Source organism: Lepisosteus oculatus, chromosome 4, assembly GCF_040954835.1.
Source record: "Lepisosteus oculatus isolate fLepOcu1 chromosome 4, fLepOcu1.hap2, whole genome shotgun sequence".
In the NCBI taxonomy this organism is placed as follows: Eukaryota; Metazoa; Chordata; class Actinopteri; order Semionotiformes; family Lepisosteidae; genus Lepisosteus; species Lepisosteus oculatus.
In genome coordinates, this window is record NC_090699.1 from 5587540 (window position 1) to 5730481 (window position 142942).

The following is a 142942-nucleotide window of genomic DNA, read 5'->3' on the forward strand; positions in this document are numbered from 1 at the left end:
ATTAGATTGTCTGGACAGGCTCACCTGGCTAGTCTAATTTAGTATAATCCAATCTCTGAGTGACTGTTGATATTCGTACCCTAACAGGCAACTGCCATCACTCTACAGGCATAATTTCCTCCTCAGTGTCAGACATGTGACTGTTTAGGCATCTTGTCAGCCTCGTGGAAGCTAGTGACCTAGAGAAGCCAGCGAAGATGAGCCCTGCTCTACTGCAAAGTCTTGTGTCTCTCTTCTTGTGTCTTCTTTAGAGTACTCTTGTGAGGACACTTATAAAAACCTTCCTTCCTTCTCCTCACACCACACACTGAGGAAAAGTCCTGGTCCACTCCTACTTCAGATTCCTAATGAACTGTAATAATAAATAATTATTAATTCCTTTTTCTGGACACTCCACACAGAGCTCTTTACAACAATGGGGTAATGTAAAGAGGTACATGGGGAACTGGGAATCCCACTACCGCCACCAGTGTGTCCCCCCATCTAGATGATGCTCCAGTCTGCTCACACACAGCAGCTCTCATTGGGGAGGAGAGCAGAGTGATATAGCCAGTTCAGAGATGGGGGTTATTAGGAGGCCATGATGGGTAAAGACCAGGGGGATATTTGGCCAGGACACCGGGTTAACACCCCTACTCTTTTCGAGAGACGCCCTGGGATTTTTAATGACCATGGAGAGTCAGGACCTCGGTTTTATTTCTCATCCACAGGACGGGATTATACACTATAGTTTTTACAGTATAGTGTCACCGCACTAGGGCATTAGGACCCACACAGACTGCTAGGTGAGACAGAGCTCTCCTTCCTGGAACAGGATTACTGTATACCCAGATCTCAACTGCCTGGTAGAGACTAGAGAGTAGAGGAGTTTATTGACGAATGCACATGGACATTGGAAGTCTTACTCATGATGATCTCTCAGGACGTGCACAGTACAGCAGACAACCTGGTACAACAGACAACACCACACAATATAGACACTACATTACAAAGCAGTCCATATTGTAATAAAAAGAAACAACCTATTACTCTAATCCTTCTCCTCTACTCTGCTAAAGACATGAATTTGACTGTGGTGCACCCAAGATTTCAAAGTCACTTTCACACAAATCATCCCGAAATGTGTTTTCAGCCCTTCACAGTCTTATTTTGGGGGACAAGAACTGGAAGACTTCACTTATACATTAATAGATTTCAGTCAACTTCATTGAGGGTAAGTTGAAGTCATAGCACAGTCATACAGCTAATGAATCAGCTCATTAGATCTCTGGTTTGCACAAAACCCCCTGAGAAGCTTAAACACACACATGCCCTTAGAAATGGATGCACGTACACACACACACACGCACGCACGCACGCACACACACACTGTTCTCTGCTTCACGTAAATTAAACTACACACACAGGTAACAGGTGATACCTGCATGCACCCTCTCCCATCCCAGTCTCTCAACAGCTCCAGCTCAGAGAAGAAACTTTGCTAATAAAATTGTTCAGGCTGGGTTAATAACTGGACAAGACAGGTGTTGCGAAAATGAAACTGTAACGAACAGTTCTTTCCGGACCCTATGCGGACGACACAATCCGACGAAGTGGGGGAACACTGGGGAAACGTCATGCAGGAAAACGGGGCTGAAGACAGGGGGGCGTGTCCAAGGTGCGCTGGTGCACGGGGAGGTGTGGCCGAGGCGAACAATCCCAAAGAATAATCCATAGAGTATCCAAAACACGAAGGTAAGTCCAAAACCAGGAGATCCATCAGAACTCGGAATTAAAACCACGAAGACCGGGTCGGAACCGGCGGACAGGGACAAGGAACAGGGGTTAAAACCTTAACGGGACCAGGCGCTTCCTGGTCCCGGACTCGCACGATATGGAAATCAGATGCAGAGCCCGGAAGAGCGTCAGCGCCTGGCTTTTAAGGTGGGCAGGGAATGGGAAACAGGTGCAGAGAATGAAGTCTTGAGTGAAAGGGCTGGAGCACCCTTAAGGAGGGGGGACTATAGTCGTGACAGAAACTGCGTGCATACAGAGAGCCTTCTGGTAACAATCAGCGAGGGGCAAGCTGAAAAAGTCTCAAAGCCCTGGTTTTCCAGTCTTTCTAATGAAAAAGCAGTGAAAATCTTTCACTTTGACTGGGGTTCATTGGCCCAGTGTAATAATAATATTAATAAACTAATAATAATGAACAAACTTTATTTTATGTAGCACTTTTAAAAGTAACTTCTCAAGGAGCTTTACAGTAAAAAAAAAATTACAAGGAGGGGAGAGAATTAGTATAATTAAAAACAAGGGTTTCCAATTAAATGAAAGCCGTTCTGAAGAAGAACGGTTTTGAGTCTGGATGTGAAATGGCTCAGGGAAGCATTTGGGATAGAATCCCAGGGCATTGGGGTACAGCAAGAGAAGGCCTTGTTACCCATAGAGTGTAGAGGAGATCGCAGTACAAACAGGAGACCAGAATCAGGAAGACAACAAGGCAATAAGTCAAACAGGTACTGAGGTGCCAAACCATGCAGAGCCTTAAAGGCAAGCAGGAGGATTTTGAAACCTGTTAGGAAGCCAGTGCAAGGACTCCAGGATAGGAGTAACATGATCTCTTGCACAATCTGTCTTGGCCTGAAATCCGGACGGCGCAAATTAATTTACAACAGTGAAAAGTGACAAATGAGAAATCAGTCTATTACATTTGAGCTCTCCCAAGATTGCAGTCAAGTTCACTGAGAGTAAGTAGCAAGCTTATCAAAGCGGATATCTGATTTACTCTGACTAGTAAGTCAAATGGTTCCTTAATCGGGACATTACATCTCTGGTGCATAATTATTGAGTCAGTTTGTAACCCCCTGTATGTTGGTGGTCTGCGACTCTACAGCACTGTGAGCTATATGAAGGCAGGTGTATGTGCATTTCTGCTGCCTCTGCTCGGTTGTTTAAAAGAGACTCTCCTCTGTGTCCAGTTTCCAACATTAGGTGAGCAGGGCCAGTCCACTAAGTGTCCAGTGAGAGGCTGGGAAGATGAAGATGTTTTTTCTGCTGGCGTTTTTTGGGATCCTAATCCTGAACAAGGAAGAAGGTAAGAGACGAATCAGAAATTGAAAATTTAAATGTAAAATAAATGTGCAGATGAACTGTCGTATAAGCATACGTAGCCTATGCAATGATATGCAGTTTGTGGACAGTCTATACATATATACAACACCAATGAAGACTGAGAACTGCAGCTGCTATTGTGCAGCCTGATCCTGGACACAACAGAAGGTAAGAAGACAACAAGCAGTCGATTGCGCATTTAAACTGTGTAATGGAAAGTTACTGAGAATAGGTGTTTTATCCCAAAAAATGTTGTTTACGGACAGAGCTGTGCTGCAGAAGAAGCTGGATGCTTAGAACAAAGTGTGACAGCACCCAGCTCGTCAAGGGCACGGGATGTTTTAATAATGTTTATCTCTGCTGCTTGAAGAAGGGAGTATGAGAAGCTATTTGAATAACTGCTCTTTGCTTAAAGCAGAAACCTATAAGGAATGGAAAATTACTGCTTCGCCTGTCCTTGAAGTGTTGCATCAGCTTTAAAAAAGATATAAAACCAGGGATCTCCCTGCTTGCTTTTGAATCAGCTTTCACTTCTCTGCACAGACGGGTGATGGCTTTTTCCCATATTGCAATATGAATAAAGACCTTACTGAGTCCATGAGAATACTTCTCCTGGCTCTTCTTCGATAAAATTCCACGACAATCTTTGGTGACGAGGATGGGATCACAAACCTGAGCGCGGACGGCTGCTGAGACTCAATCCTGGCCTGGACAATTTTAGTGAATTGGACTAACCTCGGGGGATAATCTGTTTATCCTTCCAGAGACACGTCTGGAGAATTGGCAGCTGTCTGACGTCAGTAAGGAAGGAAAATAAAAGATTATAGTCTGGGTTAGAGTCCCGGCGGAAGAAAATATTTTTATGTTCATGAACTGTGAAGCTAGGGTAATAGGTGTAAGGGAACTTGCACATGATTTATGTATGATAATTAGGGGCCCATAACTATGAAGGATCTTTGTATGTGGTCAGAATGGACAGGGGAAAGTTAGAAGAAAAGAAGAAGAAAGGCAAGAAAGTGAATTGGACAACTTACGTCAGGGAAAGAGGAATCACAGAAATGATGGGAAGCTTCAAAAAAGGCTAGTCTTGAAACTAAAGAACAGCAAGCTGCAGCTAAAGTCTTGGCCATGCGTACTAAAAAGAAAAGGTCTCCACCGAAATTAGAAAGAGGTCCGGATCCAAAGCCTTTTGACTCTGAGAGGTGTCTGACTGGGTGTCAGGGAAAAAAAATAGAAATTAGATTAATGCAAAATGAAACTTAAATAGAAATATGGACTGTCAGATGGAATTTAGTCTGAACAGGAATGTAGAAAAGTGTATGAACATTGGGATAAAAATAAACAGATAAGGGCTTTATTTTAGAGGAATATTGGAGAATTCAACAGAATATCATAGATAAAACAGAATAGGATAAGCGCAAAAATTCCTGACGGAAAAGCTAAAAGCAATGGCTGAATGAAACGAAATTCTATCTGCCTTTAGAGAGAATCTGGGAGAAGGGTGGGAATTAGTGTGGAGGTTTTTGAAAGAGCATTACCCACCGAAACTGAGTGGACAAAAGTAACAGCATGTCAGCAGAAGGAAGGTGAGGATGTTTCAGATTCTACAGAAAGGTTTTTAGCTTTGTGGATAGTATACTTGGGGTTAGCCGGTGAAAAGGAAGTGAATGAAGATACTTCCACAGTAATAAAACAAATTTACTTGAGTGGGTTAAAACCTGATGTTGCCAAGAATGGACACTATGCTTTCCTGATATTACAGAGAGCGGGGACAGAATTGATTTAATAACTCACGAAGCATGCATGCTGAAGTGCGAGCGCTGCAAATGGGAGGTAAAAAGACTCCCAAGGAGGAGAAAAAGGAGCCGCCAGTTTGTCGCAATTATAGTGTATATTATATTAATATTATACCGAGATATAAGAAAATAATGAGGACTGGGATAAATCTTCTGATTGGGCATATCCAAATGGGGAAAAAGGGGGACAAAACCCCAAAGATAAAACTACTAATAAACTGGTGCTTATTACTAATTTTACTAATTTTGGAGGAATTGTAGGAAAGAGGCTTGATTTCACATTTAAAGAACATGTCAGAAGCTGTAACGTGAAGAATTAAATTTAATCTAGTCAGCCCCTTTGTAGCCTTCCTAAGTTAATCTCAGGATTTAAATAAAAGTAAAATAATCTTACAGTGTGCAGTAACTGGGGGACACAGGAGCACAGCTGTCCTGTTTTTAGACTAAAACAGCATACAGTTTAAAGCAGATACAAGCTGTCACAGTATGCTAGGGAAAAGATGTGCAGTTTCAACTACTGATGTGGGTGGGGGACACCCCAGACCTATTGGGCTAGGATGCCCTGCAGCATTTATAAGGAATTACTGTATGAGCTATGTGATATTGTGATTGTTTCACCTAATGAGGGAATCCATAAGGCCACTCCAAGTATTAGATCTTCAGAGGGAAAAAAGGGTATAAAACCAACTGCATAATAAAGCCAGGGTGAATTCCTTCTCAGACAGGTCATCTGTATGTAATATGTATGTGAGTGAAAGAAATGGATTGTGAGCTGCTGTGCTGGCGCAGGTGCATGAGGGTAAGCATCGTCTGGTGGATTATTATTCAGGACCCCTCGATGCAGTGACCAAGGGGCCATGTTTATGTGTTGTGCAGGCTACCTGCCTGGGTGTATAAACTGTGAATAATCCGGTGAAGAACAAGTAGACCGAATTAAAAGATTTAATTGAAACTTGTAAATATGATAAATGGAAAATTGTAGTGATTTATATATACTGCATGCCCTCATAGCCTAATGCCCTTTGAAGTACGACAAATGCACTCTGTCAGTCACCCGGGTGTGAGGCTCCGTGGCTAAGGATTTGCGCCTGTGACTGGAAGGTTGCCGGTTCAAATCCCGCGGCTGGCAGAGGAATCCTACCCTGTTGGGCCCCTCGGTAAGACCCTTAACCCCAACTGCTCCAGGGGTGCTGTACAATGGCTGACCCTGCGCTCTGACCCCAAGCTTCTCTCCCTGTCTGTGTCTCCAAGGAGAAAAGCTGGGGTATGTGAAAAGATGAATTCATAATGCAAGAAATTATATAGGGCTAATAAAGCAACATTATGTTATATATGAGTCAAATGGTGTGCCGGTTACCCAAACCTGGGTGGGGACCGGGTTTGAAGCAGTAGCCACTTATGTGGTATCTCGATGTGACGCTTATCAAAGGAACTCAACTATAGTTCAGGTGCGGGTACTACAGCTCAAAAGGCCTGCTCCTGAGGATCCTTTCATGCACTGGCAAATTGACAATTGGTAAGGGAAAACCTGGGCTCTTATAATCTTTCCCAGTGGGTTGCTGCCACTGCCTCTGTGTCTGTGTCTACCAAACACTTGATGACAGAGATACAATAAGCCCTCGGTGGGCACTGCCCTCCCTCTTGTATTGTGATCAAGGGACACACTTCACAGGGAAGGTGTGTAAGGCTGTGGCTGCGTTGTTCGGGGTGAGATGGGACCTTCGTTGCACCCATCACCCTCACTCTACTGGAACAGTGGAACGAAGGAACAGAACTCTGAAAGATCGACTAGACATCAGACTGAAGGAACGCCAGGGGTAGATGAAACTGCAAAGAACAGCGCCCTAAACTGTTCCCTGACTTGGGAACCACCACTGGCCAGATCAAGAAGCTCTGAAGCAGATGACACCAGTCCCGTGCCGCCGGGAACATCGCAGGCCCGGAATAGAGGCCCAGAAGGAGATGATGGCGGGACACGAATTAAGTACAGACTGCAAAGATCACTGAAAATGAGAATTGATGAGCACACCCATGATAAGGGGGTGAATGGCCATACATACATTTTAGCTCTGTCACATTTCTATGCGAGCAGAGACAATCAGAGTTTGTGTTGGGTTTGCACAGCGGGGCCCCAACCTGCTGTAGGGAGGTTACCCTTGGGAGTGATTCCCCTAGATGCAAATGATTATTGTGGTTTGTTTGTTCATAATAAGATGTTTTGCAGGAACGGAACAAAGAGAAATTTTACAGCTAGAATTGTTCTGCAAAACGGCACAGCTGAGGCAGGGGAACAATGTCTAGATTTTTCTAAGAGTTATTACCCAGTTGTTGACCTATCTTGAAAAACCCCCTAAGATTATGCTGGGCTCCAGCCCACAGGGATTTACCTGTGCTGTAAGAAATAATGCGTGAATAAGGAGAGAGGCATCAAAGATACACCTGCTTTCTTTTCATGGTTAAAATCATTATTTGGGTCATTGGGACTGTTTTTCTTGAAACTATTCACGCCTGTTGTTGTAGTGTTTTTGCTGTTGTGCTGTTGTATGACTTATATTATTCCAATGTTTTCGATCTATGGTAATGAAAATGTGTACGCATCAATATGTACTGCTCAGAACAGACTCCGAGGAGCCCTGGGACCCACCAGGTGAACCCTATGAGGACTCTGTGGTGCGAACATATTTAAGGATAAAAAGGAGGGAATGAAATGGAAAGTTACTGAGAAAAGGTGTTTTATCCTAAAAATGTTGTTTACGGACAGAGCTGTGCTGCAGAAGCAGCCAAATACTTAGAACAAAGTGTGACAGCACCCAGCTCGTCAAGGGCACGGGATGTTTTAATAATGTCTATCTCTGCTGCTTGAAGAAGGGAGTATGAGAAACTATTTGAATAACCGCTCTTCTTTGCTTAAAGCAGAAACCTATAAGGAATGGAAAATTACTGCCTGTCCTTGAAGTGTTGCATCAGCTTAAAAAAGATATAAAACCAGGGCTCTCCCTGCTTGCTTTTGAATCAGCTTTCACTTCTCTGCACAGACGGGTGATGGCTTTTTCCCATATTGCAATATGAATAAAGACCTTACTGAGTGAATGAGAATACCTCTCCTGGCTCTTCTTCGATAAAATTCCATGACAACTGTTCTTCGTTTTCCCTCAGATTTAGGCTGAGTGCACTGTGAGAAATCACAGACAAAAAATCTATCGACTGTTGCATTATTGATCAAACCGAAACTTAATCATAACAAAACCTAAATCACAGAGCTGAGAGGAAGTGTGCCAACACATCTACACATGTTAAACTAGTGGCGCTCTTAGTCACATGAAGATGATGCAAAGAAACAAAGCCGATTAAGAGTTTCAGAGCCACAGCTGTACTGATCTTGTCACATCATCTTGTAGCTTCAGTAGGTCAGAGCTGGATGAGAGACACCACTCCTTTTCCGATTCCCACCTGAAGTTACTCAGTTTCATTGGAGTAAAGGAGATCAAAGAGTGAAAAAGGAGATCTGAGCTCATGGTAAAAGCACAGTAAAGTGTAGTAAAGAATGGGGAAAACATGATTACAGCACAGTAAAGTGTACAATAAGAACTGCCCCCATGAATCTTAAGATAGTTTGCTAGATTTTGTCAGGATGATGAGAGGTTGATGAGATTAATTGAGCTCTTCTCTGTCCAGGGGTTCTATAGTGGTCAGTCAGGGTGTGAAGGAGGGACAGTGGTCCTGGATGACTGATCTCAAGCCTGTTCTGTATGAACCCCTCTGTCTCTCTCCAGTGTCCAGCTCTCCTCTGTCCAAGGAGCTCTATAGTGGTCAGTCAGCGTGTGAAGGAGGGACAGTGGTCCTGGATGACTGATCTCAAGCCTTTTCTGTATGAACCCCTCTGTGTCTCTCTAGTGTCCAGCTCTCCTCTGTCCAGGAGCTCTATAGTGGTCAGTCAGGGTGTGAAGGAGGGACAGTGGTCCTGGATGACTCATCTCAAGCCTGTTCTGTATGAACTCCTCTGTGTCTCTCCAGTGTCCAGCTCTCCTCTGTCGAGGAGCTCTATTGTGGGCGGTCAGGATGCGGAGGAGGGAGCGTGGCCCTGGCAGGTCTATATCCAGATCCAGATGAACCACAACCAGGCCACATTCTGTGGTGGATCCTTGATTAGTGAGCAGTGGGTTCTCACTGCAGCGCACTGCTTCAAACCGTGAGTGTGTCCTGAAATCCCTATCTGCCTTGCCACGTCTCTGGGAACTGCTGTTAAAACACTTTTCATTCTTTTCCTACTCATTGTTCAAAACCGATTAAGTTCTCAGCCTGTTCAGGTGTGCTCAGACAGGGTCCCATCTGATTAGAACAGTCCATTCCACTAATTAGCCTGTTCAATTTAGCCGTTTTTCTGCGATTCTCCCAAACTAATCCTTCTGAATAAAAAACAATCAGAGGACAGTGTAAGAAAAGAGGCAGCTATATCAGTTTAATCTGGTTTTGATCAATGGTCTGGATTAAAATCAAACATTAAAACTCTTGCCCCGTCTCAACGTGTCCCGGAAATGACAGAGCCAAAGAGGTCTTTGGTCAAAATGTGTCTCCAAGCAGTATTATTGGCATTGCAATAGTTAATATTTACTCTGGATACTGATTACCTGATCCCGCGACCAAGTACACAGAATAATAATATTTATTATTCTTGTATTTCTATTAATTATAATATTTAATACAGTACCAATGTATAAATTGAGCATTCTTCTTCTTCTTCTTCTTCTTCTTCTTCTTCTTCTTCTTCTTCTTATTATTATTATTATTATAAGACTGTCTCTTTCAGCTCCTTCTTGCTCAAGCATTCCTTTGTGAGGCTGGGGGCGTACAAGCTGGACCAACACTCCGAACACGAGGTCAAGAAAAGCATTAAGAAGGTCGTCCTACACGAGCAGTACGAGAAAGCAACAGACGGCTTTGACATCGCCCTGGTGCAGCTGGACAGCGAGGTGTCCCTCTCTCCTTACATCAGTCCTGTCCAGCTCGCCAAGTCCAACAATGTCTTCACAGAGGACACAGAGTGCTGGGCCACTGGGTGGGGGATGACTAGAGGGAATGGTAAGAAATGATGATCAGGGCTCCTGTGTTTCTCGTTAGGACTCAGGAACTAAGACTGCAGCCCACAGCCGGTCATTCTGCACATCTCTCTTGTCTGGTTGCTGTGAGCTCATTCAGACATCTCACCCAGTCATTTACTTGAAAGAAGGGAGCATATCAGCTTCAACAACATCATGGTGTATATTGTTCTAGATCAGCGGTCAGCTGACATGGCACACGTGTCATTATTGGCATGCAAAGAGATTTTTAATGGCATGTGTAATGAGAGTGGCACGTGCAATAGACTAATAAGCCATGAAGAAACTAAGTTAAAAAACAATACAAACTGTGTTAGACTGTGTAATCCCCTATAACATGCTACCCGATGAAAGTGCTTTGGTGTAGAAAAAACGATTCACGGTTTGTATGCTGCCTTATTTTTAGCAGGGATAGCCAACTATTTTAACAATCTGTGCTGCTAATAATATTTATTTTGGTATTTATTGTGGCATGCTCATCAGCTGAGATGGTTGTGCCTGGTGTCTGAACATGAGGACAACCACTCATGATGTTTTTTTAATAAATAAAGAAAATGAATGCTTTATACCCGGGAAGGTGTTGGAAATAAAGTGTAATAAATAATGCATGTCATTCTGCTTGTCTTTAGATTTGCAGAAAATAGTAACTATCTTTTTGTCACTCCAGTACCACTGGCACCCCCTCGCACTCTGCAGGAAGTCCAACTGGCCATCATAGACAACAGGCGCTGTCAGTCCATGTACAACAGTGAGATAATCAGGAAAGACATGATGTGCGCTGGGTATGAAGATGGACAGAAGGACACCTGCCTGGTGAGTTCACCATCCGCAGTGCAGACAGAAACTAGACCAGTTGGTGCAAAAATTCAAGACAACTCATACATGGTGGATACATTTGGAAAAGTATTTTAGAATAATAACTTTACAAATCAAAAGTGATCACGCTTTCACATCTATAAAACAGCAATCTGTGTGTGATCTACGGCCACTAATCATCCAATTCGATTTTAGTAAGTTAGTTTATAACCAGCAGTTTCTCCAGGAGCAATATCACCCTACAACTTACAACTGACACCCCACTGGAGCTCCGCAGTGTGAGCCTGGTCAGTACCTGGATGGGAGACTCCTGGGAAAGCTGAGGCTGCTGCTGGAAGAGGTGTTAGTGGGGCCAGTAGGGGGCGCTGTGGGGGTCCTAATGCCCCGGTATATTGTTACCCATCATGGCCTCCTAATAACCCCCATCTCTGAACTGGCTTCATCACTCTGCTCTCCTCCCCACTGAGAGCTGCTGTGTGTGAGCAGACTGGAGCTTCATCCAGGTGGGGGGACACACTGGTGGGGGTGGAGGGGATCCTCATTACCTGTAAAGAGCTCTGAGCGTCCAGAAAAGAGTTATATAAGTGTAAGGATATTATTATTATTATTATTATTATTATTATTATTATAATTATTATTATTATTACGTTCTTCCAAAATGAGCCTTGAAAGATTTGCGGAAAATGCATACTGTGAGCATGTCATTACCGTTGAGCAACAGACAGTTATGTGCAAAATTACTCACGTCATGATGGAGTTGCACCACTTTGATTTGCAAATATTTACACTAAGCACAGCCCTGTATTGTCACCGTGTGAAACTATTCCTTCTTCATTCCCCATTTCACTCCAGGGTGATTCTGGGGGACCTCTGGTGTGTAAGGGGGACAGCTGGATCCAGGCTGGGATTGTGAGCTTTGGAAGAGGTTGTGGTAGCCTCAACTCCCCAGGAGTCTACACCCGGGTCACCAGCTTCACGGATTGGATAAAGAAACACAGTGGAGTCTGAGGAGTTCTACGGGATCCAGGGGAGAGCGCCTTCTGGTGCAACTGGCAACTGGCTGCTGCTGCTGCAACTGCAGAATCTGATTCCATCTGATTAGATTGCCCGTCTGCACAAGATAATTGCATGTGAGAATATGCCAAAAGATAAGACTGGGAGATACAATAAAGATAACACAGTGTGTACCATAGCTATGAATTATGGATTTAACAATAAATGTTAGATCTTGTCATTTCAGGACAAAACAGCTGGGCATGGCCGTCCATTTTGTTGAAAAAAATGGATTTGAAATTGGGGAGTCGGTTCTGTGTCACAAGCATTGTGATACATCAAGAAATAACTAATATTTGTATCCACAACAGATGAAGAGATGGAATCGCTAGCTAGACGTGCTTTTGCCTGCTGCTGTGAGAGATCAGTTGTACTCTTATTCAGTTGACCATTGAGCTCAATAAAATTGCAAGCACTGAAACCCCTGGTCTGGGGCTGTTGTCTCTCCATCGCTGTATAGAAAATTGACAAAACGCTGTAGCTCCACCCAACCGCACTGCAGCGTGGTAGCGCCCTCATGTGTCAGTCTGAATGTCTGCGTGCATCAATATTTTGGTTCATATGTCTCAGCGTCCATGTAATAATAATAATGAACTATTTTATATAGCGCCTTTAAAGGTGGCTTCTCAAAGCGCTTTACAGGATGACAAGAACAATAAATAAAAAGAATACACAAGACAAAACACAGTTACAACACACAGAGGAGACCGTGGATGGTGGTACTAAGAAAAGCAGAGGGGTGAAGAATGGAACCAGTTAAGTAAAGGCTCTTCTAAAGAAGAGGGTTTTGAGTCTGGAATTGAAGGAGTTTAGAGAAGGTGACTCTCTGATATCCTTGGGGAGAGAGTTCCAGACCTTGGGGGCATAACAGGAGAAGGCCCTGTCACCCATACAATGTAGACTGGCTTGGGGGACAGTAAGGAGGGCAGAATTAGAAGAGCGAAGGTTGCGAGGTGGGGAGTAGGGCGATAAAAGTTCAGACAGGTACTGAGGTGCCAAGCCATGCAGAGCCTTATAGGTGAGCATGAGGATTTTAAAGTCCACACAGAATTTGACCGGATTCTGGCTGCTGAGTTTTGGACATACCGCAGTTTGTTCAGAGTAGATTTAGAAACCCCAGAGAGTAGAGCATTACAGCAGTCAATTCGAGAGAACATAAATGCGTTGATCAGCTTTTCAGCCACAGTTAGTGATAGCATAGGGCGTAGTCTAGCAATATTTCTGAGGTGAAAAAAGATGTTTTGACAGTATGCTGCATATGTGGGTCGAATGTTAAGCCAGAATCGAATATAACCCCAAGGTTTTTCAATTTTGATTGAAGCTCAAGTACAGAACCATCTACAGATAATGTGCTCGTTTGTGTCTCTACATGTCGCAACATTTGCCAATTTGGTATCCATGCTAAAGGTAAACAGACTAGTTTTTATGTGTCAGATGTTTGTAGAGAAAGGGGAAGATTGGTATCTGCTGAGTCACTGGTGTCTGACTCTAACCTGTTAAGCAAAATATGTGTTAAAGGAATTAGGGTGACAGGTCTACCTGCTTGAGAGTTACTTCCTGAACCTAACATTGAGGGTTTTATATTGGGAAATGGGTTCCTGGACACTCCTTTGTTGTACAGTATGTGTTTATTTTTGGTCCATCCATCTGAAAATTTTCTTTCCTATCCGAAGCTCTTGTAAGGCAAGCCTTTGGTTAAATTGCTCCAAAAGTTGTTGTTTTTTTAACTTACTGTAAGTGTATTTATTTACCCTGTAATTTGGGACATTTACAATCTCTCATCAAAGAGCATTGATAAGCTCAGGTGTTGTGAATGATGTGTCAATGTTTCTCTTCTAACTATTCTTACTGTAGAGTCAAGGCAGCAATGGGGTTAAGGGCAGTTCTATTACATCTTCACTACTGCTTCTCTCTCACTGTCTCCTGTCCTGTTGTGTGTGTTTAATACTGAAGGATTTTCTGTGATCTCCTCTCTCTCACTGTCTCCTGTTTTGTTGTGTGTTCATGACACATTTTCTGATATCTCCCCTCTCTCACTGTGCCTCCTGTCCTGTAGGGTGCTCATTAAGAAAGGATTCTCTGTTTTTATAAGGATTCTCTGTTTTTAAAAGTTAAACAAACCGAGTGGGTGAGAGATCACTAGAATCCACTGAAACTGCTAACAGCCTGAGGAATGATGACAGAGGGAAGGCGAGGCAAAGCTGGAGTGAAGGGGAGGGTGAGAAGAGGGAGGGAGAAAGAGAAGGTATGTGACAGACAGGTGTACTTCTGTTCCTCATTAAAGCAGGAGGTGGGGGGACAGGGTACAAACACTGTGATACCTGAAGCAAGTCAGACTGTGAACCATGGCACTGCAAGGCAACCTGTTCTCTCTCCTGGCTTTGCTGCTGTTAGCAACAGGTAAGCTATTGTCCTAACAGTATGTGTGTAACCCTTGTGCATATCGGTCTATGTTAATCTATCTATGTCACTGTCTATTTGTGTGTTCAGAGTTTCTATTTTAGATCTGATTTTCTAGCAAGAATAGAGGCCAATATTTGAATTATTTTCAGGTTTATTAAAATACAATTTAAAAGAATCAGAATCCAGGACACACTGTTGATATAGTTTAATTAAAGCATCTGGAAAACAAAGGCATGAGCTAGTGTACTGTACTGGTGCCATACTGGGACTGTATGTGGTCTGTACCGAGTCTGCACTGGGTCTATACTTATACTTTAGCTGTATTGAGTCTGAACTGGGTCTGTGCTGGGTCTGTACTTTAGCTGTATTGACTCTGAACTGGGTCTGTGCTGGGGCTGTACTGAGTCTGCACTGGGTCTATACTGTGACTGTACAGTTCTGTACCGAGTCTGCACTGGGTCTGTATTTTGGCTGTATCGATTTTGTACTGAGTCTGCACTGGGTCTGTACTGAGTCTGCACTGGGTCTATACTGGGGCTGTATCGAGTCTGCACTGCGTCTCTACCGGGTCTCTAGTGATGTTCAGAGAGATATCTAAAGGCACTGCAGGAATCCAACTGAGCCCAATAGAAATAACTGTTTCTGACTGTGAAGGGGTTTCTGTACGATCCCTGCTGGATCTCCTTGGCTGAGGAAATAAGGAAGAGACCCTCCATCCAGTTGTGACCTAACAGAAAGTATTGACATCTCAGACTGATTAACATTATCATTGGGCACCCCTGGAAAGCCCATCCATTCATTTCTGGGAAATAATTAAATGTTAAAACGTGTGCAGGACCCTAACCTGCCAGGCACAGGGTGCAAGGTAGCATTCTACCCTGGTTGGGATGCCAGTCCTTGCAGGACACACACACATTGGGGACAATTGGGTGCTGCCCATTCACCGCTTAACCCAGGCAGAGCTTCCTTAGAACGGGCTGAGCACACAGCAAACAGGAGCTCCGGGGCAAAAAACCCACACAGACACAGGGAAGAGGCACCGAAACTGAGGGCACCGCCACTGATGGGACAGAAAGTGACAGGATCAAAACGGAGATCTGGATTCGAAATGTTTAGGAAACCAGGTTTCTGAGCTATCCACAACACTGACATCCCGAATATCCGAGCTGCGCCCGAATGGACCGACACCGAGTTCCTGCGGGGGGCTTCAGAACTGAACTCAGACACTGTTGCACTGCATAATATCAACTTCAGAACGCGGAGGCAGAATGGAAGCTTTAGTGAACAGCACAGCTGCCAAAGAACAGCTAATTAAACCTAATTAACTAAACTTACTAACTAAACTAACCTAAACTACTTCCCCCACAGCCCCTGGAAAAAAGGAGGTACAACTAAAGTTCAGTTCCATGGTACACCATGGCAAGCGAAATCCTAGCAGCTGGGCTTGTTTCCAGACTGGGGGTGGGGGGTTTCTACAAGAATCCGAAACCAGGTTCTTGTGACTTCAGCAAAACATGAGTTCAAAGATGCTGCTGGATTGATTTAGCTGCTATCATTCCATCCTCCATACAAAACTCTAAAAACCTGCTCGTCCGTAACGTCTGCGGTAATTTCTTTCATTTCTATTATTATTATTATTTCTATTATTATATTATTAACAGGAATGAACTGCAGACAGCATGACTGCCAGAGCTATAAGAAAACCTGCTGGATCACTCTCTAGTCCCGTATCCACAGGTCTAGGGCTGTCAGTAATGTTTCCAACAACATCAAGAGATTCCGTTCTAAAACCCAGCACAACCCAGGAAGTTCTGAAATAATAATAGCTCAATTGTTTCCTATATTCATGATCACCCATCAGGACTTTATCTGCGACGCAGGAGTCACAGCTGTGTGCTTGCGACTTCTAGGTCATTTTCCTGTTGGACCGGCTCTAATTCGGTTCCTCCTGGAGAGTGTACACCTATTTTCAGGAGCTCTCTCTCAACAGGTCTGAAATCCTGTACTCTTTTCTATATTCTGCCGAGAACAATAAGTCTCCTACAAAGGCGATTTGTCTTTCGTAGGGCTCTAATTCCATTTATACTGGTGTGAACACATCCTTTCTCCCACTATCATGTAGAACCTTAAATTTGACTTCATTTGACCCAAATCTCTACCCACTTCTCAGTCTTATCTGAAATGTATTGTCAAGCTCAGGGCATCCTGGGGGGCAATTTCTAGCATGTATTTCCATTATGGGTGTACAGACAGCTGGGTTTTTCCTTTGCTAAGAATCGGAGCATGTGAACATGTGAAAGCTCCTGCAGTGCTTTATTTCTGGATGTTCTTGCTTTCTCTGTGGGGCTCTGTACAGACCCACTCCAGCGATGAAAGCCAGTTGTACCTCCTGGGAAACCTGGGAGACCTCCTGGGAAGATCTAAAGGTTGCTGCTGGGAGAGGTGTTAGTGGGGCCAGCAGGGGGTGCTCACCCTGTGGTCCACGTGGATCCTAATGCCCCAGTATAGTGATGGGGACATTATACTGTAAACAGGTGCCAACCTTCAGATGAATTAGAGACAAATAACTTGTCCTGAGGGCACTGAGGAGGTACCGTCTGCCCTACCAAGGCTCGTCGGACAATTACCTCAATGTCCCATCTTACCGCTGCCAGGAACTTACCAGACGGGATGATGGGTTCTGGAATCAATTCGGCCTCAGGGGGGTCGTGGATCCGTGAAAGGGCGTCTGCCTTGATGTTCTTGGAACCTGGAGTGTAGGTGAACAAGAAATTAAATCTGGAAAAAAAAGGGACCACCTAGCCTGGCGAGGACAAAGACGTTTGGCCGACTGCAGATACTCCAGGTTTTTATGATCAGTGTAAATTAAAAAAGGGTGATGAGCACCCTCTAACCAGTGCCTCCATTCCTCCAATGCCAGCTTAATGGCCAAGAGCTCACGGTTACCGACGTCGTAGTTCATTTGGGCAGGGGATAACTTCTTAGAGAAGAAGGCACAGGGATGAAGAATCTGTTTTTCTCCATGACGTTGGGAGAGAACAGCACCCACACCATGGCCAGAAGCATCCACTTCGACCACAAAGGGCAAAGTTGGATCAGGGTGTTTTAGGATGGGGGCTGTTGTGAACAGGTGTTTCAGATGCTGAAATGCTTCTTCGGCTTGAGGGGTCCATTTGCCTTGTTTAGGTCCTTTACGGGTCAAAGAGGCTATGGGAGTGACCACCGAGCTGAAGTTTTGAATAAACTTCCTGTAAAAGTTAGCAAAGCCAAGAAATCGTTGAATGTGTTCGCCGAGACTTTACTCGAATCCATTTCCACCCCCTCCGGCGAGATGACGTACCCTAAAAAGTGAATCCTCGAAGCATGGAAGGTACACTTCTCTAATTTGACATATAGTTTATTCTTAATGAGCCGGGAGAGTACTTCTCTGACATGGAGAACATGATCCTGGAAGGAATCAGAAAAAAATAATATGTCATCTAGATAAGCCAAGACAAATCTTTGTAGGAGATCACGAAAGATGTCATTAATAAAAGATTGAAACACTGCTGGAGCATTAACCAAACCAAAGGGCATGACCAAATATTCGTAATGTCCATGGGTTGTCATAAATGCCATCTTCCATTCATCCCCTTCCCGAATGCGACTTAGGTAATAGGCCCCTCGTAAATCCAGTTTTGTAAAGATCTTGGCTCCATGCACAGACTCAAGTGCTGCTGGAATTAGAGGCAAAGGGTACCGATTCTTGATGGTGATCTCATTGAGGCCACGAAAGTCGATGCAGGGATGGAGCCCACCATCCTTCTTTTCCACAAAAAAAAAACTGGCACATGCTGGTGAAGTGGATGGACGTATAAGCCCAGCCTTCAGAGAGTCTCGTATATAGACTTTCAGGGCCTCAGACTCAGAATTGGAGAGTGGAAAAATACGACCTTTGGGAGGGATAGTACCAGGCAAAAGGTCAATTGCACAATCGTAAGGTCGATGGGGGGGGGGAGGGCCAAGGCCTCCTGCTCATTAAAGGCTTCCTGTAGATCAGAGTATTGAGGGGGTATGGTAGGAACCCCTGAAGGGGACGTCGCCATGAGTGCAATCTTCACTGGTAGGCGACAGCATTTTCTAATACATCTGGGTCCCCAAGCTACAATCTCTTTACGGTACCAAGAAATGTGTGGGTCATGCTGCTGTAGCCAAGGAAAGCCTAGCACCAGAGGATGTGTTGGGGTCTCAAGGAGATAAAACCAGATGTCTTCCGCATGGGTGGCGCCTATCTGCAGGCTTATAATTTCCGTTTGCCACCTAATAAGTCCTGGAGATACAGGGGAGCCATCAATAGACTGGACACGAAGAGGAGTAGACACCAGGGTCAAGGGTAGTTTCCAAGCTCGAGCGACGGTGGCGTCTATAAAGTTACCCGCCGCCCCTGAGTCTATAAAAGCAAGAAGAGGTCTCCTTTCATTACCCCAGAATAGTGTAGAACAAATAAAAAATCCTGAGGAAAGCTGAGGGAATTGAGTATTCTCACTCACCTTAGGATTCTGAGAAGGTGGGCGGCGCCTCAAGGATGAGTATGCAGCAGGGCAGGCCGCTTTAAAGTGTCCAAATTTCCCACAGTACAGGCAGCGACCCTCTCGTTGGCGCCTCTCTCGTTCTTTAGGGGTTACCCGGGTGCGGGCTATTTCCATAGGTTGTTCTGAGTCGGCAGATCTGAAAGGTGATAGCCGAGGAGCCTCTAGTATAGGGGACCGAGATCTCTCAGCACTCCTATGACGAATTCTGAGTTCTAATTGCAATACCTGTGAAATAACTTCCTCCAAGGTATTGCCCAATTGCGGCATATTTACCAGATGGTCCTTAATTTCTTCACTGAGTCCTTGACGGAAAAGAAAAATAAGGACCTCATCGTCCCAGTGGGTCTCTGCTGCTGCTACTCGAAAATCTATAGCATAATCATGTACAGACCGGCAGCCTTGGTGGATGGAGGAGAGGCGGAAGGCAGAGTCTTGGCCAACTATGGGACGACAAAAAACCCCCTTAAATTTTCCTAAAAAAAGATCATAATCCTGAATTTCAGGAGCCCCGCGATCAAGCAGAGCAGTTGCCCATTCCAAAGCGCGGCCGGTTAGCCGTGAAACTATGAAGGCGATCTTGTCCTGAGGAGAAAAAAAAGTCTCTGGATGAAGCCTGAGAACCAGCGCACACTGTGCTAAGAAGCCCCGACATTTTGTAGGGTTGCCGTCAAACCTGTCAGGTGGAGTTAGTGGAAGAGGTCGAGGGGCAGGTGTAGGAGCTGGCGGAGGCGGAGCCGAAGCGGCAGCTCCAGCGATGCTTCCTCGATTGCCGATAGGCGGCATTGCCGACAGGTGCGCAGAGATCTGTTGGACAGAAGCCTGGAGCTGGACTAAGGCTTATCCGTGCTGATCCAAAGCCGAGCGAATCTCCTCTTGCTCCGCTGGGTCCATGTAAAAAGGCTAAATATTCTGTTATGGGTTCGGTAATAGGGACCGAACCAGTGAGTGAACCCACTTGCAGGAGCGAACAAAACCAAGTCGTAATCCGAACCGTAATCGTAGGAACGAGCCGAGAGTCCAGGGGAAGCCAGATATCCGAAAGGGAACGAGTACCGAAGCCGAAGCGTAATCCGAAGTCGTAGTCCGTAGAGCAATCCGAGAATCCAGGGGTAGCCAGTGATCCAAAACAGAGCGAAAGTAACCAATCCAAGCCGAGATCCGAAAAGCCGAAGTCCAAGGGAAAAACCGCAAACCGAAAGCCAAGACGAACACAGAGTAGAAGTAGCGCAACCAGGAAGCTCGAAAGGGAAAACCAATACTGAGCAAAGAGGTAGGGAAGGACAGGTGTTGAAGGAGGATGAGACGGGGGTGTGGTGGTGAATGGGAAAACTGATAGGTGAAGTACGGATAGGGGCTACGCCTACTTCTGCCTCCTCCGTTGCCGGGAGGCAGGGGTCGTAACAGAGCCCTGCTCTACTGCAAAGCCTTGTGTCTCTCTTCTTGTGTCTTCTTAAGAGTACTCTTGTGAGAACACTTATAAAAACCTTCCTTCCTTCTCCTCACACCACACACTGAGGAAAAGTCCTGGTCCACTCCTACTTCAGATTCCTCATGAACTGTAATAATAAATAATTATTAATACCTTTTTCTGGACACTCCACACAGAGCTCTTTACAATAATGGGGTAATGTAAAGAGGTACATGGGGAACTGGGAACCCTACACCACCAGTGTGTCCCACCATCTAGATGATGCTCCAGTCTGCTCACACACAGCAGCTCTCAGTGGGAAGGAGAGCAGAGTGATGAAGCCAGTTCAGAGATGGGGATTATTAGGAGGCCATGATAGGTAAAGACCAGGGGGAAATTTGGCCAGGACACCTGGGTAACACCCCTACTCTTTTCGAAAAACACCCTGCGACTTTTAAGGACCATGGAGAGTCAGGACCTCGGTTTAATTTCTCATCCACAGGACAGGATTAGACAATATAGTTTTTAAAGTATAGTGTCACCACACTAGGGCATTAGGACCCACACAGACTGCTAGGTGAGACAGAGCTCACCTTCCTAGAACAGAATTACTGTATACCCAGATCTCAACAGCCTGCTAGAGACTAGAGAGTAGAGGAGTTTATTGACAAATGCACATGGACATTGGAAGTCTTACTCATGCTGATCTCTCAGGATGTCCACAGTACAGCAGACAACCTGGTACAACAGACAACACCACACAATATAGACACTACATTACAAAGCAACCCATATTGTAATAAATAGAAACAACCTATTACTCTAATCCTACTCTTCTACTCTGCTAAAGACATAAATTTGACTGTGCTGCACCCAAGATTTCAAAGTCACTTTCACACAAATCATCCCGAAATGTGTTTTCAGTCCTTCTCAGTCTTTTTTGGCAGTCATGAACTGAAAGACTTCACTTGCACATAACTAGATTTCAGTCAACTTCATTGAGGGTAAGTTGATGGCATAGCACAGTCATACAGCTAATTAATCAGCTCATTAGATCTCTGGTTTGCACAAAACCCCCTGAGAAGCTTAAACACACACATGCCCGTAGAAACGGATGCACACACACACACGCACACACAGTTCTCTGCGTCACGTAAATGAAACTCCACGAACAGGTAACAGGTGATACCTGAATGCACCCTCTCCCATCCCAGTCTCTCAACAGCTCCAGCTCAGAGAAGAAACTTTGCTAATAAAATTGTTCAGGCTGGGTTAATAACTGGACAAGACAAGTCTGCGTTGCAAAAATGAAACCACATGCATACAGAGAGCCTTCTGGTAACATTCAGTGAGGGGCAAGCTGAAAAAGTCTCAAAGCCCTGGTTTTCCAGTCTTTCTAATGAAAAAGCACTGAAAACCTTTCATTTTGACTGGGGTTCATTGGCCCAGTGTAAAAGTAATATTAATAAACTCATAATAATGAACAAACTTTATTTTATGTAGCACCTTTAAAAGTGACTTCTCAAGGAGCTTTACAGTAAGAAAAAAAATTTCAAGGAGGGGAGAGAATTAGTATAATTAAAAACAAGGGTTTCCAATTAAATGAAAGCCGTTCTGAAGAAAAACGGTTTTGAGTCTGGATGTGAAATGGCTCAGGGAAGCATTTGGGATAGAATCCCAGGGCTTTGGGGTGCAGCAAGAGAAGGCCTTGTTACCCATAGAGTGTAGAGGAGATCGCAGTACAAACAGGAGACCAGAATCAGGAAGACAAAAAGGCAATAGGTCAAACAGGTACTGAGGTGCCAAACCATGCAGAGCCTTATAGGCAAGCAGGAGGATTTTGAAACCTGTTAGGAAGCCAGTGCAAGGACTCCAGGATAGGAGCAACATGATCTCTTGCACAATCTGTCTTGGCCTGAAATCCGGATAGCGCAAATTAATTAACAACAGTGAAAAGTGACAAATGAGAAATCAGTCTATTACATTTGAGCTCTCCCAAGATTGCAGTCAAGTTCACTGAGAGTAAGTAGCAAGCTTATCAAAGCGGATATCTGATTTACTCTGACTAGTAAATCAAATGGTTCCATAATCAGGATGTTAGATCTCTGGTGCATAATTATTGAGTCAGTTCGTAACCTCCTGTATGTTTGTGGTCTGCGAGTCTACAGCACTGTGAGCTATATGAAGGCAGGTGTATGTGCATTTCTGCTGTCTCTGCTCAGTTGTTTAAAAGAGACTCTCCTCTGTGTCCAGTTTCCAACATTAGGTGAGCAGGGCCAGTCCACTAAGTGTCCAGTGAGAGGCTGGGAAAATGAAGATGTTTTTTCTGCTGGTGTTTTTTGGGATCTTTATCCTGAACAAGGAAGAAGGTAAGAGACGAATCAGAAATTGAAAATGTAAATGTAAAATAAATGTGCAGATGAACTGTTGTATAAGCATACGTGGCCTATGCAGTGACAGTTTGTGGACAGTCTATACATATATACAACACCAATGAAGACTGAGAACTGCAGCTGCTATTGTGCAGCCTGATCCTGGACACAACAGAAGGTAAGAAGACAACAAGCCGCCGATTGCTCATTTAAACTGTTCTTCCTTTTCCCTCGGATTTAGGCTCAATGCACTGTGAGAAATCACAAGCAAAAAATCTTTCGACTGTTGCATTCTTGATCAAACCGAAACTTAATCATAACAAAACCTCAATCACAGAGCTGAGAGGAAGTGTGCCAACACATCTACACATGTTAAACTACTGGTGCTCTTAGTCACATAAAGACGACACAGAAACGAGGCAGATTAAGAGTTTCAGAGCCACTGGTGTACTGATCTTGTCTCATTATCTAGTAGCTTCAGTAGGTCAGTGCTGGACCCGTTCTTGTCCGATTCCCAGCTGAAGTCATTCGGCTTTGTTGGAGTAAAGGAGATCAAAGAGTGAAAGGGGAGGTCTGAGCTCATGGTAAAAGCACAGTAAAGTGTAGTAAAGAATGGGGAAGTCATGGTTAGAGCACAGTAAAGTGTACAATAAGAACTGCCCCCATGTATCTTAAGATAGTTTGCTAGCTTTTTTCAGGATTAGAGGTTGGTGAGATGAATTGAGCACTTCTCTGTCCAGGAGCTCTGTAAGGGTCAGTCAGGGTGTGAAGAAGGGACAGTGATCCTGGATGACTGATCTCAAGCCTGTTCTGTATGAACCCCTCTGTCTCTCTCCAGTGTCCAGCTCTCCTGTCCAGGAGCTCTACAGTGAGTCAGGGTGTGAAGGAGGGACAGTGGTCCTGGATGACTCATCTCAAGCCTGTTCTGTATGAACTCCTCTGTGTCTCTCAAGTGTCCTGTATCGTGGGCGGTCAGGATGCGGAGGAGGGAGAGTGGCCCTGGCAGGTCTATATCCAGATCCAGGTGAACCACAACGATGCCACATTCTGTGGTGGATCCCTGATCAGTGAGCAGTGGGTTCTCACTGCAGCACAGTGCTTCAAACCGTGAGTGTGTCCTGAAATCCCTATCTGCCTTGCCACGTCTCCGGGAAAAGCTGTAAAAACACCTTTTATTCTTTTCCTACTCATTGTTCAAAACCGATTAAGTCCTCAGCCTGTTCAGGTGTGCTCAGACAGGGTCCTATCTGATTAGAACAGTCCATTCCACTAATTAGCCTGTTCAATTTAGCCATTTTTCTGCGATTCTCCCAAACTAATCCTTCTGTATAAAAAACAGAGGACAGTGTAAGAAAAGACACAGCTATATCAGTTTAATCTGGTTTTGATCATTGGTCTGAATTAAAATCAAGCATTAAAACTCTTGCCCCGTCTCAACGTGTCCCGGAAATGACAGAGCCAAACAGTTCTTTGGTCAAAATGTGTCTCCAAGCAGTATTATTGGCATTGCAATTGTTAATATTTACTCTGGATACTAATTACCTGATCCCGCGACCAAGCACACAGAATAATAATATTTATTATTCTTGTATATGTATTAACTATAATATTTAATACAGTACCAATGTATAAATTGAACATTGTTATTATTATTTTTATTATCATTATTATAAGACTGTCTCTTTCAGCTCCTTCTTCCTCGAGCATTCCTTCGTGAGGCTGGGGGCGTACAAGCTGGACCGACCCACCAAACACGAGGTCAAGAAAAGCATTAAGAAGGTCGTCCTCCACGAGCAGTACGAGAAAGCAGCAGACGGCTATAACATCGCCCTGGTGCAGCTGGACAGCGAGGTGTCCCTCTCTTGTTACATCAGTCCTGTCCAGCTCATCAAGCCCAACGATGTCTTCACAGAGAACACAGAGTTCTGGGCCACTGGGTGGGGGATGACTAAAGAGAATGGTAAGAAATGATGATCAGGGCTCCTGTGCTTCTCGTAAGGACTCAGGAACTAAGACTACAGTCCACAGCTGGTCATTCTCCACATCTCTCTTGTCTGGTTGCTGTGAGCTCATTCAGACATCTCACCCAGTCATTTACTTGAAAGAAGGGAGCGTATCAGCTTCAACAACATCATGGTGTATATTGTTCTAGATCAGCGGTCAGCTGACATGGCACATGTGTCATTATTGGCATGCAAAGAGATTTTTAATGGCATGTGTAATGAGAGTGGCACGTGCAATAGACTAATAAGCCATGAAGAAATCTATACAAACTGTGCTAGACTGTGTAATCCCCTATAACATGCTACCCGATGAAAGTGCTTTGGTGTAGAAAAAAAAATTCACTTGGTTTGTATGCTGCCTTATTTTTAGCAGGGATAGCCAGCTATTTTAACAGGAAAGCTCACAATCTGTGCTGCTGATAATATTTATTTTGGTATTTATTGTGGCATGCTCATCAGCTGAGATGGTTGGGCCTGGTGTCTGAACATGAGGACAACCAGTGATGATGTTTTTTTAATAAATTAAGAAAACAAATGCTTTATACCCAGGAAGGTGTTGGAAAAAAAGTGTAATGAACAATGCATGTCATTCTACTTGTCTTTAGATTTGTAGAAAATAGTCACCATCTTTTTGTCACTCCAGTACCACTGGCACACCCTCGCACTCTGCAGAAAGTCCAACTGCCCATCGTAGACAACAGGTGCTGTCAGTCCATGTACAACAGCAAGGCTACTATCAGGGAAGACATGATGTGCGCTGGGTATGAAGATGGACAGAAGGACACCTGCCTGGTAAGTTCACCATCCGCAGTGCAGACAGAAACTAGACCAGTTGGTGCAAAAATTCAAGACAACTCATACATGGTGGATACATTTGGATAACTTTACAAATCAAAAGTGATCACGCTTTCACCTCTATAAAACAGCAATCTGTGTGTGATCTATGGCCACTAATCATCCAATTCGATTTTAGTAAGTTAGTTTATAACCAGCAGTTTCTCCAGGAGCAATATCACCCTGCAACTCACAACTGACAGCCCCACTGGAGCTTATATAAAGAGTTATATAAGTGTAAGAATATTCTTCTTCTTCTTCTTCTTCTTCTTCTTCTTCTTCTTCTTATTATTATTATTATTATTATTGCGTTCTTCCAAAATGAGTCTTGAAAGACTTGCGGAAAATGCATACTGTGAGCATGCCATTACCGTTGAGCAACAGAGAGTTACAGGCAAAATTACTGACATTATGATGGAGTTGCACCACTTTGATTTGCAAATATTTACACTAAGCACAGCCCTGTTTTGTCACTTTGTGAAACTATTCCTTCATCATTCCTCATTTCACTCCAGGGTGATTCTGGGGGACCTCTGGTGTGTAAGAAGGGGGACAGCTGGATCCAGGCTGGGATTGTGAGCTTTGGAAGAGGTTGTGGTAGGCCCAACTCCCCAGGAGTCTACACCCGGGTCACCAGCTTCACGGATTGGATAAAGGAACACAGTGGAGTCTGAGGAGCTCTACGGGATCCAGGGGAGAGCGCCTTCTGGTGTAACTGGCTGCTGCTGCTGCAACTGCAGAATCTGATTCCGTCTGATTAGATTGCCCGTCTGCACAAGATAATTGCATGTGAGAATATGCCAAAAGATAAGACTGGGAGATACAATAAAGATAAAACAGTGAGCCGGAGACAGAAGTCTTACAGCCCTTTTTTAAGTGTGTACCATAGCTATGAATTATGGATTAAACAATAAATGTTAGATCTTGTCATTTCAGGACAAAACAGCTGGGCATGGCCGTCCACTTTGAGTATTTTGTTGAAATAAATGGATTTGAAATTGGGGAGTCAGTTCTGTGTCATAAGCATTGTGATACAGTACATCAAGAAATAACTAATATTTGTAGCCCCAACAGACGAACAGATGGAATCGCTAGCAAGACGTGCTTTTGCCTGCTGCTGTGAGAGATCAGTTGTACTCTTATTCAGTTGACCATTGAGCTCAATAAAATTGCAAGCACTGAAACTCCTGGTCTGGGGCTGTTCTCTCTCCATCGCTGAATAAAAAATTGACAAAACGCTGTAGCCCCACCCAACCGCACTGCAGCGTGGTAGCGCCCTCATGTGTCAGTCTGAATGTCTGCGTGCATCAATATTTTGGTTCATATGTCTCAGCGTCCATGTAATAATAATAATGAACTTTATTTTATATAGCGCCTTTAAAGGTGGCTTCTCAAAGCGCTTTACAGGATGACAAGAACAATAACTAAAAAGAATACACAAGACAAAACACAGTTACAATATACAGAGGAGACCGTGGATGGTGGTACTAAGAAAAGCAGAGGAGTGAAGAGTGGAACCAGTTAAGTAAAGGCTTTTCTGAAGAAGGGTTTTGAGTCTGGATTTGAAGGAGTTTAGAGATGGTGACTCTCTGATATCCTTGGGGAGAGAGTTCCAGAGCTTGGGGGCATAACAGGAGAAGGCCCTGTCACCCATACAATGTGGGGCTGTACTGTCTGCACTGGGTCTATACCGTGACTGTACGGGTCTGTACCGAGTCTGCACTGGGTCTGTACTTTGGCTGTATCGATTTTGAACTGGATCTGTACTGGGGCTGTACTGAGTCTGCACTGGGTCTATACTGGAGCTGTATTGGGGCTGTATTGAGTCTGCACTGTGTCTGTACCGGGTCTCTAGTGATGTTCAGAGAGATATCTAAAGGCATCTAAAGGCACGGCAGGAATCCAACTGAGTCCAATAGAAATAACTGTTTCCGACTGTGAAGGGGTTTCTGTACGATCCCTGCTGGATCTCCTTGGTTGAGGAAATAAGGAAGAGACCCTCCATCCAGTTGTGATCAAACAGTAAGTATTGATATCTCAGACTGATTAACATTATCATTGGGCAGCCCTGGAAAGCCCATCCATTCATTTCTGGGAAATAATTAAATGTTAAAAAGTGTGCAGGAGCCTAACCTGCCAGGCACAGGGTGCAAGGTAGCATTCTACCCTGGTTGGGATGCCAGTCCTTGCAGGACACACACACATGGGGGACAATTGGGTGCTGCTCATTCACCGCTTAACCCAGGCAGAGCTTCCTTAGAACGGGCTGAGCACACAGCAAACAGGAGCTCCGGGGCAAAAAACCCACACAGACACAGGGAAGAGGCACCGAAACTGAGGGCACTGCCACTGCTGGGACAGAAAGTGACAGGATCAAAACGGAGATCCGGATTCAAAATGCTTAGGAAACTAGGTTTCTGAGCTATCCACAACACTGACATCCCGAAGATCCGAGCTGCGCCCGAATGGACCGACACCGAGTTCCTGCGGGGGGCTTCAGAACTGAACTCAGACACTGTTGCACTGCATAATATCAACCTCAGAACGCAGAGGCAGAATGGAAGCTTTAGTGAACAGCACAGCTTCCAAAGAACAGCTAATTAAACCTAATGAACTAAACTTACTAACTAAACTAACCTAAACTACTGTACGTCCCCCACAGCCCCTGGAAAAAAGGAGGTACAACTAAAGTTCAGTTCCATGGTACACCATGGCAAGCGAAATCCTAGCAGCTGGGTTTGTTTCCAGACTGGGGGGGTGGGTTTCTACAAGAATCCGAAACCAGGTTCTTGTGGCTTCAGCAAAACATGAGTTCAAAGATGCTGCTGGATTCATTTAGCTGCTATCATTCCATCCTCCGTACAAAACTCTAAAAACCTGCTCGTCCGTAACGTCTGCGGTAATTTCTTTCATTTCTATTATTATTATTATTATTTCTATTATTATATTATTATCAGGAATGAACTGCAGACAGCATGACTGCCTCGGGCTGCCAGAGCTATAAGAAAACCTGCTGGATCACTCTCTAGTCCCTTATCCACAGGTCTAGGGTTGTCAGTAATGTTTCTGACAACATCAAGAGATTCCGTCACAGCTGTGTGCTTGCGACTTCTAGGTCATTTTCCCGTTGGACCGGCTCTAATTCGGTTCCTCCTGGAGAGTGTACACCAATTTTCAGGAGCTCTCTCTCGACAGGTCTGAAATCCTGTACTCTTTTCTATATTCTGCCGAGAACAATTAGTCTCCCACAAAGGTGATTTGCCTTTCGTAGGGCTCTAATTCCGTTCCTCCTGGTGTGAACACATCCTTTCTCCCACTATCATTTAGAACCTTAAATTTGACTTCATTTGACCCAAATCTCTACCCACTTCTCAGTCTTATCTGAACTGGACTGTGTCAAGGTCAGGGCAACCTGTGGACAATTTCTAGCATGTATTTCCATTATGGGTGTACCGACAGCTGGGTTTTTCTTTTGCTAAGAATCGGAGCATGTGAACATGTGAAAGCTCCTGCAGTGCTTTATTTCTGGATGTTCTTGCTTTCTCTGTGGGGCTCTGTACAGACCCACTCCAGCGATGAAAGCCAGTTGTACCTCCTGGAAAACCTGGGAGACCTCCTGGGAAGATCTAAAGGTTGCTGCTGGGAGAGGTGTTAGTGGGGCCAGCACGAGGCGCTCACCCTGTGGTCCACGTGGATCCTAATGCTCCAGTATAGTGATGGGGACACTATACTGTACACAGGCACCAACCTTCAGATGAGACATAAAACCAAGGTCCTGACTCTCTATGGTCATTTAAAATCCCAGGGTGTTTCTTGTAAAGAGTAGGGGTGTAACCCCGACACCCTGGCCAAATTTCCCATTGGCCTTTACCAATCATGGCCTCCTAATAATCCCCATCTATGAATTGGCTTCATTACTCTGCTCTCCTCCCCAGTGATATCTGATGTGTCGTGAGCGTTCTGGCGCGCCATGGCTGCCTTCGCATCATCCAGGTGGGGCTGCACATTGGTGGTGGTGGAGGGGATCCCCATTACCTGTAAAGTGCTTTGAGTGGAGTGTCCAAAAAAGCGCTATATAAGTGTAAGCAATTATTAATTACTTTTCTTACCAGTTTCAGACCACTGGCCTTTAATTAGCCACCTCCACTCCTCTCTCTCTGTTGTCCCACAGCTCAGTTGCACAGATGAACTACAGTAATATCAGATGTAGTTCTTTCCTCTGCAAGGAAACAATGCAATGATCCCTTATACTGGCATTATTAATATATTATTATTATATTATAATTACTGTGTCATTTGTCCACTCATTATCAGACTGGTAGGGGTTGAGATATCTTAGAGCGCTCTCTGGTGCACCATGGATTAGGAATAAGGAATGTGGAACACAAATAAGGAATAGGGAACAGGTAGAGGGAATGAAAGAATTAGAATTAAAAACAGATCAATACGTTAACAATTAAATCATTGCGATCAAATACATGTAGCAATGGTAATTAAGTACAATTAAAACACAGATCAAGAAATGTGGAATATGGTGTGATGAAAAAGAATTAAAAATAGGGAACTACGTTCTGGCACATAGAGTGTAAGGAGCAGGGTTGATGAGTCTTGGATGCTATTTGTTATTAGGTTGGCTGTAGTGTCTGCCTGCAGAGGGCACCCTTGCTGACTGTAACTCAGCAAACTGCTCAGTTATGTTACACTACCGCCAAAATCACAGCTACAGGCCGAAACCTGCTGTGCACCTGGACAAAGCTGTGCTCCTCATTCGAACTTTTACATGCCAGAGCCCAATCTGTACTCTTTTGTAATTGTTGTAAGTAATTAAGCCATTTTTTTTACTTTTTAGAAACAAGACGAGTAAGAGTATTGTTCTTAAAAAAGGAGCAGAATCACTAAAAAATACTACCACCGAATTTTGAGAATCTCTTGCTAATAAACACACACAACAGGACAGGAAACAAATTGAGAGAGAGAGGAGATGCTAATCTGCCTATCAATCATGCTATTCTGCAATTCCCACCCAGGACTTGTATTCACTATACATCTGGGTTTTGTGAATGGCATTTATTTGCTTTACATTTCTAAAATATGTTTTCCTAAAAGGAACAGGAAGTGTATGCTTCACCATTCACTAAATGTAGTTTTTAATTTGGCACAATTTAATGAAAGTTCGGGAGGAATGAAGGCAGCCGAGCTCATTCGACACAGCTGCTGCAATTCTCACTTATCCTGATGTAAGCAACCGGTCTCCATATATATATATATCAAACGTCACCCTCTCCTCTTCCTCGTTCGTTTTCTGCATCCCTCCTCCACCCCCTCTCCACCTTTGCAGCTACCCCATTGGTCGCATGGGGGTCCTATCCTCCCCGTCCAATGGCCGGGAGGTTGCCCTCAGCCAAGCGGGTTACACCAAATCTCCACATCCCAATAAACTATACTAATTTCTCCCAAGCTTTCGGCTGCTGTCATTCTTCGTGAAACTACATTATCCAAAGCCCCACACACATATCACCAGTATTTACTGTATGTTATGATACAATTTCAGTAAGACCAAGCAAAGTAATGTGAAAATGAGTAAGGAAAATTACTGAGCTAAAGAATTATGTGAAGTAATATCCACAGATATCCATACATCAACTATTACAGCTGCTTTTGCAGACAGCCTACATCCACATGCAATTATTTACCCCCCTGTGGATAAAATTAAACGTTTCAAGCTTTGCATACTTCAACAATATAATGGCAAACGACAATATTAGGAATTTAAATATATAAAAAGATAATGTGATCTTAATATAGTGCAGACTTCAACAAAATAATGGTAAACTACAATATTAAGAATTGAAATATATATACACATTTTTAGTTTTGTGAGTAAGTTTTAATATGCTTTTAAATATGATAATTTTAAGGACACCGTGTCCAAAATGTATTTTATAATAAAAATAAAACAAAAATCTGTTTTCTAATTACTATTCATACACAATTACTAATAATTCTATGCACCATATGCAATTGATTGGGTTAATGGGTTAAAAAACCTTAAATACTGTTTTGTCACACACAGCTGGCCATATACAATTTCTTCTATCAGGAATTTGTCTTTTTGCATACACCAACTTGCATTCCATGAGACACAGACACAGAGAGAAGTTTGGGGTCAGAGCCCAGGGACAGGCATTTATGCAGCGCCCCTGGAGCAGTTGGGGTTGTGCAAGTCGGCTCCAGTACCCCCCAAATTTGTTGTCATAGCTGTTGAAACAACTTTTTAAGGAATAAATTGACACTTCATAAACAACAAAACCGAGTACTACCACTCATTTTTATCAACTTATAGTAGTAAAGTCAAAACTGAGGACAACAAACTATATTGTAACGCAACGGGGGCTCAGGCGAGCGCCCTTGCCGCATCTGTTCGGCCCCTGCACCGTCCGGGGCTCGAACCCGAGACTTCCGCGTCTCTCTGCAGCGACCTAGCCCCGTGAGCTAAAGAGAGATCTCTCCACAGCCCAGTAGCTGTGGTCGTGCTATTACAGGGAAGGGCGGTGACGTCACCTGCTCTGGTACGCCGGCTCTTACACACAGTGCTTGTCGGCCGTAAGCGTTACAATATATAAGAAACAAGACAACCTCTCCTTTCAAAATAGTAAAATTTCAAATCGAAATCCTAATCCAGCAATGCAATAATTTTTATAAGAATATTTTCCTGATGACAATACTCTACTCCAAGACAAGTACCACAGACTGCTCATTTGCCATTTCTTTAGTAAAATATCTCAAATCAACACCCTTACTGTGAGGTTGCGAAGAAATTTTCAATAGTCCAATGGCCGAGAATTGAGCTGTTCCGATTGGTGAAACAAGCTGTCACTCACTGAAATCCAACCATTTAGAGACTTCGGGGAAGCATACATGTAACGAACAGTTCTTTCTGGACCCTATGCGGATGACACAATCCAGAATCATGAGGAAACCCTAGGAAAAAGATCATGCAGGGATATGGGGATGAAAACAGCAGGCATGTCCAAAGTGCGCTGGTGCACGGGGGAGGTGTGGCCGAGGCAAACAATCCAAAAGTAATCCAGAGAGGGAATCCAAAAACACAAGAATAAGTCCAGAGCCAGGTGATCCATCCAACAAGGAATTAAAAACATGAACCGGGTTGGAACCGGCGGACAGGAAACAGGAACAGAGATTAAAACCTTAACGGGACCAGGCGCTTCCAGGTCCCGGACTTGCACGGTGCAGAAACCAGATGCAGAGCCCGGATGAACGTCGGCGCCTGGCTTTTAAGGTGGACTGGGAACAGGGGTCAGGTGCACAGAATTAAATCCAAAGTGAAAGAGTCGGAGCGCCCTTAAGGAGGAGGGACTACAATCTTGATAATACAGGTGTCATGGGCGAATGCCAGAGTTTTATTATTTTTCCCTTGTCTATCTACCTATCAACTAAGTGAAGATAAAAAATGTTATCAGTTTTTCATCTGTTTGGGTCCTACAGGCTAGAAAGTCTATTTTTACATTAGCTCATGCGTACTCTCTAACATTGCCTGTAGCTCAATTAGACACACTGGAGCCCAGGAAAAAAACTCTGGTTCCAACATGTGCTTCAAATCAAGACATTGGCTTCTGAAGACAAAGAAATTAAACACATTTTTGTTTCTTCCTGCTTTTTTGGATCATTTTTTCTAATGCCTATACTAAGACATTTGATCCTTCTGACTTGGTGCCCAAGTGAACCTTAAAACTCCAGCCCTTAACCAGGCGTGTACTGTCTGTACTTTCCAAGATCATACAAGATGTTTAGAGCTCATACATTCCAGGTAGAAACGACCTGGTGGGGGCAGGGAGTTAAGGGGTCCTGATTAATGCACAGTGTCTATTCTTGGCACGGGAATGTCTTTGACAGACAGAAGCAAAGTGACATTAATTTCTATACTTGATTCTAAAATCATACATATACGTGGCCACTCGGGCTATTTCAATATCCCCCAGAGAACTTCTTGTGTATCGAGTGATCTCATTAACAGCAAAATACCATTTATATCAATGAAGCAAGAAATGGCCAAGAAAAGGGCTGGGTCCTTAAGGGGGTTGTACAGTACAGTAAAATAATCCTGTTACAATAGGAGCTACAGTCCCAGTGTAGTAGAACAGTCTGTAACAAGAGGAGCTAAAGTCGCAATACACTACAAAAGTCCTGTTACAATAGGATCTACAATCCCAGTACAGTACAACAGTCCTGTTACAATAGGAGCTACAGTCGCAGTACAGTAGAAGAGTCTATTACAATAGGATCTACAGTCCCAGTACAGTAGAACAGTCTGTTACAATAGGAGCTACAGTCCCAGTGTAGTAGAACAGTCCTGTTACAATAGGAGCAACAGTCACAGTACAGTACAACAGTCCTGTTACAATAGGATCTACAGTCCCAGTACAGTAGAACAGTCTGTTACAATAGGAGCTACAGTCCCAGTGTAGTAGAACAGTCCTGTTACAATAGTATCTACAGTCCCAGTACAGTAGAACAGTCTGTTACAATAGGAGCTACAGTCACAGTACTGTAGAAGAGTCCTGTTACAATAGGATCTACAGTCCTAGTGTAGTAGAACAGTTCTGTTACAATAGGAGCTACAGTCCCGGTGTAGTAGAACAGTCTTATCACATTAAGGTCTACAATCACTGTGCAGTATAATGTTTATGATGATGCACATCTGTAGCAAAAATACTAGTTGCCAACAAATTCACAAATTAAAAGTTTAATGTTCCATTTTAACAATTAAAATAATAGTTGCAGAAATGTGTGTGTGTTTGAGGAAAAGTGTGAGCTGCCCAGAGTGTGTGTTTCTTGCTGTGCACCAGAACCCTGACCCCTCTCTGCACAGAGCTGGTGATCTGCTGAGAGAGAAATCTGCTGATTTGCCGACATGGTGATCTGCTTGCCGATTCGGCTGGCGTATCTTGATGTTCCTTCTTTGGTTCGGAGCCGTTTATCTGCATCTGGTCTAAAGGCTGGCTTGTCTGCCTGATCTGAAATGAACAGGAAACTACAAAGATACGAGACGCAGCTCCCTTTTCACACTTTCAAATCACATTCTACCATCTGAGGAGCGGCCTCAGCTTTTGAAAAAGGTGTGCTGTTTTTCTGCACTTTTTCTCTCTCACGCACCGTTCCAAAAAATCGTACACACAGTCCTGGGGGAGACATGATCATTCTCCTTCCCTGGCTTCCCCAGTTCCCCAATATCTCTGCATCACTGAAGAGCTGCTGTAACACACTGCAGGCTCTGATCTCTGTGTTCTGCATTGTTCTGCATTTATCTGAAATCAGATCCTCACTCTATATACCTCCGGGTGTCTGTAAAGTAAATATGCCAGTTGTTAAGGACAAATAATACATTCAAAATTATTCATTATAAAGTAATAGTTAATAAAGTATAACTTTTATCAATCATTAATTACAATTGTCTTTAGGGAATTAGATAATTAAATTGAATGACTAGATCTTGCATTATAATTCCTGATTGTGTTAATGTAATTAGATTGTCTGGCCAGGCTCACCTGGCTAGTCTAATTTAGTCTAATCCAATCTCTGAGTGACTGTTGATATTCGTACCCTAACAGGCAACTGCCATCACTCTACAGGCATAAATTCCTCCTCAGCATCAGTTATGTAACTGTGAAGGCATCTTGTCAGCCTCGTGGACGCTAGTGACCTAGAGAAGCCAGCGAAGATGAGCCCTGCTCTACTGCAAAGTCTTGTGTCTCTCTTCTTGTGTCTTCTTTAGAGTACTCTTGTGAGGACACTTATAAAAACCTCCCTTTCTTCTCCTCACACCACACACCGAGGAAAAGTCCTGGTCCACTCCTATTTCAGATTCCTCATGAACTGTAATAATTCATAAGAATTATTAATTCCTTTTTCTGGACACTCCAAACAGAGCTCTTTACAACAATGGGATTATGTAAAGAGGTACATGGGGAACTGGGAATCCCACTACCGCCACCAGTGTGTCCCCCCATCTAGATGATGCTCCAGTCTGCTCACACACAGCAGCTCTCAGTGGGGAGGAGAGCAGAGTGATATAGCCAGTTCAGAGATGGGGGTTATTAGGAGGCCATGATGGGTAAAGACCAGGGGGATATTTGGCCAGGACACCGGGGTAACACCCCTACTCTTTTTGAAAAACACCCTGCGACTTTTAATGACCATGGAGAGTCAGGACCTCGGTTTTATTTCTCATCCACAGGACGGGATTAGACACTATAGTTTTTACAGTATAGTGTCACCGCACTAGGGCATTAGGACCCACACAGACTGCTAGGTGAGACAGAGCTCTCCTTCCTGGAACAGGATTACTGTATACCCAGATCTCAACTGCCTGCTAGAGACTAGAGAGTAGAGGAGTTTATTGACAAATGCACATGGACATTGGAAGTCTTACTCATGATGATCTCTCAGGACGTGCACAGTACAGCAGACAACCTGGTACGACAGACAACACCACACAATATAGACACTACATTACAAAGCAGTCCATATTGTAATAAAAAGAAACAACCTATTACTCTAATCCTTCTCCTCTACTCTGCTAAAGACATGAATTTGACTGTGGTGCACCCAATATTTCAAAGTCACTTTCACACAAATCATACCGAAATGTGTTTTCAGCCCTTCACAGTCTTATTTTGGGGGACAAGAACTGAAAGACTTCACTTATACATTACTAGATTTCAGTCAACTTCATTGAGGGTAAGTTGAAGTCATAGCACAGTCATACAGCTAATTAATCAGCTCGTTAGATCTCTGGTTTGCACAAAACCCCCTGAGAAGCTTAAACACACACATGCCCGTAGAAATGGATGCACGTACACACACACACACACGCACGCACGCACGCACGCACGCACGCACGCACGCTCGCACACACATACACACTGTTCTCTGCTTCACGAAAATTAAACTACACACACAGGTAACAAGTGATACCTGCATGCACCCTCTCCCATCCCAGTCTCTCAACAGCTCCAGCTCAGAGAAGAAACTTTGCTAATAAAATTGTTCAGGCTGGGTTAATAACTGGACAAGACAGGTGTTGCAAAAATGAAGCCACATGCATACAGAGAGCCTTCTGGTAACAATCAGCGAGGGGCAAGCTGAAAAAGTCTCAAAGCCCTGGTTTTCCAGTCTTTCTATTGAAAAAGCAGTGAAAATCTTTCACTTTGACTGGGGTTCATTGGCCCAGGGTAATAATAATATTAATAAACTTATAATAATGAACAAACTTTATTTTATGTAGCACCTTTAAAAGTAACTTCTCAAGGAGCTTTACAGTAAAAAAAAATTACAAGGAGGGGAGAGAATTAGTATAATTAAAAACAAGGGTTTCCAATTAAATGAAAGCCGTTCTGAAGAAGAACGGTTTTGAGTCTGGATGTGAAATGGCTCAGGGAAGCATTTGGGATGCTTTGGGGTGCAGCAAGAGAAGGCCTTGTTACCCATAGAGTGTAGAGGAGATCGCAGTACAAACAGGAGACCAGAATCAGGAAGACAAAAAGGCAATAGGTCAAACAGGTACTGAGGTGCCAAGCCATGCAGAGCCTTATAGGCAAGCAGGAGGATTTTGAAACCTGTTAGGAAGCCAGTGCAAGGACTCCAGGATAGGAGTAACATGATCTCTTGCACAATCTGTCTTGGCCTGAAATCCGGATGTCGCAAATTAATTTACAACAGTGAAAAGTGACAAATGAGAAATCAGTCTATTACATTTGAGCTCTCCCAAGATTGCAGTCAAGTTCACTGAGAGTAAGTAGCAAGCTTATCAAAGCGGATATCTGATTTACTCTGACTAGTAAGTCAAATGGTTCCTTAATCAGGACATTACATCTCTGGTGCGCAGTTATTGAGTCAGTTTGTAACCCCCTGTATGTTTGTGATGATGCACTTTTCTCCTGCCTCTGCTCGGTTGTTTAAAAGAGACTCTCCTCTGTGTCCAGTTTCCAACATTGGGTGAGCAGGGCCAGTCCACTAAGTGTCCAGTGAGAGGCTGGGAAAATGAAGATGTTTTTTCTGCTGGCGTTTTTTGGGATCCTAATCCTGAACAAGGAAGAAGGTAAGAGACGAATCAGAAATTGAAAATTTAAATGTAAAATAAATGTGCAGATGAATTGTCGTACAAGCATATGTAGCCTATGCAATGATATGCATTTTGTGGACAGTCTGTACATATATACAACACCAATGAAGACTGAGAACTGCAGCTGCTATTGTGCAGCCTGATCCTGGACACAACAGAAGGTAAGAAGACAACAAGCAGCCGATTGCGCATTTAAACTGTGTAATGGAAAGTTACTGAGAATAGGTGTTTTATCCTAAAAATGTTGTTTACGGACAGAGCTGTGCTGCAGAAGCAGCTGAATGCTTAGAACAAAGTGTGACAGCACCCAGCTCGTCAAGGGCACGGGATGTTTTAATAATGTTTATCTCTGCTGCTTGAAGAAGGGAGTATGAGAAGCTATTTGAATAACTGCTCTTCTTTGTTTAAAGCAGAAACCTATAAGGAATCGAAAATTACTGCTTTGCCTGTCCTTGAAGTGTTGCATCAGCTTTAAAAAAGATATAAAACCAGGGATCTCCCTGCTTGCTTTTGAATCAGCTTTCACTTCTCTGCACAGACGGTTGATGGGTTTTTCCCATATTGCAATATGCATAAAGACCTTACTGAGTCAATGAGATAACCTCTCCTGGCTCTTCTTTGATAAAATTCCACAACAATCTTTGGTGACGAGGATGGGATCACAAACCTGAGCGCGGACGGCTGCTGAGACTCAATCCCGGCCTGGACAATTTTAGTGAATTGGACGAACCTCGGGGGATAATCTGTTTATCCTTCCAGAGACAAGTCTGGAGAATTTGCAGCTGTCTGACGTCAGTAAGGAAGGAAAATAAAAGATTATAGTCTGGGTTAGAGTCCTGGCGGAAGAAAATATTTTTATGTTCATCAACTGTGAAGCAAGGGTAATAGGTGTAAGGGGAACTTGCACATGATTTATATATGATAATTAGGGGCCCATAACTATGAAGGATCTTTGTAAGTGGTCAGAATGGACAGGGGAAAGTTAGAAGAGAAGAAGAAGAAAGGCAAGAAAGTGAATTGGACAACTTACGTCAGGGAAAGAGGAATCACAGAAATGATGGGAAGCTTCAAAAAAGGCTAGTCTTGAAACTAAAGAACAGCAAGCTGCAGCTAAAGTCATGGCCATGCGTACTAAAAAGAAAAGGTCTCCACCGAAATTAGAAAGCGGTCTGGATCCAAAGCCTTTTTACTCTGAGAGGTGTCTGACTGGGTGTCAGGGAAAAAAAATAGAAATTAGATTAATGCAAAGTGAAACTTAAATAGTAATATGGAATTTAGTCTGAATAGGAATGTAGAAAAGTGTATGAACATTGGGATAAAAATAAACAGATAAGGGCTTTATTTTAGAGGAATATTGGAGAATTCAACAGAATATCATAGAGAAAACGGAATGGGATGAGGCACAAAAATTCCTGACGTAAAAGCTAAAAGCGATGGCTGAACGAAACGAAGTTCTATCTGCAGAAAAAGAAAAGGCAAAAGGAGAAATAGAACGCCTTAAGAGAGAATCTGGGAGAAGGGTGGGAATTAGTGTGGAGGTTTTTGAAAGAGCATTACCCACCGAAAACTGAGTGGACAAAAGTAACAGCATGTCAGCAGAAGGAAGGTGAGGATGTTTCAGATTCTACAGAAAGGTTTATAGCTTTACGGATAGTATACTCGGGGTAAGCCGATGAGAAGGAAGTGAATGAAGATACTTCCACAGTAATAAAACAAATTTACTTGAGTGGGTTAAAACCTGATGTTGCCAAGAATGTACAACTGTGCTTTCCTGATATTACAGAGAGCGGAGACAGAATTGATTTAATAACTCGCGAAGCATGTACGCGGAGGTAAAAAGACTCCCAAGGAGGAGAAAAAGGAGCCTCCAGTTTGTCGCAATTATAGTGTATATTATATTAATATTATACCGAGATATAAGAAAATAATGATGACTGGGATAAATCTTCTGATTGGGCATATCCAGATGGGGAAAAAGGGGGACAAAACCCCAAAGATAAAACTACTAATAAACTGGTGCTTATTACTAATTTTACTAATTTTGGAGGAATTGTACGAAAGAGGCTTGATTTCACATTTAAAGAACATGTCAGAAGCTGTAACGTGAAGAAATAAATTGAATCTAGTAAGCCCCTTTGTAGCCTTCCTAAGTTTATCTCAGGATTTAAATAAAAGTAAAATAATCTTACAGTGTGCAGTAACTGGGGGACACAGGAGCACAGCTGTCCTGTTTTTAGACTAAAACAGCATACAGTTTAAAGCAGATACAAGCTGTCACAGTATGCTAGGGAAAAGATGTACAGTTTCAACTACTGATGTGGGTGGGGGACACCCCAGACCTATTGGGCTAGGATGCCCTGCAGCATTTATAAGGAATTACTGTATGAGCTATGTGATATTGTGATTGTTTCACCTAATGAGGGAATCCATAAGGCCACTCCAAGTATAAGATCTTCGTAGGGAAAAAAGGGTATAAAACCAACTGCATAATTAGGCCAGGGTGAATTCCTTCTCAGACAGGTCATCTGTATGTAATCTGTATGTGAGTGAAAGAAATGGATTGTGAGCTACTGTGCAGGCGCAGGTGCATGAGGGTAGGCATCGTCTGGTGGATTATTATTCAGGACCCCTCGATGCAGTGACCAAGGGGCCATGTTTATGTGTTGTGCAGGCTACCTGCCGGATGTATAAACTGTGAATAATCCGGTGAAGAACAAGTAGACCGAATGAAAAGATTTAATTGAAACTTGTAAATATGCTAAATGGAAAATTGTAGTGATTTATATAGACTGTATATATACATTTGGTGTATGCCACAATTTTGGATGGCAGTGGAGGAATAGGGATTTCCTCAACATGGCAGGGACTCCAGTTAAGAATACTGGGTTTGTCTCTGAACTGTTAGAAGCTTTGCAGCTGCTGACTGAAGTAGCTGTGGTAAAGTGTAAGTCACATAATAAAGAAAACCCCAAGCTTCTCTCCCTGTCTGTGTCTCCATGGAGAAAAGCTGGGGTATGCGAAAAGATGAATTCCTAATGCAAGTAATTGTATAGGGCTAATAAAACAACATTATATTATATTATATATGAGTCAAATGGTGTGCCGGTTACCCAAACCTGGGTGGGGACCGGGTTTGAAGCAGTAGCCACTTATGTGGTATCTCGATGTGACGCTTATCAAAGGAACTCAACTACAGTTCAGGTGCTTGTACTACAGCTCAAAAGGCCTGCTTCTGAGGAACCTTTCATGCACTGGCAAATTGACAATTGGTAAGGGAAAACCTGGTCTCCTATAATCTGTTATCCCAGTGGGTCGATGCCACTGCCTCTTTGTCTACCAAACACTTGATGACAGAGATACAGTAAGCTCTCGGTGGGCACTGCCCTCCCTCTTGTATTGTGATCAAGGGACACACTTCACAGGGAAGGTGTGTAAGGCTGTGGCTGCGTTATTCGGGGTGAGATGGGATCTTCGTTGCACCCATCACCCTCACTCTACTGGAACAGTGGAACGAAGGAACAGAACTCTGAAAGATCAACTAAACATCAGACTGAAGGAACGCCAGGGGCAGATGAAACTGCAAATAACAGCTCCCTAAACTGTTCCCTGACTTGGGAACCACCACTGGCCAGATCAAGAAGCCCTGAAGCAGATGACACCAGTCCCGTGCCGCCGGGAACATCGCAGGCCCGGAATAGAGGCCCAGAAGGAGATGATGGCCGGACACGAATTAAGTACAGACTGCAAAGATCACTGAAAATGAGAATTGATGAGCACACCCATGATAAGGGGGTGAATGGAAATACATACATTTTAGCTCTGTCACATTTCTATGCGAGCAGAGAGAATCAGAGTTTGTGTTGGGTTTGCACAGCGGGGCTCCAACCTGCTGTAGGGGGGTTACCCTTGGGAGTGATTCCCCTAGATGCAAATGATTATTGTGGTTTGTTTGTTCATAATAAGATGTTTTGCAGGAACGGAACAAAGAGAAATTTTACAGCTAGAATTGTTCTGCAAAACGGCACAGCTGAGGCAGGGGAACAATGTCTAGATTTTTCTAAGAGTTATTACCTAGTTGATGACCTATCTTGAAAACCCCCCTAAGATTATGCTGGGCTCTAGCCCACAGGGATTTACCTGTGCTGTAAGAAATAATGTGTGAATAAGGAGAGAGGCATCAAAGATACACCTGCTTTCTTTTCATGGTTAAAATCATTATTTGGGTCATTGGGACTGTTTTTCTTGAAACTACAGTATTCACGCCTGTTGTTGTAGTGTTTTTGCTGTTGTGCTGTTGTATGACTTATATTATTCCAATGTTTCGATCTATGGTAATGAAAATGTTTACGCATCAATATGCACTGCTCAGAACAGACTCCGAGGAGCCCTGGGACCCACCAGGTGAACCCTATGAGGACTCTGTGGTGCGAACATATTTAAGGATAAAAAGGAGGGAATGGAATGGAAAGTTACTGAGAAATGGTGTTTTATCCTAAAAATGTTGTTTACGGACAGAGCTGTGCTGCAGAAGCAGCCGAATACTTAGAACAAAGTGTGACAGCACCCAGCTCGTCAAGGGCACGGGATGTTTTAATGTCTATCTCTGCTGCTTGAAGAAGGGAGTACGAGAAACTATTTGAATAACTGCTCTTCTTTGCTTAAAGCAGAAACCTACAGTATAAGGAATGGAAAATTACTGCTTCGCCTGTCCTTGAAGTGTTGCATCAGCTTAAAAAAGATATAAAACCAGGGCTCTCCCTGCTTGCTTTTGAATCAGCTTTCACTTCTCTGCACAGACAGGTGATGGCTTTTTCCCATATTGCAATATGAATAAAGACCTTACTGAGTCCATGAGATAACCTCTCCTGGCTCTTCTTCGATAAAATTCCATGACAACTGTTCTTCGTTTTCCCTCAGATTTAGGCTGAGTGCACTGTGAGAAATCACAGACAAAAAATCTTTCGACTGTTGCATTCTTGATCAAACCGAAAATTAATCATAACAAAACCTCGATCACAGAGCTGAGAGGAAGTGTGCCGACACATCTACACATGTTAAACTAGTGGCGCTCTTAGTCACATGAAAATAATGCACAGAAACGAAGCAGATTAAGAGTTTCAGAGCCACAGCTGTACTGATCTTGTCTCATCATCTTGTAGTTTCAGTAGGTCAGAGCTGGATGAGAGACACCACTCCTTTTCCGATTCCCACCTGAAGTTACTCAGCTTCATTTGAGTAAAGGAGATCAAAGAGTCAAAAAGGAGGTCTGAGCTCATGGTAAAAGCACAGTAAAGTGTAGTAAAGAATGGGGAAGTCATGGTTGGAGCGCAGTAAAGTGTACAAGATCTGCCCCCATGTATCTTAAGATAGTTTTCTAGATTTTGTCAGGATGATGAGAGGTTGATGAGATTAATTGAGCACTTATCTGTCCAGGGGTTCTATAGTGGTCAGCCAGGGTGTGAAGGAGGGACAGTGGTCCTGGATGACTGATCTCAAGCCTGTTCTGTATGAACCCCTCTGTCTCTCTAGTGTCCAGCTCTCCTCTGTCCAGGAGCTCTATAGTGGTCAGTAAGGGTGTGAAGGAGGGACAGTGGTCCTGGATGACTCATCTCAAGCCTTTTCTGTATGAACTCCTCTGTGTCTCTCCAGTGTCCAGCTCTCCTCTGTCCAGGAGCTCTATCGTGGGCGGTCAGGATGCGGAGGAGGGAGCGTGGCCCTGGCAGGTCTATATCCAGACCCAGGTTAACCACAACAATGCCACATTCTGTGGTGGATCCCTGATCAGTAAGCAGTGGGTTCTCACTGCAGCGCACTGCTTCAAACCGTGAGTGTGTCCTGAAATCCCTGTCTGCCTTGCCACATCTCTGGGAACTGCTGTAAAAACACCTTTCATTCTTTTCCTACTCATTTTTCAAAACTGATTAAGTTCTCAGCCTGTTCAGGTGTGCTCAGACAGGGTCCTATCTGATTAGAACAGTCCATTCCACTAATTAGCCTGTTCAATTTAGCTGTTTTTCTACGATTCTCCCAAACAAATCCTTCTGTATAAAAAACAATCAGAGGACAGTGTAAGAAAAGAGGCAGCTATATCAGTTTAATCTGGTTTTGATCAATGGTCTGGATTAAAATCAAACATTAAAACTTGCCCCGTCTCAACGTGTCCCGGAAATGACAGAGCCAAAGAGGTCTTTGGTCAAAATGTGTCTCCAAGCAGTTTTATTGGCATTGCAATTGTTAATATTTACTCTGGATACTAATTATCTGATCCCGCGACCAAGTACACAGAATAATAATATTTATTATTCTTGTATTTCTATTAATTATAATATTTAATACAGTACCAATGTATAAATTGAACATTATTATTATTATTATTATTATTATTATTATTATTATTATTATTATTATTATTATTATAAGACTGTCTCTTTCAGCTCCTTCTTGCTCCAGCATTCCTTCGTGAGGCTGGGGGCGTACAAGCTGGACCAACCCTCCAAACACGAGGTCAAGAAAAGCATTAAGAAGGTCGTCCTCCACGAGCAGTACAAAGAGAAAGCAGCATACGGCTTTGACATCGCCCTGGTGCAGCTGGACAGCGAGGTGTCCCTCTCTTGTTACATCAGTCCTGTCCAGCTCGTCAAGCCCAACGATGTCTTCACGGAGGACACAGAGTGCTGGGTCACTGGGTGGGGGCGGACTAAAGAGAATGGTAAGAAATGATGATCAGGGCTCCTGTGTTTCTTGTTAGGACTCAGGAACTAAGACTGCAGCCCACAGCCGGTCATTCTGCACATCTCTCTTGTCTGGTTGCTGTGAGTTCATTCAGACATCTAACCCAGTCATTTACTTGAAAGAAGGGAGCGTATCAGCTTCAACAACCTCATGGTGTATATTGTTCTAGATCAGCAGTCAGCTGACATGGCACACGTGTCATTGGCATGCAAAGGGATTTTTAATGGCATGTGTAATGAGAGTGGCACGTGCAATAGAAGACTAATAAGCCATGAAGAAGTTAAAAAACAATAGAAACTGTGTTTGACTGTCTAATCCCCCTATAACACGCCACCCAATGAAAGTGCTTTGGTGTAGAAAAAAAAACGATTCACTTGGTTTGCTTGCTGCTTTATTTTTAGCAGGGATAGCCAACTATATTAACAGGAAAGCTCACAATCTGTGCTGCTAATAATATTTATTTTGGTATTTATTGTGGCATGCTCATAGGTGAGATGGTTGTGCCTGGTGTCTGAACATGAGGACAAGCAGTCATGAGGTTTTTTTTTAATAAATTAAGAAAACTAATGCTTTATACCTGGGAAGGTGTTGGAAATAAAGTGTAATGAACAATGCATGTCATTCTACTTGTCTTTGGCTTTGTAGAATATAGTCACTATCTTTTTGTCACTCCAGTACCACTGGCACCCCCTCGCACTCTGCAGGAAGTCCAACTGACCATCGTAGACAACAGGTGCTGTCAGATCATGTACAACAGCAACGCTACTATCAGGGAAGACATGATGTGCGCTGGGGATGAAGATGGACAGAAGGACACCTGCAAAGTGAGTTCACCATCCGCAGTGTAAAGACAGAAACCAGACCAGTTGGTGCAAAAATTCAAGACAACTCATACATGGTGGATACATTTGGAAAAGTTTTTCAGAATGATAACTTTACAAATCAAAAGTGATCACGCTTTCACCTTTATAAAACAGCAATCTGTGTGTGATCTACTGCCACTAATCATCCAATTCGATTTTAGCAAGTTAGTTTATAACCAACAGTTTCTCCAGGACCAATATCACCCTGCAACTCAGAACTGGCAGCCTCACTGGAGCTCAGCAGTGTGAGCCTGGCCAGTACCTGGATGGGAGACTCCTGCGAAAGCTGAGGCTGCTGCTGGAAGAGGTGTTAGTGGGGCCAGTAGGGGGCGCTCACCCTGCGGTCTGTGGGGGACCTGATGCCCCAGTATAGTTATGGGGACACTCAACTGTAAAAAAGGCGCCGTCCTTTGGATGAGACATAAAACTGAGGTCATTAAAAATCCCAGGGCATCTCTCGAAAAGAGTAGGGGTGTCACCCCGGTGTCCTGGTCAAATTTCCCCCTGGTCTTTACCCATCATGGCCTCCTAATAACCCCCCTCTCTGAACTGGCTTCATCACTCTGCTCTCCTCCCCTCTGGGAGCTGCTGTGTGTGAGCAGACTGGAGCTTCATCCAGGTGGGGATTCACACTGGCGGGGGTGGTGGGGATCCCCATTACCTGTAAAGAGCTCTGAGCATCCAGAAAATAGTTATATAAGTGTAAGGATATTATTATTATTATTATTATTATTATTATTATTATTATTATTATTATTATTATTACGTTCTTCCAAAATGAGCCTTGAAAGATTTGTGAAAAATGCATACTGTGAGCATGTCATTACCGTTGAGCAACAGACAGTTATGTGCAAAATTACTCACGTCATGATGGAGTTGCACCACTTTGATTTGCAAATATTTACACTAAGCACAGCCCTGTATTGTCACCGTGTGAAACTATTCCTTCATCATTCCTCATTTCACTCCAGGGTGATTCTGGGGGACCTCTGGTGTGGAAGAAGGGGGACAGCTGGATCCAGGCTGGGATTGTGAGCTTTGGAAGAGATTGTGGTAGGCCCTACTCCCCAGGAGTCTACACCCGGGTCAGCAGCTTTTCGGATTGGATAAAGGAACACAGTGGAGTCTGAGGAGTTCTACGGGATCCAGGGGAGAGCGCCTTCTGGTGTAACTGGCTGCTGCTGCTGCAACTGCAGAATCTGATTCCATCTGATTAGATTGCCCGTCTGCACAAGATAATTGCATGTGAGAATATGCCAAAAGATAAGACTGGGAGATACAATAAAGATAAAACAGTGAGCCGGAGACAGAAGTCTTACAGACCTTTTTTAAGTGTGTACCATAGCTATGAATTATGGATTAAACAATAAATGTTAGATCTTGTCATTTCAGGATAAAACAGCTGGGCATGGCCATCCACTTTGAGTATTTTGTTGAAATAAATGGATTTGAAATTGGGGAGTCAGTTCTGTGTCATAAGCATTGTGATACAGTACATCAAGAAATAACTAATATTTGTAGCCCCAACAGATGAACAGATGGAATCACTAGCAAGACGTGCTTTTGCCTGCTGCTGTGAGAGATCAGTTGTACTCTTATTCAGTTGACCATTGAGCTCAATAAAATTGCAAGCACTGAAACTCCTGGTCTGGGGCTGTTCTCTTTCCATCGCTGTATAGAAAATTGACAAAACGCTGTAGCCCCACCCAACCTCACTGCAACGTGGTAGCGCCCTCATGTGTCAGTCTGAATGTCTGTGTGCATCAATATTTTGGTTCATATGTCTCAGCGTCCATGTAATAATAATAATGAACTTTATTTTATATAGCGCCTTTAAAGGTGGCTTCTCAAAGCGCTTTACAGGATGACAAGAACAATAACTAAAAAGAATACACAAGACAAAACACAGTTACAATATACAGAGCAGACCGTGGATGGTGGTACTAAGAAAAGCAGAGGAGTGAAGAGTGGAACCAGTTAAGTAAAGGCTTTTCTGAAGAAGGGTTTTGAGTCTGGATTTGAAGGAGTTTAGAGATGGTGACTCTCTGATATCCTTGGGGAGAGAGTTCCAGAGCTTGGGGGCATAACAGGAGAAGGCCCTGTCACCCATACAATGTGGGGCTGTACTGTCTGCACTGGGTCTATACCGTGACTGTACGGGTCTGTACCGAGTCTGCACTGGGTCTGTACTTTGGCTGTATCGATTTTGAACTGGATCTGTACTGGGGCTGTACTGAGTCTGCACTGGGTCTATACTGGAGCTGTATTGGGGCTGTATCGAGTCTGCACTGTGTCTGTACCGGGTCTCTAGTGATGTTCAGAGAGATATCTAAAGGCATCTAAAGGCACGGCAGGAATCCAACTGAGTCCAATAGAAATAACTGTTTCCGACTGTGAAGGGGTTTCTGTACGATCCCTGCTGGATCTCCTTGGTTGAGGAAATAAGGATGAGACCCTCCATCCAGTTGTGACCAAACAGAAAGTATTGACATCTCAGACTGATTAACATTATCATTGGGCACCCCTGGAAAGCCCATCCATTCATTTCTGGGAAATAATTAAATGTTAAAACGTGTGCAGGAACCCTAACCTGCCAGGCACAGGGTGCAAGGTAGCATTCTACCCTTGTTGGGATGCCAGTCCTTGCAGGACACACACACATGGGGGACAATTGGGTGCTGCTCATTCACCGCTTAACCCAGGCAGAGCTTCCTTAGAACGGGCTGAGCACACAGCAAACAGGAGCTCCGGGGCAAAAAACCCACACAGACACAGGGAAGAGGCACCGAAACTGAGGGCACTGCCACTGATGGGACAGAAAGTGACAGGATCAAAACGGAGATCCGGATTCGAAATGCTTACGAAACCAGGTTTCTGAGCTATCCACAACACTGACATCCCGAAGATCCAAGCTGCGCCCGAATGGACCGACACCGAGTTCCTGCAGGGGGGCTTCAGAACTGAACTCAGACACTGTTGCACTGCATAATATCTACCTCTGAACGCGGAGGCAGAATGGAAGCTTTAGTGAACAGCACAGCTTCCAAGGAACAGCTAATTAAACCTAATGAACTAAACTTACTAACTAAACTAACCTAAACTACTTCCCCCACAGCCCCTGGAAAAAAGGAGGTACAACTAAAGTTCAGTTCCATGGTACACCATGGCAAGCGAAATCCTAGCAGCTGGGTTTGTTTCCAGACTGGGGGGGGGGGGGGGGGGTTCTACAAGAATCCGAAACCAGGTTCTTGTGGCTTCAGCAAAACATGAGTTCAAAGATGCTGCTGGATTCATTTAGCTGCTATCATTCCATCCTCCGTACAAAACTCTAAAAACCTGCTCGTCCGTAACGTCTGCGGTAATTTCTTTCATTTCTATTATTATTTCTATTGTTATATTATTAACAGGAATGAACTGCAGACAGCATGACTACCTCGGGCTGCCAGAGCTATAAGAAAACCTGCTGGATCACTCTCTAGTCCCGTATCCACAGGTCTAGGGCTGTCAGTAATGTTTCCGACAACATCAAGAGATTCCGTTCGAAAACCCAGCACAACCCAGGAAGTTCTGAAATAAAAAGAGCTCAAATGTTTCCTATATTCATGATCACCCATCAGGACTTTATCTGCGACGCAGGAGTCACAGCTGTCTGCTTGCGACTTCTAGGTCATTTTCCCATTGGACTGGCTCTAATTCAGTTCCTCCTGGAGAGTGTACACCAATTTTCAGGAGCTCACTCTCGACAGGTCTGAAATCCTGTACTCTTTTCTATACTCTGCTGAGAACAATAAGTCTCCTACAAAGGCGATTTGTCTTTCGTAGGGCTCTAATTCCATTTCTCCTGGTGTGAACACATCCTTTCTCCCACTATCATGTAGAACCTTAAATTTGACTTCATTTGACCCAAATCTCTGCCCACTTCTCAGTCTTATCCGAACTGGACTGTGTCAAACTCAGGGCATCCTGGGGGGCAATTTCTAGCATGTATTTCCATTATGGGTGTACAGACAGCTGGGTTTTTCCTTTGCTAAGAATGGGAACATGTGAACATGTGAAAGCTCCTGCAGTGCTTTATTTCTGGATGTTCTTGCTTTCTCTGTGGGGCTCTGTACAGACCCACTCCAGCGATGAAAGCCAGTTGTACCTCCTGGAAAACCTGGGAGACCTCCTGGGAAGATCTAAAGGTTGCTGCTGGGAGAGGTGTTAGTGGGGCCAGCACGAGGTGCTCACCCTGTGGTCCACGTGGATCCTAATGCCCCAGTATAGTGATGGGGACACTATACTGTAAACAGGCACCAACCTTCAGATGAGACATAAAACCAAGGTCCTGACTCTCTATGGTCATTTAAAATCCCAGGGATTTCTTGTAAAGAGTAGGGGTGTAACCCCGGCACCCTGGCCAAATTTCCCATTGGCCTTTACCAATCATGGCCTCCTAATAATCCCCATCTATGAATTGGCTTCATTACTCTGCTCTCCTCCCCATTAATAGCTGATGTGTGGTGAGCCTTCTGGCGCACCATGGCTGCCTTCGCATCATCCAGGTGGGGCTGCACATTGGTGGTGGTGGAGGGGATCCCCATTACCCGTAAATTACTTTGAGTGGAGTGTCCAGAAAAGCGCAATATAAGTGTAACAATTATTTATTACTTTTCTTACCAGTTTCAGACCACTGGCCTTTAATTAGCCACGTCCACTTCTCTCTCTGTTGTCCCACAGCTCAGGTACACAGATGAACTACAGTATTATCAGATGTAGTTCTTTTCTCTGCAAGGAAACAATGCAATGATCCCTTATACTGGCATTATTAATATATTATTATTATTATTATTATTATTATTATTATTATTATTATTATTATCAAATTACTGCGTCATTTGTCCACTCATTATCAGACTGGTATGGGTTGAGATATCTTAGAGCGCACCATGGATTAGGAATAAGGAATGTGGAACAAAAATAAGGAATAGGGAACAGGTAGAGGGAATGAAAGAATTAGAATTAAAAACAGATCAATACGTTTACAATTAAATCATTGGGATCAAGTACATGTAGCAACGGTAATTAAGTACAATTAAAACACAGATCAAGAAATGTGGAATATGGTGTGATGAAAAAGAATTAAAAATAGGGAACTACGTTCTGGCACATAGAGTGTAAGGAGCAGGGTTGATGAGTCTTGGATGCTATTTGTTATTAGGTTGGCTCTAGTGTCTGCCTGCAGAGGGCACCCTTGCTGACTGTAACTCAGGAAACTGCTCAGTTATGTTACACTACCGCCAAAATCATAGCTACAGGCCGACACCTGCTGTGCACCTGGACAAAGCTGTTCTCCACATTAGAACTTTTACGTGTGAGAGCCCAATCTGTACTCTTTTGTTATTGTTGTAAGTAATTAAACCATTTTTTTCTTTTTAGAATCATAAGACGAGTAAGAATATTGTTCTTAAAAAAGGAGCAGAATCACTTAAAAATACTACCACCGAATTCTGAAAATTCCCTGCTAATAAACACACACAACAAGACAGGAAACAAACTGAGAGAGAGGAGATCACAGAGAAACCCTCAGTAATAAACACACACAACAGGACAGGGGAAAGCGGGACAATACATCAACGTGTCAGAAGGGTTTCTAGGTGACAGTGCTTGAAAAGGCTGATACATTCTTCTAATTAAGCCGAGCTGGTTGTTGTACCAAAAATCAAGATATTCTGCTGGAGTTTTTAACCCAGTTCATTCTTCTCAGTGTAATATCTGATACAGTATGTCTCCAATACAAAGGGTGATGCACAATACAGCAATGGTCTGAAACTCTTCTGTGAGCTGCGTAGCTGCTAAACGATTGCATTTCATTTGATTTTTCATAGCTGCTGGTGACAAAGGCATTTATTTTCTGGATTTCAATTATTATGTAGTGTTCCACAGAGACGTGCTAATCTTCCTTTCAATCGTGCTATTCTGCAATTCCCGCCCAGGACTTGTAATGAATTCTGATTCCTAGCTATTACATGAGAGGAGAAAAACAAATGACATTTACCATATGTCTGGGTTTTGTGAATGGCATTTATTTGCTTTACATTTCTAAAATATTTTTTCCTAAAAGGAACAGGAAGTGAATGCTTCACCATTCGCTAAATGTAGTTTTTAATTTGGCATGTGAGCCAAAAACACTGACACATAAACTACATTTTCGGAAGCCCCACACACATATCGCCACTATTTACGGCATGATACACTTTCAGATAGACCAAGCAAAGTAATGTGAAAATGAGTAAGGAATATTACTGAGCTAAAGAATTATGTGAAGTAATATCCACAGATATCCATACATCAACTATTACACCTGTTTTTGCAGATAGCCTTTATCCACATGCAATTATTTACCCCACTGTCGATAAAATTAAATTAAATGTTTCAAGCTCTGCATACTTCAACAATATAATGGCAAACTACAATATTAAGAATTGAAATATATAAATAGATAATGTGATCTTAATATAATGCAAACTTCAACAAAATAATGGAAAAGTACAATATTAATGTAGTACAATATTAATAATGTAGTAGAACAGTCTTATCACATTAAGGGCTACAATCACTGTGCAGTATAATGTTCATGATGATGCACATCTGTAGCAAAAATACTAGTTGGCAACAGAAATTCACAAATTAAAAGTTTAATGTTCCATGTGGGTCTACAGTTACAGTCAATCTACTCTCCCTGTGGATTTGTATTCAAATAATAGTTGCAGAAGTGTGTGTGTGTGTTTGAGGAAAAGCGTGAGCTGCCCAGAGTGTGTGTTTCTTGCTGCGCACCGGAACCCTGACCCCTCTCTGCACAGAGCTGGTGATCTGCTGAGAGAGAAATCTGCTGATCTGCCAACATGGTGATCTGCCTGCCGATACGGCTGGCGTATCTTGATGTTCCTTCTTTGGTTCGGAGCCGTTTATCTGCATCTGGTCTCCAGGCTGGCTTGTCTGCCTGATCTGAAATAAACAGGAAACTGCAAAGATACGAGACGCAGCTCCCTTTTCACACTTTCAAATAACATTCTACAATCTGAGGATCGGCCTCAGCTTCTGAAAAAGGTGTGCTGTTTTTCTACACTCTTTCTCTCTCACCGTTCCAAAAAAACGTACACGTAGTCCTGGGGGAGACATGATTATTCTCCTTCCCTGGCTTCCCCAGTTCCCCAGCTTGCATAATAATTCCTGATTGTGTTAATGTAATTAGATTGTCTGGCCAGGCTCACCTGGCTAGTCTAATTTAGTCTAATCCAATCTCTGAGTGACTGTTGATATTTGTACCCTAACAGGCAACTGCCATCACTCTACAGGCATAAATCCCTCCTCAGCATCAGATATGTAACTGTGAAGGCATCTTGTCAGCCTCGTGGACGCTAGTGACCTTGAGAAGCCAGCGAAGATGAGCCCTGCTCTACTGCGAAGTCTTGTGTCTCTCTTCTTGTGTCTTCTTAAGAGTACTCTTGTGAGGACACTTATAAAAACCTTCCTTCCTTCTCCTCACACCACACACCGAGGAGAAGTCCTGGTCCACTCCTATTTCAGATTCCTCATGAACTGTAATAATAAAGAATTATTAATTCCTTTTTCTGGACACTCCACACAGAGCTCTTTACAATAATGGGGTAATGTAAAGAGGTACATGGGGAACTGGGAACCCCACTACCACCACCAGAATGTCCCACCATCTAGATGATGCTCCAGTCTGCTCACACACAGCAGCTCTCAGTGGGAAGGAGAGCAGAGTGATGAAGCCAGTTCAGAGATGGGGATTATTAGGAGGCCATGATATGTAAAAACCAGGGGGAAATTTGGCCAGGACACCTGGGTAACACCCCTACTCTTTTCGAAAAACACCCTGCGACTTTTAATGACCATGGAGAGTCAGGACCTCGGTTTTATTTCTCATCCACAGGACGGGATTAGACAGTATAGTTTTTAAAGTATATTGTCACCACACTAGGGCATTAGGACCCACACAGACTGCTAGGTGAGACAGAGCTCTCCTTCCTGAAACAGGACTACTGTATACCCAGATCTCAACTGCCTGCTAGAGACTAGAGAGTAGAGGAGTTTATTGACAAATGCACATGGACATTGGAAGTCTTACTCATGCTGATCTCTCAGGATGTCCACAGTACAGCAGACAAACTGGTACAAGAGACAACACCACACAATATAGACACTACATTACAAAGCAACCCATATTGTAATAATTGTAATCAAAGTCACTTTCACACAAATCATCCCGAAATGTGTTTTCAGTCCTTCTCAGTCTTTTTTGGCAGTCAAGAACTGAAAGACTTCACTTGCACTTAACTAGATTTCAGTCAACTTCACTGAGGGTAAGTTGATGGCATAGCACAGTCATACAGCTAATTAATCAGCTCATTAGATCTCTGGTTTGAACAAAACCCCCTGAGAAGCTTAAACACACACATGCCCGTAGAAACGGATGCACACACACACACGCACACACAGTTCTCTGCTTCACGTAAATGAAACTCCACGCACAGGTAACAGGTGATACCTGCATACACCCTCTCCCATCCCAGTCTCTCAACAGCTCCAGCTCAGAGAAGAAACTTTGCTAATAAAATTGTTCAGGCTGGGTTAATAACTGGACAAGGCAAGTTTGCGTTGCAAAAATGAAACCGCGTGCATACGGAGAGCCTTCTGGTAACAATCAGTGAGGGGCATGTTAAAAAAGTCTCAAAGCCCTGGTTTTCCAGTCTTTCTAATGAAAAAGCACTGAAAACCTTTCATTTTGACTGGGGTTCATTGGCCCAGTGTAAAAGTAATATTAATAAACTCATAATAATGAACAAACTTTATTTTATATAGCACCTTTAAAAGTAACATCTCAAGGAGCTTTACAGTAAAAAAAAATTTCAAGGAGGGGAGAGAATTAGTATACTTAAAAACAAGGGTTTCCAATTAAATGAAAGCCGTTCTGAAGAAGAACGGTTTTGAGTCTGGATGTAAAATGGCTCAGGGAAGCATTTGGGATAGAATCCCAGGGCTTTGGGGTGCAGGAAGAGAAGGCTTGTTAACCACAGAGTGTAGAGGAGATCGCAGTACAAACAGGAGACCAGAATCAGGAAGCCAACAAGGCAATAAGTCAAACAGGTACTGAGGTGCCAAGCCATGCAGAGCCTTATAGGCAAGCAGGAGGATTTTGAAACCTGTTAGGAAGCCAGTGCAAGGACTCCAGGATAGGAGCAACGTGATCGCTTGCACAATCTGTCTTGGCCTGAAATCCGGATGGCGCAAATTAATTTACAACAGTGAAAAGTGACAAATGAGAAATCAGTCTATTACATTTGAGCTCTCCCAAGATTGCAGTCAAGTTCACTGAGAGTAAGTAGCAAGCTTATCAAAGCGGATATCTGATTTACTCTGACTAGTAAGTCAAATGGTTCCATAATCAGGACGTTAGATCTCTGGTGCATAATTATTGAGTCACTTCGTAACCCCCTGTATGTTTGTGGTCTGCAAGTCTACAGCACTGTGAGCTATATAAAGGCAGGTGTACGTGCATTTCTGCTGTCTCTGCTCAGTTGTTTAAAAGAGACTCTCCTCTGTGTCTAGTTTCCAACATTAGGTGAGCAGGGCCAGTCCACTAAGTGTCCAGTGAGAGGCTGGGAAAATGAAGATGTTTTTTCTGCTGGCGTTTTTTGGGATCTTTATCCTGAACAAGGAAGAAGGTAAGAGACGAATCAGAAATTGAAAATGTAAATGTAAAATAAATGTGCAGATGAACTGTTGTATAAGCATACGTAGCCTATGCAGTGAGAGTTTGTGGGCAGTCTGTACATATATACAACACCAATGAAGACTGAGAACTGCAGCTGCTATTGTGCAGCCTGATCCTGGACACAACAGAAGGTAAGAAGACAACAAGCCCCCCATTGCTCATTTAAACTGTTCTTCGTTTTCCCTCGGATTTAGGCTCAGTGCACTGTGAGAAATCACAAGCAAAAAATCTTTCGACTGTTGCATTCTTGATCAAACCGAAACTTAATCATAACAAAACCTCAATCACAGAGCTGAGATAAACTACTGGTGCTCTTAGTTACATAAAGACGACACAAAACGAGGCAGATTAAGAGTTTCAGAGCCACTGGTGTACTGATCTTGTCTCATTATCTTGTAGCTTCAATAGGTCAGTGCTGGACCCGTTCTTGTCCGATTCCCACCTGAAGTCATTCGGCTTTGTTGGAGTAAAGGAGATCAAAGAGTGAAAGGGGAGGTCTGAGCTCATGGTAAAAGCACAGTAAAGTGCAGTAAAGAATGGGGAAGTCATGGTTAGAGCACAGTAAAGTATACAATAAGAACTGCCCCCATGTATCTTAAGATAGTTTGCTAGATTTTGTCAGGATTAGAGGTTGGTGAGATTAATTGAGCACTTCTCTGTCCTGGAGCTCTGTAAGGGTCAGTCAGGGTGTGAAGAAGGGACAGTGATCCTGGATGACTGATCTCAAGACTGTTCTGTATTAACCCTTCTGTCTCTCTCCAGTGTCCAGCTCTCCTGTCCAGGAGATCTACTGTGAGTCAGGGTGTGAAGGAGGGACAGTGGTCCTGGATGACTCATCTCAAGCCTGTTCTGTATGAACTCCTCTGTGTCTCTCCAGTGTCCAGCTCTCCTCTGTCCAGGAGCTCTATCGTGGGCGGTCAGGATGCGGAGGAGGGAGAGTGGCCCTGGCAGGTCTATATCCAGATCCAGGTGAACCACATCAATGCCAAATTCTGTGGTGGATCCCTGATCAGTGAGCAGTGGGTTCTCACTGCAGCGCACTGCTTCAAACCGTGAGTGTGTCCTGAAATCCCTGTCTGCCTTGCCACATCTCTGGGAACTGCTATAAAAACACCTTTCATTCTTTTCCTACTCATTGTTCAAAACCGATTAAGTTCTCAGCCTGTTCAGGTGTGCTCAGACAGGGTCCTTTCTGATTAGAACAGTCCATTCCACTAATTAGCCTGTTCAATTTAGCCGTTTTTCTACGATTCTCCCAAACTAATCTTTCTGTATAAAAAACAATCAGAGGACAGTGTAAGAAAAGAGGCAGCTGTATCAGTTTAATCTGGTTTTGATCAATGGTCTGGATTAAAATCAAGCATTAAAACTCTTTCCCCGTCTCAACCTGTCCCGGAAATGACAGAGCCAAACAGGTCTTTGGTCAAAATGTGTCTCCAAGCAGTTTTATTGGCATTGCAATTGTTAATATTTACTCTGGATACTAATTATCTGATCCCGCGACCAAGTACACAGAATAATAATATTTATTATTCTTGTATTTCTATTAATTATAATATTTAATACAGTACCAATGTATAAATTGAACATTATTATTATTATTATTATTATTATTATTATTATTATTATTATTATTATTATAAGACTGTCTCTTTCAGCTCCTTCTTGCTCAAGCATTCTTTCGTGAGGCTGGGGGCGTACAAGCTAGACCAACCCTCCAATCACGAGGTCAAGAAAAGCATTAAGAAGGTCGTCCTCCACGAGCAGTACAAAGAGAAAGCAGCAGACGGCTTTGACATCGCCCTGGTGCAGCTGGACAGCGAGGTGTCCCTCTCTCCTTACATCAGTCCTGTCCAGCTCGCCGAGCCCAACGATGTCTTCACAGAGGACACAGAGTGCTGGGCCACTGGGTGGGGGATGACTAGAGAGAATGGTAAGAAATGATGGTCAGGACTCCTGTGTTTCTCGTTAGGAGAAACCTCAGGAACTAAGACTGCAGCCCACAGCCGGTCATTCTGCACATCTCTCTTGTCTAGTTGCTGTGAGCTCATTCAGACATCTCACCCAGTCATTTACTTGAAAGGAGGGAGCGTATCTGCTTCAAAAACATCATGGTGTATATTGTCCTAGATCAGCGGTCAGCTGACATGGCACACGTGTCATTATTGGCATGCAAAGGGTTTTTAACGCCATGTGTAATGAGAGTGGCACGTCCAATAGAAGACTAATAAGCCATGAAGAAATTTATACAAACTGTGCTAGACTGTGTAATCCCCTATAACATGCTACCCGATGAAAGTGCTTTGGTGTAGAAAAAACGATTAACTTGGTTTGCCTGCTGCCTTATTTTTAGCAGGGATAGCCAACTATTTTAACAGGAAAGCTCACAATCTGTGCTGCTAATAATATTTATTTTGGTATTTATTGTGGCATGCTCATCAGCTGAGATGGTTGTGCCTGATGTCTGAACATGAGGACAACCAGTCATGATGTTTTTTTAATAAATAAAGAAAATTAATGCTTTATAGCCGGGAAGGTGTTGGAAATAAAGTGTAATGAATAATGCATGTCATTCTGCTTGTCTTTAGCTTTGTAGAAAATAGTCACCATCTTTTTGTCACTCCAGTACCACTGGCACCCAATCGCACTCTGCAGGAAGTCCAACTGCCCATCATAGACAACAGGCGCTGTCAGTCCATGTACAACAGTGAGATAATCAGGGAAGATATGATGTGCGCTGGGTATGAAAATGGACAGAATGACACCTGCATGGTGAGTTCACCATCTGCAGTGCAGACAGAAACTAGACCAGTTGGTGCAAAATTCAGGACAACTCATACATGGTGGATATATTTGGAAAAGTATTTCAGAATGATAACTTTACAAATCAAAGGTGATCACGCTTTCACATCTATAAAACAGCAATCTGTGTGTGATCTACGGCCACTAATCATCCAATTCGATTTTAGTAAGTTAGTTTATAACCAGCAGTTTCTCCAGGAGCAATATCACCCTGCAACTCACAACTGACAGCCCCACTGGAGCTCCGCAGTGTGAGCCTGGTCAGTACCTGGGTGGGAGACTCCTGGGAAAGCTGAGGCTGCTGCTGGAAGAGGTGTTAGTGGGGCCAGTAGGGGGCGCTGTGGGGGTCCTAATGCCCCAGTATATTGTTACCCATCATGGCCTCCTAATAACCCCCATCTCTGAACTGGCTTCATCACTTTGCTCTCCTCCCCAATGAGAGCTGCTGTGTGTGAGCAGACTGGAGCTTCATCCAGGTGGGGGGACACACTGGTGGGGGTGGAGGGGATCCTCATTACCTGTAAAGAGCTCTGAGCGTCCAGAAAAGAGTTATATAAGTGTAAGGATATTATTATTATTATTATTATTATTATTATTATTATTATTATTATTATTATTATTATTATTATTATTACGTTCTTCCAAAATGAGCCTTGAAAGACTTGCGGAAAATGCATACTGTGAGCATGCCATTACCATTGAGCAACAGAGAGTTACATGCAAAATGACTGACGTTATGATGGAGTTGCACCACTTTGATTTGCAAATATTTACACTAAGCACAGCCCTGTATTGTCACCGTGTGAAACTATTCCTTCTTCATTCCTCATTTCACTCCAGGGTGATTCTGGGGGACCTCTGGTGTGTAAGGGGGACAGCTGGATCCAGGCTGGGATTGTGAGCTTTGGAATAGGTTGTGGTAGGCCCAACTCCCCAGGAGTCTACACCCGGGTCAGCAGCTTCACGGATTGGATAAAGAAACACAGTGGAGTCTGAGGAGTTCTACGGGATCCAGGGGAGAGCGCCTTCTGGTGTAACTGGCTGCTGCTGCTGCAACTGCAGAATCTGATTCCATCTGATTAGATTGCCCGTCTGCACAAGATAATTGCATGTGAGAATATGCCAAAAGATAAGACTGGGAGATACAATAAAGATAAAACAGTGAGTCGGAGACAGAAGTCTTACAGCCCTTTTTAAGTGTGTACCATAGCTATGAATTATGGATTAAACAACAAATTTTAGATCTTGTCATTTCAGGACAAAACAGCTGGGCATGGCTGTCCACTTTGAGTACTTTGTTGAAAAAAATGGATTTGAAATTGGGGAGTCAGTTCTGTGTCACAAGCATTGTGGTACATCAAGAAATAACTTATATTTGTATCCACAACAGATGAACAGATGGAATCGCTAGCAAGACGTGCTTTTGCCTGCTGCTGTGAGAGATCAGTTGTACTCTTATTCAGTTGACCATTGAGCTCAATAAAATTGCAAGCACTGAAACTCCTGGTCTGGGTCTGTTCTCTCTCCATCGCTGTATAGAAAAGCCCCACCCAACCGCACTGCAGCGTGGTAGCGCCCTCATGTGTCAGTCTGAATGTCTGCGTGCATCAATATTTTGGTTCATATGTCTCAGCGTCCATGTAATAATAATAATGAACTTTATTTTATATAGCGCCTTTAAAGGTGGCTTCTCAAAGCGCTTTACAGGATGACAAGAACAATAAATAAAAAGAATACACAAGACAAAACACAGTTACAACACACAGAGGAGACTGTGGGTGGTGGTACTAAGAAAAGCAGAGGAGCGAAGAGTGGAACCAGTTAAGTAAAGGCTTTTCTGAAGAAGGGTTTTGAGTCTGGATTTGAAGGAGTTTAGAGATGGTGACTCTCTGATATCCTTGGGGAGAGAGTTCCAGAGCTTGGGGGCATAACAGGAGAAGGACCTGTCACCCATACAATGTAGACAGGCTTGGGGGACAGTAAGGAGGGCAGAATTAGAAGAGCGGAGGTTGCGAGGTGGGGAGTAGGGCGATAAAAGTTCAGACAGGTACTGAGGTGCCAAGCCATGCAGAGCCTTATAGGTGAGCATGAGGATTTTAAAGTTCACACGGAATTTGACCGGATTCTGGCTGCTGAGTTTTGGACATACCGCAGTTTGTCCAGAGTAGATTTAGATACCCCAGAGAGTAGAGCATTACAGTAGTCAATTCGAGAGAACATAAATGCGTTGATCAGCTTTTCAGCCACAGTTAGTGATAGCATAGGGCGTAGTCTAGCAATATTTCTGAGGTGAAAAAAGATGTTTTGACAGTATGCTCCATATGTGGGTCGAATGTTAAGCCAGACTCGAATATAACCCCAAGGTTTTTCAATTTTGATTGAAGCTCAAGTACAGAACCATCTACAGATAATGTGCTCGTTTATGTCTCTACATGTCGCAACATTTGCCAATTTGATATCCATGCTAAAGGTAAACAGACTAGTTTTTATGTGTCAGATGTTTGCAGAGAAAGGGGAAGATTGTGATCTGCTGAGTCACTGGTGTCTGACTCTAGGCTGTTAAGCAAATTATGTGTTAAAGGAATTAGGGTGACAGGTCTACCTGCTTGAGAGTTACTTCCTGAACCTAACATTGAGGGTTTTATATTGGGAAATGGGTTCCTGGACACTCCTTTGTTGTACAGTATGTGTTTATTTTTTTTGTCCATCCATCTGAAAATCTTCTTTCCTATCCGAAGCTCTTGTAAGGCAGGCCTTTGGTTAAATTGCTCCAAATGTTGTTGTTTTTTTTACTTACTGTAAGTGTATTTATTTACCCTGTAATTTGGGACATTTACAATCTCTCATCAAAGAGCATTGATAAGCTCAGGTTTTGTGAATGATGTGTCAATGTTTCTCTTTTAACTATTCTTAATGTAGAGTCAAGGCAGCAATGGGGTTAAGGGCAGTTCTATTACATCCTCACTACTGCTTCTCTCTCACTGTTACCTGTCCTGTTATGTGTGTTTAATAGTGAAGGATTTTCTGTGATCTCTTTCACTGTTTCCTGTTTTGTTGTTTGTTCATGACACATTTTCTGATATCTCCCCTCTCTCACTGTGCCTCCTGTCCTGTAGGGTGCTCATTAAGAAAGGATTCTCTGTTTTTATAAGGATTCTCTGTTTTTAAAAGTTAAACAAACCGAGTGGGTGAGAGATCACTAGAATCCACTGAAACTGCTAACAGCCTGAGGAATGATGACAGAGGGAAGGCGAGGCAAAGCTGGTATGTGACAGACAGGTGTATTTCTGTTCCTCATTAAAGCAGGAGGTGGGGGGACAGGGTACAAACACTGTGATACCTGAAGCAAGTCAGACTGTGAACCATGGCACTGCGAGGCAACCTGTTCTCTCTCCTGGCTTTGCTGCTGTTAGCAACAGGTAAGCTATTGTCCTAACAGTATGTGTGTAACCCTTGTGCATATCGGTCTTTGTTAATCTATCTATGTCACTGTCTATTTGTGTGTTCAGAATTTCTATTTTAAATCTGATTTCTATTTTAGATCTGATTTTCTAGCAAGAATAAAGGCCAATATTTGAATTATTTTCAGGTTTATTAAAATACAATTTAAAAGAATCAGAATCCAGGACACACTGTTGATACAGTTTAATTAAAGCATCTGGAAAACAAAGGCATGAGCTGGTGTACTGTACTGGGGCCGTACTGGGACTGTATGTGGTCTGTACCGAGTCTGCACTGGGTCTATACTTTAGCTGTATTCAGTCTGAACTGGGTCTGTGCTGGGTCTGTACTTTAGCTGTATCGACTCTGAACTGGGTCTGTGCTGGGGCTGTACTGAGTCTGCACTGGGACTATACTGTGACTGTACCGTTCTGTACCGAGTCTGCACTGGGTCTGTATTTTAGCTGTATCGATTTTGTACTGAGTCTGCACTGGGTCTGTACTGAGTCTGCACTGGGTCTATACTGGGGCTGTATTGGGGCTGTATCGAGTCTGCATTGGGTCTCTACCGGGTCTCTACAGATGTTCAGAGAGATATCTAAAGGCACGGCAGGAATCCAACTGAGTCCAATAGAAATAACTGTTTCCGACTGTGAAGGGGTTTCTGTGCGATCCCTGCTGGATCTCCTTGGTTGAGGAAATAAGGAAAAGACCTTCCATCCAGTTGTGACCAAACAGAAAGTATTGATATCTCAGACTGATTAACATTATCATTGGGCACCCCTGGAAAGCCCATCCATTCATTTCTGGGAAATAATTAAATGTTAAAAAGTGTGCAGGAGCCTAACCTGCCAGGCACAGGGTGCAAGGTAGCATTCTACCCTGGTTGGGATGCCAGTCCTTGCAGGACACACACACACACACACACACACACACACACACACACACACACACACACACACACACACACATTGGGGACAATTGGGTGCTGCCCATTCACCGCTTAACCCAGGCAGAGCTTCCTTAGAAAAATATCAATGTCAGAACGCGGAGGCACCCACGGATTATGCAGAATGGAAGCTTTAGTGAACAACACAGCTGCCAAAGAACAGCTAATTAAACCTAATTAACTAAACTTACTAACTAAACTAACCTGAACTACTTCCCCCACAGCCCCTGGAAAAAGGGAGGTACAACTAAAGTTCAGTTCCATGGTACACCATGGCAAGCGAAATCCTAGCAGCTGGGTTTGTTTCCAGACTGGGGGCCGGGGGGGCTTTCTACAAGAACCCGAAAACAGGTTCCTGTGACTTCAGCAAAACGTGAGTTCAAAGATGCGGCTCGATTCATTTAGCTGCTATCATTCCATCCTCCGTACAAAACGGTATAGGGCTGTCGGTAACGTTTCCAACAACATCAAGAGATTCCGTTCGAAGACCCAGCACAATACTTCAAGTCTATCAAGGAAGTTCTGAAATAATAATAGCTTAATTGTTTCCTATATTCGTGCTCACCCATCGGGACTTTATCTGCGACGCAGGAGTCACAGCTGTGTGCTTGTGACTTCTAGGTCATTTTCCCATTGGACTGGCTCTTATTCTCCTAATCCTGGAGTGTGTACACCGATTTTCAGGAGCTGTGTCTATCTCTCGACTGGTCTGAAATCCTGTACTCTTTTCTATACTCTGCCGAGAACAATAAGTCTCCTACAATCCTGAAGCAATTTGTCTTTAGTAGGGCTCTAATTCCGTTTCTCCTGATGTGAACACAACCTTTCTCCCACTAGCATGTAGAACCTTAAATTTGACTTCATTTGATCTGAATCTCTACCCACTTCTCAGTCTTATCCGAACTGGACTGTGTCAAACTCAGGGCATCCTGGGGGGCACTTTCTAGCATGTATTTCCATTATGGGTGTACAGACAGCTGGGTTTTTCCTTTGCTAAGAATCGGAGCATGTGAACATGTGAAAGCTCCTGCAGTGCTTTATTTCTGGATGTTCTTGCTTTCTCTGTGGGGCTCTATACAGACCCACTCCAGCACAGAAAGGGGTGAGGCCCCGAGGCTCGTGATGAAAACCAGTTGTACCAGTTTCAGACCACTGGCCTTTAACACAGGAACCCTGCTCCCTCCCTCCATTGTCTTGCGGCTTATCAATATGACGTCAGTGTTCAAATAGTCTCCTTTCTTCCTTCAACCTGTGAAACACAGCTCATGCTTGTATTTCATGTTTGTTACTGTGTGTTCCCATAATTACAACAACAACAGAGAAACAAGGAAGAAAATGTGTTTATTACTTCCTGTTGCCTAGAGGAGGATTGGGACATTTGTTAGCACTGACCTTGTATTTTGGCCCTCTGTTTATTTCTATTTGAATAATGCTTTTTCCTTTAAAAAAAAAAAACAAAAAAACTTTGGAAACACCTGGAGTCAAATCAATGTTCACTGGTCACCCTCATACAAAGCCCTGTCCCTCAGATAACAATGACTACAGGCCAGTAGCACTGACGTCTGTTGTGATGAAATGCTTTGAGAGGATTATGGTATCCGTGCTGTGCTCAGAAGTGAACACTGTACTGGATCCGTATCAGGTTACATATAAACACAGATGATGCAACTAACAGCATTATGCATCTTGTTCTAAAACACCTAGAGGACCCCAATGCCTATGCTTGGATGCTGATTGTGGACTTCAGCTCTGGATTTAATACGCTGCAGCCTCATCTATTGATAAGCAAGTTGAAGCAAATAGCTGTTAACCATAACATGTTACCATAAGATGGTACCATTCATTTTTAACAAATTGCACATCATATGTCAGGGTCAACAAAACTCTTTCCGAGTCGTGATCTATTAGCACAGGTGCCCCTCAGGGCTGTGTGAGCTCTCCAGTTCTGTTCACACTTTATACAAATGATTGTACAAGCAGTAGTCAAAGCAACTTCATTTTCAAATTCTCAGATGATACAGTGGTTCTCGGCTTAATGCATAGAGGTAGCAGCTCATCTGTGTACATGTCAGAAATCCAAAGGTTTGTGCAATGGTGTGACAACAAAAGCCTCATTCTGAGTGCTAAAAAAACTAAAGAAATAGTTTTAATCCCGGAGCAGTTGGTGATCACTCACATGTTGTAATCTACAATGAATGTATCATTTAGGTTGATTCATATAAGTACTTAGGTGTAAACCTAAGTTTACACAGTAACCTGTGCTGGTCTACTCATGTTGAGAGTGTTTGCTCCAAAGTTCAGCAGCGCTTATATTTCCTGCAAAGACTAAGAGTGTTTGGGGTTCGACAGGAAGTAATACTACTCTTTTACCGTGCTGTAACCAAGAGCATTATCAGATATGGTATTTCAGTGTGGTTTGGTAATCTATCAGTTCATTTTAAATCGCAAATTACCCACCTCATCCAGACAGCTTGGAAGGTCATGGGAGTGAAACAGCACCCTCCCTACAGACAGTCTTTGAAAAATCCTTAATCAAAAAGGCAGCAAAAATTATATCAGATCCTTCCCACATCCTCAACTCTGAATATTAACTTCTTCCTTCTGGCAAACGTTTAAGGATTTAAAGGGGACCTGTGGTCCTAATTTCTCAGGCTGGTTATTAAATAGAAGGAAAAAAATAAATTACTTGAAGGCAAAGAAGAAAACTACAAATTCTAATTTAAGTACAAAATCATGAACTTTGTGAAAGTACTGTAAGTCACCACGTTGTCACAAACCCCTGGGCCCACCACAAGCAAGAGTTTCCACGAAACGCGACGTGACGAGGTACTTCCTGCTCACTAGTCACTGTATGACTAATGTAACAACATGTTGTTAGAGTTGTGTGACGAGGTCCTTCCTGCTCACTAGTCACTGTATCACTAATGTAACACGATGTTGTTAGGGTTGCGTGACAACGTCCTTCCTGCTCACTAGTCACTGTATGACTAATGTAACGTGATGTTGTTAGGGTTGCGTGACAACGTCCTTCCTGCTCACTAGTCACTGTATGACTAATGTAAAGCGATGTTGTTAGGGTTGCGTGACAACGTCCTTCCTGCTCACTAGTCACTGTATGACTAATGTAACACGATGTTGTTAGGGTTGCGCAGCACATATTTCACCACAGAAATGTTCCGATCTGATCTACATGCAGAGTTAACAATAAGTAGTACTTGAGGGGAAATGGGGTAGTGCATGTGATTTAAGGAACAAGCAAAGAAGTATATTGGAAAAGAAAATGTGTGATAGGGAACAGCGAAAACAGAATGAGGAATAAGTGAGAAGAAATAGGGAATACAGAAGATGGAGCAAAGAGTAGGGTCAAGGTTCAGACAAACCCCACTTGCCCTCAGAGCCTGACAACAGGTCGGAGATGTTCAGTTGTGTTACTGTTATTCTTCTGTCCCTTAAAGTGAATATTCTTCACAGCGAAAAATATTTAAAAAAATAGTTTAGTGAAAGTTATCTGACACCTGTTGAAACAGATCCCAGCATTCAGTTCAGTTCCTGGTACAATTAAAAAATGTACTTTGATTATTTCCACACTAATAACCTGTTCACCATATACTGACTTAGCATCAGTTTCCCCAGTGGCTCAAACAACAGAGCCTTTGCAAAATACAGACTGGGCTACAGTCCAGACATTCAGTTTTCACAGTGACACAGGCTCAGTGCAGCTGCAACCAAAGACCTGCAGCCCAACAGGCCAAATGTGTTTGCTGGCTTTGAGTTTGTTGGGACCTCCTATGTTTTCGCAGTACCAGTGCTCCCCTGTGGCTGGGAAAGGCACATTGAACACTGAACTTGTGATCCATGAGAGTAGTAGTACTGTACAATTAGAATCATTGTACTTGGCAAGGTTTGCTCAGCCCCCGTAAGCAACAGTTACCCCTTGTGGCTGGGAGGAGGGGCAGGGAATTTCCAATGTGAACAGGGAGAGTCAGGCACAGTGAATGTACATGGAGAGTTACAATGGAAGCAGCATCATTTCTGGCTTGACATCACTGGTGAGTCCAGGTAGAGATCAGACTGTTGATTCCCAATTCACTGCAATTACTGGAAAAACAGCACACTGAGTCTTTCCTCCTGGAGGATGCTCTACTGTGGTCAGCTGAGGGCAGCCTTGCAGATTACAGTACAAGAAACGGCACTCATTTGTGTTACACTACCAGTAGTGTGTTTAGACAAGAGTTTTCACTTGCACAACCCCCCTTCTGTTTTTTATATAACTTAGTAATTAAGCCATCATTGTCCTAATGATTTTTATCTTTTGCTTACTTTTCAGAATCACAAGTGCAGACTGGTAAGAATATTGAATCTCCGGATAGTAAAAAACACACAACAGGACGGGAGAAACAATGACAGTGAAGAGATCACAGAGACTCCCTCAGTGGTAAACACACACAACAGGACAGGAGACACAGTGAGAGAGAGGAGATCACAGAGAATCTCTCAGTGGTAAACACACACAACAGGACAGGAGACACAGTGAGAGAGAGATCACAGAGAATCCCTCAGTGATAAGCACACACAACAGGACAGGAGACACAGTGAGAGAGAGGAGATCACAGAGAATCCCTCAGTAATAAACACATACCACAGGACAGGAGACACAGTGAGAGAGGGGAAATCACAGAGAATCCCTGAGTAATAAACTTACAACAGGAGAGGAGACACCAGTTCACTAATAAACACAAAACACCGTTCACTAGCCAATCAAGTACCTAGTCAGTAATTAATAAGGCAAGAAACTACAGGACCTACATTAACTTAGCTTCTTCATTTCTCTAAGCTCCAGTCTGTGGACAGGCTGTCCTCAACACCAGGATCGTTGGTGGTCAGTCTGCCCAGCTGGGGTCCTGGCCCTGGCAGGCCAGTCTGCGTCTGAATGGGGCCCACACATGTGGGGGGACGCTCATCAACAGCCAGTGGGTGCTGACTGCAGCGCACTGCTTTTCAAGGTAGGAGAGAAACAGGACCCCCTCTGTCAGTATGTACAGTGCTGACAGGAACTGCAGATTGTGATGACTGTGGACTGTGACAGACAATGACTGCAGAGCTTATGAGCTCTTAAACTCTTATATAAGTCATCGGTACCACAGAAAATGTGATGAATTACTGGGTTTTGTGATCATTCACACTGGTCAGTGAGAAACTTTTTCCATTGCCATCAGAAATGTTTGAACTCTTCTCGCTTTCACTCTCCAGCTCCACAACTCTGAGTCAGTGGACAGTGTATCTAGGAGTGACAGACACAGGCTCTAGCACCAACACAGTGTCCAGGGGGGTCCAGCAGATCATCAAGCATCCAAACTATGACTCTTCAACCAACAACAATGACCTGACCCTGATGAAAATGAGCAGTTCTGTCTCCTTCAACAACTACATCCAGCCCGTCTGTCTGGCTGATACCAGCAGCTCCTTCTACAATGGGACCAGCTGCTGGGTCACTGGCTGGGGGACCACTGTTGAAGGTGGTGAGTGTATCCCAGTGAAACACACTCCTTTGCTAAAACAGACCACTGTTATGAACTGGCTTCATTACTCTGTTCTCCTACCCATTGATAGCTGATGTGTGGAGATCCCTATTACCTGTAAAGTGCTTTGAGTGGAGTGCCCAGAAAAGCACTATATAAGTGTAAAGAATTCACACATTATTTCACCTATTAGAGGTTGTACTGACCTAATCCCTTCTCTTAATTGAACATGGATGATTGGATATCTGCACCACAATAGAAGGCCAGTTGGAATGTCAACACAGAAAATAAACACTTGCACTCTACTTGCAGATCATCTGAGCCTACATGATTTTACACCTGTGTGTGGATACTTGCAAGAGAGTTACTTGCAAGACTAGCTACACGAAGGAACACAAGAGAGTGAAGGCTTGGCACTATAAATCAATGCACTCCTCATTAACACAGCTCCACTGCCATTCTTCATCAGCAGTGTATACTGATCAGTGCATTAGTGCACATGACTTGACCCCTGTAAATCTCCCTGTGAAATTTATTGAGGACGAACTTAGATTATCCTGCTCACTCTAGAAATAGAGTAATGCAAGTTAAGTCGAGCTCTCAGTCTGCGATCCGATGATTTAGATCTCAGTACACTGAGGACCAGGCTCCATCGATGGATGAAAGAGACTCTGTCATGGTCGACATGTTCAAATTCCTGTAAAGATCTTTATCTTCTGGGACACTGGAGGGTTAGAAAATGAGGGCTCAGCAGATCCTGCTACAGTTGTCCTTCCCAGAGATAAGTTCCAGCTTTTGGGCACTTTATGGTAGTAACAAACTCTCTTGTCTTCTAGGGACAACTCTACCCTCGACCCTGCAGGAGGTCCAGCTGCCCATCATTGGGAACAGGCAGTGTGGGTGTCTGAATGATGTGATCTTCGGAGCGAACAGTGTCACTGGCAACATGATCTGTGCGGGAGTGCTGCAGGGGGGCAAGGACTCCTGCCAGGTAGCTCAAAAAACCTTTTCTCTAAGCATCTCGCTGTTTACAACAAGTGTTGAGCTGCACCACACAGTGCTCTTGTTGGGTCAATGCTCTGTACTGGTAGTTTCACCAGACACAGACTGGTGTTAGTGGACAACACTTTGTGGTCAGTCTGCCTGTTCTAACAGTCTTTTATCTGTCTTTAGGGAGACTCAGGGGGTCCCCTGGTCTGCAAGCAGGGCTCTGCCTGGGTTCAGGCTGGTATTGTGAGTTTCGGTTATGGCTGTGCCCGGCCCGATCTCCCAGGGGTGTACACCAGGGTGTCCCAGTACCAGGACTGGATTAACGGACAAGTGGGGTCGGGAGCCACAGGCTTTGTGACCTTCACCTCCAGTGGCACAGACGCCGACAGCAGCTTCACCTGTGGTGCCACAGCAGCAGTGCCCACTGCCCCTCCCACAACTACAACTACTGCCAGCCCCAAGACTGCAGGCCCCAGTGAGTAAAATCCAGGATATATCCAACGTGAGAGTGTGTGGAAGGAGAAGAGGATGACACAAATCCACCCATCTCAACAAGCCGAACTGCTGTTTTCTCAGTGATTTGGTGATGATACTGTAAATGGGAGCATTAGACACAACAGATGTTCAACCTCTAATAAACAGCAGAAGGGATTGAACACCGTCCCTCGTGAATCAATATATTAAATATGAATGTCCATAACAAAATGGGTCGTATTTTCCAGATAACGACACGACACCACTAATATCATCACCTAGTTTCTTCTTATAGGCTTTCTGTGGAAAGCTCTTGCAGACCATTCAGTCGAGCTGGAATGTCTTCAGCTTTTTGCCAGGGCCCTTCAGTAATAATGACATAAAGCATTTCCAGAGCTCTCCAAGAGTTGGATGACTTTGCAGCTATGGTCTCTAGTTCTTCTCTCTCACAGTACAAAAAGGTGCATGCGACATCCATTGACTCCATTTAGATTCAGATGATAGAATCACATTCTGGGGATCCAAAGGTCATGCAATAGCAAGACTGAGAACAATTACGGCAGACTGCTTTCTCATGTTGTTTGAACACCAAATTTGATACACTTAATCCATTTAGTTTAACACATTATGCGAGACTGGGTGATAACAAGAATCACACAGCTTAATCACAATGGCAAGATATAGGACACCTTTATCTACTTCCAATGATACGAATCTGCTGACTTACTGTGTCTTTCAGCCCAAGTCTGCGGGAGGCCCAGACTCAACACGCGCCTCCTTGGGGGTCAGTCAGCTGCAGATGGGTTCTGGCCCTGGATGGCCAGCGTGCAGAGGAACGGCAATCACGTGTGTGGGGGGACCCTCATCGCCAGCGACTGGGTGATGACAGCTGCACAGTGCTTACCCAGGTACAGAGCAACACCACCTTTCCCTCTCACCCAGGTACAGAGCAACCCCACCTGTCTATCTCACCCAGGTACAGACCAACCCCACCTGTCCCTCTCACCCACGTACAGACCAACCCCACCTGTCCCTCTCACCCACGTACAGATCAGCGCCACCTGTCCCTCTGACCCAGGTACAGACCAACCCCACCTGTCCCTCTCACCCAGGTACAGACCAACCCCATCTGTCCCTCTCACCCAGGTACAGACCAACCCCACCTGTCCCTCTCACCCAAGTACAGACCAACCCCACCTGTCCCTCTGACCCAGGTACAGACCAACCCCACCTGTCCCTCTCACCCAGGTACAGACCAACCCCACCTGTCCCTCTCACCCAGGTACAGACCAACCCCACCTGTCCCTCTCACCCAGGTACAGACCAACCCCACCTGTCCCTCTCACTCAGCTACAGACCAAAACCCACCTTCCCCTCTTACCCAGGTACAGACCAACCCCACCTGTCCCTCTCATCCAGGTACAGACCAACCCCACCTGTCCCTCTCACCCAGGTAATGACAAACCTCACCTGTCACTCTCACCCAGGTTCAGACCAACCCCACCTGTCCCTCTCACCCAGACAGAGACCAAAACCGACCTGCCCCTCTTACCCAGATAAAGACCAAAACCCACCTGCAAATCTCCAATCCACATTCCCCTGTAACAGATCTCTCTGCAAACATATATCCAAGACCACGCATATTCAAGACTCTTCTGGGTAATTCTGGATCACCCATATGACATCATGTATTTCCAGCAACCTAATTTACTGCATCTCTTGCAAAAAATGCCCAGCTATTTACATTGGTGAGACAGGTAGGAGACTGGGGGACCATTTCAGGGAAATATGGGCTCTCCACGCCCATAGTTTCCCATTTTACCTGTACATCATACCTGATCCGACTGATCTCTCCATCTGCATCCTCAGAGGGGTTTCAGAACACCTATTGCAGAAAGACATCCGAAACCAAAATTATCATGAAATTGGGATCACACCTTCCCCCTTCTCTCAATGACAGATTCATTTCTTTCTAATTCTCTCTATTTATTTGCAGGTTTTGACTTCACACCACCCGAGAGTCGATGCTCCTTCTCTCCTGCCTCCTCTCCACTCCCAGCTTTTGTGCTCCCATGCTTTATCTATCAACTGCTGATCTTCCTCTCTCCCTCACACCTGAAGAAGGTTCCTAAGCCGAAACGTTGCGTCTCTTTTCTTTTCAGCATGGAACAAATCTTGTTCCTTTCCAGCCTGCGCACACTAACGAGGCACCCTACTTCTTCAACCTTTTTGTTTTCTGCTTGCAATGGAAACATGAATGCAGAGAATGCAGTGTTATTTTCCCCAATAAAATCAGCTACATAAGTGCAGGAAATCATAAAAAGGGGGAACACACAGTGAGGAGCCCCTGTACTACAACTGTCTGATGAACATGATCACTTTTGCACTGATGATGCGGGGCTCAGCTGTACAGGTACTTGTGACTCGGTAACAATCAGCTACATAGAGAAGAAAGGATGTCACTGAAGAATGGTGAAAAATCAACAGATAAATCCCAGAAGAACTTTGACTCACTGCAAGAAAGTGTAAAAGCTTGTAACATCAGGGGGTGAAATGGTGAATATTGACTGATTTATACTGATGGTTTGATGATGTGTTACTTTCCCTCTGATTTGCATTAGTGTTTGTCACAGTGGTATTACAGTGCAATGTTCTCAGAGTCTGTATTAAACCCTCTCTCTCTGTCTCCTTCGCTCTCCAGCTCTGTGAACACCAGTGAATGGAGAGTGTTTCTGGGCAGGCAGAACCAGACAAGCTCCAACACCTTAGAGAAATCCACTGGAGTCCTGAACGTTTTCACCAGCAGCCTTAGTGGCACCAACATCGCCCTCCTGAGACTGGACACCAATGTCTCCTTCACAGACTACATCCTGAGCGTCTGCCTGGCAGGGGCAGGAATCACATTCACCCCTGGCACTCAGTGCTGGGTCACCGGCTGGGGCAACACAACTGCTGGTGAGTCAGGCTGGAAACTTCCCCTTGAAGGTCTATGAGGAGTCCATTTCTTGATTGCAGACATGATGAAAGTGTTTCACACAGCCTGAACCAGCTGCACAAATGGGGACCAGTGTTTTTTAGCGGGGGGTAAAGTGGGGTATCATGTGTTCCAGAAGATGCTAAAATTGCTGTGCTTCTCTGTTCCTTTAGCGCTCCTCCAGGAAAAAAATACAACAATCGTCCAGTGTGACAACGGGTCTTCAGCTGACACCATCTGTACTTCTCCTCTGGACCTGGAGCAGGTGAGCACACCTCCATCACAACTCTTCTTTCAGTTTCAGATTTACAGAAGTTATGTAGTTTTGCTGTGGTCAATCAATCCATGTCATGTTAACCTCCGTCTGTCTTACTCTGCACAGGGAGACACAGGAGGCCCCCTGGTCTGCAAACGGAACTCCATTTGGATTCAGGCCAGTGTGATTGTCCCTGGCAACAGCACCACGCGCGCTCTCTCAACAACGTCGTTCATAACGGTCTCACGTTACGCGAGCTTCCTGCAGGCGACTGTGGGCTCCAGAGTTCCCCTCATCTCCAAAAGCAGCCCCAGTGCCCGCTTCACCCCCTTCACCCACACAGTCCTCCTCCTGGCTGCACTCCACCTTCTGCTGGCTGCCTGGATCTCCACATTCTGAGCCCTCCTTCCCAAACTTTCACTGACAGCTACAGACACACTGAACACCTGAAGAATGAAACACATTTGAGTTTTAAACACAGAGATCCTTTCCTCAGATCAATGTAACATAAACCTTCAGATCCTGAATCTTAATCACCTTCTCGGCCTCATGATCTACAGTCCATGTCACACAGCTCCGCACAGGATGTAAGAGCTTAAAACTCTTACATAAATCCTCATGGCTAGTTGGGCAAGTTCCATGTTTTTAACAAAAAGGGGGAACAGACGTCACTGAATTCAGCTCAACAGAATCTGCTGACAGCTGAAACCCTCCTCCCCTCAAAATCCCATGCTGCCTCAGAATCGCTGGTATGAATCTCCCATTGTTATCAGAATCCAGCTTAGCCAGCGCTCAGATAGCGATTCATCATCACCGACATCCCCTGATAGACATTGGTCAGCATCAATCTCACTCAACTTTACCCACACAACATCAATCCTCGACAGCAATTGGGCAGCAGGATTCTCCCTGCTGATTGGTCAACAAGGAACCCGCTCCACATTGACTGGTCCTGCATCACCCAATCTTTCTGTGTTTGAGAAAACCACTGTTTGACTTCAGTGTGCTCAGCTGCTGTCACGCCCAGTACACCTAGAGGGCTCTGTACTTCTCTCCTGTTCCTAGTTCCCTGTGATTATTCATGTCTTTCTGGTGTGTCTTGTTGTGTAGCCTATTTACTTCCTGCTTCTGCTCTGCTCCTCACTCAGCATTGAGGTTCGGATGTCCTGAAACCCACCTAGCATCAGGTCGCCCCACGTCCGCTACCTGATGGCATAGGTTTCTATACGGCATTCCTTAACAGCTGAGCCAGGGCTAACCCCCGTCTCGCTGCTACACATAGGTTCTTTTTCGCTCTCCTGCCATTCCACGGTTCGTCCTTTCCGACACCCGGCTGTTCTGTGAAACATGTCCTGAACTAGCAGAAAACCGTAACCGTCTACTGCACTGCTTCTCTAACCAGTACACCACCACAAGGGATCTGAAAGAAGTCAACAAACCCATTCAGACTCACAATGGAGACAACAAGTGCAGCACACAGTTAAAAACTCAGGGAACCAGAGGTTCTGAGAGGAGTGGAAGTGGCCTGGTCCTGACGTTGAATAAGGGTTTGCAGATGGGTTTTATATGAAGGGTGGTGGGCAGTGAGGGGGCAGGTGGGTGGGCTGCTCCACTCTGCCCACAATGTATTCTTTCTTGAACTCTTCGTCTTCCAGGGACCAGAAACACAGGAAGCACAAAGGCAGGTTTTCATGTACCTCATACAAGGACTTGACAATGAAGGCAACTCGTCTTTTAAATGTTTTTCTCAAAAAAAGAAAACATAGATTTAATTCTTCTACATATAAATACTGTTTTTAATAAAAATGCATGTTTTATATTGAAGATCTATTTTATATTAAGCACAACAACAAACAAATAAAAAAAACAAAGTACACAGAATTAAAATGGAAATGGCGGTCAAAATAATGATTATCAAAAGGTCTGTCCAGTTTTCTCCTTCCTCCATTTTTACTGTGACTCTTTCTGCTGAAATCAAAGATTTTAAATAATGCTCTATAACAGAGAGTAAGGAATAAGCTTTAAGTAAAAGCAACAGCACAGCAGAAGAGTCCTCACACATTAGGAGCTATAGTCCCAGTACAGTAGAACAGTCCTGTTACAATAGGAGCTACAGTCCCAGTGTAGTAGAACAGTCCTGTTACAATAGGGGCTACAGTCCCAGTACAATACAACAGACCTGTTACAATAGGATCTACAGTCCCAGTACAGTACAACAGCCCTGTTACAATAGGAGCTACAGTCCCAGTGTAGTAGAACAGTCCTGTTACAATAGGGGCTACAGTCCCAATACAGTACAACAGTCCTGTTACAATAGGAGCTACATTCCCAGTACAGTACAACAGACCTGTTACAAGAAACAAGAAACGGGTTTATTCCAGCTGAAAAGAGAAGAAACAAACAACACAACGTTCCTGCTGTGGTGTGACACCCGAAGAAGGATCCATAGCTGAAACATTGTGTTTTCTTTCTTCTCTCGTCAGCAGGGAATAAACCTATTACTATTACTAAGTCAGTAGCTGTAGTAAATCAGTGCTGGTAGCTCACAGATACACTCGTTAATAGCAAAAAAATTGTCGCTGCTATGCATTTACCCTCCCTCTATATGATCATGTCTCATGCTGTGTAGCAGCACCCTGACCCAGAACTGCTGTTAAGGTCCCCCCTCTGCACAGAACTGGTGATCTGCTGATTATGAGATCGGCTTGCTGACAGCTTGATGTCTCAGAGCAGTTTATCTGCACCTGGTCTCAAGATAGGCTTATCTGACTGATCCGACAAGACAGAAACTGCACCGATAAAAAAAAGCAGCTGTTCATTTTTTAACTTTCAAATCAAACTCTTCTATGCGATGGCTTCTTTTTTAGCTTTTGTAAAAAGTTGTACCGCTTTTGTACACTTTTTTTTCACAATGACCACGTAACCAGGCACATGTGTGAGGTCCGTCTGCGTGCTCCCATGACCACAGACACCCGTGAAGCTGCTGCAGTACTGGGAGGGACCTGCCAGATGCTACCACAGCCAGGCAGGATAGAGGCTGTGATGTAGACGCTGTCAGGTCGCTCAGTGTGTTTATGGGAGTTGTAGTTCTTAAGCCAACACTACATCCAGGAGCAATCATGACCGGTCTTTATTCCAGACTCCCCTAGATGGGGTTACGAACACACATACTGCATCATTCCCAAACACTGTACATGCACAGCTGCGGAGACACAATATATTGTCGATTCCCCTTCCCGGCCTTCCCCAGTTCTCCACTATCTCTGCATCGCTGAAGAGCTGCCTGTCTCCTCTTCTCAAATACGCTACAGGCTCAGACTTTTCACTCTTTGATCTCCTTTACTCTGAAGAAACATTAAAATGACAGAATTCGGATGCTGGTGAAAGAAGAGCTGTTTATTCGTGTGCACACGGGAGAGAAGCTTGCAACAGCTAGTCTCCCCGAAAGACGTAGCTCAGTGTTTTTTATACACAGTAACAGACAAACTTCCTACTTTGAATATAGATTACCTAATCCCTCAAACAAATCATTAGTTTTCAGTCAAGCTTGGGTAGAGAAAAACAACTCCCTATTAAGACTTTTCCTTACTGCTTACATTCGCAAACCAAGACATTCGACTTCTCTTTCTACTACATTTAAGACATGAGCTTTACTTTTCCACTGACCTATAGATGCCCCCTGGTACGTTTCCACTTGCCAGGGTTATAAGCAGTTAGGAAGCTGAAAGACAAGCAGTGTGTTAGCTTTTATAAAATGTATAACATTCCTTCAACTCTAACGAAGCTGAGCCAGTTCAGGTGGGACAAGGAGTGGTGCAACACTGAGTGCCTCTCATTCAGCACTGACCTACTGAAGCTACAAGATGATGAGACAAGATCAGTACACCTGTGGCTCTGAAACTCTTAATCGGCCTCGTTTCTGTGCATCATCTTCTTGTGACTAAGAGCGCTTCTTCTTAAAAGGGCACACTTGCTCTCAGCTCTGTGATATGAGCTCTGGTATAATTAATAAGGCAACAGCTGAAGAAATCTAATTAAGGAAGGTGAGTCTGAATGTCTTGTTAGCCAGGGAAAAACTATGCTACTATTTCAGATTCCTCAGGCATCATAGGACTTGGCATGCAGGAAAATTCCAACTACTCTGGACATGTTTTTTGAGTTTTAATAATAATTTTTACACATTTTAATGGAGTTTTTAATGACCTTCGGGAGGAATGAAGGCAGCCGAGCTCATTCGACACAGCTGCTGTAATTCTCACTAATCCTGATGTAAGCAACCGGTCTCCATATATATCAAATGTCACCCTCTCCTCTTCCTCGTTCGTTTTCTGCATGGTTCGTTTTCGCCTAGCTCGAATCCGTGCTCCCTTCTCATGGATCTGCAAATCCGCTGCTCCGATGAAGACCTTTTCTGCAGTGCAGGAGACTCTCCTACCCCTTTCGTCCAGTCCTCTCCCCCCGCTCCCCTCACCTCCGTCTCATCGCCTCCTTCACCTGCCGTGCCACATCAGCGCCGCTCATCTCCCAGCCAGTCCTCACAAGATCCAACTCCTCGCCGAAGACTGTTCCGCCGTCGTAGTCCCTCTCTCATCACAAACCCAGCCTTCCCGTTCCACCACGGCAGAGTCTCCAAATATCCCCCGCTTCTCTCGAGGATCATGCACATTCTCCCGGATTTTCTCTCGTGATTTCCAACTGGACCGTAGCAAGCCTCCAGAGGATACTTCGAAAACATGGCGTCTGTTTTAAAAGAAACGCTTCCAAAAAAGCTCTGTTTTCCCTGTACTTAACCGCAGTCTACACAAAGGAAACATCAGCTCCACAGCTTCCCCCGGCGCCCTCTGATGACATCACCCTTGCCACCGCCACTCATCCCAACATGAGGACCCCGAGGCCAACTCTGCCTGTCACGTCGTCTGTCTTGTCTTGTCCTGATATATCCGTGTCTGTGTCTCTTCCCCAACCAATCCATACCTCTGCTGAACAACTGCACCTAGCCTCTTCCACTCAGCCTCCTTCCCTAAACTCCTTGCTGCTGAGTCTAAGGCCCCAGGCTCACGCTCCTCCCCCACCCTCTTCTCTGCTGAATCTATTTTCTGCACTCTCCTCTGTCTCTACCTCCAGCGTCCAACACGGCTCAAGCTCCGCCGGCTTGGTGCCTTCGGCCCCAGTTTCTTCTCTTTCGGCCCCTGCTGCTGTCTCCAAGGCCCAAAGGCCGTCCAGTAAACGACCCCCAGCTCAGCCAGCAGGCGGCCCTTACCCTCCCCCACCCCTGGCGTCCAAGACGACTCGGCAGCCTCCTCAGTCCTTCACGCAGCCTTCGCCCCTGCTTCAATTCCTCCTCAACAGTCTTTGGCTTCCATATCCCAAGCCACTGAGCTTCAGGCCCCAGATCCGTCTAACTCCTCCTACCACAATCTGCTTTCCGCTCTTCTTCCCTCCTGAATCTTCTCCCTTCCCCGGTGTCCAACCCGGCATCAATCATCTCATGCCTTTGGCCATGGATTCCAATCTCCCCTTTACTAAGGACTTTTCTCTCTGAACAGCCGTTCCTCTCCCAGCTCCTCCTAACGCACTAAAGTTTTGTCCTCCTCCCATTCCCTTTTCACTCCGGCAGCAAATTCTACAACGTGCAGACGTCAATCTAGCTCACCTTCTCTCTTCCTTCACTTACAACTCTGATTCTAGAACAGTCAACTGCGGCTTGATTTCCGTTACTCTCAAATCTTCTGACCCTCACTCTGCCTCAGTCCTTTCCGACTTCTGCTTGGCTTTCAGCATTTTTCGTGACATCATGTGCTCCGCCTTTCCCGAACGTCGTCAAGAACTCGACGATTACATGCACATCATCCTCGATCTATCTGTCCGTTTCGAGGGTTCCCTGTTCTATGATTACCATAAGCAGTTCTCTGCCAAGGCCGCTGCCCGCCTACTCCAATGGAACCAGCGCACCTACTGGGGAGCCCTCGACATTGAGCTTTACTGACGCACTTTTGCCGGTGTCAGAGCTCTTTCCTGCGACTTCTTTTCCTCCCAGACACATTCATCAAATCTTTGCCCAGATACCGTCCACAAGCCTAACCCTGACTCTCTCCCTTCTCCCCCACAGCATCAATTCTCCCGCCAAGTCTTCTTCAAACCTTCTTGCCAAAGACGTTCGTTGCCGCCCCATCGTGATGATCAGAGGCCAACAAATTTGCAACAGCTTCAATTCCTCGACATGTACCTCTTCCCTTTGTCGCTTCCTTCACGTTTGCAGCTTCTGCGGTGAAGCTCTATGCTCGCTCTCTCTGCCCCCGCTGGCCCTTCCACGCTCGCTCCACCTTCAGCGTTCCCAAATGACTACTGGCTTTCCTGTACCCCGATCGACATCCCTGCTCTTGTTTCCGACCTGCTCCGTCACCCCGACCCCTCTTCCACCCACATCTTACTCGACTACCTTTCCTTCGGATTCTCACCAGGCCCGTGCACACTTCCTTCTTCCTCCGTCTTTTGCAAAAATTTGCGATCTGCCACCGCCGATCTCCAATCCGTTGATTCCTTGTTAGCATCTGAAGTCGAAAACGGTTCCATGATCGGCCCACTTGACTCTCCCCCATTTCCTGCATACCGCATCAATCCCATCGGTATAGCGGTCCGTAAGTATTCCGGTAAAAAACGCCTTATAATCGACTTGTCAGCCCCCCATAACTCCCGCGTGCCAAGTCTCAATAGCCTTATTCCCAGCTCAGCCTTCTCCCTTCACTATGCCACAATTGACCACACCATTTCTCTCATCAAAATTGCAGGTCCGGGTGCCTGGCTCGCTAAGGCCAACATCTCCAGTGCCTTTAAAGTCATGCCTCACCTGCAAGAGCCTCCTCCACACTTATTTCCGTTTTTAGGAAACTAGGGGTACCTCTCGCCATGGACAAAACAACCGGCCCCTCTCATATAATCCAATTCCTCGGGATCACTCTCAATTCCATCAATTTATCCGCCTTCCTGCCACGCAACAAGATCGACAGGATCCAGACATATATCTCTACCTATTCTTCAGTAAAATCTTGCACAAAGAGGGAACTTCTCTCCCTGCTCGGCCACCTCAATTACGTCATGCGTATCATTCCTCAAGGACGGTCATTCATCTCCTACCTTCTCGACCTCGCCTCTTCCATGCCCTCTCTTTACCACCACGTAAGCCTCTCAGTCAACTGCAAATCCGAGCTCAGGCTTTGGCAGCTTTTCTTAGCCAACTGGAATGGCATATCTCTCTTCTACGATGACCTCCTCTCCGACGCCGAGGATATCCAGCTTTTCACAGACGCAGCCACCTCAGTCGGTTTCGGAGGCTAATACAAAGGCCAATGGTTTGCGACCCCTTGGCCTCCTGAATTCTCTTCAATCGCTCTCGCCGACCAGTCATCAGCCTTGTTTAAAATATTTCCAATTGTCGTCACCACTTCTCTTTGGGGCCAAAATTGGAAACAAAAATCCGTCCTCATCCATTCGGACATCTATGCAGTAGTTCATATAATCAACAAAGGAAGGTCTTCATCCCAATCTATCATGAAATTTCTCCGCCGCCTTAAATGGATTTCTCTCACACATCAATTCATCCTCGTAGCTGCTCACATTCCAGTCCACCTTAACGAGATAGCTGGCTCTCTCTCTCGCTTTCAATTTCAGAAATTCAGGAATTTTGGCACCAGATGCAAGACTGAATCCGTGCACAGTACCTCCCTATTCGGAACTCACGTTCCTGTGAATCATCCTTTCCATCACTATCTCCAGCTTGCCCAGCAAACTATCCTCTCAGGGATTGTCCCTCAAACTCTCATTTCTTACTGGACTGCCTGGAATGGCTTCCAATCCTTCCACCTCTCCGCGAACATAAAATTCCCTTCTTTCGATATTCTCACCATATCCTTCGTCTATGATTGTAGAAACTCACTCAAGGTACGAACATCCACCACCAAAGTATACCTGTGCGGCATCCACTTCTTCCATAAACTCCTTTCGGGACGACCTGTCCATCCCTTATCCACCCTCAAATTACTCTCCTTCTTAAAGGCTTTCAGCGGCTTGAAAAACCACTTCCGAACCTACGCGCACCACTTACCTCGGACATCCTTGAATCCTGCATCTACGTTCTCAGGTCGGGTTACCACTCACCCTGGGTCGACCGCACTCTTGAATCTTTATTCTTGTTAGCATCTTCGGCTTCCTAAGATGCTCCGAAATTACCACTGCTTCCACATACTTCGATCCTTCTTCTCAACCCTGCTTATCCGACATCTCCATCTTATCTTCCGATACACTGACCTTCTATCTCAAGAAAAGCAAAACCGACCAACTCAGGTCTGGCACACTCATCTATTATTTCAAACTCTGTTCCTAATGAGCCTCTATCCCATTACGCACATCTTTGCACCTCTGCCGGAGCTTTACCTACTGACCCTCTGTTCGTAAACAAGAAGGGCCATATTATCCACGACTGGAGGATACCCTCCTGAACAATTCTCCGGCCACTCTTTTTGATCAGGGGCTGATCAGGGGCCTCCGCTGCTTGCCAAGGCATACCCGAGAATCTCATCAAACAACTCGGCCGTTGGTCCTCTGAGGCTTATCATGCATACATTAAAACTAACCCTGGTATCCTCAAGCAGGCACTTTCTCTCCTCGGCGGAATTAGTTCAATAATCATTTGTTTTTTGGGGTTTTTTTTCTGCACTGGTGACTGGGGGTCCCACTTGGTTCTTCTGGGGGTCCCATCCTCCCCGTCCAACGGCCGGGAGGTTGGCCCTCAGCCAAGCAGGTTCCGCCAAATCTCCACACCCCAATAAACGATTCTAATTTCTCCCAAGCTTTCTGCTGCTGTCATTCCTCGTGAATTATATTTTGTTGATATCACAGTGTATAATTCAACATATATTCACATATATACAGTATTACAAACCCTACCTTCATCACTTCAAAAACCTCCCCTCTTCTGTCAATTCTTCAGAGAATTTGGTGCTAAAATCCTATTGCTCTTCTGCTGAGATACCATGCCGAGTCAGATGTTTAATTAATCAGCTAATTTAATCTCTGATATGCAGTTACTGAGTCAGTTGATAACCCTGTGCGAGTTTGTGGTTTGTGAGCATCTACAGCACTGTGAGCTATATAAAGGCAGCTGTACGCTGTGTGGTCTCTGCTCCTCTGTATCCAGCAGTAGTTGGGGAAGGACGGTCCACTGTGTCTAGAGAGAACTTCGGACGAAGATGATTTGCCTGCAACTCCTTTTAGGGATTCTGATTCTGGACACACAAAGTAAGAAAATAACAAATTGACTATTTGATAACCTTATTTTCCCTAGGATGCAAACAACAAGGCTTTCGGACAGAACTTCCTTCATGAGAATATGTCAGCTGGTGCATTCTTGATCAAACCAGCTCTTAAATGACAGAACTGAGAGCAAGTGTACCAAAACGCCTGCACCTGTTTAACAAGAATCCAGGAACGTAATGTGCTCCTACTAGTCATTCGACACTCTAGAATAAGATACTCTGCAGCTCCACAATGCTGGAACTTCCGAAAGTCAGTGCTGGATCAGATACTCAGTGTTGTACCGATCCCTGTCTGATTCCCACCTGAGTTCACCCAGGTTTATTGTAGTAAAGAAGAGTAAACTATGAAAAAGGGCTTTGAGTACATGGTAAAAGTGCAGTGAAGAACAGTGAAATCAGGGTAAAAGCACATTACAATGTACTGTAAACAAAGTCTCCCAGTATCTTAAACAGAAATAAAGCAGTTCTACAGTGGTCAGTCAGGGTGTGAAGGAGGGACAGTGGTCCTGGATGACTGATCTCAAGCCTGTTCTATATTAACCACTCTGTCTCTCTCCAGTGTCCAGCTCTGTTCTGTCCAGGAGCTCTACACTGGGCAAACAGGATGCAGAGGAGGGACAGTGGCCCTGGCAGGTCTATGTCCAGATCCAGTTGAACCACAACAATGCCACATTCTGTGGTGGATCCCTGATCAGTGAGCAGTGGGTTCTCACGACAGCACACGCCTTCGAACCGTGAGTATTCCCTGATGTCAAGCATTGTCGTAATTGTCTCTAGACTCTGGTTATTCACAGTGTTTGAACCTGAACCAGAACTAGTGTTTTTGTAGAGCATGTGAAAATCTGTAGTGTATCATCCTGAAGTGGCTGTATAAAGGCCAGTAATAAACCGCTGCTGTAAAAAAGCCACTTTTTCCTACTCATTGTACAAACTGCTTTCTGAGTTCATCTGCAGTCTGTTCAGGCGTGTGCAAGGAGTGTCCTATTTAACTGTTCCATTAGTACATTTCTACACTTATTCTAAAAACATACCTAGACACATCTACGGAGGGCTCTATAGCCGCACTGTCGTTCATTTCACTCTTATTTCTCAGTGTGGACTTACTCTCTCTAATACTCCCTCTAACTCGAATTCTTCAGTACAAGAAAAATCTTTACACTTTTATGGATGATGCAAGAAGTCACAGCACAGTTCAGAGAAGGTCTGAAATGGGTTCTTGTTACAGAGAAAGCCATTTCACAAAGAACGTCCAGGAATATACTGTACACAACTGTTGCACATGCAGTAGAACCTACAGTACACAAAATATTCCCATACTTGCTGTTATATTATCAGGCCTAGAGAGATTACTTATCTGAATATCAGGTTACTATAGAGTCTGCTAGATCCACCTACTTCTCTCACATCATTGAAAATCACCAAAACAACCCCAGACATCTTTTCTCCACCATCAACAGACTGCTCAAGCCAATCTGCCCCATCACACTGCCTGCCTCATCGCAACTTTGCAACACATTCTTAGATTTCTTTAGTTCTAAGATTGACAACATCCGGCATCACATTCTCTCCACTATGCATATCATTTCCGTACCTCCTCCCTCCTCATCTTACTTCACTGGTTCCCTTCTCTCCAGCTTCTCTCTTCTTGACTCAGCATCCCTCAACAAACTAGTTACACGCATGAAACCCACCACATCTATTTTAGATCCCATTCCCACCACTTTATTCCAGTCCTGTTTCTCTTCTCTCTGTCCCATTGTCCTCAATATTATACATGAATCCATGAGCACCGGCGTTGTACCAACGGTCCTCAAAACTGCTGCCATTACCCCCGTGCCAAAGAAGCTTAACATCAACAATCTCAACAACTTTCACCCCATCTCCAACTTACCCTTTCTTTCGAAAATTCTAGAACGTGCTGTAAAACTTCAGTGACATGACTGTAACGAACAGTTCTTTCCGGACCCTATGCGGACGACACAGTCCGATGGAGTGGGGAAACACTAGGGAAACGTCATGCAGGAAAACGGGGCTGAAGACAAGGGGGCGTGTCCAAGGTGCGCTGGTGCACGGGGGAGGTGTGGCCGAGGCGAACAATCCCAAAGAGTAATCCATAGAGTATCCAAAACACGAAGGTAAGTCCAAAACCAGGAGATCCATCAGAACTCGGAATTAAAACACCACGAAGGCCGGGTCGGAACCGGCGGACGGGGAACAGGAACGGGAACGGGAACCGAGGTTAAAACCTTAACGGGACCAGGCGCTTCCTGGTCCCGGACTCGCACGATACGGAAATCAGATGCAGAGCCCGGAAGAGCGTCAGCGCCTGGCTTTTAAGGTGGGCAGGGAATAGGGAGCAGGTGCATGGAATAAAGTCTTGAGTGATAGGGCTGGAGCACCCTTAAGGAGGGGGAACTAATATCGTGACAATGACCACCTCACGACAAACAACCTTTTCGAACCCCTCTAATCTGGCTTCCGTCAACTTCACAGCACAGAAACTGCCCTGGTCAAAGTCACCAACGATCTTCTAATAGCTTCTGATTCTGGTTATCTTTCTATACTCATCCTTCTTGATCTCAGTGCTGCTTTTGACACTGTTGACCATATACCCTACTCCCCACCTCGCAACCACCACTCTTCAAATTCTGCCCTCCTTACAGTCCCCCAAGCCCGTCTACATTGTATGGGTGACAGGGACTTCTCCTGTTATGCCCCCAAGCTCTGGAACTCTTTGCCCAATGATATCAGAACTCCTGATATCTCTAAACTCCTTCAAATCCAGACTCAAAACCACCTTCTTCAGAAAAGCCTTTACCTAACTGGTTCCTTGTATTCCTGATACACTGTGTGGAGAGTCTAGAGAGTCTAAATCAGATCAGATCAGGCGCGCTGAGCAGGAAATAGGAGTGGTTTTCTGAGGGCAGAGAAACAAACAAGTAACTATATTTAGTTTAGCTTAGATTAATTGATTTGGTCATTATTTTTTATTTAATTTTAAACATCATAAACTCTTGCTCTGTTTCAACATGTCCAAGAAACAACAGAACCAATTTACTCCTCTGACCAAATGGATCTCCAAGCAGTATAATTGTTACTGTAATTGGTATTCTTACTCAGGAGGCTTATAAGATAAGATCACTTTATTGATCATATACGATATCTTTGCATTAGGATCCTTGAATTTGTCTTTTCACATACCCCAACTTGCTCTTGATGAGACACACAGACATGGAGAGAAGCTCGGGGTCAGAGCGCAGGGTCATCCATTTATACAGCGACCCTGGAGCAGTTGGGGTTTAGGGCCTTGCTCAGGGGCCCAATTGAGTAGGATTACTCTGCCGGCCGCAGGATACGAACGGGCAACCTCCCAGCCACTGGGGCAGATCCTTAGTCACAGAGCCACCACACTGCCCATTACCACCTCTGTCCTGAAGCCAAAGACACAGGACAAGAACTGAACCTTTACTGCAGCACCATAGAAAGTGTCTTCACCAGCGGCATCACTGTGTGGTACAGCAGTACTACACTGTATGATAGAGATACACTACAAAGGGTTGTGGCACAGAAGATTATAGGATGTGATTTACAATCAATCAGTGAGATCCAGACCATCTGCTGTCGCAATAAAGCCCAATCCATCATTAAGGAACCCAACCATCCTGGCTTCTATTATTATTATCACTATTATAAGATTGTCTCTTTCAGCTCTGTCTTGCTGGAGCAATCCTTCGTGAGGCTGGGGGCGTACAAGCTGGACCAACACTCCAAACATGAGGTCAAGAAAAGCATTAAGAAGGTCGTCCTGCACGAGCAGTACAAGAAAGCAAAAGACGACTTTGACATCGCCCTGGTGCAGCTGGACAGCGAGGTGTCCCTCTCTCCTTACATCAGTCCTGTCCAGCTCGCCAAGCCCAACGATGTCTTCACAGAGAACACAGAGTGCTGGGCCACTGGGTGGGGGATGATTATAGAGAATGGTAAGAAATGATGATCAGGGCTCCTGTGTTTCTCGTTAGGACTCAGGAACTAAGACTGCAGCCCACAGCCAGTCATTCTGCACATCTCTCTTGTCTGGTTGCTGTGAACTCATTCAGACATTTACTTGAAAGAAGGGAGCGTATCTGCTTCAACAACATCATGGTGTATATTGTTCTAGATCAGCAGTCAAACATGTCTTTGTTGGCATGCAAAGGGATTTTTAGCAGCATGTGTAATGAGAGTGGCACATGCAATAAAAGACTAATAAGCCATGAAGAAACTAAGTTAAAAAACAATTCACTTGGTTTGCTTGCTGCCTTATTTTTAGCAGGGCTAGCCAACTATTTTAACAGGAAAGCTCACAATTTATGCTGCTATATTTATTTTGGTATTTACTGTGGCATGCTCATCAGCTGAGATGATTGTGTCTGGTGTCTGAACATGAGGACAAGCAGTCATGAGGTTTTTTTTAATAAAGATATCTAATGCTTTATACCTGGGATGATGTTGGACAGAAATAGTAATGAATAATGCATGTCATTCTACTTGTCTTTAGCTTTGTAGCAATTAGTCACCATCTTTTTGTCACTCCAGTACCACTGGCACCCCCTCGCACTCTGCAGGAAGTCCAACTGCCCATCATAGACAACAGGCGCTGTCAGTCCATGTACAACAGAAAGATAATCAGGGAAGACATGATGTGCGCTGGGGATGAAGATGGACAGAAGGACACCTGTAATGTGAGTTCACCATCCGCAGTGCAGACAGAAACTAGACCAGCTGGTTCAACAACTCTTACACAGTGAACAAACTTGGTAAAATAAAAATTGAACTGATAACTGTTAAACCCACTACACTGAAGTATTTTGTAGAGTACACTAATCTCTGCTATTACACGAGTTTCCAAAACACATATTGGCTCACACTCAATTGGTAAATAGAGGACAGGTGCCTTTATAACGAGAAACTCCTGTTGGCTTATACAAAATTTCAACCCCGACATGTTCAACTTTTTCATGGTGGACTAACAGAACTGAACACGGTGGTCCGTTGAGGAATGCAGCTGATGCTCAGTTTTCCCAGGTGCTTTGTTTTGTAAGTGCTAATTGGGAGCTTCTCCTCAATTCTCGTGCTATTTTCACTAAATCTTCTGAATTGCTGTAAATAACAGCAAGGTGAAGTCCTACATTTACTGTAGTATTTATGTATTGTTCTAGCGCCCTTGCCTGGTGTCTTGGCAGAAGCACACCCAGATAATTAGTATGCGCCACGGTGCAGGCTGGGAACCACTGTCAGGGTTAGGGCTGCTGGCTGACCACTAGCTAACCTTAGCTATGAAAATAGTGTGTTTTTAGGAAACTGTACTTGGTTGGTTAATGTTTACCCCTGTTTTCTTCCCAAGACCCATATCCACCCTAAAGCTGTATAAGTGTTCCCTTTGCTGCCGTTGTGTGTTTAAAATTTATTTGAAGGGTTTATGGTTTTTGTTGCCTGGTAATAGGCTGATGGAGGCCTATAATAAGGAGTGCATGTGCTGTCTGAATGTCTCCTTGTTGCCCATGAGAACTATTCCATAAATTCTACACTTTAAATTTAATGTTTAAAGTCTGTAAACATTTTATTAGGATAACCAATAAACTATAGTTAACCAATAAGCTTTGGTTGCTCTGCCCCAACCCTGTTTTTTTCCCATAATAATAATAACAACATCACATTATTAACCCTATACAATTTATTGCATTGGTAATTTGTCTTTTCACATATCCCAGCTTACCATGAGACACACAGACAGGGAGAGAGCCTGGGGTCAGAGCACAGGGTCAGCCATTGTACAGCACCCCTGGAGCAGTTGGGGTTAAGGGCATTGCTCAGGGGCCCAACAGAGTAGGATTTCCAGCTGTGGGATTTGAACCAGCAACCTTCCAGCCACAGGCAAAGATACTTAGCCACAGAGCCACTGCTCCGCCCCGAAGGTGAGACAGTGGCCCGTACGGAGATCAAACCCATGACCTTGGCTTTATTAGCACCACGCTCTAACCAACTGAGCTAACCGGCCCATAAGCCCTGTTGTTTTTATTGCGCGATTTTGCATAACGTGTGGTTTTACAGGAATGTATCTATCGCGTTAGAGCAGAGACGCCTGTATTTCCAAATGATAACTGTTAAACCCACCACACTAACCTGAAGCATGTTGAAATTATTTCCAAATAATAACTGATAAAGCCACAACAATGAGAATATGAAGGACAGCAGAATAAAATAGCAAAGCAATCTGTCCAGGACTTGGTCTGAAAAAATGGGCTGAGACACAGAGTACCAGCACAAGGGAAACCTAAAACTGCAGTCAGTACACAAAGGAGTGTAAAAAAAAAACAGGAAAAACCAAGTGTTGATGGGAAAAGCTCTAACACTGAGCAAGGGGAAGTCCGATGTTCAATGTACTGCACATGCTCAGAATTTGGCAGAAGCAATCACATTACGCCAGTCTTGGAATCTTTGAATAGTACAGTAAAAATACTTTACTTTATTTTTTTTTAAAAAGATTATTCTTACAGCTCAGAAATATTGCCAGACTACATCATGTGTTCTTGCAGACTGAAGCTGAAAAGCTAGTCAACACTTCCATCTTCTCTAGACTTGATTACTATAATGCCCTGATTGCTGGGGTATCTAAACCCACACTGATGAAACTTCAGTATGTCCAGAATTCGGTAGCCAGAATCCTGACCTGGTCTAGTGCAAGTGATCACATTACTCCTATCCTGGAGTCCCTGCACTGGCTCCCTGTCAGGTTGGAGTCAAGATCAAACTCATCACGCTTTTCTGATAGGTTCTACATGGCACCTCACTACCGATCTGGCTTCTGATCAGTCTACTCCCCACCTTGCAGCCTCCTTTTATTGAACTGGTCTCCTGTCTGTCTCCCAAGCTCACCTACACACTGTGGGTGACAGAGCCTTCTTATGCTGCTCCCCAAAGCTCCTGAATACTTTCCCCAAGGAAACTAGAGTCAACTACTCTGAGTGCATTCATATCCAGACTGAAAACATTTTTGGTCTGAAAGCAATTGACTTACTGTATTTACTGTAATTAGTTTTCAAGCTTCTGCTGTACTTCTTACTGCTTGTTCTTTTGATATATAATCTGTAATTTACTATCCATAAAACTATTTTCTTCATCTACTTTAAAGCATTTTTTTTGCTGCTTTTAAATATGCTGTATACAGTTTGTTATATTATTATTAAGGCATAAGGCAATGCTTCTAGACCTGGAAGTAACAAGGAAAGTGATTCAATTGCATGTAACAGATATCGATTCGAATTAGAATTAGAATTTTATCTTGATTATGTTCTTTCCATATGCAACCTAAAGCAAAAGAGTTACAGGAAAAGCATGCTGTCAGCTGGCCATTACCATTGGGCAATCGACAGTCCCATGCAAAATTACCGACGTCACAACAGAGTTTCACCACTTTGATTTGCTTTGTGAAAATATTGCTACAGCCAGTGTAAATCTATTCCTTCATCATTTCTCATTTCACTCCAGGGAGACAATGGAGGGCCTCTGGTGTGTAAGAAGGGAGACAGCTGGATCCAGGCTGGGATTGTGAGCTTTGGAAGAGGTTGTGGTAGGCCCAACTCCCCAGGAGTCTACACCCGGGTCACCAGCTTCAGATGCTGGATTAGGAAACACAGTGGAGTCTGAGGATTTCAATAGCACCCTGGGGACAGGGCCTCCTGTCATAACTGGCTTACTGGCTACCTGCTGCTGCAACTGCATAATCTGATTAAAGACGAGGGAGAGATAACTGCGAGTAAGAATATCCTAAAAGATAGGACTGGGAGATGCAATAAAGAGAAACAGCACAGTGAATCAGCAACAGACGTCTTACAGCCCTTACAGTCCTCTGGGGTCAATTTTAAGACTGTCCAGTTCCTATGAATTAAAGGAATAAATGAAGATTATTAGCTCTTATCATTTATTTAAAAAAACAGCTGTAAAGTCTGACTTAAAACAGAAAATGTAACTTAACACTTTAAAACATCGAAAGCTAAATAACATTTGTATCACTAACAGATGAAAGCACAAACGGACAGAAATTGTTGCCTATCTTTGCTTTTGCCTGCTTGCTGCTATGATAAATCCACTGTATTGTGATTTGGCTGACATCTCAGCTCAATAAAACTGCAAACACTGAATCCAGCATCACCCTAGCAGACCTGTTTCATCCAGTACACATTTTCCATTGACACAAGTATCTGTGGCTTGAAGAAGTGCTTCAAACTGGTTTTTCCATGTCAGACGCTGTCAGAGAAGGGGGAGATTTGTGAGTGTGTAGTTGATCAGCTGAGTCACGAGAGGCTGTCTCCACCCACTTCCGCAATATAAATACATTGTTACAAATTAAAATAAGTTTTATACATACCTCAACAGAAAAGCAATATAAAGAAATTAAGGTGACTAGGCTAATACCAGCAGGACAGAAGATAGACAGAGCCAGAGCAATTGATTTGGGTTCCTGCTTTCATTGGAAAGTGGTTTTCTGGACACTTCTTTGCTACAAGCATTTATTCTGATCCATTTAAAAATTTTCATTTCTTTTCCTGCCCTAAGAGTTTTTAAGGGATGTCTGTGACAGAGCTAGAGTGCCATCTCTCCAAAATGCCTTTTTTTATATAATTGTTTTTTATTTTTACTCCAATATAAAGGCTGAGGGCCATTATTGCAGACTGCTTTCTCACGTTGTCTGACTATGAAATTTGACTACAGTCAATCCATTTAATTAGCAAGCACATTAGGAGAGACTGGGTGAGAGGAAACGACAGGTGATAACAAGAATCACACAGCTTAATCACAATGGCAAGACACAGGACACCTTTATCTATTTCCAATGGATGCGAATCTGAAGACATTGTGTCCTTTAGCAAATGTCTGTGGGTGGCCCTCACATGTGTGGAGGTAACGTCATTGCCAGCAACTGGGTGATGACAGCCTATCCCTCTCACCCGGGTACAGACCAACCCCACCTCTCCAACTGTGCCAGGTACAAACCAAACTTCACATGTTCCTTCTACCCAGGTTGAGACCAAACCCCACCTGTCCCTACTACCCAAGCAGAGACCAAAACCCATCTGTCACGAATCTCCCTCATGCAGGCAAGCGCTCCCGCATTCCCACGTGCTCTCCCCGAACTAAACTTGCACGCGTCAATCAGTCCTCTACTTAAACCCTCATCAGTCCCCCGGTCTTTGCTCACAACTGAGATTCTCTCCAGGAGCTTATCTACTACCTTGGCCTTACTACTGATTCTCCCCTGGACCTCGACCCTGCTTTTCCGACTACCTCTTTGCCTCTCGATTTTGTACCTTCGCCTCTAGAACGCTCTCTCGGATCCTTACTCCTGCCTCTCTCTTCGATTACGCCTCCGCCTTCCAAATCCACTCCGACGCCTCTTCTACGACTTCCCGGACTCCGACCCCTGCCTCTCTCTTCAATTACGCCTCCACCTTACGAATCCACTCCGACGCCTCTTCTACACCTTCCCGGACTCCGACCCCTGCCTGTTTACTCCAACTACCCTTGCGTCTAGCGCCAACCCTAAAAAGAGCACCGCATTGGATCCCTATCCCTCGCAGTCAGCCCCTGCGTGATACATCTGCCCCTCCAATCCACATTCCCCTGTAACTGAACTCTCTGCAAATATATATCCAAGACCACGCATATTCAAGACTCTTCTGGATAATTCTGGATCACCCAGTTGAAATCATGTATTTCCAGCAACCTTATTTACTGCATCCCTTGCAGAAAATGCCCAGCTATTTACATGGGTGAGACAGGTAGGAGACTGGGGGACCATTTCAGTGAAATATGGGCTCTCCAAGCCCATAGTTTCCCATTTCACCTGTACATCATACCTGATCCAACTGATCTCTCAGTCTGCATCCTCACAGAGGGGTTTCAGAACATCTATTGCAGACACCTTCCCCTTTCTCTCAATGACAGATTCATTTCCTTCTAACCTTCTCTATTCATTTGCAGGTTTTGACTTCACACCACCCGAGAGTCGATATTCCTTCTCTCCCGCCTCCGGTCCACTCCCGGCTTTTGAGCTCCCATGCTTTATCTATCAACCGCTGATCTTCCTCTCTCCCTCACACCTGGAGAAGGTTCCACAGCCGAAACGTTTTTCTTTTCAGCATGGAACAAATCTCGTTCCTTTGCAGCCTGCGCACACTAACGAGGCACCCTACTTCTTCAACCTTTTTGTTTTCTACTTGCAATGGAAACATAAATGCAGGGAATGCAGTGTTATCTTCCCAATAAAATCAGCTACATAAGTGCAGGAAAACAGAAAAAGGGGGAACACACAGTGAGGAGCCCCTATACTACAACTGTCTGATGAACATGATCACTTTCGCACTCATCATGCGGGGCTCGACTGTACAGGTACTTGGGACCCAGTAACAACCAGCTACATAGAGAAGAAAGGAAGTCACTGAAGAATGGTGAAAAATCAACAGATAAATCCCAGAAGAACTTTGACTCACTGCAAGAAAGTGTAAAAGCTTGTAACATCAGGGGGTGAAATGGTGAATACTGACTGATAATAATAATAATAATAATAATAATAATAATAATGATAATAATTGCTTACACTTATATATTATTCTGGACACTCCACTCAAAGCGCTTTACAGGTAATGGGGACTCCCCTCCACCACCACCAATGTGCAGCATCCACCTGGATGATGCGACGGCAGCCATAGTGCGCTAGAACGCTCACCACACATCAGCTATCAGTGGGGAGGAGAGCTGTTCTGGCGCACTATGCCTGTTGTCGCATCATCCAGGATGTTGCACACTGGTGGTGGTGATGGAGGGGATCCCCATTACCTGTAAAGTGCTTCGAGTTTAGTGTCCAGAAAAGCGCTATATGTGTAAGCAATTATTATTATTATTATTATTATTATTATTATAATAACTCCATCACCTTAGAGAAATCCACCCACATCCTAAACTCATCTTTAGTGGCACCAACATCGCCCTCCTGAGACTTGACACCTATGTCTCCTTCACAAACTACATCCTGAGCGTCTGCCTGGCAGGGGCAGGATTCGTATTCACCCCTGGCACTGGGTGCTGGGTCACCAGCTGGGGCAACACAACTGCTGGTGAGTCAGGCTGGAAACCTCCCCTTGAAGGTCTATGAGGAGTCTGTTTCTTAATTGCAGACATGATCAAAGTGTTTTACACAGCCTGAACCAGCTGCACAAATGGGGACCAGTGTTTTTTAGGGGGGGTGGGTCTTGAACAAGACCAGTGTCCAATCCAATGGAATTAAAAGTGTGGTATGTGATCCAGGAGATGCTAAAATTGCTGTGTTCCTTTAGCGCTCCTCCAGGAAAAAAGTACAACAATCATCCAGTGTAACAATTGGTCTTCAGCTGACACCATCTGTACTTCTCCTCTGGACCTGGAGCAGGTGAGCACACCTCCATCACAACTCTTCTTTCAGTTTCAGATTTACTAAAGTTAATTAATTTAGAAGCGTTATTTGCATTGGTCATTCAATCCATGTCACGTTAACCCCAGTCTGTGCACAGAGACACAGGAGGTCCCCTAGTCTGCAAACGGAACTCCATTAGAATTCAAGCCAGTGTCGTTGTCCCTGGCAACAGTACCAACCAAGTTCTTGCACCAACGGCGTTCGTAGTGGTGTTACGGTACACGACCTTCCTGCAGGCAACTGTGGACTCCAAAGTTCCCATCATCTTCAACACTGGCTGGTAAGACACGAAGGGTCACTGCCGCGAGCACAAGCTCACAGCCAACGAGCGCTCAAACCGGAGGGACGATGCACACAATGCCCACAAACAGTGAAGAACAACGGCGGCTGCAAGGAAAGAAGGAAAGCGAGTGTTTTGGACTGTGCAAATGGAGGAGAGGCTCGTCGAACTTTGGAGCCAGCAAAGATGTCTGTTCTATTTTTTGTATTTGTCGTTTCGTGTTTGTTGTTTGTTTACTTTGGTGCGGTGCTCCTCCTCTTATTCCAGAGTGCTCCACGTTGATCGGCTGCCAAAATAAGGCGACCCCGCGGTACTTTCGTATTGCAATGCGAGATTTGGAACCGTGATGAAAAGTCAGGAGGGAATCATGTAACTAGTCACCCCTTGCGATCCCTAGTCGTATAATTTTACACCCTCTAGGACAGCAAAGGCAGCGAGACTCAGCAAATGCAGTTGTTAAATCTGACATGCTCTCCAACTCCGACGTCGTGTTGAATCCTGTAGTGTGACGCCGGCTTAACAGACATCACTGCATTTGGCTCAACAGAAGCTGCTGACAGCTGACACTCTCCTCCCCTCAAAATCTCACCTCTGCCAAATTCGCTGGTATGAATCTCCCAGTGTTATCAGAATCCAGATTAGCCAGCGCTTAAATAGCAATTCATCATTGACATCCCCTCACAGACATTGGTCAACATCAATCTTACTCAACAGTAACCAGACAAAATCAGTCCACGACAGCAATTGGTCAGCAGGATTCTCCCTGCTGATTGGTCAACAAGAAACCCGCTCCACACTGACTGGTCCTGCATCACCCAATCTTTTTGTGTGTGAGAAAACCACTGTCTGACTTCAGTGTGCTCAGCTGCTCTGTGAAACATGTACTGAACTAGCAGAAACCTTCCAGAAGAAACTAAAGAGACTTTTCAAGCTCAGGTGTCGTAACCGACTACTGCACTGCTTCTCTAACCAGTACACCACCACAAGGGATCTGCAAGAAGTCAACAAACCCATTCAGACTCACAATGGAGACAGCAAGTGCAGCACACAGTTAAAAACTCAGGGAACCACAGGTTCTGAGAGGAGTGGAAGTGGCCTGGTCCTGACGTTGAATAAGGATTTGCAGATGGGTTTTATATGAAGGGTGGTGGGCAGTGAGGGGGCAGGTGGGTGGGCTGCTCCACTCTGCCCACAATGTATTCTTTCTTGAACTCTTCGTCTCCAGGGACCAGAAACACAGGAATTACAAAGGCAGGTTTTCATGTACCTCATACAAGGACTTGGCAATGAAGGCAACTCGTCTTTTAAATGTTTTTCTCAAAAAAGAAAACATGTACAATAGATTTAATTCAGTTTCTCTCTACATATACATTATGTAATTTCTTTAAAAAGGTCTGTCATATATCATGTATGGGGCAGAGCGGTGGCTCTGTGGTTCAGGATTTGTGCCTGTGACTGGAAGGTTGCTGGTTCAAATCCCCCGGCCAGCAGAGGAATCCTAATCTGTTGGGCCCCTGAGCAAGGCCCTTAACCCTAATGGCTCCAGGGGCACCGTACAATGGCTAACCCTGTGCTCTGACCCCAAGCTTCTCTCCGTGTCTGTGTCTCCATGGAGAAAAGCTGGGGTATGCAAAAAGACAAATTCCTAATGCAAGAAATTGTATAGGGCTAATAAAGAAACATTATTATTATTATGTATTGGACATTATTTTTAGGAACAAGTAAAGGTTTATTCCATGCTGAATAGAGAAGAAAAGAAACAATGTTTCGGGTGTGTTCTTCTTCGACACTTGAAGAAGGCTCCATAGCCAAAACATTGTATTACTTTTCTTCTCTTTTCAGCATGGAATAAACCTTTACTTGTTCCTTTGCAGCCTATGCATGCTGGCTCAGCTATCTACGTGAACTACATTATTTTGATATCATGAACAACATCAAATAAATAATAAAAACAAAGTACACAGAAAATTAAATGGTAATGGGAGACAAAATTAAGAATATCAAAAGTCAGTTTTCTGCTTCCTCTACTTTTACTGTGTGACTATGTCCTTTTGGAGAATCAAAGATAATAAATTCTATTCACTGTTCCAATAGAGACTGAAGAATAAGCCTTCTACAAAAGCAAAAGAGCAGAGCAGAAGAGTCCTGACACACCAGTAGAACAGTGCTGCTGCAATAGGGGCTAAAGTCACAGCACAACAGTCCTGGTACAATAAGGGCTACAGTCACAGTCCAGTATAATGTTCATGATGGGTCATGATATCTGTAGCAGTAGTAAGTCAGTACTTCTGTAGGTGCTTCCAAATATACAAGTTAAAAGCAAAATGTTCCATCTGAGTCTTTTATATCCATTTACTCTCCCTGTATGTAATCATGGTTTGTTTTGTGTTGTGCAATGGCAGTGAGCCAGAAGTGATGCAGGTAGCCAGCTATTTTAACAGGAAAGCTCACAATTTATGTTGCTACAATTATTTTGGTATTTATTGTGGCATGTTCATCAGCTAAGATGGTTGTGTCTGGTGTCTGAACATGAGGACAAGCAGTCATGAGGTTTTTTTTTTAATAAAGATATCTAATGCTTTATACCTGGGATGTTGTTGGACAGAAATAGTAATGAATAATGCATGTCATTCTACTTGTCTTTAGCTTTGTAGCAATTAGTCACCATCTTTTTGTCACTCCAGTACTACTGGCACCCCCTCGCACTCTGCAGGAAGTCCAACTGCCCATCATAGACAACAGGCGCTGTCAGTCCATGTACAACAGTGAGATAATTAGGGAAGACATGATGTGCGCTGGGGATGAAGATGGACAGAAGGACACCTGCATGGTGAGTTCACCATCCGCAGTGCAGACAGAAACTAGACCAGCTGGTTCAACAAATTTGCTAAAAGCAAAATGTTCCATCTGAGTCTTTCCTATCCATTTGCTCTCTCTGTATATAATCTTGGTTTGTGTTGTGCAACGGCAGTGAGCCAGGTACCCCACCCTGTAAAGAACTGGTGATCTGTTGTGAATGAGATCTGCACGCCGATAGGGCCTGTTCTAACATGAGCAGGAAACTGCAAAGATATGAGAAGAACCTCCCTTTTTTTACTTTTAGATCACAATCTACCATCTGAAGGGTCATTTTTAGCTTTTGGAAAAGTTGTGCCATTTACTGTATGCCTTCTCCATAATGCACCATTCCAAAAAATCGTACACGCAGACCTGGGTGCAGTCAATCTATGGTTCATTCCCCTTCCCTGGCATCACCAGGTCTCCAATATATCTGCACCACTGAAGACAGGCCTGTCTCCTCCTCTGTAATATATTACAGACTCACATCTCTACTTTGGTAGGTCAGTGCATCCTGTTTAACTGGGATAACTCTGAAATCACGTTTTAGATCTATTTCAGGATGTCCGCTAGGCAAATGTGCAAACTCTTCATACAAAACTTATCACAACCAATGTTACCTACTCCAATGTTGTTCATTTAATTAAATGTCAATGGTTAAGGCGTAGTCATATTTTAGTACCAATCATAACAAACCCATTATAAATTGTGTTCTTAAATAAAATTGTGAAATTGACTGATTAGATATTGAAATCTAATTACTGATTATGTTAATCTAATAGACTGAGCATTAGTCTAGCTGATCTGATTAAACTTAACTTATTGAAATCCGTAAAGTACCAGGCTTTACCTATCAGAACACACCCCCTTCCCAGTTGTCCAAGATTATCAGCACAAGCCCGGCTGTCATCTCTCTACAGACATGATTTCTTCCTCAGTGTCAGACATGTGACTGTGAAGGCATCTTGTCAGCCTCGTGGATGCTAGTGACCTAGGGAAGCCAGCGAAGATGAGCCCTGCTCTACTGCAAAGTCTTGTGTCTCTCTTCTTGTATAATTTTACATACTTTAATGTAATTTTGCATTGAATGCAATGAATTTTGGTACCACAATTTATGATCATACATACATTATATAAATGTATAATATAAACATAACATATACATATATAGTATATAAAGTTACAATCCTACATTTATCATTTTAAAAATGTCTCCCCTTTTGACAATTCTTCAGAGAATCTTCAAAGAAATACTATGCCGAGTCAGATGTTTAATTAATCAGCTAATTTAATCTCTGATTTGCAGATACTAAGTCAGTTCTTGACTCTGTGTGCGTGTTTGTGGTCTGTGAGCATCTACAGCACTGTGAGCTATATAAAGGCAGCTGTACGCTGTGTGGTCTCTGCTCCTCTGTGTCCAGCAGTACTTGGGGAAGGACGGTCCACTGTGTCTGGAGAGAACTTCGGACAAAGATGATTTGCCTGCAACTCCTTTTAGGGATTCTGATTCTGGACACACACAGTAAGAAAATAACAAATTGACTATTTGATAACCTTATTTTCCCTAGGATGCAAACAACAAGGCTTTCGGACAGAACTTCCTTCATGAGAATATGTCAGCTGGTGCATTCTTGACCAAACCAGCTCTTAAATGACAGAACTGAGAGCAGGTGTACCAAACACACCTACACCTGTTAAACAAGAATCCAGGAACGTAATGTGCTCCTACTAGTCATACGACACTCTAGAATAAGATACTCTGCAGCTTCACAATGCTGGAACTTCCGAAAGTCAGTGCTGGATCAGATACTCAGTGTTGTACCGATCCCTGTCTTATTCCCACCTGAGTTCACCCAGGTTTATTGTAGTAAAGGAGAGTAAACTATGAAAAAGGGCTTTGAGTACATGGTAAAAGTGCAGTGAAGAACAGTGAAATCAGGGTAAAAGCACATTACAATGTACAGTAAACAAAGTCTCCCAGTATCTTAAACAGAAATAAAGCAGTTCTACAGTGGTCAGTCAGGGTGTGAAGGAGGGACAGTGGTCCTTGATGACTGATCTCATGCCTGTTCTATATTAACCACTCTGTCTCTCTCCAGTGTCCAGCTCTGTTCTGTCCAGGAGCTCTACACTGGGCAAACAGGATGTGGAGGAGGGACAGTGGCCCTGGCAGGTCTATGTCCAGGTCCAGGTGAACTACAAAGTGGCCACATTCTGTGGTGGATCCCTGATCAGTGAGCAGTGGGTTCTCATGACAGCGCAGTGCTTCAAACAGTGAGTATTCCCTGATGTCAAGCATTGTCGTAATTGTCCCTAGACTCTGGTTATTCACAGTGTTTGAACCTGAACCAGAACTGGTGTTTTTGTAGAACATGTGAAAATCTGTAGTGTACCATCCTGAAGTGGCTGTATAAAGGCCAGTAATAAACCACTGCTGTAAAAAAGCCACTTTTTCCTACACATTGTACAAACTGCTTTCTGATTCTGAGTCCACTTGTAGTCTGTACAGGCGCGTGCAAGGAGGGTCCTATTTAACTGTTCCATTAGTCCATTTCTACACTTATTCTAAAAATATACCTAGACACATCTACGGAGGGCTCTATAGCCACAATGTCGTTCATTTCACTCTTATTTCTCAGTGTGGACTTACTCTCTCTAATACTCCCTCTAACTCGAATTCTTCAGTACAAGAAAAATCTTTACACTTTTATGGATGATGCAAGAAGTCACAGCACAGTTCAGAGAAGGAATATACTGTACACAACTGTTGCACATGGAGTAGAACCTACAGTAAACAACATTTTCCCATACTTGCAGATTTTGACTAGGATATCCCCGCCTTTAAGTTGTACCTGAAATGCCATATACAGTAATAAAGTTAAATCCTTTCATATCAAAAATGTTTTGAGTTTGGATTTGAATGCACTCAAGAGTAGGTGGCTCTAGTTTCCTTGGGGAAAGTATTCCAGAGCTTTGGGGAGCAGCATGAGAAGGCTCTGTCACCCACAGTGTGTAGGTGAGCTTGGGAGGCAGACAGGAGACCACTTTACAACCTTGACAAACACAGCTCATCACATCAGATCAAATCCTACCTTTTTTAAAGCACCTTTTAAAAGCCATCTCAAGGCAATTAAAAATAAAAACAATATTAGTATGTTAGACTATTTCATCCCAAACTCTACCAGCTGGGCAGGAGAACATTCTTGTATTCCTGATACACTGTGTGGAGAGTCTAGAGAGTCTAGATCAGATCAGATCAGGCACACTGAGCAGGAAATTGGAGTGGTTTTCTGAGGGCAGAGAAACAAATGTGTCCAAGAAACAACAGAACCAATTTACTCCTCTGACCAAATGGATCTCCAAGCAGTATTATTGTTACTATAATTGGTATTCTTACTCAGGAGGCGTATAAGATAAGATCACTTTATTGACCATAAACAATATCTTTGCATTAGGAATTTGTTTTTTCACATACCCCAACTTGCTCTCAATGAGACACACAGACATGGAGAGAAGCTGGGGGTCAGAGTGCAGGGTCAGACATTTATACAGCGCCCCTGGAGCAGTTGGGGTTTAGGGCCTTGCTCAGGGGCCCAATTGAGTAGGATTACTCTGCCAGCTGTAGGATACGAACGGGCAACCTCCCAGCCACTGGGGCAGATCCTTAGTCACAGAGCCACCGCACTGCCCATTACCACCTCTGTCCTGAAGCCAAAGACACAGGACAAGAACTGAACCTTTACTGCAGCACCATAGAAAGTGTCCTCACCAGCGGCATCACTGTATGGTACAGCAGTACTACCATGCATGACAGAGATACACTACAAAGGGTTGTGGCACAGAAGATTATAGGATGTGATTTACAATCAATCAGTGAGATCCAGACCATCTGCTGTCGCAATAAAGCCCAATCCATCATTCAGGAACCCAACCATCCTGGCTTCTATTATTATTATCATTATTATAAGACTGTCTCTTTCAGCTCCTTGCTCAAGCATTCCTTCGTGAGGCTGGGGGCGTACAAGCTGGACCGAACCTCCAAACACGAGGTCAAGAAAAGCATTAAGAAGGTCGTCCTCCACGAGCAGTACGAGAAAGCAGACGACGGCTTTGACATCGCCCTGGTGCAGCTGGACAGCGAGGTGTCCCTCTCTCCTTACATCAGTCCTGTCCAGCTCGCCAAGCCCAACGATGTCTTCACAGAAGACACAGAGTGCTGGGCCACTGGGTGGGGGATGACTAAAGAGAATGGTAAGAAATGATAATCGGGGCTCCTGTGTTTCTCGTTAGGACACAAGAACTAACACTGCAACCCACAGCCGGTCATTCTGCACATCTCTCTTGTCTGGTTGCTGTGAGCTCATTCAGACATCTCACCCAGTCATTTACTTGAAAGAAGGGAGCGTATCAGCTTCAACAACATCATGGTGTATATTGTTCTAGATCAGCGGTCAGCTGACATGGCACACGTGTCATTATTGGCATGCAAAGGGATTTTTAATGGCATGTGTAATGAGAGTGGCACGTGCAATAGACTAATAAGCCATGAAGAAACTAAGTTAAAAAACAATACAAACTGTGTTAGACTGTGTAATCCCCTATAATATGCTACCCGATGAAAGTGCTATGGTGTAGAAGAAAAACGATTCACATGGTTTGCTTGCTGCCTTATTTTTAGCAGGGCTAGCCAGCTTTTACTGTGTGAATATGTCCTTTCATAGAATCAAAGATAATAAATTCTATTCACTGTTACAATACTGAAGAATAAGCCTTCTACAAAAGCAACAGCAGAGCAGAAGATTCCTGAAAAACCACTAGAACAGTGCTGCTACAATAGGGGCAAAAGTCACAGCACAACAGTCCTGGTACAATAAGGGCTACAGTCACAGTCCAGTATAATGTTCATGATGGGTCATGATATCTGTAGCAGTAGTAAGTCAGTACTACTGTAGGTGCTTCCAAATATACAAGTTAAAAGCAAAATGTTCCATCTGAGTCTTTCCTATCCATTTCCTCTCCCTGTATATAATCGTGGTTTGTGTTGTGCAACGGCAGTGAGCCAGAAGTGATGCAGGTATCCCACCCTGTAGAGAACTGGTGATCTGTTGTGAATGAGATCTGCATGCCGATAGTGCCTGATCTAACATGAGCAGGAAACTGCAAAGATATGAGAAGAACCTCCCTTTTTTTACTTTTAGATCACAATCTACCATCTGAAGGGTCTATTTTAGCTTTTGGAAAAGTTGTGCCATTTACTGTATTTATCGTACACGCAGACCTGGGGGCAGACAATCTATGGTTCATTCCCCTTCCCTGGCATCACCAGGTCTCCAATATATCTGCGCCACCGAAGACAGGCCTGTCTCCTCCTCTGTAATATATTACAGACTCACATCTCTACTTTTGGTAGGTCAGTGCATCCTGTTTAACTGGGATATCTCTGAAATCACGTTTTAGATCTATTTCAGTATGTCCGCTAGGCAAATGTGCAAACTCTTCGTAGGTGCTTCCAAATTTACAAGTTAAAAGCAAAATGTTCCATCTTAGTCTTTTCTATCCATTTACTCTCCCTGTATGTAATCATGGTTTGTTTTGTGTTTTGCAATGGCAGTGAGCCAGAAGTGATGCAGGTAGCCAGCTATTTTAACAGAAAAGCTCACAATTTATGTTGCTACAATTATTTTGGTATTTATTGTGGCATGTTCATCGGCTAAGATGGTTGTGTCTGGTGTCTGAACATGAGGACAAGCAGTCATGAGGTTTTTTTTTTAATAAAGATATCTAATGCTTTATACCTGGGATGTTGTTGGACAGAAATAGTAATGAATAATGCATGTCATTCTACTTGTCTTTAGCTTTGTAGCAATTAGTCACCATCTTTTTGTCACTCCAGTACCACTGGCACCCCCTCGCACTCTGCAGGAAGTCCAACTGCCCATCGTAGACAACAGGCGCTGTCAGTCCATGTACAACAGTGAGATAATCAGGGAAGACATGATGTGCGCTGGGGATGAAGACGGACAGAAGGACACCTGCATGGTGAGTTCACCATCCGCAGTGCAGACAGAAACTAGACCAGCTGGTTCAACAAATTTGCTCACACGCGATTGGTAAATAGGGGACAGGTGCTGTATAACGAGAAACTCGTGTTGGCTTATACACAATTTCAACCCCAACACGTTTACATTTTGCACGGTGGACTAACACAACAGAACACAGCAGTCTATGGAGGAATATAGCTGATGCTCTGTTTTCCCACGTACTTTGTATTGGAAGTGTTAATTGGGAGCTTCTCCTCAATTCTCGTGCTATTTTCACTTCTTCTGAATTGCTGTAAATAACAGCAAGGTGAAGTCCTACATTTACTGTAGTATTTATGTATTGTTCTAGCGCCCTTGCCTGGTGTCTTGGCAGAAGCACACCCAGATAATTAGTATGTGCCGCGGTGCAGGCTGGGAACCACTGTCAGTTAGGGCTGCTGGCTGACCACTAGCTAACCTTAGCTATGAAAATAGTGTGTTTTTAGGAAACTGTACTTGGTTGGTTAATGTTTACCCCTGTTTTCTTCCTAAGACCCATATCCACCCTAAAGCTGTTGTAGATTAAACCGGTTCAGGGACGCCAAATATGTAAGAAAAGTGGCTCTCTGAAGGCACCAGTTCTGTAGGGTTTGGGCATTTACTGAGACAATTATTAATTGTAGCAGTAAATCACAAAGTTGATTCTTTTGATGGCTTTAGAGTCCAACCATGCGACATAACTCAAACAACGCACACACACAGGTACTAATACACGAGGATAGATTTATTAATACATAGAATATGCCTTAAACTAACAGATCTTATCGAGAGGGTTATCAGAATACAAAAGATATATATTCAATCAGTTACGAAGTGTTACATATATCAAGAGGACATACGTTCAGTATATCATTCATTAAGACCGTTTCGTAAAGTGAACTTGGTTACAACTTCTACATTAGATACTCAAAACAAGTACATAACTCTTAGGAATTAAATTGATATCAACTGGTTTGGATAACAATTGAATTCTCGAGCTGTAATGCATTGAAGTTGAATACTCATCCAATCTTTGGGGATTCAGATCTCCTGCGGGCACAAAGAAACAGTTGCAGGCTGTTGCTGTCCAATCCGCGCTCTCTGGCTCCGTGCCAGGCTGTGCTGTGCGGCTTGCGACGGTGCGCTGCTGATGCTCATTGTTGGCTTTAACTAGCAAAGTTTGTGCACAGGAGAAAAGATGACTGTGGGTCCCAGCAAGTCAGGAAGAGGACCGGTTCGTTCCTGATGAAGAGCTAGTTCTGAATAGTAATTCAGCTGTCCACAGTTCCGACCTGTTCACGAGGCCTGCTGCTGGTTACTCTCTGGCAACCTCAACTCTAGACTCTTAGAACAAAGGAAAGTTCTGGCACTCGGACACACTGGCCGTTCCGTGGTTGTCCGGGCTGAGTCTCAGGATGGTCAGGAGGCGCGCTGCGAGAATGTCCTGCCCTTGGGAGCCTTCTGCTCCTGGGCCGTCCTGCCCTGGAATTCTCCTTTGAATTCCCTTTAGAATTGTTGAATCTGAATCTGAATCTGAATCTGAATCTCTATCTCCCAGGCTCTCTGTGTTGCCTGTTTTACCTGGAGGAACTTTAGCTCATTGATTGGCTGAAAGTTCCATGGGCATCAGAGTCCCACGTGGGTTACTCGGCCCTACCAGTCCCTGATTGGTTGATCAAGGTGAGATATGAGTCACATAGTCCTGACACTTAGTAATGCAGTCCAGATGTCCAACTGGCACTCCCTAAACAGATAGGCGCCAATGGGTGACCATTGATCATGATAGCCAGGCTTAGCTAAGTGCATCCCCCTTTGGGAGCTGTCCTTGGACCTTAAATCACCTTGCATGAATGGTTTCTCTGTGGCTGCACCACAGAGATGAACAGAGAAATGAGGCCTAATTTGGGAAAGCTCAGAAACACTTAATTCTGCCTTATTATTAAGCCTCGCCTCTACACTGTATAAGTGTTCCATTGCTGCCTTTGTGTGTTTAAAATGTATTTGAAAGGTTTATGGTTTTTGTTGCCTGGTAATAGGCTGATGGAGGCCTATAATAAGGAGTGCATGTGCTGTCTGAATGTCTCCTTGTTGCCCATGAGAACTATTCCATAAATTCTACACTTTAAATTTAATGTGTTTAAAGTCTGTAAACATTTTATTAGGATAACCAATAAACTATAGTTAACCAATAAGCTTTGGTTGCTCTGCCCCAACCCTGTTTTTTTCCCATAATAATAATAACACCATCACATTATTAACCCTATACAATTTATTGCATTGGTAATTTGTCTTTTCCACATATCCCAGCTTACCATGAGACACACAGACAGGGAGAGAGCCTGGGGTCAGAGCACAGGGTCAGCCATTGTACAGCATCCCTGGAGCAGTTGGGGTTAAGGGCCTTGCTCAGGGGCCCAACAGAGTAGGATTCCCAGCTGTGGGATTTGAACCAGCAACCTTCCAGCCACAGGCAAAGATACTCAGCCACAGAGCCATTGCTCCGCCCCGAAGGTGAGACAGTGGCCCGTACGGGGATCAAACCAATGACCTTGGCGTTATTAGCACCACGCGCTAACCAACTGAGCTAACCGGCCCATAAGCCCTGTTGTTTTTATTGCGCGATTTTGCATAACGTGTGGTTTTACAGGAATGTATCTATCGCGTTAGAGCAGAGACGCCTGTATTTCCAAATGATAACTGTTAAACCCACCACACTAACCTGAAGCATGTTGAAATTATTTCCAAACTGATAAAGCCACAACAATGAGAATATGAAGGACAGCTGAATAAAATAGCAAAGGAATCTGTCCAGGACTTGGTCTGAAAAAATGGGCTGAGACACAGAATACCAGCACAAGGGAAACCTTAAACTGCAGTCAGTACACAAAGGAGTGTAAAAAAAAAAACAGGAAAAAAGTGTTGATGGGAAAAGCTCTAACACTGAGCAAGGGGAAGTCTGATGTTCAATGTACTGCACATGCTCAGAATTTGGCAGAAGCAATAACATTATGCCAGTCTTGGAATCTTTGAATAGTACAGTAAAAATACTTTACTTTATTTTTTTTTAAAAAGATCATTCTTACAGCTCAGAAATATTGCCAGACTACATCATGTGTTGTTGCAGACTGAAGCTGAAAAGCTAGTCAACACTTCCATCTTCTCTAGACTTGATTACTATAATGCCCTGATTGCTGGGGTATCTAAACCCACACTGATGAAACTTCAGTATGTCCAGAATTCGGTAGCCAGAATCCTGACCTGGTCTAGTGCAAGTGATCACATTACTCCTATCCTGGAGTCCCTGCACTGGCTCCCTGTCGGGTTGGAGTCAAGATCAAACTCATCACGCTTTTCTGATAGGTTCTACATGGCACCTCACTACCGATCTGGCTTTCAAATCCAGACTGAAAACATTTTTGGTCTGAAAGCAATTGACTTACTGTATTTACTGTAATTAGTTTTCAAGCTTCTGCTGTACTTCTGACTGCTTGTTCTTTTGATATATAATCTGTAATTTACTATCCATAAAACTATTTTCTTCATCTACTTTAAAGCATTTTTTTTGCTGCTTTTAAATATGCTGTATACAGTTTGTTATATTATTATTAAGGCATAAGGCAATGCTTCTAGACCTGGAAGTAACAAGGAAAGTGATTCAATTGCATGTAACAGATATCGATTAGAATTAGAATTAGAATTTTATCTTGATTATGTTCTTTCCATATGTAACCTAAAGCAAAAGAGTTACAGGAAAAGCATGCTGTCAGCTGGCCATTACCACTGGGCAATCGACAGTTCCATGCAAAATTACCGACGTCACAACAGAGTTTCACCACTTTGATTTGCTTTGTGAAAATATTGCTACAGCCAGTGTAAATCTATTCCTTCATCATTTCTCATTTCACTCCAGGGAGACAATGGAGGGCCTCTGGTGTGTAAGAAGGGAGACAGCTGGATCCAGGCTGGGATTGTGAGCTTTGGAAGAGGTTGTGGTAGGCCCAACTCCCCAGGAGTCTACACCCGGGTCAGCAGCTTCAGATGCTGGATTAGGAAACACAGTGGAGTCTGAGGATTTCAATAGCACCCTGGGGACAGGGCCTCCTGTCATAACTGGCTTACTGGCTACCTGCTGCTGCAACTGCATAATCTGATTAAAGACGAGGGAGAGATAACTGCGAGTAAGAATATCCTAAAAGATAGGACTGGGAGATGCAATAAAGAGAAACAGCACAGTGAATCAGTAACAGACGTCTTACAGCCCTTACAGTCCTCTGGGGTCAATTTTAAGACTGTCCAGTTCCTATGAATTAAAGGAATAAATGAAGATTATTAGCTCTTATCATTTATTTAAAAAAACAGCTGTAAAGTCTGACTTAAAACAGAAAATGTAACTTAACACTTTAAAACATCGAAAGCTAAATAACATTTGTATCACTAACAGATGAAAGCACAAACGGACAGAAATTGTTGCCTATCTTTGCTTTTGCCTGCTTGCTGCTATGATAAATCCACTGTATTGTGATTTGGCTGACATCTCAGCTCAATAAAACTGCAAACACTGAATCCAGCGTCACCCTAGCAGACCTGTTTCATCCAGTACACATTTTCCATTGACACAAGTATCTGTGGCTTGAAGAAGTGCTTCAAACTGGTTTTTCCATGTCAGACGCTGTCAGAGAAGGGGGAGATTTGTGAGTGTGTAGTTGATCAGCTGAGTCACGAGAGGCTGTCTCCACCCACTTCCGCAATATAAATACATTGTTACAAATTAAAATAAGTTTTATACATACCTCAACAGAAAAGCAATATAAAGAAATTAAGGTGACTAGGCTAATACCAGCAGGACAGAAGATAGACAGAGCCAGAGCAATTGATTTGGGTTCCTGCTTTCATTGGAAAGTGGTTTTCTGGACACTTCTTTGCTACAAGCATTTATTCTGATCCATTTAAAAATTTTCATTTCTTTTCCTGCCCTAAGAGTTTTTAAGGGATGTCTGTGACAGAGCTAGAGTTCCATCTCTCCAAAATGCCTTTTTTATATAATTTTTATTTTATTTTTACTCCAATATAAAGGCTGAGGGCCATTATTGCAGACTGCTTTCTCACGTTGTCTGACTATGAAATTTGACTACAGTCAATCCATTTAATTAGCAAGCACATTAGGAGAGACTGGGTGAGAGGAAACGACAGGTGATAACAAGAATCACACAGCTTAATCACAATGGCAAGACACAGGACACCTTTATCTATTTCCAATGGATGCGATTCTGAAGACATTGTGTCCTTCAGCAAAAGTCTGTGGGTGGCCCTCACATGTGTGGAGGTAACGTCATTGCCAGCAACTGGGTGATGACAGCCTGTCCCTCTCACCCGGGTACAGACCAACCCCACCTCTCCAACTGTGCCAGGTACAAACCAAACTTCACATGTTCCTTCTACCCAGGTTGAGACCAAACCCCACCTGTCCCTACTACCCAAGCAGAGACCAAAACCCATCTGTCACGAATCTCCCTCATGCAGGCAAGCGCTCCCGCATTCCCACGTGCTCTCCCCGAACTAAACTTGCACGCGTCAATCAGTCCTCTACTTAAACCCTCATCAGTCCCCCGGTCTTTGCTCACAACTGAGATTCTCTCCAGGAGCTTATCTACTACCTTGGCCTTACTACTGATTCTCCCCTGGACCTCGACCCTGCTTTTCCGACTACCTCTTTGCCTCTCGATTTTGTACCTTCGCCTCTAGAACGCTCTCTCGGATCCTTACTCCTGCCTCTCTCTTCGATTACGCCTCCGCCTTCCAAATCCACTCCGACGCCTCTTCTACGACTTCCCGGACTCCGACCCCTGCCTCTCTCTTCAATTACGCCTCCACCTTACGAATCCACTCCGACGCCTCTTCTACACCTTCCCGGACTCCGACCCCTGCCTGTTTACTCCAACTACCCTTGCGTCTAGCGCCAACCCTAAAAAGAGCACCGCATTGGATCCCTATCCCTCGCAGTCAGCCCCTGCGTGATACATCTGCCCCTCCAATCCATATTCCCCTGTAACTGAACTCTCTGCAAATATATATCCAAGACCACGCATATTCAAGACTCTTCTGGATAATTCTGGATCACCCAGTTGAAATCATGTATTTCCAGCAACCTTATTTACTGCATCCCTTGCAGAAAATGCCCAGCTATTTACATGGGTGAGACAGGTAGGAGACTGGGGGACCATTTCAGTGAAATATGGGCTCTCCAAGCCCATAGTTTCCCATTTCACCTGTACATCATACCTGATCCAACTGATCTCTCAGTCTGCATCCTCACAGAGGGGTTTCAGAACACCTATTGCAGACACCTTCCCCTTTCTCTCAATGACAGATTCATTTCCTTCTAACCTTCTCTATTCATTTGCAGGTTTTGACTTCACACCACCTTCCTTCTCTCCTGCCTCCGGTCCACTCCCGGCTTTTGAGCTCCCATGCTTTATCTATCAACCGCTGATCTTCCTCTCTCCCTCACACCTGGAGAAGGTTCCACAGCCGAAACGTTTTTCTTTTCAGCATGGAACAAATCTCGTTCCTTTGCAGCCTGCGCACACTAACGAGGCACCCTACTTCTTCAACCTTTTTGTTTTCTACTTGCAATGGAAACATAAATGCAGGGAATGCAGTGTTATCTTCCCAATAAAATCAGCTACATAAGTGCAGGAAAACAGAAAAAGGGGGAACACACAGTGAGGAGCCCCTATACTACAACTGTCTGATGAACATGATCACTTTCGCACTCATCATGCGGGGCTCGACTGTACAGGTACTTGGGACCCAGTAACAACCAGATACATAGAGAAGAAAGGAAGTCACTGAAGAATGGTGAAAAATCAATAGATAAATCCCAGAAGAACTTTGACTCACTGCAAGAAAGTGTAAAAGCTTGTAACATCAGGGGGTGAAATGGTGAATACTGACTGATAATAATAATAATAATAATAATAATAATAATAATAATAATAATAATAATAATAATAATAATAATAATAATGATAATAATTGCTTACACTTATATATTATTCTGGACACTCCACTCAAAGCGCTTTACAGGTAATGGGGACTCCCCTCCACCACCACCAATGTGCAGCATCCACCTGGATGATGCGACGGCAGCCATAGTGCGCTAGAACGCTCACCACACATCAGCTATCAGTGGGGAGGAGAGCTATGCCTGTCGTCGCATCATCCAGGATGTTGCACACTGGTGGTGGTGATGGAGGGGATCCCCATTACCTGTAAAGTGCTTCGAGTTTAGTGTCCAGAAAAGCGCTATATGTGTAAGCAATTATTATTATTATTATTATTATTATTATTATTATTATTATAATAACTCCATCACCTTAGAGAAATCCACCCACATCCTAAACTCATCTTTAGTGGCACCAACATCGCCCTCCTGAGACTTGACACCTATGTCTCCTTCACAAACTACATCCTGAGCGTCTGCCTGGCAGGGGCAGGATTCGTATTCACCCCTGGCACTCAGTGCTGGGTCACTGGCTGGGGCAACACAATTGCTGGTGAGTCAGGCTGGAAACTTCCCCTTGAAGGTCTATGAGGAGTCCGTTTCTTGATTGCAGACATGATCAAAGTGTTTCACACAGCCTGAACCAGCTGCACAAATGGGGACCAGTGTTTTTTACGGGGGGTGGGTCTTGAACAAGACCAGTGTCCAATCCAATGGAATTAAAAGTGTGGTATGTGATCCAGGAGATGCTAAAATTGCTGTGTTCCTTTAGCGCTCCTCCAGGAAAAAAGTACAACAATCATCCAGTGTAACAATTGGTCTTCAGCTGACACCATCTGTACTTCTCCTCTGGACCTGGGGCAGTTGAGCACACCTCCATCACAACTCTTCTCTCAGTTCCAGATTTACTAAAGTTAAGTAATTTAGAAGCGGTATTTGCTTTGGTCAATCAATCCATGTCACGTTAACCCCAGTCTGTGCACAGAGACACAGGAGGTCCCCTAGTCTGCAAACGGAACTCCATTAGAATTCAAGCCAGTGTCGTTGTCCCTGGCAACAGTACCAACCAAGTTCTTGCACCAACGGCGTTCGTAGTGGTGTTACGGTACACGACCTTCCTGCAGGCAACTGTGGACTCCAAAGTTCCCATCATCTTCAACACTGGCTGTTAAGACACGAAGGGTCACTGCCGCGAACACAAGCTCACAGCCAACGAGCGCTCAAACCGGAGGTACGATGCACACAATGCCCACAAACAGTGAAGAACAACGGCGGCTGCAAGGAAAGAAGGAAAGCGAGTGTTTTGGACTGCAAATGGAGGAGAGGCTCGTCGAACTTTGGAGCCAGCAAAGATGTCTGTTCTATTTTTTGTATTTGTCGTTTCGTGTTTGTTGTTTGTTTACTTTGGTGCGGTGCTCCTCCTCTTATTCCAGAGTGCTCCACGTTGATTGGCTGCCAAAATAAGGCGACCCCGCGGTACTTTCGTATTGCAATGCGAGATTTGGAACCGTGATGAAAAGTCAGGAGGGAATCATGTAACTAGTCACCCCCTGCGATCCCTAGTCGTATAATTTTACAACCTCTAGGACAGCAAAGGCAGCGAGACTCAGCAAATGCAGTTGTTAAATCTGACATGCTCTCCAACTAGACGTCATGTTGAATCCTGTAGTGTGACGCCGGCTTAACAGACATCACTGCATTTGGCTCAATAGAAGCGGCTGACAGCTGACACTCTCCTCCCCTCAAAATCTCACCTCTGCCAAATTCGCTGGTATGAATCTCCCAGTGTTATCAGAATCCAGATTAGCCAGCGCTTAAATAGCATTTCATCATTGACATCCCCTCACAGACATTGGTCAACATCAATCTTACTCAACAGTAACCAGACAAAATCAGTCCACGACAGCAATTGGTCAGCAGGAATCTCCCTGCTGATTGGTCAACAAGAAACCCGCTCCACACTGACTGGTCCTGCATCACCCAATCTTTCTGTGTGTGAGAAAACCACTGTTTGACTTCAGTGTGCTCAGCTGCTCTGTGAAACATGTACTGAACTAGCAGAAACCTTCCAGAAGAAACTAAAGAGACTTTTCAAGCTCAGGTGCTCAGGTGAGAAGCTCAGGTGCTTCTCTAACCAGTACACCACCACAAGGGATCTGCAAGAAGTCAACAAACCCATTCAGACTCACAATGGAGACAACAAGTGCAGCACACAGTTAAAAACTCAGGGAACCAGAGGTTCTGAGAGGAGTGGAAGTGGCCTGGTCCTGACGTTGAATAAGGATTTGCAGATGGGCTTTATATGGAGGGTGGTGGGCAGTGAAGGGGGCAGGTGGGTGGGCTGCTCCACTCTGCCCACAGTGTATTCTTTCTTGAACTCTTCGTCTTCCAGGGACCAGAAACACAGGAAGCACAAAGGCAGGTTTTCATGTACCTCATATAAGGACTTGCCAATGAAGGCAACTCGTCTTTTAAATGTTTTTCTCAAAAAAGAAAACATGTACAATAGATTTAATTCAGTTTCTCTCTACATATACATTATGTAATTTCTTTAAAAAGGTCTGTCATGTATTGGACATTATTTTTAGGAACAAGTAAAGGTTTATTCCATGCTGAATAGAGAAGAAAAGAAACAATGTTTCGGCTTAGGAGCCTTCTTCGGGTTTGGAGTTCTTCTTCAACACTTGAAGAAGGCTCCATAGCCGAAACATTGTGTTACTTTTCTTCTCTTTTCAGCATGGAATAAACCTTTACTTGTTCCTTTGCAGCCTATGCATGCCGGCTCAGCTATCTACGTGAACTACATTATTTTGATATCATGAACAACATCAAATAAATAATAAAAACAAAGTACACATAAAATTAAATGGTAATGGGAGACAAAATTAAGAATTTCAAAAGTCCTGTCCAGTTGTCTGCTTCCTCTACTTTTACTGTGTGACTATGTCCTTTTGGAGAATCAAAGATAATAAATTCTATTCACTGTTACAATAGAGACTGAAGAATAAGCCTTCTACAAAATTAACAGAGCAGAGCAGAAGAGTCCTGACACACCAGTAGAACAGTGCTGCTCCAATAGGGGCTAAAGTCACAGCACAACAGTCCTGGTACAATAAGGGCTACAGTCACAGTCCAGTATATGGTTCATGATGGGTCATGACATCTGTAGCAGTAGTAAGTCAGTACTACTGTAGGTGCTTCCAAATATCCAAGTTATACATATACAAGGGTACCCCACCCTGTAGAGAACTGGTGATCTGTTGTGAATGAGATCTGCATGCTGATAGGGCCTGATCTAACATGAGCAGGAAACTGCAAAGATATGAGAAGAACCTCCCTTTTTTTACTTTTAGATCACAGTCTACCATCTGAAGGGTCTGTTTTAGCTTTTGGAAAAATTGTGCCATTTACTGTATGCCTTCTCCATAATACACCATTCCAAAAAATCGTACACGCAGACCTGGGGGCAGACGATCTATGGTTCATTGCCCTTCCCTGGTATCACCAGGTCTACAATATATCTGCGTCACCGAAGACAGGCCTGTCTCCTCCTCTGTAATATATTACAGACTCACATCTCTACTTTTGGTAGGTCAGTGCATCCTGTTTAACTGGGATATCTCTGAAATCATGTTTTAGATCTATTTCAGGATGTCCGCTAGGCAAATGTGCAAACTCTTCATACAAAACTTATCGCAACCAATGTTACCTACTCCAAAGTTGTTCATTTAATTAAATGTCAATGGTTAAGGCGTAGTCATATTTTAGTACCAATCATAACAAACCCATTATAAATTGTTTTATTAAATAAAATTGTGAAATTGACTGATTAGATATTGAAATCTAATTACTGATTATGTTAATCTAATAGACTGAGCATTAGTCTAGCTGATCTGATTAAACTTAACTTATTGAAATCCGTAAACTACCAGGCTTTACCTATCAGAACACACCCCCTTCCCAGTTGTCCAAGATTATCAGCACAAGCCCGGCTGTCATCTCTCTACAGACATGATTTCTTCCTCAGTGTCAGACATGTGACTGTGAAGACATCTTGTCAGCCTCGTGGATGCTAGTGACCTAGGGAAGCCAGTGAAGATGAGCCCTGCTCTACTGCAAAGTCTTGTGTCTCTCTTCTTGTGTCTTCTTTAGAGGACTCTTGTGAGGATACTTATAAAAATTCCTCGGGAATCATAGGACTTAGCATACAGGAAAACTCCAACTACTCTGAAAGTGATTTATGAGTTAAAATATAAGAATAATTTTACATACTTTAATGTAATTTTGCATTGAATGCAATGAATTTTGGTACCTCAATTTATGATCATACATACATTATATAAATGTATAATATAAACATAACATATACATATATAGTATATAAAGTTACAATCCTACATTTATCATTTTAAAAATGTCTCCCCTTTTGACAATTCTTCAGAGAATCTTCAAAGAAATACTATGCCGAGTCAGATGTTTAATTAATCAGCTAATTTTATCTCTGATTTGCAGATACTAAGTCAGTTCTTGACTATGTGTGCGTGTTTGTGGTCTGTGAGCATCTACAGCACTGTGAGCTATATAAAGGCAGCTGTACGCTGTGTGGTCTCTGCTCCTCTGTGTCCAGCAGTACTTGGGGAAGGACGGTCCACTGTGTCTGGAGAGAACTTCGGACAAAGATGATTTTCCTGCAAATCCTTTTAGGGATCCTGATTCTGGAAACACACAGTAAGAAAATAACAAATTGATAACCTTTTGTTCCCTAGGATGCAAACAACAAGGCATTCGGACAGAACTTCCTTCATGAGAATATGTCAGCTGCTGCATTCTTGATCAAACCAGCTCTTAAATGACAGAACTGAGAGCAAGTGTACCAAAAACACCTCCACCTGTTAAACAAGAATGCGGGAAAGTAATGTGCTCCTACTAGTCATTCGACACTCTAGAATAAGATACTCTGCAGCTTTACAATGCTGGAACTTCCGAAAGTCAGTGCTGGATCAGATACTCAGTGTTGTACCGATCCCTGTCTGATTCCCACCTGAGTTCACCCAGGTTTATTGTAGTAAAGGAGAGTAAACTATGAAAAAGGGGTTTGAGTGCCTGGTAAAAGTGCAGTGAAGAACAGTGAAATCAGGGTAAAAGCACATTACGATGTACTGTAAACAAAGTCTGCCAGTATCCTAAGCAGAAATAAAGCAGTTCTACAGTGGTCAGTCAGGATGTGAAGGAGGGACAGTGGTCCTGGATGACTGATCTCAAGCCTGTTCTATATTAACCACTCTGTCTCTCTCCAGTGTCCAGCTCTGTTCTGTCCAGGAGCTCTACATTGGGCAAGCAGGATGCGAAGGAGGGACAGTGGCCCTGGCAGGTCTATGTCCAGATCCAGGTGAACTACAACACGGCCACATTCTGTGGTGGATCCCTGATCAGTGAGCAGTGGGTTCTCATGACAGCACACGCCTTCAAACCGTGAGTATTCCCTGATGTCAAGCATTGTCGTAATTGTCTCTAGACTCTCGTTATTCACAGTGTTTGAACCTGAACCAAAAATTGGTGTTTTTGTAGAACATGTGAAAATCTGTAGTGTACCATCCTGAAGTGGCTGTATAAAGGCCAGTAATAAACCACTGCTGTAAAAAAGCCACTTTTTCCTACTCATTGTACAGACTGCTTTCTGAGTCCACTTGCAGTCTGTTCAGGCGCGTGCAAGGAGGGTCCTATTTAACTGTTCCATTAGTCCATTTCTACGCTTATTCTAAAAATATACCTAGACACATCTACGGAGGGCTCTATAGCCACAATGTCGTTCATTTCACTCTTATTTCTCAGTGTGGACTTTCTCTCTCTAATACTCCCTCTAACTCGAATTCTTCAGTACAAGAAAAATCTTTACACTTTTATGGATGATGCAAGAAGTCACAGCACAGTTCAGAGAAGGAATATACTGTACACAACTGTTGCACATGGAGTAGAACCTACAGTAAACAAAATTTTCCCATACTAGCTGTTTTTGAATAGGATATCCCCGCCTTTAAGTTGTACCTGAAATGCCATATACAGTAATAAAGTTAAATCCTTTCATATCAAAAATGTTTTGAGTTTGGATTTGAATGCACTCAAGAGTAGGTGGCTCTAGTATCCTTGGGGAAAGTATTCCAGAGCTTTGGGGAGCAGCATGAGAAAGCTCTGTCACCCACAGTGTGTAGGTGAGCTTGGGAGACAGACAGGAGACCACTTTACAACCTTGACAAACACAGCTCATCACATCAGATCACATCCTACATTTTATAAAGCACCTTTTAAAAGCCATCTCAAGGCAATTAAAAATAAAAACAATATTAGTATGTTAGACTATTTTATCCCAAACTCTACCAGCTGGGCAGGAGAACATTCTTCTATTCCTGATACACTGTGTGGAGAGTCTTCTAGATCAGATCAGATCAGGCACGCTGAGCAGGAAACAGGAGTGGTTTTCTGAGGGCAGAGAAACAAACAAATAGCTATATTTAGTTTAGCTTAGATCAATTGATTTGGTCATTATTTTTTATTTAATTTTAAACATCAAAAACTCTGTTTCAATGTGTCCAAGAAACAACAGAACCAATTTACTTCTCTGAGCAAATGGGTCTCCAAGCAGTATTATTGTTACTGTAATTGGTATTCTTACTCAGGAGGCTTATAAGATAAGATCACTTTATTGACCATAAACAATATCTTTGCATTAGGAATTTGTCTTTTCACATACCCCAACTTGCTCTCAATGAGACACACAGACATGGAGAGAAGCTGGGGGTCAGAGCGCAGGGTCAGACATTTATACAGCGCCCTGGAGCAGTTGGGGTTTAGGGCCTTGCTCAGGGGCCCAATTGCGTAGGATTACTCTGCCGGCCGCAGGATACGAACGGGCAAACTCCCAGCCACTGGGGCAGATCCTTAGTCACAGAGCCACCGCACTGCCCATTACCACCTCTGTCCTGAAGCCAAAGACACAGGACAAGAACTGAACCTTTACTGCAGCACCATAGAAAGTGTCCTCACTAGCTTCATCACTGTGTGGTACAGCAGTACTATAGTGTATGATAGAGATACACTACAAAGGGTTGTGGCACAGAAGATTATAGGATGTGATTTACAATCAATCAGTGAGATCCAGACCATCTGCTGTCGCAATAAAGCTCAATCCATCATTAAGGAACCCAACCATCCTGGCTTCTATTATTATTATCACTATAATAAGATTGTCTCTTTCAGCTCCGTCTTGCTGGAGCATTCCTTCGTGAGGCTGGGGGCGTACAAGCTAGACCAACCCACCAAACACGAGGTCAAGAAAAGCATTAAGAAGGTCGTCCTACACGAGCAGTACGAGAAAGCAACAGACGGCTTTGACATCGCCCTGGTGCAGCTGGACAGCGAGGTGTCCCTCTCTCCTTACATCAGTCCTGTCCAGCTCGCCAAGCCCAACGATGTCTTCACGGAGGACACAGAGTGCTGGGTCACTGGGTGGGGGCGGACTAAAGAGAATGGTAAGAAATGATGATCAGGGCTCCTGTGTTTCTCGTTAGGACTCAGGAACTAACACTGCAGCCCACAGCAGGTCATTCTGCACATCTCTCTTGTCTGGTTGCTGAGAACTCATTCAGACATCTCACCCAGTCATTTACTTGAAAGAAGGGAGCGTATCAGCTTCAACAACATCATGGTGTATATTGTTCTAGATCAGCGGTCAGCTGACATGGCACACGTGTCATTATTGGCATGCAAAGAGATTTTTAACGCCATGTGTAATGAGAGTGGCACGTGCAATAGAAGACTAATAAGCCATGAAGAAACTAAGTTAAAAAACAATACAAACTGTGTTAGACTGTGTAATCCCCTATAACATGCTACCCAATGAAAGTGTTATGGTGTAGAAGAAAAACGATTCACATGGTTTGCTTGCTGCCTTATTTTTAGCAGGGCTAGCCAGCTATTTTAACAGGAAAGCTCACAATTTATGTTGCTACAATTATTTTGGTATTTATTGTGGCATGCTCATCAGCTAAGATGGTTGTGTCTGGTATCTGAACATGAGGACAAGCAGTCAATAGGTTTTTTTTTTAATAAAGAAATCTAATGCTTTATATCTGGGATGATGTTGGAAAGAAATAGTAATGAATAATGCATGTCATTCTACTTGTCTTTAGCTTTGTAGAAAATAGTCACCATCTTTTTGTCACTCCAGTACCACTGGCACCCCCTCGCACTCTGCAGGAAGTCCAATTGCCCATCATAGACAACAGGCGCTGTCAGTCCATGTACAACAGCAAGGCTACTATCAGGGAAGACATGATGTGCGCTGGGTATGAAGATGGACAGAAGGACACCTGTAATGTGAGTTCACCATCCACAGTGCAGACAGAAACTAGACCAGTGGTTCAACAACTCTTACACAGTGAACCAACTTGGTAAAATACAAATTGAACTGATAACTGTTAAACCCACTACACTGAAGTATTTTGTAGAGTACACTAATCTCTGCTATTACACGAGTTTCCAAAACACATATTGGCTCACACTCAATTGGTAAATAGAAGACAGGTGCCTGTATAACAAGAAACTCGTGTTGGCTTATACGCAATTTCAACCCCGACATGTTTAAATTTTGCATGGTGGACTAACAGAACTGAACACGGTGGTCCGTGGAGGAATACAGCTGATGCTCAGTTTTCCCAGGTGCTTTGTTTTGTAAGTGTTAATTGGGAGCTTCTCCTCAATTCTCGTGCTATTTTCACTAAATCTTCTGAATTGCTGTAAATAACAGCAAGGTGAAGTCCTACATTTACTGTAGTATTTATGTATTGTTCTAGCGCCCTTGCCTGGTGTCTTGGCAGAAGCACACCCAGATAATTAGTATGTGCCACGGTGCAGGCTGGGAACCACTGTCAGGGTTAGGGCTGCTGGCTGACCACTAGCTAACCTTAGCTATGGAACTAGTGTGTTTTTAGGAAACTGTACTTGGTTGGTTAATGTTTACCCCTGTTTTCTTCCCAAGACCCATATCCACCCTAAAGCTGTATAAGTGTTCCCTTTGCTGCCTTTGTGTGTTTAAAATTTATTTGAAAGGTTTATGGTTTTTGTTGCCTGGTAATAGGCTGATGGAGGCCTATAATAAGGAGTGCATGTGCTGTCTGAATGTCTCCTTGTTGCCCATGAGAACTATTCCATAAATTCTACACTTTAAATTTAATGTGTTTAAAGTCTGTAAACATTTTATTAGGATAACCAATAAACTATAGTTAACCAATAAGCTTTGGTTAAGTTTTCAGTGCTCTGCCCCAACCCTGTTTTTTCCCCATAATAATAATAACAACATCACATTATTAACCCTATACAATTTATTGCATTGGTAATTTGTCTTTTCACATATCCCAGCTTACCATGAGACACACAGACAGGGAGAGAGCCTGGGGTCAGAGCGCAGGGTCAGCCATTGTACAGCGTCTCTGGAGCAGTTGGGGTGAAGGGCCTTGCTCAGTGGCCCAACAGAGTAGGATTCCCAGCTGCGGGATTTGAACCAGCAACCTTCCAGCCACAGGCACAGATACTCAGCCACAGAGCCACTGCTCCGCCCCGAAGGTGAGACAGTGGCCCGTACGGAGATCAAACCCACGACCTTGGCGTTATTAGCACCACGCTCTAACCAACTGAGCTAACTGGCCCATAAGCCCTGTTGTTTTTATTGCGCGATTTTGCATAACGTGTTGTTTTACAAGAATGTATCTATCGCGTTAGAGCAGAGACGCCTGTATTTCCAAATGATAACTGTTAAACCCACTACACTAACCTGAAGCATGTTGAAATTATTTCCAAATAATAACTGATAAAGCCACAACAATGAGAATATGAAGGACAGCTGAATAAAATAGCGAGGGAATCTGTCCAGGACTTGGTCTGAAAAAATGGGCTGAGACACAGAATACCAGCACAAGGGAAACCTAAAACTGTAGTCAGTACACAAAGGAGTGTAAAAATAGGAAAAACCGTGGGAAGCCCACAAATTCACCAAGTGTTGATGGGAAAAGCTCTAACACTGAGCAAAGGGAAGTCCGATGTTCAATGTACTGCACATGCTCAGAATTTGGCAGAAGCAATCACATTACGCCAGTCTTGGAATCTTTGAACAGTACAGTAAAAAAACTTTACTTTATTTAAAAAAAAAAGATCATTCTTACACCTCAGAAATATTGCCAGACTACATCATGTGTTGTTGCAGACTGTAGCTGAAAAGCTAGTCAACACTTCCATCTTCTCTAGACTTGATTACTATAATGCCCTGATTGCTGGGGTATCTAAACCCACACTGAAGAAACTTCAGTATGTCCAGAATTCGGTAGCCAGAATCCTTACCTGGTCTAGTGCAAGTGATCACATTACTCCTATCCTGGAGTCCCTGCACTGGCTCCCTGTCAGGGTGGAGTCGAGATCAAACTCATCACGCTTTTCTGATAGGTTCTACATGGCACCTCACTACCGATCTGGCTTCTGATCAGTCTACTCCCCACCTTGCAGCCTTCTTTTATTGAACTGGTCTCCTGTCTGTCTCCCAAGCTCACCTACACACTGTGGGTGACAGAGCCTTCTTATGCTGCTCCCCAAAGCTCCTGAATACTTTCCCCAAGGAAACTAGAGTCAACTACTCTGAGTGCATTCAAATCCAGACTCAAAAAAATTTTGGTCTGAAAGCAATTGACTTACTGTATTTACTGTAATTAGTTTTCAAGCTTCTGCTGTACTTCTGACTGCTTGTTCTTTTGATATATAATCTGTAATTTACTATCCATAAAACTATTTTCTTCATCTACCTTAAAGCATTTTTTTGCTGCTTTTAAATATGCTGTATAAAGTTTGTTATATTATTATTAAGGCATAAGGCAATGCTTCTAGACCTGGAAGTAACAAGGAAAGTGCTGATTTAATTGCATGTAACAGATATCAATTAGAATTAGAATTAGAATTTTATCTTGATTATGTTCTTTCCATATGCAACCTAAAGCAAAAGAGTTACAGGAAAAGCATGCTGTCAGCTTGCCATTACCATTGGGCAAGCAACAGTCCCATGCAAAATTACGGACGTCAAAACCACTTTGATTTGCTTTGTGAAAATATTGCTACAGCCAGTGTAAATCTATTCCTTCATCATTTCTCATTTCACTCCAGGGAGACGCAGGAGGGCCTCTGGTGTGTAAGAAGGGAGACAGCTGGATCCAGGCTGGGATTGTGAGCTTTGGAAGACGTTGTGGTAGCCTCAACTCCCCAGGAGTCTACACCCGGGTCACCAGCTTCAGATGCTGGATTAGGAAACACAGTGGAGTCTGAGGATTTCAATAGCACCCTGGGGACAGGGCCTCCTGTCATAACTGGCTGACTGGCTACCTGCTGCTGCAACTGCAGAATCTGATTAGAGACGAGGGAGAGATAACTGCGAGTAAGAATATGCTAAAAGATAGGACTGGGAGATGCAATAAAGAGAAAGCACAGTGAATCAGCAACAGACATCTTACAGCCCTTACAGTCCTCTGGGGTCAATTGTAAGACTGTCCAGTTGCTATGAATTAAAGGAATAAATGAAGATTATTAGCTCTTATCATTTCAGAAAAAAACAGCTTTTAAGTCTGACTTAAAACAGAAAATGTAACTTTAAAACATCGAAAGCTAAATAACATTTGTATCACTAATAGATGAAAGCACAAACGGACAGAAATTGTTGCCTATCTTTGCTTTTGCATGCTTGCTGCTATGACAAATCCATTGTATTGTGATTTGGCTGACATCTCAGCTCAATAAAACTGCAAACACTGAAGCTCCTGGTCTGCGGCTGTTCTCTCGGGGAATGTCCGTGTGCTTCTTAGTGTCTGTACAGTATGTGTGCCAGCGTCACCCTAACAGACCTGTTTCATCCAGTACACATTTTCCATTGACACAAGTATCTGTGGATTGAAGAAGTGCTTGCTGGTTGTAAGCAAACTGGTTTTTCCATGTCAGACGTTGTCAGAGAAGGGGGAGATTTCTGAGTGTGTAGTTGATCAGCTGAGTCATGAGAGGCTGTCTCCACCCACTTAATCATGATGCATAAATGCATTATTACAAATTAAAATAACAGTTTTATACGTGCCTTAACAGAAAGACAATATAAAGTAATTAAGGTGACTAGGCTAATACCAGCAGGACAGAAGATAGACAGAGCCAGAGAAATCGATTTGGGTTCCTGCTTTCATTGGAAAGTGGTTTTCTGGACACTTCTTTGCTACAAGTATTTATTCTGCTCCATTTAAAAATGTTCATTTCTTTTCCCTAAGAGTTTTTAAGGGGAGGTCTGTGACAGATCAAGAGTGCCAACTCCCCAAAATGCCTTTTTTATATACAATTTTTTATTTTTATTCCAATATAAAGGCTGAGGGCCATTATTGCAGACTGCTTTCTCACGTTGTCTGACTATGAAATTTGACTACAGTCAATCCATTTAATTAACAAGCACATTAGGAGAGACTGGGTGAGAGGAAATGACAGGTGATAACAAGAATCACACAGCTTAATCACAATGGCAAGACACAGGACACCTTTAACTATTTCCAATGGATGCGAATCTGTAGACATTGTGTCCTTCAGCAAAAGTCTGCGGGAGGTAGACGTGTGTGGCGGTAACCTCATTGCCAGCAACTGGGTGATGACAGCCTGTCCCTCTCACTAAGGTACAGACCAACCCCACCTGTCCCTCTGACTGAGGTACAGACCAAACTTCACATGTTCCTTCTACACAGGTTGAGACCAAACCCCACCTGTCCCTCCTACCCAAGCAGAGACTAAAACCAATCTGCCCCTCCAATCCACATTCCCCTGTAACAGACCACACATATTCAAGACTCTTCTGGATAATTCTGGATCACCCAGATGACATCATGTATTTCCAGCAACCTTATTTCCTGCATCCCTTGCATTAAAAGCCCAGTTATTTACATAGGTGAGACAGGTAAGAGACTGTGGGACCATTTCAGGGAAATCCTTTCGGTGTCTCTTTCAGAGACACAGGCCACACACTCACAGCCCACTCAGTATTGATGGAACGGAAGTGGAAACAGTCACCAGCTTTAGGTTTTTGGGAATTCACATCTCTAAAGATCTAATCTGGACTGTGAACACTGACTCTATCGTGAAGAAGGCTCAGCAGCGCCTTTATTTCTTGAGGTGCCTCAAGCGATGGGGGATGCCAATACATGTGTTGGTGAACTTCTACCGCTGCACCATCGAGAGCGTCCTCACCAACGGGATCACCGTGTGGTATGGCAACACCTCTTCGCGAGAAAGAAAGGCACTGCAGAGAATGGTCAATATGGCCCAGAAGATCATCGGCTGCGGTCTCACCGAGATTAAACAGCTCTATGAGGACCGCTGCCATGGTAGAATTCTGGCCATCACAGAGGACAGGGAGAAAATAAAACCTGAACGGAGAAAAGGGTGGTGCCGGGAACGGGAACGAACAAAGCAAAGCAGGAGACTCAAGACAAAGCGCCATAGAAGCAGGGGTGAGGCCCACAGTAGCGTCCAGTAGTAGCTAGGGACTGCATAATTAGCAAATGTAGATCACCAGAAGGGGATCTGAAATACACAGCAAGTCCTGGAAAACAGTGAGCACACTTGAGAATGTGATGGTTGCCCAGGGCAACCGCTAGGTGAGAGACGTGGTACAGGACGCGATTGCAACACTGGCTCAACAAACAGCAGAGCTCCTTTCTTCAGATAAATGTAACATAATCCTCCAGACCCTGAATCTTAATCACCTCCTCGGGATCATGATGTAACGGTTGGGATCATGTAGAAACAGATGCAGGCATTCAAAGTGCACGGTACAAACCTGTACTGCATGCGACTGCCTACGTCATACAGCGGTACGTGATTGGCTGGCCAAAATGACCGACAGGGGCACTCGTCGTGCATTGGTCAGTATTGAAAAGATTAAATCATTTAAATTACTTTATTGTGCATGTTTTTATCCGCTTAGTATTGAATATTTATATAGAATTTTACAACTAAAGGGAAATTTTAGTACCTGAGCATAAAAAGAATAGGAGCATGACGCATCTGAAGGTCATAAACAATATTAATTTAGGAAGATAAACATATTATGTAAACTGTATATGGCTGGTCTTGGTAGTTTAAAGAAAAAAATACACACCAGTTTTCCACTTTCTCCCTAAACATTTTAAGCATCAAAGTTTTACATGTGGTTATTTCCGAAACGTTTTTACGTGCTCCTTCTGACCATATTACGTTTATATATTTTGTAAAAAGTGCTAAAAGTTTTAACCTTTTCTACGAATACACTCACTATCGGAGTAAACAAAAGCATACTTTTAGAATTTGATTAATAGGCAATATATTATGGAATCACGTATCTAAAGAAATTAAAAACTATATAATTATATTCGTATACTGAAGCTCAAACAGTATTATAAGACTTTCTATTGATATGTGTATTGCTGTTTCAGTACATGTCATGCGACTGCATCGGTGGTGTGATGGCTTAAGTGACTGACTTATAACCCTGAGGTCAGGTGTTTGAATCCACCTATTGCCATGAGTTGTCTTTCAACAAATAAACATTTCTTTGAAAAACTAGCAAATAGCAAATATTATGGACACTATATTGACATTTTTTTATTTTTCTAAATATCATAACATGTTTGAAGCCAAGTCATTTATTAATAACAACGAATAATTTCAAACTGCTACTGATATTATTACTGACAATAAATATAATCGACACTATATTGAATTTGTTGGTCTTTCTAAATATCACAAAACATTCAAAGTTAAGTGACTACCATTTTCCTTGAATACTTGCGCTCGTTATCACAGTAGAAGCAACTCATACTTTTCAGAATTTAAGGATTATTTTGGAAAAGTTTTTACGTGCTCCTTCTGACCATATTGTTTATATGCCTTGTGAAAAGTGATAATGTTTAACCTGTTCTGCGAATTCGCTCGTTATCAGCGTAAGAAAAAAAGCATACTTTTAGAATTTGATCAACAGGAAATATAATATGGAATAGAATATCTAAAGAGCATGCTTGCCAGCGCGGAGACATCACCGCCTTTCCGTCTGAATAGCTTGTCAAATAGGCAGTGAAAATATTTGTCTGCCTGTCCGCGGGAGGAAGGGAGACTGTCTTTCATTGGAAAGTCCACCTCTTCTACTCTGAGAATGTAGGGGGGAGGAAAAGTGCCCGATAATTAAAATATTTATGATGAAGGTGGTAGGTTCAGTACTTTTGTCCAACTGAGCAATCTTGCTTTCATTAAATATATCAACTTTTAATGTTTAATGATTAACATGCTGTAATACACAGTTTAAATTTACAAGTCTAAAGAAGATACAACTAAAATACTTAATTGAATAAAGGTTGTCCCTCAGCAGTGATAGGGATTCGAAACTGGGTGTCTTCTGGTGACAGCTCAAATGCTGTACATGAGAGGTTAAGCTTTATTAGCTCCACCTGGCAGTTTTACAAGGTGATTCCGGATAAAATTAACATAATCTAATTTGCATGCGGTTAAATGCGAAATGACGCGTTATGACATGTTTGGATGCGACACGCCCTCCTCGTTGTATCGCAGCGTATCCTGCTCATTTTGAATGGCTGCATCTGTAAGTCCTCATGGCTGGCACAAGTTCAATGTCTTGAACAAAACATGGTAAAGCTGGTGTCACACTACACGACTTTTCTAAGGAATTTCAGTCATAGCCCTCATTTACATAACCGTAAGAAAATCACAGCCCGTTACCGTCAGTCGTGTAGTGTGACAACGCCACATTAGTTCTTCTTCGACACTTGAAGAAGGCTCCACAGCCGAAACATTGTGTTACTTTTCGTCTCTTTTCAGCATGGAATAAACCTTTACTTGTTCCTTTGCAGCATATGCATGCATGCCGACTCAGCTATCTACTTGAACTACATTATTCTGATACCATGAATAACATCACAAATGGTATTGCGAGTCAAAATAAAGATTATCAAAAGTCCTGTCCAGTTTTCTGCTTTCTCTACTTTTACTGTGTGACTATGTCCTTTCAGAGAATCAAAGATAAATTCTATTTACTGTTACAATAGAGACTGAAGAATTAGCCTTCTACAAAAGCAACAGCAGAGCAGAAGAGTCCTGACACACCAGTAGAACAGTGCTGCTACAATAGGGGCTAAAGTCACAGCACAACAGTCCTGGTACAATAAGGGCTACAGTCACAGTCCAGTATAATGTTCATGATGGGTCATGATATCTGTAGCAGTAGTAAGTCAGTACTACTGTAGGTGCTTCCAAATATACAAGTTAAAAGCAAAATGTTCCATCTTAGTCTTTTCTAACCATTTACTCTCCCTGTATGTAATCATGGTTTGTTTTCCGTAAACTACCAGGCTTTACCTATCAGAACACACCCCCTTCCCAGTTGTCCAAGATTATCAGCACAAGCCTGGCTGTCATCTCTCTACAGACATGATTTCTTCCTCAGTGTCAGACATGTGACTGTGAAGGCATCTTGTCAGCCTCGTGGATGCTAGTGACCTAGGGAAGCCAGTGAAGATGAGCCCTGCTCTACTGCAAAGTCTTGTGTCTCTCTTCTTGTGTCTTCTTTAGAGGACACTTGTGAGGATACTTATAAAAATTCCTCGGGAATCATAGGACTTAGCATACAGGAAAACTCCAACTACTCTGAAAGTGATTTATGAGTTAAAATATAAGAATAATTTTTCATACGTTAATGTAATTTTGCATTGAATGCAATGAATTTTGGTACCACAATTTATGATCATACATACATTATATAAATGTATAATATAAACATAACATATACATATATAGTATATAAAGTTACAGCACAACAGTCCTGGTACAATAAGGGCTACAGTCACAGTCCAGTATAATGTTCATGATGGGTCATGATATCTGTGGCAGTAGTAAGTCAGTACTACTGTAGGTGCTTCCAAATATACAAGTTAAAAGCAAAATGTTCCATCTTAGTCTTTTCTATCCATTTACTCTCCCTGTATGTAATCATGGTTTGTTTTGTGTTGTGCAATGGCAGTGAGCCAGAAGTGATGCAGGTACCCCACCCTGCAGAGAACTGGTGATCTGTTGTGAACGAGATCTGCACGTCAATAGGGCCTAATCTAACATGAGCAGGAAACTGCAAAGATATGAGAAGAACCTCCCTTTTTTACTTTAAGATCGCAATCTACCATCTGAAGGGTCTGTTTTAGCTTTTGGAAAAGTTGTGCCGTTTACTGTATGCCTTCTCCATAATGCACCATTCCCAAAAAATTGTACACGCAGACCTGGGTGCAGTCAATCTATGGTTCATTCCCCTTCCCTGGCATCACCAGGTCTCCAATATATCTGCGTCACCGAAGACAGGCATGTCTCCTCCTCTGTAATATATTATAGACTCACATCTCTACTTTTGGTAGGTCAGTGCATCCTGTTTAACTGGGATAACTCTGAAATCACATTTTAGATCTATTTCAGGATGTCCGCTAGGCAAATGTGCAAACTCTTCATGCAAAACTTATCGCAACCAATGTTACCTACTCCAATGTTGTTAATTTAATTAAATGTCAATGGTTAAGGCGTAGTCATATTTTAGTACCAATCATAACAAACCCATTATAAATTGTGTTATTAAATAAAATTGTGAAATTGACTGATTAGATATTAAAATCTAATTACTGATTATGTTAATCTAATAGACTGAGCATTAGTCTAGCTGATCTGATTAAACTTAACTTATTGAAATCCGTAAACTACCAGGCTTTACCTATCAGAACACACCCCCTTCCCAGTTGTCCAAGATTATCAGCACAAGCCCGGCTGTCATCTCTCTACAGACATGATTTCTTCCTCAGTGTCAGACATGTGACTGTGAAGGCATCTTGTCAGCCTCGTGGATGCTAGTGACCTAGGGAAGCCAGCGAAGATGAGCCCTGCTCTACTGCAAAGTCTTGTGTCTCTCTTCTTGTGTCTTCTTTAGAGGACACTTGTGAGGATACTTATAAAAATTCCTCGGGAATCATAGGACTTAGCATACAGGAAAACTCCAACTACTCTGAAAGTGATTTATGAGTTAAAATATAAGAATAATTTTACATACTTTAATGTAATTTTGCATTGAATGCAATGAATTTTGGTACCACAATTTATGATCATACATACATTATATAAATGTATAATATAAACATAACATATACATATATAGTATATAAAGTTACAATCCTACATTTATCATTTTAAAAATGTCTCCCCTTTTGACAATTCTTCAGAGAATCTTCAAAGAAATACTATGCCGAGTCAGATGTTTAATTAATCAGCTAATTTAATCTCTGATTTGCAGATACTAAGTCAGTTTGTGACTCTGTGTGCGTGTTTGTGGTCTGTGAGCATCTACAGCACTGTGAGCTATATAAAGGCAGCTGTACACTCTGTGGTCTCTGCTCCTCTGTGTCCAGCAGTACTTGGGGAAGGACGGTCCACTGTGTCTGGAGAGAACTTCGGACAAAGATGATTTTCCTGCAAATCCTTTTAGGGATCCTGATTCTGGAAACACACAGTAAGAAAATAACAAATTGATAACCTTTTGTTCCCTAGGATGCAAACAACAAGGCATTCGGACAGAACTTCCTTCATGAGAATATGTCAGCTGCTGCATTCTTGATCAAACCAGCTCTTAAATGACAGAACTGAGAGCAAGTGTACCAAACACACCTACACCTGTTAAACAAGAATCCAGGAACGTAATGTGCTCCTACTAGTCATTCGACACTCTAGAATAAGATACTCTGCAGCTCCACAATGCTGGAACTTCCGAAAGTCAGTGCTGGATCAGATACTCAGTGTTGTACCGATCCCTGTCTGATTCCCACCTGAGTTCACCCAGGTTTATTGTAGTAAAGGAGAGTAAACTATGAAAAAGGGGTTTGAGTGCCTGGTAAAAGTGCAGTGAAGAACAGTGAAATCAGGGTAAAAGCACATTACAATGTACAATAAACAAAGTCTCCCAGTATCTTAAGCATAAATAAAGCAGTTCTACAGTGGTCAGTCAGGATGTGAAGGAGGGACATTGGTCCTTGATGACTGATCTCATGCCTGTTCTATATTAACCACTCTGTCTCTCTCCAGTGTCCAGGAGCTCTACATTGGGCAAACAGGATGCGAAGGAGGGACAGTGGCCCTGGCAGGTTTATGTCCGGATTAACCATGCATATACAATCTGTGGTGGATCCCTGATCAGTGAGCAGTGGGTTCTCATGACAGCGCACTGCTTCCAACCGTGAGTATTCCCAAGCACACCTGCATTGTCGTAATTGTCTCTAGACTCTGAATATTCACAGTGTTTGAACCTGAACCAGAACTGGTGTTTTTGTAGACCATGTGAAAATCTGTAGTGTACCATCCTGAAGTGGCTGTATAAAGGCCAGTAATAAACCACTGCTGTAAAAAAGCCACTTTTTCCTACTCATTGTACAAACTGCTTTCTGAGTCCACTTGCAGTCTGTTCAGGCGCGTGCAAGGAGGGTCCTATTTAACTGTTCCATTAGTCCATTTCTACACTTATTCTAAAAATATATCTAGACACATCTGCAGAGGGCTCTATTGCCGCAATGTCGTTCATTTCACTCTTATTTCTCAGTGTGAACCTACTCTCTCTAATACTCCCTCTAACTCGAATTCTTCAGTACAAGAAAAATCTTTTATGGATAATGCAAGAAGTCACAGCACAGTTCAGAGAAGGAATATACTGTACACAACTGTTGCACATGGAGTAGAACCTACAGTAAACAAAATTTTCCCATACTTGCTGTTTTTGACTAGGATATCCCCGCCTTTAAGTTGTACCTGAAATGCCATATACAGTAATAAAGTGAAATCCTTTCATATCAAAAATGTTTTGAGTTTGGATTTGAATGCACTCAAGAGTAGGTGGCTCTAGTGTCCTTGGGGAAAGTATTCCAGAGCTTTGGGGAGCAGCATGAGAAGGCTCTGTCACCCACAGTGTGTAGGTGAGCTTGGGAGACAGACAGGAGACCACTTTACAACCTTGACAAACACAGCTCATCACATCAGATCAAATCCTACATTTTATAAAGCACCTTTTAAAAGCCATCTCAAGGCAATTAAAAATAAAAACAATATTAGTATGTTAGACTATTTCATCCCAAACTCTACCAGCTGGGCAGGAGAACATTCTTTTATTCCTGATACACTGTGTGGAGAGTCTTCTAGATCAGATCAGATCAGGCACGCTGAGCAGGAAATAGGAGTGGTTTTCTGAGGGCAGAGAAACAAACAAATAGCTATATTTAGTTTAGCTTAGATCAATTGATTTGGTCATTATTTTTTATTTAATTTTAAACATCAAAAACTCTGTTTCAATGTGTCCAAGAAACAACAGAACCAATTTACTTCTCTGACCAAATGGGTCTCCAAGCAGTATTATTGTTACTGTAATTGGTATTCTTACTCAGGAGGCGTATAAGATAAGATCACTTTATTGACCATAAACAATATCTTTCCATTAGGAATTTGTCTTTTCAAATACCCCAACTTGCTCTCTATGAGACACACAGACATGGAGAGAAGCTGGGGGTCAGAGCGCAGGGTCAGACATTTATACAGCGCCCCTGGAGCAGTTAGGGTTTAGGGCTTTGCTCAGGGGCCCAGTTGAGAAGGATTACTCTGCCAGCTGCAGGATACGAACGGACAGCCTCCCTGCCACTGGGGCAGATCCTTAGTCACAGAGCCACCGCACTGCCCGTTACCACCTCTGTCCTGAAGCCAAAGACACAGGACAAGAACTGAACCTTTACTGCAGCACCATAGAAAGTGTCCTCACCAGCGGCATCACTGTGTGGTACAGCAGTAGAGATACACTACAAAGGGTTGTGGCACAGAAGATTATAGGATGTGACTGACCATCAATCGGTGTGATCCACACCATTCGCTGTCGCAATAAACCCCAATCCATCATTTGGGAACCCAACCCGGCCTCTATTATTATTATCACTATTATAAGATTGTCTCTTTCAGCTCCGTCTTGCTGAAGAAATCTTTCGTGAGGCTGGGGGCCTACAAGCTAGACCAACCCTCCAAACACGAGGTCAAGAAAAGCATTAAGAAGGTCGTCCTCCACGAGCAGTACGAGAACCCAGAAGACGGCTTTGACATCGCCCTGGTGCAGCTGGACAGCGAGGTGTCCCTCTCTCCTTACATCAGTCCTGTCCAGCTCGCCAAGCCCAACGATGTCTTCACAGAAGACACAGAGTGCTGGGTCACTGGGTGGGGGATGACTAGAGAGAATGGTAAGAAATGATGATCAGGGCTCCTGTGTTTCTCGTTAGGACTCAGGAACTGACAGCCGGTCATTCTGCACATCTCTCTTGTCAGGTTGCTGTGAGCTCATTCAGACATCTCACCCAGTCATTTACTTGAAAGAAGGGAGCGTATCTGCTTCAACAACATCATGGTGTATCATGTTCTAGATCAGCGGTCAGCTGACATGGCACACGTGTCATTATTGGCACGCAAAGGGATTTTTAATGGCATGTGTAATGAGAGTGGCACGTGCAATAGAAGACTAATAAGCCATGAAGAAACTAAGTTAAAAAACAATACAAACTGTGTTAGACTGTGTATTCCCCTATAACATGATACCCAATGAAAGTGCTATGGTGTAGAAGAAAAACGATTCACATGGTTTGCTTGCTGCCTTATTTTTAGCAGGGCTAGCCAACTATTTTAACAGGAAAGCTCACAATTTATGTTGCTACAATTATTTTGGTATTTATTGTGGCATGTTCATCAGATGGTTGTGTCTGGTGTCTGAACATGAGGACAAGCAGTCATGAGGTTTTTTTTAATAAAGATATCTAATGCTTTATACCTGGGATGATGTTGGACAGAAATAGTAATGAATAATGCATGTCATTCTACTTGTCTTTAGCTTTGTAGAAAAGAGTCACCATCTTTTTGTCACTCCAGTACCACTGGCACCCCCTCGCACTCTGCAGGAAGTCCAACTGCCCATCATAGACAACAGGCGCTGTCAGTCCATGTACAACAGTGAGATAATCAGGGAAGACATGATGTGCGCTGGGGATGAAGATGGACAGAAGGACACCTGTAATGTGAGTTCACCATCCGCAGTGCAGACAGAAACTAGACCAGCTGGTTCAACAACTCTTACACAGTGAACAAACTTGGTAAAATAAAAATCGAACTGATAACTGTTAAACCCACTACACTGAAGTATTTTGTAGAGTACACTAATCTCTGCTATTACACGAGTTTCCAAAACACAAATTGGCTCACACTCAATTGGTAAATAGAGGACAGGTGCCTGTATAACGAGAAACTCGTGTTGGCTAATACACAATTTCAACCCCGACATGTTTAACTTTTGCATGGTGGACTAACAGAACTGAACACGGTGGTCCGTGGAGGAATACAGCTGATGCTCAGTTTTCCCAGGTGCTTTGTTTTGTAAGTGCTAATTGGGAGCTTCTCCTCAATTCTCGTGCTATTTTCACTAAATCTTCTGAATTGCTGTAAATAACAGCAAGGTGAAGTCCTACATTTACTGTAGTATTTATGTATTGTTCTAGCGCCCTTGCCTGGTGTCTTGGCAGAAGCACACCCAGATAATTAGTATGCGCCGCGGTGCAGGCTGGGAACCACTGTCAGGGTTAGGGCTGCAGGCTGACCACTAGCTAACCTTAGCTATGGAACTAGTGTGTTTTTAGGAAACTGTACTTGGTTGGTTAATGTTTACCCCTGTTTTCTTCCCAAGACCCATATCCACCCTAAAGCTGTATAAGTATTCCCTTTACTGCCTTTGTGTGTTTAAAATGTATTTGAAAGGTTTATGGTTTTTGTTGCCTGGTAATAGGCTGATGGAGGCCTATAATAAGGAGTGCATGTGCTGTCTGAATGTCTCCTTGTTGCCCATGAGAACTATTCCATAAATTCTACACTTTAAATTTAATGTGTTTAAAGTCTGTAAACATTTTATTAGGATAACCAATAAACTATAGTTAACCAATAAGCTTTGGTTAAGTTTTCAGTGCTCTGCCCCAACCCTGTTTTTTCCCCATATTAATAACAACATCACATTATTAACCCTATACAATTTATTGCATTGGTAATTTGTCTTTTCACATATCCCAGCTTACCATGAGACACACAGACAGGGAGAGAGCCTGGGGTCAGAGCGCAAGGTCAGCCATTGTACAGCACCCCTGGAGCAGTTGGGGTTAAGGGCCTTGCTCAGGGGCCCAACAGAGTAGGATTCCCAGCTGCGGGATTTGAACCAGCAGCCTCCCAGCCGCAGGCACAGATACTCAGCCACAGAGCCACTGCTCCGCCCCGAAGGTGAGACAGTGGCCCGTACGGGGATCAAACCCACGACCTTGGCGTTATTAGCACCACGCTCTAACCAACTGAGCTAACCGGCCCATAAGCCCTGTTGTTTTTATTGCGCGATTTTGCATAACGTGTGGTTTTACAGGAATGTATCTATCGCGTTAGAGCAGAGACGCCTGTATTTCCAAATGATAACTGTTAAACCCACCACATTAACCTGAAGCATGTTGAAATTATTTCCAAATAATAACTGATAAAGCCACAACAATGAGAATATGAAGGACAGCTGAATAAAATAGCGAGGGAATCTGTCCAGGACTTGGTCTGAAAAAATGGGCTGAGACACAGAATACCGGCAGAAGGGAAACCTTAAACTGCAGTCAGTACACAAAGGAGTGTAAAAAAAAAACAGGAAAAACCTTGGGAAGCCCACAAGTTCACCAAGTGTTGATGGGAAATGCTCTAACAATGAGCAAGGGGAAGTCTGATGTTCAATGTACTGCACATGCTCAGAATTTGGCAGAAGCAATCACATTACACCAGTCTTGGAATCTTTGAATAGTACAGTAAAAATACTTTACTTTATTTTTTTTTAAAAAGATCATTCTTACACCTCAGAAATATTGGCAGACTACATCATGTGTTGTTGCAGACTGTAGCTGAAAAGCTAGTCAACACTTCCATCTTCTCTAGACTTGATTACTATAATGCCCTGATTGCTAGGGTATCTAAACCCATACTGATGAAACTTCAGTATGTCCAGAATTCGGTAGCCAGAATCCATACCTGGTCTAGTGCAAGTGATCACATTACTCCTATCCTGGAGTCCCTGCACTGGCTCCCTGTCAGGGTGGAGTCGAGATCAAACTCATCACGCTTTTCTGATAGGTTCTACATGGCACCTCACTACCGATCTGGCTTCTGATCAGTCTACTCCCCACCTTGCAGCCTTCTTTTATTGAACTGGTCTCCTGTCTGTCTCCCAAGCTCACCTACACACTGTGGGTGACAGAGCCTTCTTATGCTGCTCCCCAAAGCTCCTGAATACTTTCCCCAAGGAAACTAGAGTCAACTACTCTGAGTGCATTGAATCCAGACTCAAAACATTTTTGGTCTGAAAGCAATTGACTTACTGTATTTACTGTAATTAGTTTTCAAGCTTCTGCTGTACTTCTGACTGCTTGTTCTTTTGATATATAATCTGTAATTTACTATCCATAAAACTATTTTCTTCATCTACCTTAAAGCATTTTTTTGCTGCTTTTAAATATGCTGTATAAAGTTTGTTATATTATTATTAAGGCATAAGGCAATGCTTCTAGACCTGGAAGTAACAAGGAAAGTGCTGATTTAATTGCATGTAACAGATATCAATTAGAATTAGAATTAGAATTTTATCTTGATTATGTTCTTTCCATATGCAACCTAAAGCAAAAGAGTTACAGGAAAAGCATGCTGTCAGCTTGCCATTACCATTGGGCAATCGACAGTCCCATGCAAAATTACCGACGTCACAACAGAGTTTCACCACTTTGATTTGCTTTGTGAAAATATTGCTACAGCCAGTGTAAATCTATTCCTTCATCATTTCTCATTTCACTCCAGGGAGACGCAGGAGGGCCTCTGGTGTGTAAGAAGGGGGAGAGCTGGATCCAGGCTGGGATTGTGAGCTTTGGAAGAGGTTGTGGTAGGCCCAACTCCCCAGGAGTCTACACCCGGGTCAGCAGCTTCAGATGCTGGATTAGGAAACACAGTGGAGTCTGAGGATTTCAATAGCACCCTGGGGACAGGGCCTCCTGTCATAACTGGCTGACTGGCTACCTGCTGCTGCAACTGCAGAATCTGATTAGAGACGAGGGAGAGATAACTGCGAGTAAGAATATGCTAAAAGATAGGACTGGGAGATGCAATAAAGAGAAAGCACAGTGAATCAGCAACAGACATCTTACAGCCCTTACAGTCCTCTGGGGTCAATTGTAAGACTGTCCAGTTGCTATGAATTAAAGGAATAAATGAAGATTATTAGCTCTTATCATTTCAGAAAAAAACAGCTTTTAAGTCTGACTTAAAACAGAAAATGTAACTTTAAAACATCGAAAGCTAAATAACATTTGTATCACTAATAGATGAAAGCACAAACGGACAGAAATTGTTGCCTATCTTTGCTTTTGCATGCTTGCTGCTATGACAAATCCATTGTATTGTGATTTGGCTGACATCTCAGCTCAATAAAACTGCAAACACTGAAGCTCCTGGTCTGCGGCTGTTCTCTCGGGGAATGTCCCTGTGCTTCTTAGTGTCTGTATGTGTGCCAGCGTCACCCTAACAGACCTGTTTCATCCAGTACACATTTTCCATTGACACAAGTATCTGTGGATTGAAGAAGTGCTTGCTGGTTGTAAGCAAACTGGTTTTTCCATGTCAGACGTTGTCAGAGAAGGGGGAGATTTCTGAGTGTGTAGTTGATCAGCTGAGTCATGAGAGGCTGTCTCCACCCACTTAATCATGATGCATAAATGCATTATTACAAATTAAAATAACAGTTTTATACGTGCCTTAACAGAAAGACAATATAAAGTAATTAAGGTGACTAGGCTAATACCAGCAGGACAGAAGATAGACAGAGCCAGAGAAATCGATTTGGGTTCCTGCTTTCATTGGAAAGTGGTTTTCTGGACACTTCTTTGCTACAAGTATTTATTCTGCTCCATTTAAAAATGTTCATTTCTTTTCCCTAAGAGTTTTTAAGGGGAGGTCTGTGACAGATCAAGAGTGCCAACTCCCCAAAATGCCTTTTTTATATACAATTTTTTATTTTTATTCCAATATAAAGGCTGAGGGCCATTATTGCAGACTGCTTTCTCACGTTGTCTGACCATGAAATTTGACTACAGTCAATCCATTTAATTAACAAGCACATTAGGAGAGACTGGGTGAGAGGAAATGACAGGTGATAACAAGAATCACACAGCTTAATCACAATGGCAAGACACAGGACACCTTTAACTATTTCCAATGGATGCGAATCTGTAGACATTGTGTCCTTCAGCAAAAGTCTGCGGGAGGTAGACGTGTGTGGCGGTAACCTCATTGCCAGCAACTGGGTGATGACAGCCTGTCCCTCTCACTAAGGTACAGACCAACCCCACCTGTCCCTCTGACTGAGGTACAGACCAAACTTCACATGTTCCTTCTACACAGGTTGAGACCAAACCCCACCTGTCCCTCCTACCCAAGCAGAGACTAAAACCAATCTGCCCCTCCAATCCACATTCCCCTGTAACAGACCACACATATTCAAGACTCTTCTGGATAATTCTGGATCACCCAGATGACATCATGTATTTCCAGCAACCTTATTTCCTGCATCCCTTGCATTAAAAGCCCAGTTATTTACATAGGTGAGACAGGTAAGAGACTGTGGGACCATTTCAGGGAAATCCTTTCGGTGTCTCTTTCAGAGACACAGGCCACACACTCACAGCCCACTCAGTATTGATGGAACGGAAGTGGAAACAGTCACCAGCTTTAGGTTTATGGGAATTCACATCTCTAAAGATCTAATCTGGACTGTGAACACTGACTCTATCGTGAAGAAGGCTCAGCAGCGCCTTTATTTCTTGAGGTGCCTCAAGCGATGGGGGATGCCAATACATGTGTTGGTGAACTTCTACCGCTGCACCATCGAGAGCGTCCTCACCAACGGGATCACCGTGTGGTATGGCAACACCTCTTCGCGAGAAAGAAAGGCACTGCAGAGAATGGTCAATATGGCCCAGAAGATCATCGGCTGCGGTCTCACCGAGATTAAACAGCTCTATGAGGACCGCTGCCATGGTAGAATTCTGGCCATCACAGAGGACAGGGAGAAAATAAAACCTGAACGGTGAAAAGGGTGGTGCCGGGAACGGGAACGAACAAAGCAAAGCAGGAGACTCAAGACAAAGCGCCATAGAAGCAGGGGTGAGGCTCACAGTAGAGTCCAGTAGTAGCTAGGGACTGCATAATTAGCAAATGTAGATCACCAGAAGGGGATCTGAAATACACAGCAAGTCCTGGAAAACAGTGAGCACACTTGAGAATGTGATGGTTGCCCAGGGCAACCGCTAGGTGAGAGACGTGGTACAGGACGCGATTGCAACACTGGCTCAACAAACACCAGAGCTCCCTTCTTCAGATAAATGTGACATAATCCTCCAGACCCTGAATCTTAATCACCTCCTCGGGATCACGATGTAACGGTTGGGATCATGTAGATACAGATGCAGGCATTCAAAGTGCGCGGTACAAACCTGTACTGCACGCAACTGCCTACGTCATACCGCGGTACGTGATTGGCTGGCCAAAATGACCGACAGGGGCACTCGTGGTGCATTGGTCAGTATTGAAAAGATTAAATCATTTAAATTACTTTATTGTGCATGTTTTAATCCGCTTAGTATTGAATATTTATATAGAATTTTACAACTAAAGGGAAATTTTAGTACCTGAGCATAAAAAGAAGAGGAGCATGACGCATCTGAAGGTCATAAACAATATTAATTTAGGAACATAAACATATTATGTAAACTGTATATGGCTGGTCTTGGTAGTTTAAAGAAACAAATACACACCAGTATTCCACTTTCTCCCTAAACATTTTAAGCATCAAAGTTTTACATGTGGTTATTTCAGAAACGTTTTTACGTGCTCCTTCTGACCATATTACGTTTATATATTTTGTAAAAAGTGATAAAAGTTTTAACCTTTTCTACGAATACACTCACTATCAGAGTAAACAAAAGCATACTTTTAGAATTTGATTAATAGGCAATATATTATGGAATCACGTATCTAAAGAAATTAAAAACTATATAATTATATTCGTATACTGAAGCTCAAACAGTATTATAAGACTTTCTATTGATATGTGTATTGCTGTTTCAGTACACATCATGCAACTGCACCGGTGGTGTGATGGCTTACGTGACTGACTTATAACCCTGAGGTCAGGTGTTTGAATCCACCTATTGCCATGAGTTGTCTTTCAACAAATAAACATTTCTTTGAAAAACTAGCAAATAGCAAATATTATGGACACTATATTGACATTTTTTTATTTTTCTAAATATCATAACATGTTTGAAGCCAAGTCATTTATTAATAACAACGAATAATTTCAAACTGCTACTGATATTATTACTGACAATAAATATAATCGACACTATATTTAATTTGTTGGTCTTTCTAAATATCACAAAATATTTAAAGTTAAGTGACTACCATTTTCCTTGAATACTTGCGCTCGTTATCACAGTAGAAGCAACTCATACTTTTCAGAATTTAAGGATTATTTTGGAAAAGTTTTTACGTGCTCCTCTGACCATATTGTTTATATGCCTTGTGAAAAGTGATAATGTTTTAACCTGTTCTGCGAATTCGCTCGTTATCAGCGTAAGAAAAAAAGCATACTTTTAGAATTTGATCAACAGGAAATATAATATGGAATAGAATATCTAAAGAGCATGCTTGCCAGCGCGGAGACATCACCGCCTTTCCGTCTGAATACCTTGTCAAATAGGCAGTGAAAATATTTGTCTGCCTGTCCGCGGGAGGAAGGGAGACTGTCTTTCATTGGAAAGTCCACCTCTTCTACTCTGAGAATGTAGGGGGGAGGAAAAGTGCCCGATAATTAAAATATTTATGATGAAGGTGGTAGGTTCAGTACTTTTGTCCAACTGAGCAATCTTGCTTTCGTAAAATATACCAACTTTTAATGTTAAATGATTAACAAACTGTAATACACAGTTTAAATGTACAAGTCTAAAGAGGATACAACTAAAATACTTAATTGAATAAAGATTGTCCCTCAGCAGTGATCGGGATTCGAAACTGGGTGTTTTCTGGTGACAGCTCAAATGCTGTACATGAGAGGTTAAGCTTTATTAGCTCCACCTGGCGGTTTTACAAGGTGATTCCGGATAAAATTAACAATCTAATTTGCAAAATGAGGTTTGACGGTAAAAAGCAGTTTGGCGCGAAATGACGCGTTATGACATGTTTGGATGCGACACGCCCTCCTCGTTGTATCGCAGCGTATCCTGCTCATTTTGAATGGCTGCATCTGTAAGTCCTCATGGCTGGCACAAGTTCAATGTCTTGAACAAAACATGGTAAAGCTGGTGTCACACTACACGACTTTTCTAAGGAATTTCAGTCATAGCCCTCATTTACATAACGGTAAGAAAATCACAGCCCGTTACCGTCAGTCGTGTAGTGTGACAACGCCAAACTAGTTCTTCTTCGACACTTGAAGAAGGCTCCACAGCCGAAACATTGTGTTACTTTTCTTCTCTTTTCAGCATGGAATAAGCCTTTACTTGTTCCTTTGCAGCCTATGCATGCATGCCGACTCAGCCATCTACTTGAACTACATTATTCTGATATCATGAATAACATCACAAATGGTATTGCGAGTCAAAATAAAGATTATCAAAAGTCCTGTCCAGTCTTCTGCTTTCTCTACTTTTACTGTGTGACTATGTCCTTTCAGAGAATCAAAGATAATAAATTATATTCACTGTTACAATACTGAAGAGTAAGCCTTCTACAAAAGCAACAGCAGAGCAGAAGAGTCCTGACAAACCACTAGAACAGTGCTGCTACAATAGGGGCTAAAGTCACAGCACAACAGTCCTGGTACAATAAGGGCTACAGTCACAGTCCAGTATAATGTTCATGATGGGTCATGATATCTGTAGCAGTAGTAGGTGCTTCCAAATATACAAGTTAAAAGCAAAATGTGCCATCTTAGTCTTTTCTATCCATTTACTCTCCCTGTATGTAATCATGGTTTGTTTTGTGTTGTGCAATGGCAGTGAGCCAGAAGTGATGCAGGTACCCCACCCTGCAGAGAACTGGTGATCTGTTGTGATCTGCACGTCAATAGGGCCTAATCTAACATGAGCAGGAAACTGCAAAGATATGAGAAGAACCTCCCTTTTTTACTTTAAGATTGCAATCTACCATCTGAAGGGTCTGTTTTAGCTTTTGGAAAAGTTGTGCCGTTTACTGTATGCCTTCTCCATAATGCACCATTCCCAAAAAATCGTACACGCAGACCTGGGTGCAGTCAATCTATGGTTCATTCCCCTTCCCTGGCATCACCAGGTCTCCAATATATCTGCGTCACCGAAGACAGGCATGTCTCCTCCTCTGTAATATATTACAGACTCACATCTCTACTTTGGTAGGTCAGTGCATCCTGTTTAACTGGGATAACTCTGAAATCACGTTTTAGATCTATTTCAGGATGTCCGCTAGGCAAATGTGCAAACTCTTCATACAAAACTTATCGCAACCAATGTTACCTACTCCAATGTTGTTAATTTAATTAAATGTCAATGGTTAAGGCGTAGTCATATTTTAGTACCAATCATAACAAACCCATTATAAATTGTGTTATTAAATAAAATTGTGAAATTGACTGATTAGATATTAAAATCTAATTACTGATTATGTTAATCTAATAGACTGAGCATTAGTCTAGCTGATCTGATTAAACTTAACTTATTGAAATCCGTAAACTACCAGGCTTTACCTATCAGAACACACCCCCTTCCCAGTTGTCCAAGATTATCAGCACAAGCCCGGCTGTCATCTCTCTACAGACATGATTTCTTCCTCAGTGTCAGACATGTGACTGTGAAGGCATCTTGTCAGCCTCGTGGATGCTAGTGACCTAGGGAAGCCAGCGAAGATGAGCCCTGCTCTACTGCAAAGTCTTGTGTCTCTCTTCTTGTGTCTTCTTTAGAGGACACTTGTGAGGATACTTATAAAAATTCCTCGGGAATCATAGGACTTAGCATACAGGAAAACTCCAACTACTCTGAAAGTGATTTATGAGTTAAAATATAAGAATAATTTTTCATACGTTAATGTAATTTTGCATTGAATGCAATGAATTTTGGTACCACAATTTATGATCATACATACATTATATAAATGTATAATATAAACATAACATATACATATATAGTATATAAAGTTACAATCCTACATTTATCATTTTAAAAATGTCTCCCCTTTTGACAATTCTTCAGAGAATCTTCAAAGAAATACTATGCCGAGTCAGATGTTTAATTAATCAGCTAATTTAATCTCTGATTTGCAGATACTAAGTCAGTTTGTGACTCTGTGTGCGTGTTTGTGGTCTGTGAGCATCTACAGCACTGTGAGCTATATAAAGGCAGCTGTACACTGTGTGGTCTCTGCTCCTCTGTGTCCAGCAGTACTTGGGGAAGGACGGTCCACTGTGTCTGGAGAGAACATCGGACAAAGATGATTTTCCTGTAAATCCTTTTAGGGATCCTGATTCTGGAAACACACAGTAAGAAAATAACAAATTGATAACCTTTTGTTCCCTAGGATGCAAACAACAAGGCATTCGGACAGAACTTCCTTCATGAGAATATGTCAGCTGCTGCATTCTTGATCAAACCAGCTCTTAAATGACAAAACTGAGAGCAAGTGTACCAAACACACCTACACCTGTTAAACAAGAATCCAGGAACGTAATGTGCTCCTACTAGTCATTCGACACTCTAGAATAAGATACTCTGCAGCTCCACAATGCTGGAACTTCCGAAAGTCAGTGCTGGATCAGATACTCAGTGTTGTACCGATCCCTGTCTGATTCCCACCTGAGTTCACCCAGGTTTATTGTAGTAAAGGAGAGTAAACTATGAAAAAGGGGCTTGAGTGCCTGGTAAAAGTGCAGTGAAGAACAGTGAAATCAGGGTAAAAGCACATTACAATGTACAGTAAACAAAGTCTCCCAGTATCTTAAGCAGAAATAAAGCAGTTCTACAGTGGTCAGTCAGGATGTGAAGGAGGGACAGTGGTCCTTGATGACTGATCTCATGCCTGTTCTATATTAACCACTCTGTCTCTCTCCAGTGTCCAGCTCTGTTCTGTCCAGGAGCTCTACATTGGGCAAACAGGATGCGAAGGAGGGACAGTGGCCCTGGCAGGTTTATGTCCGGATTAACCATGCATCTACAATCTGTGGTGGATCCCTGATCAGTGAGCAGTGGGTTCTCATGACAGCGCAGTGCTTCCTACCGTGAGTATTCCCAAGCACACCTGCATTGTCGTAATTGTCTCTAGAATCTGAATATTCACAGTGTTTGAACCTGAACCAGAACTGGTGTTTTTGTAGAGCATGTGAAAATCTGTAGTGTACCATCCTGAAGTGGCTGTATAAAGGCCAGTAATAAACCACTGCTGTAAAAAAGCCACTTTTTCCTACTCATTGTACAAACTGCTTTCTGAGTCCACTTGCAGTCTGTTCAGGCGCGTGCAAGGAGGGTCCTATTTAACTGTTCCATTAGTCCATTTCTACACTTATTCTAAAAATATACCTAGACACATCTACGGAGGGCTCTATTGCCGCAATGTCGTTCATTTCACTCTTATTTCTCAGTGTGAACTTACTCTCTCTAATACTCCCTCTAACTCGAATTCTTCAGTACAAGAAAAATCTTTACACTTTTATGGATGATGCAAGAAGTCACAGCACAGTTCAGAGAAGGAATATACTGTACACAACTGTTGCACATGGAGTAGAACCTACAGTAAACAAAATTTTCCCATACTTGCTGTTTTTGACTAGGATATCCCCGCCTTTAAGTTGTACCTGAAATGCCATATACAGTAATAAAGTGAAATCCTTTCATATCAAAAATGTTTTGAGTTTGGATTTGAATGCACTCAAGAGTAGGTGGCTCTAGTTTCCTTGGGGAAAGTATTCCAGAGCTTTGGGTAGCAGCATGAGAAGGCTCTGTCACCCACAGTGTGTAGGTGAGCTTGGGAGACAGACAGGAGACCACTTTACAACCTTGACAAACACAGCTCATCACATCAGATCAAATCCTACATTTTATAAAGCACCTTTTAAAAGCCATCTCAAGGCAATTAAAAATAAAAACAATATTAGTATGTTAGACTATTTCATCCCAAACTCTACCAGCTGGGCAGGAGAACATTCTTCTATTCCTGATACACTGTGTGGAGAGTCTTCTAGATCAGATCAGATCAGGCACGCTGAGCAGGAAATAGGAGAGGTTTTCTGAGGGCAGAGAAACAAACAAATAGCTATATTTAGTTTAGCTTA

General features: G+C 43.4%; 9 protein-coding genes across 11 annotated transcripts in view; all 9 read left to right on the top strand.

Annotated features, from left to right (window-relative positions):
• Nucleotides 1–2831: 2831 nt before the first annotated feature.
• LOC138238094 (serine protease 27-like) lies at nucleotides 2832–12272 on the top strand. The gene is made up of 5 exons (XM_069187975.1): nucleotides 2832–3073; nucleotides 8901–9075; nucleotides 9694–9965; nucleotides 10650–10795; nucleotides 11651–12272. The coding sequence occupies exons 1-5, from the start codon at nucleotides 3016–3018 to the stop codon at nucleotides 11804–11806; spliced, it is 807 nt and encodes a 268-aa protein (XP_069044076.1). The 5' UTR covers nucleotides 2832–3015; the 3' UTR covers nucleotides 11807–12272.
• A 1855-nt stretch (nucleotides 12273–14127) lies between these two features.
• Nucleotides 14128–74189, top strand: LOC102697987 (transmembrane protease serine 9-like). 2 transcript variants are annotated; one of them, XM_069187951.1, is made up of 10 exons: nucleotides 14128–14251; nucleotides 66480–66497; nucleotides 66987–67155; nucleotides 67403–67671; nucleotides 68508–68662; nucleotides 68845–69136; nucleotides 69875–70043; nucleotides 71837–72090; nucleotides 72283–72374; nucleotides 72492–74189. In XM_069187951.1, exons 1-10 carry the CDS (start codon nucleotides 14197–14199, stop codon nucleotides 72762–72764), a joined length of 1746 nt encoding a protein of 581 aa, XP_069044052.1. In that variant the 5' UTR covers nucleotides 14128–14196; the 3' UTR covers nucleotides 72765–74189. The 2 variants fall into 2 exon arrangements, with proteins under 2 accessions (XP_069044052.1, XP_069044051.1); XM_069187950.1 differs by lacking the exon at nucleotides 14128–14251 and adding an exon at nucleotides 60964–61181.
• LOC138238100 (serine protease 27-like) lies at nucleotides 22372–26626 on the top strand. Its single transcript, XM_069187982.1, has 5 exons — nucleotides 22372–22602; nucleotides 23559–23712; nucleotides 24294–24565; nucleotides 25252–25400; nucleotides 25958–26626. The coding sequence occupies exons 1-5, from the start codon at nucleotides 22545–22547 to the stop codon at nucleotides 26114–26116; spliced, it is 792 nt and encodes a 263-aa protein (XP_069044083.1). The 5' UTR covers nucleotides 22372–22544; the 3' UTR covers nucleotides 26117–26626.
• On the top strand, nucleotides 37024–46819 carry LOC138238090 (serine protease 27-like). Its single transcript, XM_069187969.1, has 5 exons — nucleotides 37024–37560; nucleotides 43234–43408; nucleotides 44019–44293; nucleotides 44992–45140; nucleotides 46151–46819. Exons 1-5 carry the CDS (start codon nucleotides 37503–37505, stop codon nucleotides 46307–46309), a joined length of 816 nt encoding a protein of 271 aa, XP_069044070.1. The 5' UTR covers nucleotides 37024–37502; the 3' UTR covers nucleotides 46310–46819.
• LOC138238092 (serine protease 27-like) lies at nucleotides 54304–59262 on the top strand. The gene is made up of 6 exons (XM_069187973.1): nucleotides 54304–54563; nucleotides 54795–54910; nucleotides 55838–56012; nucleotides 56619–56893; nucleotides 57587–57732; nucleotides 58603–59262. Exons 2-6 carry the CDS (start codon nucleotides 54853–54855, stop codon nucleotides 58756–58758), a joined length of 810 nt encoding a protein of 269 aa, XP_069044074.1. The 5' UTR covers nucleotides 54304–54563; nucleotides 54795–54852; the 3' UTR covers nucleotides 58759–59262.
• Nucleotides 74190–80843: 6654 nt separating the features above from the next.
• LOC138238097 (serine protease 27-like) lies at nucleotides 80844–89856 on the top strand. Its single transcript, XM_069187978.1, has 5 exons — nucleotides 80844–81659; nucleotides 82236–82410; nucleotides 85385–85656; nucleotides 86252–86397; nucleotides 89204–89856. The coding sequence occupies exons 1-5, from the start codon at nucleotides 81611–81613 to the stop codon at nucleotides 89360–89362; spliced, it is 801 nt and encodes a 266-aa protein (XP_069044079.1). The 5' UTR covers nucleotides 80844–81610; the 3' UTR covers nucleotides 89363–89856.
• Nucleotides 89857–97568: 7712 nt separating this feature from the next.
• Nucleotides 97569–106904, top strand: LOC138238098 (serine protease 27-like). Its single transcript, XM_069187979.1, has 5 exons — nucleotides 97569–97804; nucleotides 98382–98556; nucleotides 100265–100533; nucleotides 102176–102321; nucleotides 106252–106904. The coding sequence occupies exons 1-5, from the start codon at nucleotides 97756–97758 to the stop codon at nucleotides 106408–106410; spliced, it is 798 nt and encodes a 265-aa protein (XP_069044080.1). The 5' UTR covers nucleotides 97569–97755; the 3' UTR covers nucleotides 106411–106904.
• A 7029-nt stretch (nucleotides 106905–113933) lies between these two features.
• LOC138238095 (serine protease 27-like) lies at nucleotides 113934–121186 on the top strand. 2 transcript variants are annotated; one of them, XR_011189269.1, is made up of 6 exons: nucleotides 113934–114072; nucleotides 114642–114816; nucleotides 116599–116870; nucleotides 117569–117717; nucleotides 118759–118962; nucleotides 120544–120629. XR_011189269.1 is itself a non-coding variant. In XM_069187976.1 (5 exons), exons 1-5 carry the CDS (start codon nucleotides 114024–114026, stop codon nucleotides 120700–120702), a joined length of 804 nt encoding a protein of 267 aa, XP_069044077.1. In that variant the 5' UTR covers nucleotides 113937–114023; the 3' UTR covers nucleotides 120703–121186. The 2 variants fall into 2 exon arrangements, 1 of the variants encoding a protein (XP_069044077.1); XM_069187976.1 differs by lacking the exon at nucleotides 118759–118962 and having other exon boundaries at nucleotides 113937–114072; nucleotides 120544–121186.
• Nucleotides 121187–127853: 6667 nt separating this feature from the next.
• Nucleotides 127854–142942, top strand: part of LOC138238099 (serine protease 27-like) — a 20584-nt gene continuing 5495 nt past the window's right edge. Inside the window, exons 1-2 of the mRNA XM_069187981.1 lie at nucleotides 127854–127981; nucleotides 141727–141892. Coding sequence (XP_069044082.1) covers nucleotides 127933–127981; nucleotides 141727–141892 — 215 coding nt within the window. The 5' untranslated portion in view covers nucleotides 127854–127932. The remainder of the gene's footprint in view (nucleotides 127982–141726; nucleotides 141893–142942) is intronic.

What these genes read in the sequence shown, in the direction of transcription:
- LOC138238094 (XM_069187975.1), top strand. Translation starts at nt 3,016, where the DNA reads ATGAAGATGTTTTTTCTGCTGGCGTTTTTTGGGATCCTAATCCTGAAC. An exon ending in AATCCTGAACAAGGAAGAAG is followed by an intron (nt 3,074 to 8,900) that starts GTAAGAGACGAA and finishes GTGTCTCTCCAG; the next exon opens with TGTCCAGCTCTCCTCTGTCG. An exon ending in GGGGATGACTAGAGGGAATG is followed by an intron (nt 9,966 to 10,649) that starts GTAAGAAATGAT and finishes TTGTCACTCCAG; the next exon opens with TACCACTGGCACCCCCTCGC.
- LOC102697987 (XM_069187951.1), top strand. Translation starts at nt 14,197, where the DNA reads ATGGCACTGCAAGGCAACCTGTTCTCTCTCCTGGCTTTGCTGCTGTTA. An exon ending in GCTGCACAGTGCTTACCCAG is followed by an intron (nt 70,044 to 71,836) that starts GTACAGAGCAAC and finishes TTCGCTCTCCAG; the next exon opens with CTCTGTGAACACCAGTGAAT. An exon ending in CTGGGGCAACACAACTGCTG is followed by an intron (nt 72,091 to 72,282) that starts GTGAGTCAGGCT and finishes CTGTTCCTTTAG; the next exon opens with CGCTCCTCCAGGAAAAAAAT.
- LOC138238100 (XM_069187982.1), top strand. Translation starts at nt 22,545, where the DNA reads ATGAAGATGTTTTTTCTGCTGGTGTTTTTTGGGATCTTTATCCTGAAC. An exon ending in TATCCTGAACAAGGAAGAAG is followed by an intron (nt 22,603 to 23,558) that starts GTAAGAGACGAA and finishes GTGTCTCTCAAG; the next exon opens with TGTCCTGTATCGTGGGCGGT. An exon ending in GCAGCACAGTGCTTCAAACC is followed by an intron (nt 23,713 to 24,293) that starts GTGAGTGTGTCC and finishes TGTCTCTTTCAG; the next exon opens with CTCCTTCTTCCTCGAGCATT.
- LOC138238090 (XM_069187969.1), top strand. Translation starts at nt 37,503, where the DNA reads ATGAAGATGTTTTTTCTGCTGGCGTTTTTTGGGATCCTAATCCTGAAC. An exon ending in GCAGCGCACTGCTTCAAACC is followed by an intron (nt 43,409 to 44,018) that starts GTGAGTGTGTCC and finishes TGTCTCTTTCAG; the next exon opens with CTCCTTCTTGCTCCAGCATT. An exon ending in GACAGAAGGACACCTGCAAA is followed by an intron (nt 45,141 to 46,150) that starts GTGAGTTCACCA and finishes ATTTCACTCCAG; the next exon opens with GGTGATTCTGGGGGACCTCT.
- LOC138238092 (XM_069187973.1), top strand. Translation starts at nt 54,853, where the DNA reads ATGAAGATGTTTTTTCTGCTGGCGTTTTTTGGGATCTTTATCCTGAAC. An exon ending in TATCCTGAACAAGGAAGAAG is followed by an intron (nt 54,911 to 55,837) that starts GTAAGAGACGAA and finishes GTGTCTCTCCAG; the next exon opens with TGTCCAGCTCTCCTCTGTCC. An exon ending in GCAGCGCACTGCTTCAAACC is followed by an intron (nt 56,013 to 56,618) that starts GTGAGTGTGTCC and finishes TGTCTCTTTCAG; the next exon opens with CTCCTTCTTGCTCAAGCATT.
- LOC138238097 (XM_069187978.1), top strand. Translation starts at nt 81,611, where the DNA reads ATGATTTGCCTGCAACTCCTTTTAGGGATTCTGATTCTGGACACACAA. An exon ending in TCTGATTCTGGACACACAAA is followed by an intron (nt 81,660 to 82,235) that starts GTAAGAAAATAA and finishes GTCTCTCTCCAG; the next exon opens with TGTCCAGCTCTGTTCTGTCC. An exon ending in GACAGAAGGACACCTGTAAT is followed by an intron (nt 86,398 to 89,203) that starts GTGAGTTCACCA and finishes ATTTCACTCCAG; the next exon opens with GGAGACAATGGAGGGCCTCT.
- LOC138238098 (XM_069187979.1), top strand. Translation starts at nt 97,756, where the DNA reads ATGATTTGCCTGCAACTCCTTTTAGGGATTCTGATTCTGGACACACAC. An exon ending in ACAGCGCAGTGCTTCAAACA is followed by an intron (nt 98,557 to 100,264) that starts GTGAGTATTCCC and finishes TGTCTCTTTCAG; the next exon opens with CTCCTTGCTCAAGCATTCCT. An exon ending in GGGGATGACTAAAGAGAATG is followed by an intron (nt 100,534 to 102,175) that starts GTAAGAAATGAT and finishes TTGTCACTCCAG; the next exon opens with TACCACTGGCACCCCCTCGC.
- LOC138238095 (XM_069187976.1), top strand. Translation starts at nt 114,024, where the DNA reads ATGATTTTCCTGCAAATCCTTTTAGGGATCCTGATTCTGGAAACACAC. An exon ending in CCTGATTCTGGAAACACACA is followed by an intron (nt 114,073 to 114,641) that starts GTAAGAAAATAA and finishes GTCTCTCTCCAG; the next exon opens with TGTCCAGCTCTGTTCTGTCC. An exon ending in ACAGCACACGCCTTCAAACC is followed by an intron (nt 114,817 to 116,598) that starts GTGAGTATTCCC and finishes TGTCTCTTTCAG; the next exon opens with CTCCGTCTTGCTGGAGCATT.